This window comes from Coenobita brevimanus, chromosome 110, assembly GCF_032717465.1.
Source record: "Coenobita brevimanus isolate Jiangsu-jjx chromosome 110, ASM3271746v2, whole genome shotgun sequence".
Lineage (NCBI taxonomy): Eukaryota > Metazoa > Arthropoda > Malacostraca > Decapoda > Coenobitidae > Coenobita > Coenobita brevimanus.
In genome coordinates this window covers 5,399,713-5,543,891 of record NC_137063.1, presented here as the reverse complement: position 1 = coordinate 5,543,891, position 144,179 = coordinate 5,399,713, and the positions used below count along the sequence as shown (strand labels likewise).

At 42.4% G+C, this 144,179-nt stretch overlaps 2 protein-coding genes across 2 annotated transcripts in view; one reads left to right on the top strand and one right to left on the bottom strand.

Annotated features, from left to right (window-relative positions):
• The first annotated feature begins 45,586 nt into the window (after positions 1-45,586).
• On the top strand, positions 45,587-105,181 carry nanos (RNA-binding protein nanos). The gene is made up of 4 exons (XM_080286101.1): positions 45,587-45,618; positions 45,854-46,710; positions 79,471-79,658; positions 104,972-105,181. The coding sequence occupies exons 1-4, from the start codon at positions 45,587-45,589 to the stop codon at positions 105,179-105,181; spliced, it is 1,287 nt and encodes a 428-aa protein (XP_080142227.1).
• Positions 105,182-143,657: 38,476 nt separating this feature from the next.
• The window catches only part of LOC145417418 (uncharacterized), a 287,807-nt gene continuing 287,285 nt past the window's right edge, over positions 143,658-144,179 (bottom strand). The window contains exon 19 of the mRNA XM_080286100.1: positions 143,658-144,179. This exon is cut by the window's right edge and continues 1,590 nt beyond it. The gene's annotated coding sequence lies outside the window, so the exon portion shown is untranslated.

The window sequence follows — 144,179 nt, the reverse complement described above, 5'->3', positions numbered from 1 at the left end:
AAATTGTGGTAGTTGGTGGTGACCATCATCCACTCATTTGATGTAGTGTTGCCTACTTCTTCCTTAGGCTTTATCATTCTTTTTCTGTGCTTGCCCTTCTCTCTTCCTATTTCTCCCATCTTTCCTGTCACTTCTTATTGCTTTTCTTTCCTTTAGAGATGACTTTACATTGAGTGACAAGCCAAATGGTTTCCTGTAAGCCAAGAAACCATTTACATTGCTGGATGGTAACCATATAGCTATACGTGGTCCCTATGTGTCAGCAAGTGGGTCGGTAGAGGGTTAGTGCCCCTCCCTGTAAAACAAATAACTCAAAGTCAAATGGCCACCCCTTACGGGATTATGGCGTCTGACAATAGATAGATAGATAGAAGACAAATGCCCCTATATATAAATAAAAATATCATAGTTATGAATGTTTTTCCTCCTTTTTTATGTTTGTAATGATTATGCCTGTATGGAGATTTTTATTTTTTTTTACTATGGGTGGTTTAATTCATGTGGAAAGAGAGATTTTTTTTAGTCTGCTGTGTGTGTGTATAGGCCAAACCATCTCAACCAAGATTCAATATGAACCGAGATTTGCACCTCGAACAAGAGAATTAATGTGAAGGGAAGGGTTTTACAGACATTTATTCACCACAAGAACACCTTGTATGTTGCTGAAATGTTTGTCCAAAACAAGAAATATGTGAAGTGAACCAATTCAGTACATAGTGTATTACATACTGTACTTGTAATTAAAAATATCATAATTATGAATTTCTTCCCCCATTTTTTTTTTTATTATGTTTATTCCTGTATGTATTTTTTTTTTCTTTACTTTGGATGGTTTAGGAATGAGAGGAGAAAAAAATGGGTGCAGCACTTTAACCCTTCTGTGGCCACCGGCGTCGAATGACGTTTAGCCGATAAATGGCCGCAGGCATCGTTTGAGCGCAGCCTATAAAAAACTGCAAAAATTTTTGGGAAGTGAACAAACATTCTGAACATCTTCAGACTGACCTACACTACACTCCCAGACACCCCATCAAACAGTTCAGAGCCTGCTGCTGTGATGAGTGGATTTTCGATTTTTTTGCTCCTGCCCATGCCTAAACAAGCAGAACTACACCCATTATCTTGACCCAGGCAAAACATATCATCTTTGTCCTCTCTTGCAAAACACACACAACCACCTGTTTACGATTATGAAGTAATACAGGCACAAACAAAAAAGACATGATAATAAGTGAAAAATACACTTTTGTCTTGGTATCTTTACCTATTTGCTGAGGTTTGCTGTAATGATTTGGATCATTAGATGCAGTGCAACTTGTAGAAAACTGTGAAAACTTTCAGGAAGTGAACGAGCATCTAGGACATGAGACTGACCTTGACCTTACCCTCTCACATATCATCTGTCAGTTCACCACAGGCTGCCGTGGCGAATGGATGTATGATTTTTTCGCTCATGGCCATGCCTAAAAACATACAGTTACATCCATTATCTCGACCCAGACAGAAAATATAATCTTTTTCTTCCCTTGCAAAACACACAAAACCACCCTGTTTATGAGACAGCAACATACATTTGCGAAAATAACAGGGTAAAATGATGAAGATGAATGTAAAATGATAGAGAAAGGTGAACGTGTTATTACAGAAAAAATACGTTTTCCTTTGTAAACGTATTTATATCTGCTTTGTCTCTGTATTCGTAATAATTAGACTTATACTTAGTTCTGAAACTGCATTACGATTCTATTTTTAGCCATGCTCATGGTGTGGGAGCTCGAAGTTACGACTCAACTTCCGTATTGCTAATCGGATCTAACCCTCCACTTTCATCTCTCGTAGCAGAGCCTAGCCTCGGAAGACGTGCAGTTTTCTCATTTAGGACTGAAAATTCAACCATTTCGCTCCCTTTTCCAAGCATGGGCACAATGATAACATAAACAATAACTTGAAACTACCATAAACATACTATTTTATATAAAAAAGGTGAAAAAGTATTCATAAAAATATTTTTTCCGGCCATTCCAAACATATTATGTATTGAAATCATTCGATCATCATATCTCATATATGCGCAACATTTCAGCACCATTCTCATTGTCTTGAGAGGTAAAAAAAAAAAAAAATAACACCTGCCTAGTTGCGTTGCAGCAGTGCCCCTGGGCGGCAGATATCAGTTGCTGATATTTCTGCGACTTCCATGTTCCATTGCAAGCCACAGAATGCATCGAGGAAGCTGGGATTTGCACTGTTGGGTGCCTCTGAACACTCTCTTCAATATGGCAAGGAAAAAATACCAATTTTCGAAACTTCAAAAAATGGCCCCAGCGTTGGCCGGGTGTGGACGGAAAATTCTGGGCCTTCGGCCATGGAAAGGTTAATTTCTTGACTTTCTTGCATTTTTATTCTCATATACACTAACACTTGAGGGGAGCAAAAGACTGAAATCCACTCATGACTGATTCGCGAGATGTAATGACTGTTTGTGTGGTTTAGAGGCTGGAGTAGGTATGTGTCAACATCTCCCAGACCTCTGTTCCTTTCCTGAAAATGTTTGCAGTTTTCTACAAGTCGCACTGCATCAGTGCCGGCAGCCATAGATGGGTTAACTGTCTGTTTGCATCCCTTCACCGCTGTGATGGACACACAGCACCCATCTAGCAGCAAACACTTATCTCTTTTTTGTCCACCTCTTTAATGCAAGAGTTAACCATTACTCTCAGTCCTTTGTGTATGCAGCAGGTCAACTCTGGAACTGTCTTTCTTTGTATTTCCTACTGCCTATGACCTCCAATCTTTTAAATGTAGTCCATCCAGGCATCTTGAAATGAACGGATCTTAAATTTGGCTGTCTGTTATCATTTCAATTTTTCTTTGAGGGAACAGTCTTGTGGGCCTCCCGCCTTAGGTTTCTTCATCCTTGCATTAAAAAAAAAATAATAATAATAATAGTAATAGTACAGTAAATTCTCAGTCATCCGTTGTTGCAAGATCTGACTCAGTGCAACATCCGGAGCTTTTTGCTCGGCTCTGGTAAAAACAACATCTGGTGGAATTTGGCAGTATCCAGTGCTGAAACATGAAGCAATTGGTGGTCCTATGCATTTTCTGGCGACGATCTCATCCAGCTCGGACACGGGACCCAGTCTGTCATGAATTTACGAGATCGCATTATTATGGCAATTCATGACATTGTATTATTACTATGGAAACCCTTAAACAATATTGAGACCTGGTAGAACTTCGCTCAGTCAGCTAACTGTTTGCGTTTGTACTCAGATTTGAAACAGTTTTTCACAACATTCGTTATGTATCATGAGTGACTGTCTTTATGTATAGACAGTATGTTTCTCTGAGCAATATTTATTGTGTAATTATTGTTCCTCCACCTCGCCTCTCTAGCTGTTAAGCCACGCCCATTTCCCATGCCCCTGTACCCGGCATGAGAACATTAGTTAATTGGTTTTGAGTTGTCATGGGACGAGGACGTTGTGAGCAATGCAGAGAAGCAGGACCCTGTCATAGCGGCTACAGTCTCTAGCAGTTCTACGATCCCCGCATCTCCCCACTGAGTTGGTGATTGGCAGAAGTCAGTGGATGTCAACAGTGCGAATTGCAGCCCCTCAAGCAAGCAGAGCCGCCCAGTCTATTTCGCAGCCGCGACTCCATTTTCTCCTCTGACCAGTATTTCTTTTCCTTGTTTTCTAAGCTTAAGATTATTAGGTAGTTGTTCAAGTACATGAGTTAGTGTATTTGCTTTGATATTTTGAATTTACTTAAGTTCCCTTGTAAATTTATTTGTTGTAATTAAACAATTCTTCTTTTTGATCTTGATTAAATGTAATAATCTTGTTTGATTTCTCCACATTGTGCTTACTTTAGTTTGCTACTTTGAGTTTGCACAAACTTATTACATTAATCACGGCTGGTAGTTAAACCAGTTCTTTCATATTAATTCATAAATCCATTATGCCAGCCAGGAGTTAGCACCAGCAAGAGTCTGTTTTTTTAATATTGGTATTAGTTATTGATTGTTAGAAGTAAGGACACTTTGTCAGAGGCCAACAGTATCAACAATTCAGCTCTCGTGAGTGATTAGTCTTCGCTGTTTACTGTTGAGAAAATTTATAAAATTTTCGTCTTTAGAGAATCGGTGAAGTGTGCCAGCATGAAGTAAAAACTTACTACTTGATTTCGTAAGTTGATTCCTTTGTGATTTATTTGCAATTTTAAGTCTTATTTCCACTTCCCCCCTTGACACAGTTGGTGCACGGGAAAACCCTGCAACGCAGTTGCTTAACCCTAGTGCTGTGACTTAGTCTGTGACCTCCCATGCATCATCTTTTGCTGTAGTGCTGTGACTAACCTTGTGGCCTTACAGTGCTTTGTGCCCTAGTGCTCTGGTTTACTATAGTAGGGATGTATAGGTTAGGTGATTTTATGACCTACTCGGTGCCTACCCCTCCAATTCTGTGACTTTACCTGTGGCCACACGTGCCTAGCTTGTTGCTGTAGTGCTGTGACAACCACTCAGTGCTTCGTGCCCTAGTGCTCTGACTACTCTACCCTAGTTTTGCGTGATGGCTGAGTTTGTGGATTTTGTGCAGTGCCCCAGCTGCTGCAGGTCCTGTTGGCCTTGTGTATGGTCCTCGTTGTTGTCCTCATGGCTCCTCCACCACCTGCTAGGAGGCATTGTGTTGTTTCCTCCAAGGAGAAGGTGGAGATAATTGAGAAGATGGAGCAAGGCTAATCCAGCACTACAATATGTCCTGGACCATGTTACAGGATCTGTGGAAGAACAAGGACTCCATCAAGATGTTCATCTAGGGTGAACGTGGCATGACTGTTCAACGGAATGAGTGCCAGAGGATGGCCAGGCCACGCACGGGCAAACTCAACTAGGCCTGCTTGAAGTGGTTCTGACAACAGTTTGGCAGTGGCGTGTTTGTGTGTGCCATCAGGCTGAAGGCTGCAGCCACCAATTTTATTGAGCAACTGGGGCTCATGGATTTCAGTGCCTCTGAAGGTTGGCTGACTCATTTCAAACTTCGACTTGGGCTCACTAACAAGAGTACGTACGGTGAAACTTTGGATGCACACACCGAAAGAGTAGATGAGTTTCACAAAAAGCTGAAAAACCTGCTTGATGAAGAAGGCCTGTGTCTCAATCAGGCTTATAACACTGATGAAACTGGTCTCTTCTTTAGGTCTGTCAAGACCCAATACCTTGACTGATGAGAAGAAGCTGAATCTTGGACGTAATGTGAGCAGACAGCACGTGTCTGCTTTCTGTTGTGCCAGTGGAACAGGTTCGCATCGTCTGAAACCTGTTACATTGGGGCATACAAAACATGCAAAACAACCACTTTGTCTCTGGGGTTTGATGGATAATCTCCTCATGATTTATTTTCACTCACTGAAGCCTTGGTTCATAACCAAGATCTTCAAAGAGTGGTTCTACAATCATGCTGTGAAGGAGATTATCCATGATCAGATAGAGAGTCTTGGCCTTGCTCTTGACCAAGTGAAGGTTCTGCTGCTCTTTGACAATGCTGCAACTCATCCTTCTGAGGAGTTGGTTGAAGATGGAGGTCGTATTGGGGTCATGTTCTTGCCCTTATTTGACCTCCATCTTGCAACCAGTGTACCAGGGATTTACCACGGCAACGAAACAGCTGTACTGGAAGAGGCTTATGAAAGACGTGATGGTTGTGCTCGAGGACGAGGACGAGGAAGAGGAGGCGCCCCAAGGTGAAGACAGTAGGGGAGAGAGGATCTTGGCCAACCTCAAGTGGTATTCCCTCAAGTCTGCGATCCACAATTGAGCCCAGGCTTGGAGAGAGCGCTCTACACTCATGCTTGAGCACGGTTGGAACAAGCTTCTCCAGAGTGAAGTGGTCATTACTGACTTTACTGGCTTCAAAGCTCAGTACTTTGGTGGATGGAAGTGGCAGGGGAACAGTTAACTGAGAACACTATCCACAGTTGGCTGGAAGTGGATGAGGGAGACTCCGGGTACCAGATTGTGTTTGACCAGGAAACCTTGGAGTCTGTGACTGCTGGGGGCACTGAGGATGCAGGGGAGGAGGAAGAGAATGGTAACAATGAAGTGGCTGATATCCTGAGGCTCCAGTAAGTCCATGATGTTGTGGACATCCATCTCAACTACTGCAAGCATCCTAATTGGCAGCTCATCCTTACCAATGCCATGGCCACACCCCTGCGAGAAGGCCATGAAAATTTCTTAAAGTTGCAATCAAGAAGGATCACCAAGCAGTTCTCCATCACATCCTCTATCTGTCTGGTGACACCTGCCTCTCCATTGCCCCAGCCTTCAAATTCTTCGCATTATCCTTTGTTCGCCCAGCCTTCGATCTCCTCATATCAGCCTTTGTCACCCCAGCCCTCCGGCTCTTCACGTCAGCCTTGTTTATCCCAGCCAGGCACCACCTCGGCCGGGGACCTCTGGCACAGCACCATCGGTGTCAGAATGAGGTACCTATGCCATGACACCACCATCCCACCCCATCAACCCCTTCAAAGGTGATGTCACCATCTGAGTTCTCACCGCCGTCAGAGACCTCACAAGATCTGCATCTCACACCCTCTGCTACTCAGTCTTTGGTGCCTACTCCAGCACCCTTGGCTGAGATACAGTCTGAGGTGGTGGAGTTGGAGTAACCCTTGTGGAAGCCATTCGCCACTAGACCACACGGGATTAAGTTTATTGTACTGCTTGGTACCATCAATGCCAACACTAGGTGAGTTCAGTATGATTATATTACAGTACAATATGTACTGTATTACTGTACAGTATCAGTAATGCATTGTATTTTATGCTTAATTTCAATCCTGTATGTATGGGTAATATTGTAGGAGAGTTTTTAGGGTAGAGGGCCAAGATAGTAAGACATCATCTGGCTCAACGCCAAGTAGATAGCCGATTGGAGTACTGTATAATATCTGATGTTCTGCAGCATCCGGTGTGAGGCTTGGCTGAATAAAGCTGGATAATCACTGTAATACAGTAATCACTTTTCACCATAGTTTGTGTGTGTGTGTGTATTTACCTGGATGCCGCAGAACACCAGATATTGCACAGTACTCCAATCGGCTATCTACTTGGCGTTGAGCCAGATGATGTCTTACCTTCTTGACCCTCTACCCTAAAAACTCTCCTACAATATTACCAATGCATACAGGATTGAAATTAAGCATAAAATACAATGCATTACTGATACAGTACAGTAATACAGTATATACTGTACTGTAATATAATCATACTGCACTCACCTAGTGTTGGCATTGATGGAAGGTAGAGAGAGTGCTGTTGATTGGAGACATGAATGGCAAAGTTGGGAATGTATGAGTGGATGGAGTGGTTGGGCAGTGGGGTGTGCCAGCTGAAGTAGATGGGAATGGTAGTGATTTGGTGGACATCTGTGCTTGTAAGGGGTTGGCAATAGCCAACACCTACTTTCGTCATAAGATGATCCACCGGTATACATGGAGAGTAATGAGGAGGATGGATGGTGAACTTGTTGAACGAAAGGCAATGATAGACTATGTGTGTGTGGATGAGCGAATGAGAAGACAAGTGTTAGATGCAAGAGTGTGGAGAGGGTGGGGGAATGGAGTCTCGGACCATCACTTAGTGATGGCCAAGGTAGAGCTGCAAAGAATGTGGTTGAGGAGACGAAGGGGAAGACAGGAGGAAGCAGCTCCTGTGAGAAGAGTGGAGAAATTGCAAGATAGTGAGAAAATGACAGAGTATAAGAGCATAGTGGAAGAAAGATTGGGAAGGTATGAGCTAGAGCAGATGGAAGCGGTGGAAGACATATGTAAGATATTCACGGAAGAGATAGGCGCAGCGTGTGAGGCGGTTTGTGGAGTGAGGAGGAGATGCAAGGGTGTGCTATGGACAGCATGGTGGAATGATGAGGTGGAACGATATGTGGAACAAAAGAAGAAGGCATATAGTGAATGGTTAGCGAGTAGAGGTAGGGGAGATGAGAGAGAGAAGAGAGAGGTATATGTGAGCAGGAGAAGGGTAGGTTAAGAGACTGGTGAAGAAGAGCAAGAAGAAAGTGGATGAAGAGTATGAGAGGAATCTGAGTGTGAAATGGAGGGAGAGTAAGAAATTGTTTTGGAAGGAGGTAAAGAAAGTAAGGCAGTGTGAAAGGGGAAATAGTAGAGGAGTGAAAGATAGGAATAATAGATTGTTGGTGGAGAAGAGAGAGAAATTGAGGAGATGGAAGGAGCACTTTGAGGATTTGTTGAATGTAGAGAGTGAGAGCAGTGCGAGTATAAGTGGTTGGGGAATGGCTGAGAGAAGAAGAGATGAGAGGAGGGAGGAAGAGATCAGTAGGGCGGAAGTAGTGGAAGCGATGAAGAAGATTAAGTTGGGAAAGGCCTCAGGAATTGATGGAGTGTGTGGTGAAATGCTTCGTTATGTGGGTGAGATTGTTGTGGAGTGGATATGGAAGTTGTGTAGATTGGCTTGAGAAGAGGGAAGGGTTCCAGAGGACTGGAAATCAGGTATAATTGTTCCTTTATACAAAGGAAAAGGGGAGAGAGAAGTATGTGGTAATCATAGGGGTATTTGCCTTCTTAGTGTGACTGGTAAAATATATGGTAGAGTACTCATTGATAGGGTTAGGCATATGACAGAATGACAGAGGAGCTAGTTGGAGAAGAACAAGGGGGATTTAGGAAGGGAAAAGGGTGTGTAGATCAGATATTAGTTCTAAGATGTTTAGTGGAGAAGAGTCTAGAGAAGGGAAGGAAAGTGTATGCTGCCTTCATGGACTTGGAGAAAGCTTATGACAGAATAGATAGGCAAGGTATGTGGAAGGTATTAAGAATATATGGAGTGGAGGGGAAATTGTTGAGTGCTGTGAAGAGTATGTACGAGGGAGCTAGGGCTACGGTGCAAGTGGATGGTGAGCTGAGTGAGTTCTTTGATCTCATTGTGGGACTGAAACAGGGTTGTGTGATGTCTCCATGGCTGTTTAATATATACATGGATGGGGTTGTAAAGGAGGTGCAAGGTAGGGCGGTGGATGTGGGGGTGGCGCTAATGAATGAGGGTGAGATTTGGAAGCTTCCGGTGTTGCTGTTTGCTGATGATACAGTATTGTTGAGTGAAGATGAATGGGAGTTGCAAGGTTTGGTGAATGAATTTGGGACAGTGTGTAGGAGGAGGAATCTGAAAGTTAATGTAAACAAAAGTAAAGTTATGGTGTTTGAGAGGAATGAAGTCATAGAGTGTGCAGTGAGGTTGGATGGTGAGGATATGGAGAATGTGAGTGCATTCAAGTACTTGGGTAGTGTGATGAGTAAGGATGGAACTTTGGGGGATGAAGTGCATGAAAGGGTACAGCAGGGAAGGAAGGTTGTTGGTACACTGAAAGCAGTGATGAGAAATAGGGAGGTGAGTATGGAAGTTAAGAAGTCACTCTATGATAGTATTGTGATCCCTACCCTGACGTATGGAAGCGAAGCGTGGACCTTGCAAGAGGGGAACAAGTCAAGAGTGAGAGCAGTGGAAATGTGTTACTTGAGAGGAGCATGTGGAGTGACGTGGAGGGACAGGTTGACGAATGAAGAAGTGAAGGAACGTTGTGGGGTGGATGTGGATGTGGTTGAGAAGATTAGGAGAAATACACTGAGGTGGTTTGGACATGTGAAGAGAATGGAGAATGAAAGACTGACTAAGAGGGTGTATGTAGGGGAGGTGGAGGGAGGGAGAGGGAGGGGTAAACCGAGGATGAGGTGGAGGGATGGAGTTGAGAGGTATATGAGGGAGGGGGGGGTGAGTTGGGAGGAGGGTAGTCAAATGGTGGGTGACAGAGCGACTTGGAGGCGTTTTGTCTGCGGCCACCCTTTGTGGGATTAGGGCGTCGGGCTATAGATAGATAGATAGATATACAGGAAATGAGCTACGCTCATTGGGTCCCATCTCCGTGTCTCAGCCAGTCAAAGTTTGCTTTAAACTCATGTAAGTTTTTGGACTGGACAGCTTCTTTGTCCAGGTTATTCCACAGGTTAATGCATCTGTATGGAAAATTGTATTTCTTGATAGCCATCAAACAATTTGTCTTTTTCAGTTTCTTTCCATGTTCTCTTGTTGCTCTCCCGTAACATACAAACAGATCTTCTGTGTCAGTTTTGTCTAATCCTGTCATGGCCCTGAACACTGCAATCATGTCATCCCTCTCTCTTGTTTCTTCTAAGGAAGGCAGACCCAGCTTTTCTAGTCTTTCCTTGTTTGATAGATCTGCCAGGCTAGGGACCACCTTGGTTGCTGCTCTTTGTATTCTCTTGATCTTATTTATATCTTTCTTTTTATGTGGGGACCACATCACTACTGCATATTCTAACGTTGGGCGGATCTTAGCCACTATCAATTTTTTCATCATCTCTTCATCCAGGTATTGAAATGCCTCTCGTATGTCTGTCAACAGCTTATGTGTGTCTCTAGCAGTCTTGTAAATGCGTTTTTCAGGTGACAAATTATCCTGCACCAACACTCCCAGGTCCTTCTCTTCTCTCGCATTTGTGATTGGTTCCTTTCCCATCGAGTAATTCAGTGATGGCCATTTTCCTATTTCTCCCTTCTTTCCTGTCACTACTTATTGCTTTTCTTTCCATTGCAGGTGGCTTTACATTGAGTGACAAGCCAAATGGTTTCCTGTAAGCCAAGAAACCATTTACAACGCTGGGTGGTAACCATATAACCAAACCATACGTGCTCTCTAAGTGTCAAGTGGGTTGGTGGAGGGTTAGTGCCCCTCCCTGTAAAACAAATAACTCAGAGTCAAATGGCCATCCCGTATGGGATTATGGCATCTGGCAATAGATAGATAGATAGAGAGATCCATTTCCATTACAGGGAGTCCTCGATATATGAAGCCCCAATATACGAAAATTGGAAGGTACGAAAATGAAAAATCCGTTCATCCAATCCTACATTGCCCCATGAGGAGCGTAGGAGCCTGGGGCTAAGCAGTTGGTCCCAGCATTTAAGATGAGAAAAATATAGGACAAAATTCCCCAAAGCAAAAGGCATGTGCTTTGATGGTACAAAAAGTGCTACGAGAAAATGATTCAAATTTGGTGTGTGACCAACCGCAGTGCCACTATCGTGCATGGCAAGGCAAGCAACTACCTCCGCTTCATCCCAGTCTGTTCCTGCTCCCCGGCTGTGTAGTGCATGCCTTCTGTACTCCGAGAATCTTTTGCATCTTTCACATCTTGCATTGTGCCACCCAAGCGTCCTTCATTTTCATCATTATCATCATCTGTGGAGCCTCTCCAGAAAAAGCAACACCGAACCCTTATGCTGGAGCGCAAGCTCAAAATTATCAAGAGGCACGAGAGAGGGGGGTGTGAGTTGGGAGCAGGGCAGTGACATTGCGGGGGACAGGGCGACGTGGAGGCGATTTGTAAGTGGCCACCCAGAACGGGATTGAGGCATCTGGCGATAGATAGATAGACGAGGAAGGCCAGGGCATGAGTGAGATCGAGCCTCACTTGGGTATACTGCACAGTACTGTTTTATGTTTTTTTTACTCAGTAATTTGATAAATAAACAACTGATTAAAGTTCATTTAGCACATTTCTACTGTAGATTTAAGAGCTTACAACCAGCCTAGTACAGAACAGAGTAGTTAGTTGACAGTTTCTGGGGGGCTCCTGGAATGCATCTCCTCATTTTCTGAAGTTTCTTATGGGGATAGATGCTTCAGTATATGAAAAATTGATATACAAAAGATTTTAAAGGTACCTAGCCCTTTTGTTTATCGGCGACTCCCTGTGCCATATTTTACATTGAATTTCATTTCCCATACCCAGCTCCAATTGTCTGTCCTGTCCAGATTTTCCTGCAGCATTTTACAGTCCTCTTCAACTTTTACTCTCCTCATGTCCTTTGCATCGTCTGTGAACAGACTTGCATAACTATTCACTCCATCCACCATATTGTTTATGTAAATCAGTGACATTACGGGCGCCAGAAATGAGCCCTGCGGGACTCCACTTGTTACTTCCCTCCACCCTGACATCCTGTCCTTTATTACTGCCCTCATCTGTTGGTCTCTCATGAAGTCTATCATCCACTCCAAGAGGTTCCCCTTCAGTCCTCCTATGTGCTCCAGTTTGCACGTTAGTCACTAATGGGGTACCTTGTCAAAGGCTTTCTCCAGGTCTAAGTACATCCACCCAACTGTCTCTCTCATGTATGACGTCAGTCTCCCTTGACTAGAAGCTCAACAGATTAGAGCCACATGACCTTCCATTTCTGAAGCCAAACTGACTTTCTGCCAAAACGTCCATCTCCTTCAGATATTACATCCATCTATCTTTCAAGATTCTCTAGCACAATTTCAGACCATGCTGGTCAGGGACACTGGTCTGTAATTAAGGGGTTCTTCCTTATTCCCTCCTTTGTAAATTGGTACCACATTGGTCCTCTTCCATTCCCAAGGAACTTTCCCCTCTTCCAGAGAACACATAATTAAATCATGAGTCTTATCTGCCAGTTGTTCTCTGCATTCCTTTAATATCCAGTTAGAGATCCCATCAGGCCCTGGGGCTTTCCATACGTCTTGAGTTCCCAGTAGTTTATACATTCCCCCACTTCAACTTTTATATCTTTAAACACTACACATCTAGTCACTCCCTCCTCCTCCACAAAATCACTTACCGTAGTGAAATCCGATTGTAAATGTTTGTTCATTATTTCAGCTTGCATTACCGCATCTTCGTAAACCTTTCCTTCTACTTTCAGCTTGTTGATTCCTTCCTTGTGTTTCAGCTTGTTGATTCCTTCCTTGTGTTTCAGCTTGTTGATTCCTGCCTTGTGTTTCAGCTTGTTGATGCCTTCCTTGTGTGACAAACCTAAAAAACAATTCAGTTTCCTCCATACATTTGTCAGTTATACCTCTTTCATAGTTTCCTTCTACCTCTCTTTGGATTCCTGTATAATCATTTCTAGTTCTTTTTTATTCTTCCTTTTTTTCTATTGTTACCCCTCTTTCTCCGTGTGTTCCATGCCGCATCCCTTTCTCTTTTTGCTATCACTCACCTATTAAACTAATCCTTTTTCCAGTTCCCTCGTGAACTTACTCTCAGTACCATATTTATATTTCCTTACCCAAGTTGTAAATGCCTAGAAAGATGTCCCATTTCTTCTGCGTCTCTCTTGTTTCACTGAATTATCTCCAATCCACTTCTTTGGAAAATTTCCTCAGTCCTGTAAAGTTTGCTTTCCCAGAGTTGTACCTTCCTTGCCTCTATACCTCATCTCTTGGCACCTCATTCCCTTCTATCTTTTGGAAATCATTCACTACATGATCACTTTTTCCTATAGGACACAGATATTTCAGAGATTCAGTTATGTCAGGTTCTTTGGTTAGCAGTAAATCTAGTCTTGCTGGTGTGTCATCTCCAAATCTTGTCTCTTGTTTGACCCACTGGGGCATTTCATTATTCGTTACTATGTTTAACAGTACAGCTGTACCCCAATATCTGAATCATTGATAACTGACTGCCCACTACACTGAACAGAAGAAATTGAACATTCCCACAACCCGAACGGCCATCGATTCGCTAGTCCGAACAATCTTCCCCTCCCTGGGTTTGAAACGAGCGCGTCCAGTCCCTGTTGTGGTGGTGCAGGAGGCTTTCCTGGTCTTCCCTCCATCCCATTTCTTCTTCTTCCCCAGTCCCTTGTCCATCCCCTGCCACACTCAACACTGCCAGGTATGTCTTCCTCCCCATCCCCCTTCCCTCCCCCACCCCTGGTTGTCTCCTTCCGTCCCCCCACCCTCCCCACCCCCACTTGTCCCCCATGTGTGTGTATGTGTGTGTGTGTGAGTGTGTGTGTGTGTGTGTGTATTTACCTAATTGTTATATACAGGAAATGAGCTACGCTTGTGGGGTCCTATCTCTGTTTCTCATTAAGTCAGCTTTAGCTTTAAACTCATTTAAGCTTTTAGACTGGACGAACTCTTTGTCCAGGCTATTCCACAGGTCTATACATCCATAAGGAAAACTATATTTCTTGATATCCTTCAAGCAGCTTGGCTTCTTCAGTTTCATTCCGTGTCCTGTTACTCTCTTATCCCATACAAACAGATCTTCTCTGTCAATTTTATCTACTCCCATCATGGTTCTGAACACTGCAGTCATGTCGCTCCTCTCTCTTCTATCCTCTAAGGAGGGCAAATCCAGCTTTTCCAGCCTCTCTCTTTACGACATCTGCCAGACTGGGGACCATCTTGGTTGCTTTTCTTTGTATTCTCTCAATCTTGTTTATATCTTTCTTTTTGTGTGGGGACCACACTACTGCTGCATATTCTAACCTGGGGCTAATCATGGCCACTATCAATTTTTTCATCATCTCATCCATGTAATGAAATGCTACTCTTATGTTAGTCAATAGTTTATACATCTCTCTAACTGGCTTGTTACAGTAATGTTTTTCAGGTGACAAACTATCCTGGACCAGCACTCCCAAATCTTTCTCTTCTCTCACTTTTTTTATTGGTTCATTCAAATAATTCAGTGATGGCCTCTTGGTACTCTCACCCATTTCCAATATTTTACATTTTTTTGCGTTGAATTTCATTTCCCACATCCGGCTCCAATCATGTATCCTATATAGATCCTCCTGCATCATTTTACAGTTCTCCTCAACCTCTGCCTTCCTCAAGATCTATGCATCATCAGCAAACAGACTTTCATAACTGTTCACTCCATCTACCATATCATTTATGCAAATCAGGAACATTACTGGTGCTAACACCAAGCCCTGTGGGACTCCACTTGCTACTTCCCTCTATTCAGACATCCTATCCTTTATTACTGTCCTCATTTGTCTGTCTCTCAAAAAGTCTCTCATCCATTCCAGGAGGTTTCCCTTCAGTCCTCCTATATGCTCTAATTTCCACAATGGTCTCTTATGGGGTACCTTGTCGAAGGCCTTCTCCAAATTTAAATACACTCAATCCTTGAGTAACATGTGGTTGAGTAACACGTTTTTGCTTTAACTCGGTCAGCATAATGAGACAAGTCATGGCAACACGCGGAAAAACTCGAGCTCACGCGGGAAGTCAGCTGGCCTGGGGACGAAATTTGAAAGTCGCGCGCTATGATGTCACCCTCTAAACTCTGGGTACATTTCCTGGGCACATATTTCCATTCTGTATGGGTATTTATCTCAGTACCACAGCCAGCCACCTCAGCCAAACAGCCCTAGTGAGATGGGATAGGTTAGGGTAGGTTAGGTTGCTGAAATTTTGCCTGGGAAGCACAGTGAGCATATTTTCATGAAAAACCTATCGTTAGTTTTTAAACGACTGGGCGAGCGTTGTTCTGATTGGCTGGAGATGTCTGTTCGATTTCGTTGTTGCTTAAACCAATACTCTCTTTATTATCAGATGTGATACGAGTTTATCGACAATACAATCGTCAAAAGCAATAAGAAATCCGTTATATACTTAACAACAATGAAATTTGCGTAGGAAGATAGAAATATGAGTCAACAAAGTATTATAACAGTCCAAGTCAAGGTCAGCATTCGAACAATTCCTTCAGATCTCCGACACTCGATAATATAACAGAAAATTAAGGAAATCTGCGTAATCTAAGCGCTGGTGTAACACACATTTAAATTTTAAATGTGTGTTACACCATCTCTCTCCTGTACCACAACCATCTCTCTCCTGTACCACATCAATCGCTCTTGAGTAAAAGCTCAACAAGTTTGAAACACATGACCTTCCACTTCTGAATCCAAACTGACATTCAGCCAAAATATTCATCTCTTCCAGATATTTTATCCATCTGTCTTTCAGGATTCTCTCACACAATTTTGCGACCATGCTGGTTAGAGACACTGGTCTATAATTCAGGGGTTCTTCCCTGTTTCCTCCCTTGTAAATTGGTACCACATTTGCCCTCTTCCATTCTTTTGGCACTTTCCCCTCTTCCAGTGAACATACAATTAAGCTGTGAATTTTATCTGCCAGTTGTTCTCTGCATTCCTTCAGTACCCAATTAGAAATTCCATCAGGTCCTGGGGCTTTCCTTACATCTTGAGTTTCCAGTAATTTATACACTTCCTGTACCTCCACTTTTATATCTTTCATCACCGGAACATTTCTAATCACTCCCTCCCCTTCCACAAGCTCCTTTTCTTTAGTGAAAACTGACTGGAAACGTTTGTTCATTATTTCTGCTTGCATTGCCGCATCCTTAAAGACCTCTCCTTCTACTTTCAGCTTGGTGATTCCTTCCTTTTGTTTCAGTTTGCCATTAACAAATCTATAAAACAGTTTGGGTTCATCCTTGCATTTGTCAATTATACCTTTTTCAAAATTCCTTTCTTCTTCTCTATGTATTCTTGTGTATTCATTTCTTGTTCTTTTATATTCTTCCTTTGTTCTGTCGTTACCTCTCTTTCTCCAATTGTTCCACGCCTTATCTCTCTCTTTTTTTGCTATCATACACCTTCTATTAAACCACTCCTTTTTCCTGTTTTCTTTCCCTCTTACTCTTGGTACAAATTTTTCCACTCCCAAATTATAGAGGTCTAGAAAGATATCCCACTTCCTCTGTATCTCTCTTGTTTCTCTGAATTTTCTCCAATCCGCATTTTCAAAAAAGTTTCTCAATCCTGTAAAATTTTGCTTTGCCAAAGTTGTATCTTCCCTGTCTATGAAGCTCGTCTCTTGGCTCGATGTTTCCTATTAACATCTGGAACTCAATGACCACGTGATCACTTTTTCCCAAAGGACAGAGATATTCCAATGATTCTATTACATCGGGTTCTTTGGTGAACAGTAAATCTAACCTTGCTGGTGTGTCCTCACCTCGAAACCGTGTCTCTTCTTTGACCCATTGCGTCATCACATTATTCATTATTATATTTAATAACATAGTGCCCCACGAATCCTCGCTGCCTCCTGAGTACCATTCCTCCCAGTTCACCTCTTTACAATTAAAGTCACCCACCAAAATTATATTATTGCTTTTCACAATTATTTTTTGCAAGTAGCTAGCCATATCTGACAACATCTCATGGTATTCGTCATCCTTCCATGCTCTCGTCTTTGGGGGAACATACACTACCGCCATATCTCTCTTAACATTCTCTCCAGTTTCTAATTTCATATATATCACTTCAGCCCTGCCTTCTCCCATTTCCACAGTATCTACATTTATGTTGTTCTTCACTGCTATCATCACTCCTCCTCCCTTTTTTTCTTTTCTGTCTTTTCTCCACAGTTTGTATTTACCATCTCCCAAATGAACATCAATATCTTCTCTTAATTTGGTCTCAACAAAGCACATGACATCAGGTTCATGTTCTCTTGAGAAATCATTAATTTCGATCCTTGTCGATATGAAACCATCAACATTAGTATATATCACCTTCAAATTATTTTTGACGTTTTTAATACCCTCTTCTCTCCTACTCTCTGTCCGTACCACTTCCTCAACTTCTGATCTTTCACAACCATCCCCCCTAGTTTCCTTCACTTCTATTTCCTTAAATACCATTTCCTTACTTTCATATCCAATACTCTCCAAAAAAAAGTATTACGTTCTTCCTCTGTCCTCTTATCATTTTTTTCCTTTACTTCTTCCTTTAATGATTTTAAAACTTCTCTTTCTTCTTCATTCAGATCTTTTCTTATTATAATATTTTCCATCCCTGCCTCTTTGCTTAATTTCCAGGTCACTTTAAGTATCTCATTTATTACACTTTCTGATGTAAACTTGACTCTCATTGGTCTTGTTTCCCCTTTCTTATAAGGCCCTATCCACCTTACTTCCTCAATTTCTTTTACCCACTTGTCTCCTTCGGGGTCAGTCTTGCCTAATATTCCTCTCACCATGTTCGTGTCTCTCTCGAGTCTTACGAACCTAACCTTTTCTTCCTCTTCCCTGTTTCCAAATACTACCACACATCTTTCCCTTTCTATAGTTTCTCTCACTATTTTCTCTTTTTTCTTCAGTATTTTCACTACATTTTCTTCCATTTCTTTCTTGTTCATTTCCCTTTCTTCCTGGATGATCTCTCTTAAGCTGACCACTTCTTTCTGTTCTTCTTCTACGTGTGCCCACTTTGCCTTATGTTCTTCTAATACATTACTCACCTTCTCCATTTTATTAGTACTCTCTTCTAGTTTCCTCCTCAGTTCAACATTTTCCCGCTTCAAATTCCTAATCCCTTCATTGGCTGTTTCATTGGACTGGATCAGACTCTGTATGGTGGTTTCCGTATTTACTGACACATCCTTTATCACTAGATTCTCTACTTTCTTTTCGAGTTCACTAATCCTCATAATTAATGTTTTCACCAGGTCCATGACATTGGTATTAGCATCAAATCCTTGAAATTCCATTCCCTCACTGTTTACATTTTCGGCCATGTTTAATGTAAAGTACCAAAACAGCTGTTACCGAATAAACCACAAACATTCATGTATATGTGTGTGTGTGTGCATGCGCACGTGCATGTGCGTGTGTAATGAAATGCTACTCATAGGTTAGTCAAGAGATACGTCCCTTTAACTGTCATATTAATGTGTTTTTCGGGTGACAAATTATCCTGGACCAGCACTCGCAAGTCCTTCCCTTCTCTCATTTTTGTGATTGGTTCATTACCCATCAAATAATTCAGTGATGGTCTTTTGGTACTTTTACCCATTTCCAATATTTTACAGTTTTTTGCATTGGATTTCATTTCCCACATCCAGCTCCACTCATGAATCCTATCCAGGTCCTCCTGAGGCATTTTACAGTCTTCTTCAACTTCTATAATCCTCATGATCTTTGTATCATTAGCAAACAGACTTGCATAACTATTCATTCCATCCACCATATCGTTTACGTAGATCAGGAACATTACGGGCACTTACACCGAGCCCTGTGTGACTCCACTTGTTACTTCCCTCCATCCAGATATCCTGTCCTTTGTTGCTGTCCTCATTTGCCTGTCTCTCATCCACTCCAAGAGGTTCCCCTTCAGTCCTCCTGTGTGTTCCAATTTCCACATTAGTCACTTGTGGGCTACCTTATCAGAGGCTTTCTCCAGATCCTAATACACACAATCCTTTGCACTATCTCTGTCTTGTGAGCATGTTAATCATCCTAGAGTAGAAGTTCAACAAGTTGGAAACACGACCATCCACTGGTGAATCCAAACTGACTTTCTGCCAAAATATCATCTCCAGATATTTTATCCATCTGTCTTTCAGGATTCTCTCGCACAGTTTTGCGACCAAGCTGATTGGGAACGTTGGTTTATAATTCAGGGGTTCTCCCCTGTTCCCTCCTATATAAATTGATACAGCATTGGCCCTCTTCCATTCCCAAGACACTTTCCTTTCTTCCAGAGAACGCACAATTTCGCCGTGAATCTTATCTGCCATTCTCTGCATTCCTTTAGTATCCAATTAGAGATCCTGTCTGGTCCTGTGGCCATCCTCACATCTTAAGTTTCCATTAATCTGTACACTTGTTGCACTTGTACTGTACTTCTTTTAACATTACATTTCTTGTCACTTCCTCCTCCTCCACAAAATCAATTTCTCTTGTGAAGACTGATTGGAAGCATTTGTTCATTATTTCAGCTTACATAGCTACATCTGTATAGATATTTCCTTCTACTGTCAGCTTATTGATTCCTTCCTTTTGTTTCACATTGCCACCTATAGAACAGTTTAGGTTCATCCTTACATGTGTTAACTATACCTTACCTTTGTTAATTAAACATTTGTTAATTATACCTTTCTTCCTTTCTGCGTATTCTTGTATATTCATTTGTAGATCTTTTATATTCTTCCTTTGTTTTGTCATTACCTTTCTTTCTCCATTTTTTCCATGCCTTATCCCTTTCATTTTTTGCTGTCATACACCTTTTGTTGAACCAGTCATTTCTCAAGTTCCCTTTCCCAGTAACTTGTGGCACATACTTTTCCACATCCGTATTATAGAAGTTTAGAAAGATATCCCACTTCTGTATCTCTCTCATTTCCCAGAATTCTCACCTGTCCACTTCTTTGAAAAGTTTTCTAAATCCTGAAAAGTTTGCTTTCCCAAAGTTGTATCTTCCATGCCTGTATAGCTCATCTATTGTCTCCCCATTTCCTTTTATTGTTTGGAACTCTATCACTTCATGATCACTTTTTCCTATAGGACACAGATATTTCAGAAATTCAGTTGCATCAGGTTCTTTGGTTAGAATAAAATCTAGTCCTGCTGGTGTGTCAGCACCTCAAACTTGTCTCTTCTTTGACCCACTGGGCCATTACATTATCCATTGCTATGTTTAACAATATACTCCTCCATGAATCTTCACTTCTTCCTGAGTCCCTCTCCTCCCAGTTTACCTCTTTACCATTAAAGTCACCCATCAGGATTATGTTGTTGCTTTTCTCAGTCACCTTCTGAAGATATTTTATGTGTCCAACAACATCTGATATTCTTCCTCATTCCATGCCCTTGTCTTGAGGGGGACATATGCTAGTGGGATCTGTCTCTCTCCATTTCCTCTGGTTTCTGCTACCATGTTTATCACTTCAGCCATACTTTCTCCCAGTTCCACACTATCCACATTTAGGCTGTTTTTTACTGCTATCATCATTCCTCCTCCCGTTTTTTCTTTTCCATCTCTTGTCCATAGTTTGTATTTCCCATCTCCCATTTGGATTTCAGTATTCTCTCTTAGCTTGGTCTCTACAAAACACATCATAGCTGACACATTTACTCTCAAGAAATCATCAGTTTCCAGCCTTGCTGAGATTAGACCATTTACATTAGCGTATGCCTCTTTCAGTCTTTTTGCATTGTTTTTTGTTGTGTCCTTCGCTCTCCCTCTCTCCTTCAGTACCACATCCTCGATTTCTGATCCATAACTCTCCAATAGAACTCTGTCTTCCTCCATTCTCTGGTCTTTTTTTTCCTTGGCTTCCTTAACAAGTTCCTTTATTTATTCATTTGCATCTCTCCTTATCCATATATTTTTGAATCCCTCCTTATCTGCTAATTTCCAAGTCTTGTTGATTATTTCATTTACCATGATCTGAGAGTGAAATTTTATTTTTAGTGGCCATGCCCCTCCCTCCACATATTTTTCCAGCCTAAACACTTCTTCAGTCTCCTCTTGGACTTCATCATTTCCTTCCATAGCCTTTGACACTATTTCCTTTGTCCTTCTGAGTTCTTCTCTTCCTCTTTCTGACCTCACTGACATAGGTTTTTCTTTCAAACCTGAGATAATTATGCATTTTTTCTTGTCTGCTGCATCTCTGACAAGTGATTTTTTACTTTTTGGTACCCTAAGGGAAAGAAGTTGTATGCAGCTTTCATAGATTTGGAGGAAGCATATGACAGGGTGGATAGACAAGAATTGTGGAAAGTATTAAGAATATATGGAGTAGATGGGAAGTTGTTGAATGCTGTGAAGAGTATGTATGATGGTGCTAAGGCTGCAGTGCATGTGGATGGTGAACTGAGTGAATTTTTCTCTTTGAAGGTTGGGTTGAAACAGGGATGAGTCATGTCTCCATGGTTGTTCAATCTGTACATGGGGTAATAAAAGAGGTACAAGGTAGGACAGTGGATGTTGGAGTGAACCTGGTGAGAGAGGGTAGTGTTTGAAAATTCCTGTACTGTTGTTTGCAGATGATACTGTGTTGTTGAGTGAAGACGGAGGAGGGCTGCAAGGCTTGGTGGATGAGTTTGGGAGAGTGTGTAAGAAACGGAATCTAAAGGTGAATGTAGGGAAGAATAAAGTGATGGTCTTTGAGAGAGATGAAGTCAGTGAATGTACAGCGAGGTTGGATGGTGAGGAATTGGAAAATGTGAGTATGTTTAAATACTTGGGTAGTGTGATGAGTAAGGATGGAGGTTTGGATGGTGAAGTACTTGAAAGAGTACAGCAGGGAAGAAAGGTTGCTGGTTCCTTGAAAGCAGTGATAAAAAGCAGGGAAGTGAGCATGGAAATGAAAAATTTACTACATGACAGTATTGTGGTACCAACTCTAATGTAGGGAAGTGAAGCTTGGACATTGTTGGCAGGACACAAGTCAAGAGTGAGAGCAGTGGAAATGAGTTATTTAAGAGGAGCCTGTGGAGTCACATGGAGAGACAGGCTGACGAGTGAGGATATAAAGGAGTGTTGTGGTGTTGATGTGGATGTGATAGGAAGCGTTATGAGGAATACACTGAGGTGGTTTGTCCATGTGGAGAGGATGGAGGGTGAAAGACTGACGAGGAGAGTGTATGTGAGTGAGGTGGAGGGGGGAAGAGGGAGGGGGAGGCTGAGGATGAGATGGAGGGATGGAGTGGAGAGGTATATGAAAGAGGGATGTGTGAGTTGGGAGCAGGGCAGTGAAATGGCGGGGGACAGGGTGACGTGGAGGCGATTTGTTTGTGGCCACCCCGAACGGGATTGAGGCGTCTGGCAATAGATAGATAGATAGACAGGTACCCTAACCACTTCCATCTCTACCTTTCTTGGTTTTCTTTCTTCTGTTGTTCTGTAATCTCCTTTAGATTTATTTTCCCTTCTTCCTGAATTTTCATCCAGCCCTTATGCTCTTCCTTAATTTCCATAATGTGTTCATCTTGCATCTTTGTTTTTGATTCATATTCTTAGGGTTTATGTTTTGTCTTATCCCTTTCTTCCTCAAACCTCTCATTTTCTCTTTTAAGCTGTTCTGTTTCAAATGAGGTAGAGCACTTTGACTTTCGATATTTCTCTCATTTCCTTTGCACTACATGAATAGATGCTCTCCACCTCATTTTTCAATTCCTCAGTCTCTTTCCCTTGTTGTAGTGTTTGTTCTTGTAACTCTCCAATTACTGACCATACCCTTTTTAATTCCTGGGCATTCATCTCATCCATTTTCTCTACACCTGCTACTCTTGTTTGATTCAGTTTAATACTCCTTCCACTCCAGTCTTCATTGGAGAATCCTGCAAATTCACCTGTACTGGACGTAAACAAAGGACTCTGCCCTTCTCCCATTTTACACAAGTACGAAAATTTTAAACTTTACTGTGTCTTGTGGTCTTATTTGACCGAATCCTCCGTTTTTTTAACTGATAGTGGATGGGACCACCACTCATGCATTCTGTTCACATAATCACAATAGGCTGGCATCTTTTTCGCCAATGTTTCAGCGTTATTTCCCCGCAACCAGCTTGAAGCTTCTCCTCTGTCAGCGACCTGTTTGTGTAATTCACCGGGTCGGTCAGGATCACTTGATGGTCGTGATGGTCAGCTTTTACCCTCCCGGAAGGGAGCTGAGAGCTCATATAGTCCAATCTAAGGGCAAGGCTGTGACCTTCACACATGCACACACCCGTCCCCTTGCTTGAGGGGGACAGTAACCACCCACTTCGTCAGTGAAACTTTTCGCAACTTGAGCGAGGCGCGAACTCCTGTCCACCAGTTGGCAAGCGAGAACGTTACCACTGCACCAGCGAGTGTGTGTGTGTGTGTGTGTGTGTGTGTGTGTGTGTGTGTGTGTGTGTGTGTGTGTGTGTGTGTGTGTGTGTGTCCTCCATTCGTATACTAAATTATCAGTGACCCAAAGTCATTCTTGAACAACACTTTACCACTCTTATCGAAAGAGTGCACTCTCAGTTTTCTCACAATACAGCTTTGTCAGTGAGGTAGTGATCTTCTGATTCTAGTTTAATTGTTAAGAGGCCTGCCTCTTTGCTGTCGTTTCAGCAATTCTGTGATATTTGACCATGTACAGTTGAATCCCAGTGAGCTGGGAAGCTTGGGGAATTTACCTTCCTGGTAACCGATTTTTCCCAGATATCTGACATATACTCTGATATATACTCTTATACAGTACATAGACTATATACGGTATACAGTACTACTTTTATCCAGGGCCACACTAACATTTTCCTTTTGAAACAACCTTCTAAATATACCTCATAGACATAACAAATGTACTTGCAGTGTCTTGCAGTAGTGCAAAGTGCAAACGGGAAGTCCATCTTGTTTAATATTATTCGTTATATTATTCATCAGACATAAAAAAATAAACTAAAGTAGTAAATTTTGGGCTTTTATTGGTGAACTGATGATTTGGGCAGAAGTGTTGTATGGCGGAATTATCATTATTTCCTTGTTCACAGGTGTGTATACAGCTGCAACCCACCTATTTATATCTCACTCGACTGCCATCGTACCACTCCACACTCATCATTCAGCCATTTTGCAGATACAGTAATACAATAAATACGTAGGAATTGCAAGCATAGTAATTTTGACTAGAGTGAGGAGTGACTGGAAGAAGTTCAGGGAGATGTTGCCTCTCCCGACATTGAGCAGGCTCTCCCTCTGTGCTAAGGGATCTCTGTATGCAGCATGTGTTAGGAGTGTAATGCTGTATGGCAGTGAGACCTGGGCAGTAAAGGAAGAGGATATGCGCAGGCTCAGACATACAGAAATGACAGTGATTAGGTGGATGTGCAGTGCATTCCTGAGTGTGAGGCCTGGGGGAACTAGGTTTACGATGGAAGACTTGAGGGATGGGATGGGACCGGAATGTGTTGGTGTTGTGATGAGGAGAGGTAGATTGAGATGGTTTGGACGTGTGAAGAGGGTGGGGGATGATAATTGGGTGCAGAAAGTGAGAAGTGTTAATGTTATGGGTAGGGTTGTGAGAGGTAGACCGAAAAAGACCTGGGACGAGGTCATTGAGTGTGACCTCAGGGATAAGGGACTGAATAGGGAAGCTGCCAGAGATCAAGCAGCATGGAGAACTGCCATTAGGTGACCAAGGCCGATGCATGCAAGCATATTGGAGCCTTCAAAAACAACATGAACAAAGTTAATATAGACCTTCATTTCTATCAGCTATCATTTCTGCCAGTGCAAATGCATTCTGAGATGAATTTATATATCATCTTAGAACACAGATGTACTGGCAGAAAAGATAGAATCTAGGATTCTAGATGATAGAAATGAAGGTTTGTTTTGTTTGACAAAATTACTGTGCTTCCAATTCCTACATATTGTACAGTAAATCCTCGTTTTTCGCACCGTGTATGTTCTGCCAAAACCTCGCAAAATGCGAAACGTCAGAATGTGAAGTTAAGAATCAGTGGAAAAAATAGAGGAGCGTTCCGGTGGGACATGTACTTACCCTGTTATAAAGTACTTGACATCCAACATGCCATTACCCAAAATTTAATGAAGGGGGTTTACTAGTGCTAAAACAGCATAAGACAATAAACATGTACAGTACCTGAAAAGACATTAAAGCTGTTATAAAGAGCTTCACCACCAAAAAACCATACCAGAAATAAAGTGAAGACTGGCTTGAGTGGCAGGTGAAGGTGTGTTGAGGGTAGATGGGCTAGCTACTAGGTGACATGGGCCTCTCTGGGGAAGCTCCATCACCTATGCCGAAGCCCTCGAAGTTGAACTCAAGCTCCAGCATCTCCATTTCCTCTCTGTCCACTTCTCCTCCTTCATCCACCCCTGCTGGCATGTCCAAGTCTTGCAGAATAGCAGCCACATTCTTTCATGAAAATATCATGTGATCCGGGCTTGTCTCTACACCTTTATGTTTCTTTTGTAGACGGCCATCACTTGAGACTTCAGATCACTCAAGGTCGATAGGATGTTGGTAGCCTCAGGCATAGTCCTGTTGTATGCATTGAAGGTGATCGCCATGTCAGTTATGGTGGACAGGGTGGTCGCAAGATGGCCGCCAACAGATGAGCATCGATATGCATCGTTGGCTGCCGGCTGGGAGCATCGAATTGTGGGGAAATTCGCGAATTGTGAGACAACTTGGAAATTTTTTTCTTGCACGAAAAACGAGGCGTTGAAGTAAAATGTGTCCAAATACGAGGACTTACTGTATTACTAATTTACTGCGGTATACAGTATCTGCAAAAAGCTGAGTGCCCAGTGAAGGGTAGAGTGATGGCAGTCAGGTGAGAAATAAATGGATGGGCCACAATCATATGGACAACTCTGAGCAAGAGAATCATGATAATCCTACTGTACAGTAGGTACGCACAGTACGCGAGTTTATGGGCGGCAGCGGAGGTCGTGTACTAGGGATTCGCGTACTGTGAATACATAAACTTATGGGAAAAATTACATATGGGTGGCACCCCCCTTCATCGGTAACCCTTGAGACTCCTTTCAGACCTAAGTATTGTACTGTACAGGGAAACTATCTAAGATATATTACCTAAAATACAGTAAATCAACAAGATTATGGCTTTAGTAAATCAACAAGGATATGGCTTAACTAAATCAACAAGAATATGGCTGCTCACCTTAACCCAAGAGGACAACAGGCTTTGGGCATCACATCATGAGTGCGCATCATGGACATCACAAGGTGGGCGGAGCATAGGCAACCATTGGTGCGTCTTGGGGTGGCAATGTCGCATGCTCAGGGTAACCCCGGATTTGGGCCACTCTTTGCTGCGCTCTTGTCTGTTACGAGTTCAGTTTGCATACTGTTAAAAAATACACTAAAATTCAATAAATAATAGATCCTCGCATACTACGCGATTTGCTTACTGTGAACTTACATACTGTGCATACCTGCTGTACTGTGATACTGTTCAAATCATCATTTAACCAAAAAATGCCCCCCAAATGCCCAAGATTCATTTTTTTAGTTTATTTGTCCATATTTTTATGAATGAAATAATGAATAAAATTTAGCAGAATGGACTGGTCAAGTTACTGTAAGATACTGCAAGCTCATGGGTAGTTAAGAGTCAGTTCAATAGGTAGAAAACCGTACCGGTACCACACATTTTTGGCTAATGTAGTGTACAGTGATCCTTCAATAGATGAGTTTCCGGTCAAAATTTTTTTGAAGTTAGATACTTGTATGGGTAAAAAATACACAGAAAATAACTATGTCAACCATTATTTTCCCCAAAACTGTGCAGAAACATGAAAAAATAATAAATAAAGTAGCCGAAAAATCACGTGACTCTGAAACGGCCTGTGATTGGTCGTGACGTCACTACTCACACTGAGGCAGCATAGTCTGCTTTGTTTACGTTTAGCCAGCATACACTGTGCATATTTCTGACCTCTAAGAATGTCCAGTGACATGAATAATTGCTAATGTTTCGTTCCAATGTGTAAGTGCACTGACAAAAGCACAATAGGGAAATTATTCCTCTGTATACTAGGCAATAACAATAAACAAAAGCAGTGGTGGCTGGCAGCTTGTCGGAAGTTTCCATTGCTGGAATGCAGTCTTTACTGTTGTGAAAATATTATATTCTTCACCATATAGGTTCATACACACCTAATTATCTGAATTTCGGTCAAAAAACTGTGCTTCATTTAACTATTAATAGAATGTTAGAAGTCAGAGCGAAAACGTGCTAAGGTTAGCGGGTTTTTCTACGTTAGATCGCCAACATGCCTTGACAGACTTCTGTTTTGCACAGATACTGATTTAAAGTGCAAATAAGTGCATTGATACGTTAAATTAATATTTATACAAAGCAGAAGTCTGCCAAGGCAAGCTGTTGAGCTAAAGGAGAAATACTTCCTCCAATTTTAGCGCGTTTTTGCTGTGTCAAGTGGGGTTGGTGGAGGATTAGTGCCCCTCCCTGTAAAACAATTAACTCTAAGCCCTTGGCCACCCTGTTTGGGATACATGGCATCTGGCAGTGAGTGAATGAATAGAATTAAATACAAAAATTTGACCAGATTTCGGATAATTAGGTGAGTATAAACCTCTATGGTGATAAAATCTATAACACTGACCAATTAAAAAGTGCCAATTCGGTGTTGATTCGGTAAATGACCGCCGATTCGGTATTTTGTCACTTTCCTCTGAAGTACAGTATTGTAGTTCAGTCACTGAAACTGTTTTTTTTTTTTTTTTTAGAAAACTAATAATGAAAAGGTCAAATATTAAATATGAACATAATACCATCATAAACTCATACAACTCATACTGTACGGCATACATTTAATTTAACGCTTTCCACCTCATGAGGTACGAGCACCACTCGGGTATGGTGTAGCTGTAAGCTAATTCTGGTCGATTTCACCACAATTTACTTACCTAACAGGTACCATCCATTTACATCATTAAAAGTAGTCCTTCATAACATACCTGAAGGGGGTAGTTTGGATCTACGATGGCCATGTAGGTACAGCTATCATTTCTGTTACTGGTAAAGTATTGTGTGATGGATTGGAGTGTCGTCTGCAGTGTGAATGCTGATGTCATCGCCAACGTGGCGGCTGCTTCCCTCCAGCCGCAAAGAATTAAAATTATCACGTCTTGTTCAGTGCAAATGATAAATTAAATTAAAAGATACATATACCGTAAGTTTTTAAGTACATGGCAGAGTGCACCGGCCATGTTTACCGAGAACCGGCAACACGTCTATTATCCGGACGCTTATAATCCAAACGTGTTCAGTATCTGGACGCAGGGCCTTGGCTCTGTTAAACCATTATCCGAATTTACTTGCTATTATCCGGACCTAAAAGTGTCCGAGAACTTCGGCCTGCCAGCCGACATGTCCAAGCATTCAGTATTGTGGCCACTGGGCTCGAGTCATGAGCAGGAAGCAGTCTGTAATGCCCAACCAGAGCTAAAATGTCTGTCTTACGCTGTACTGAATAGTCAAAATTGCGCACTCATCCTATCACCCCCAACGAACCTGCAGGACCTGAGTAATACGACTGTAACCTGAAAGCAGTGTCAAAACGTCCATGCGCATTCCCCGCATTCCCCATCGAATGTATAATATCATGCGGCCATGGGGACTGGGGACTGAGTCTTTCCCAACTGCCACCTCCATCGAACACAGACCACAAGCCATGAGTTCATGTTTGACGACAGTGGCTGTCCATCTCTCTATCAAAGGATGAAAGTCCCCCAGTTACAATGCATTGTGTTTCCTTATGGCCACTCGGTGTCTAACAGACAGCAAGCCACGAGTAAATGTATGGCAAAAGCACCCATCTTCCTGTTGACAGAAAGGGGAGAATCCTGCCCACAGCCCCAACTCTCCCCCTCCCCATCTCTTCCCTCCTCCATACCCTCCCAGCTTCCCCCTCACTCTCTCAGTCTTTACCCTCTTCCTTGGTGGTAGCATTGACTCATGAGTTTTCAGATTTTTTTGTGATTTATTCAACTACTATTGGCCATATGGAAATTCTGTGGTGACCACGAGAAAGCTCATGAAATTCTGCATCTAGACATATTATGCTTAACCCTTGAAAGATGCTGGGAAAACTTTGAGGTAGGATGGTAGGAAGTTACCCGGTATATGAGTGAGAGCAGTGGAAATGAGTTATTTAAGAGGAGCCTGTGGGGTCACATGGAGATACAGGCTGACAAATGATGATATAAAGGAGCGTTATGGTGTGGATGTGGATGTGATAGGAAGCGGTAGGAGGAGCACACTGAGGTGGTTTGACCATGTGGAGAAGATGAGGGTGAGAGACTGATGAGGAGAATGAATGTGAGTGAGGTGGAGGGGGGGAGAGGGAGGGGGAGGCTGAGGATGAGATGGAGGGATGGAGTGGAGAGGTATATAAGAGAGGGGGGTGTGAGTTGGGAGCAGAGCAGTGAGATGGCAGGGGACAGGGTGACGTGGAGGTGATTTGTTTGTGGCCACCCCGTACGGGATTAAGGCATCTGGCAATAGATAGATAGATAGGTAGAAGTTTTACTCAAACACTTTATTCCTGTCAGTTTTATGTGTTTTCATTAGCTCATCTTATAGTGTAAACACCAGCGAAGATGATGGTGTACGATTTATACCAATATAATTAATTTACGGTGGCATATTTGGCCGTGGATTTTTTTTTTTTTTTTTAGTCCCAGGAGCAATCACTCATCACAGACAAATTTTCAAACTCATCATTTTTTTTTTTGTGGGTAATTGTTGTTTATGCATTGTTTTCATGATGTTTAGCATTAATATGGATAATCATGTGTGTTTTGATGTCTACATATGGCAGATTGACCTGAAAACAGTGCAAAAATTAGGAGGGGTATTGTACCTACATCCATGTATAGGTTGGGTGTTTTTTGGTTTTCAGTGTTTTTTTTTTAATGGTTTTGTTGGTGTTTTGCATTACTTTGGTTATTCCTATATGTGTTTTTATGTCAAAATATGGTAAATTGACCAGAAAACAATACCAAAATTAGGAGGGGTACTGTACATAGTCGTGTATAGGTAGGGTGTTTTTTGGCTTTCAGTGTTTTTTTTTTTTTTAATGGTTTTCTTGGTGTTCAGCATTATTTTGGATATTCCTATGTGTGTTTTGATGTCTGCATGTGGCAGATTGACCTGAAAACAGTCCCAAATTAGGAGGGGCACTGTACATACAGTTGTGTAGAGGTAGGGTGTTTTTTGGTTTTCAGTGGTTTTCTTTCATGGTTTTCTTAGTGTTTAGCATTACTTTGGATATTCCTATATGTGTTTTGATGTCTAAATGTGGCAGATGGACCTGAAAATAGTACCGAAATTAGGAGGGGTACTGTATATACAGTGTTGTATAGGTAGGGTGTTTCTTGGTTTTCAATGTTTTTTTTTTTTTATGGTTTTCTTGGTGTTTATCAGTACTTTGGATATTCCTATGTGTGTTTTGATGTCTAAAAAGGTGTTGATCATTACTTTAGACATCCCTATGTGTGTTTTGATGTCTAAATATACCTGAATGACTGGAAAACGCTGCCAAATTCAGCATAGGTCCTGAACAAATAAGTTAGGTATAGGTTGGAGGTGGGTATAGGTAGGGTCAGGTTGTGGTAGGGGAATAGTGTTCATTATCTGGATGTTGCCACTATCCAGACTTGCCTTTGGCTCTGTTATGTCTGGATAAATGAGGGATTACTGTATGCCTCTTTTTTCAGTGGGTTTATTGCTTTTCACAAAAAATTTCTTGAACTTGGAACATGATACCATAAATCGTGGAATTTCCCATGTTAAATTATGTTATCTGTCTATCTATCTGTCTATTGCCAGATACCTTAACCCTGTAAGGGGTGACCACAAACAAATTGGCTCCACATCACCCTGTACCCTGCCATTTTGCCACCCTGCTCCCAACTCACACCACCCACTCTCATACACCTCTCCACTCCATTCCTTCATCTCATCCTTGGCCACCCCCTCCCTCACCCCCCCTCCACCTCATTCACCAGTATTGCCAGGTCGGTGGGTGTTGTTAGCACCCAATCCATCCTGAAAACACCCCCAAAAAGCACACACAGCAAAATGACACACACACACACACACACACACACACACACACACACACACACACACACACACACACACACACACACACACACCTCTCCTCCATCAGTCTTGGGAGTGTTATTAACCTGTAGAGGTATGTGTGTGTGTGTGTGGTAGTATTAGTAGTTGTAGTAGTAGTAGTAGTAGTAATAGGTGGCGGTCGGAAAGTCAGACCAAAGAAGGGTAGGGTCAGGTTAGAGAGGGTCAGATGGCTGCGCCTGTGTAACATTTACAAGGAGGTGACAATTGCTCTTCAGGGAAGGGTAGGGGGATAAGAGGATGAGTGGAGACAATGGGCTTTAATATGGATGAGAGAGAGAGAGAGAGGATAGTACAGAAGGTATGAAGTGGCTGATGGGGTAGAGGGAGAGCTTTGCTTCATCAGTAATTATGAGATCAGGGTTGGGTTGGGCAGGCTTGGTAAAGGGTGTGAGGACTTCAGACAAAGAGGCAGATGTAGTGGAGGAACAGGGTGGTCGTTATAATTCTGGTGCTAATTGTACTGTACATCAGTGACGGACATTAGCACTGTAGTAGCAACATGTAGGAATGGATATAAAATCGTTCGAAAATACACAGAGAAGAATGACAAATATCTATTTTTTTTTTTTTTTTTTTTTTTTTAAATGTGACCGACTCTGGGCATAGGCTTCACAGCCTGCTTTCAAGGCCCGGTAGTCCTCCTACGTACCACACACCTCTGCATGTCACCACTTCGGCACTAACACCCACCGTCCATACTGAATACATGCTAGGGCTGTCTCATACAGGACTGGTGTATTGGTATTAGCGGGGGTATTTTTACGACATGTCAGCGGGCCTTCTGGTAGATCAGTAAAGTCTGATTTTATGAAATTCAAATCCTTAAACTGTTCCCTGCCTCAGCGGGATTTGAACCCGGGTCCCTGAGGACTGAAGGCAAACTCTCTACCGATTGAGCCACCGCCTCCCCCTTGAGCCACCGCCTCCCCCTATCTATCTATTGCCAGATGCCTCAATCCCGTTTGGGGTGGCCACAAACAAATCGCCTCCAAGTCGCCCTGTCCCCCGCCATTTCACTGCCCTGCTCCCAACTCACACCCCCCTCTCTCATATACCTCTCCACCCCATCCCTCCATCTCATCCTCGGCCTCCCCCTCCCTCTTCCCCCCTCCACCTCACTCACATACACTTTCTTCGTCAGTCTTTCACCCTCCATCCTCTCCACATGGCCAAACCACCTCAGTGTGTTCCTCATAACACTTCCTATCACATCCACATCTACACCACAACGCTCCTTTTTATCCTCATTTGTCAGCCTGTCTCTCCATGTGACTCCACAGGCTCCTCTTAAATAACTCATTTCCACTGCTCTCACTCTTGACTTGTGTCCTTCCAACAACGTCCAAGCTTCACTTCCATACGTTAGAGTTGGTATCACTCCGTTCCTTCATCCCATCCTTGGCCACCCCCTCCCTCATCCCCCCTCCACCTCACTCACCAGTATTGCCAGGTCGGTGGGTCTTGTTAGCACCCAATCCATCCTGAAAATGCCCCCAAAAACCACCCACAGCAAAATGACACACACACACACACACACACACACACACACACACACACACACACACACACACACACACACACACTTGGGATCATGGAAAAGCAGGTCAGGTAGAGATGCTAATTAGCTGAGGCTTCACAATGCATTAGGGGAGTGGCAGGGTAAGGATTACTGAGTCATATTCGTACACCAAGCATACGCCATGTTTTCTTACTTTTTTTTTTTTTAATGAACATCGTATCCATAACACAAAATCGCCCAAAAAAACGCAACGTGCAGCCGTTCAAATTTAAGTGCAAATCATCTTCCAAACTTGCCCAATCTGGCGTGAAATGCGTGCACCTGGCAACCCTGTCACTCACATACACTCCCCTCGTCAGTCTATCGCTCTCCATATTCCCCACATGGCCAGACCATCTCAGTGTATTTCTGCTAATGCTTTCTATCACATCTGCATCCACATCACAACACTCCTTCACTTCCTCATTTGTCAGTCTGTCTCCATGTGACTTCACATGCTCCCTTCAGATAACTCATTTCCACTGCTCTCACTCTTGACTTGTGTCCCTCCAACAAGGTCCAAGCTTCACTTCCATACATTCGAGTTGGTATTGCAGTACTGTCCTACAGTGACTTTTTTTTTTTTGCTTCCATGCTTGCTTCCCTGTTTCTTATTACTCTTGCAAATAACCAGCACCTTTCTCCCTTGTTGTACCCTTTCAAGCACTTCATCCTCTAAACTTCCATCCTTACTCATCACATGACCCAAGTACTTAAACACACTCACATTTCCATTTCGTCTTCATACATCCTCACTGTACATTCAGAGACTTCATTTCTCTCGAAAACCATAACTTTACTCCTCCCTACATTTACCTTTATTTTCTGTTTCTTACATACTCCTCCAGCTCATTCACCAAGCCATGCAGCTACCCTTCATCTTCACTTAACAATACAGTATCATCTGCAAACAACAGTAGAGGGAGTTTCCAAACACTGCCTTCTCTCATTAGGGCCACTCCAGTATCCACTGCCCTATCTTATATCTCTTTTATAACCCCATCCATATACAAATTGAACAACCATGGAGACATGACACATCCCTGTTTCAATCCAACATTCAAACAGAAAAATTAATTCAGTACAGTATCCACACAGACTGCAGCCTTAGCCTCTTCAAGCATACTCTTCATGGCATTCAACATCCCATTTACTTCATATACTCTTAATACTTTCCACATTCCTTGTCTATCCACCCAATCATATGCATTCTCCAAACTCAGGAAGGCTGCATACAACTTCTTTCTCTTCTCTAGAAGCTTTTCCACTAATGACCTAAGAATGAATATGTGATCTACACAACCTCTTCCCTTCCTAAAGCCTCCCTGTTCTTCTCCAACTAATTCCTCTGTTATTTCCCCAACTCTGTCAGTAAGTATCTTGCCATATACTTTTCCTGTTGCACTAAGAAGACAAATGCCCCTATAATTACCATACTCTTCTTTTTCTCCCTTTCCTTTGTACAAGGGAATAATAATACCTAACTTCCAATCCTCCCGGACTCTATCTTCCTCCCAGGCCAATCTACACATCTTCCACATCCATTCTACTACAATCTCCCTCCCATGCTTCAGCATTTCACCACACATTCCATCAATTCGTGTGGCTTTCCCCATTTTGATTTTCTTCATTGCATCCACAACTCGCATCCTGCTGATTTCTTCCTCTCTTGTCATATGCCTCCTTCTCCCAGCCATCCCGCAGCCACTTATAATCACATTACTTTCATTCTTTATGTTCAGAATATCCTTAAAGTGTTCTCTCTATCTGCTCACTTTTTCTCCCCTTTCCACTCACTTTTTCTCCCCTTTCCACTCACTTTTTCTCCCTTTTCCACCCACTTTTTCTCCCTATTCCACTAGATATCAACCATATTTATCTTTCACTCCCCGACTAACTTCTTTAGCACCTTGTCTAACTCTCTTTACCTCTTTCCAGAACAGTTTTGTACATTCCCTCCACTTTACACTCAAATTCCTTCCAGTTACCTCATCCATTCTCTTCTTACTCTCTCATTAATTTTTTCACCTTTCTCTTCCTCTACACACCTTATAACTCTCTCTTCCATCTCTCCACTTCCTCCATGCCCCCTTCCTCATCCACCCACTATATGCTTTCTTCTTTTGTGCCACAGCCTGTCTCACTTCTTCATTCCACCATGCTGTTCCTTGCATCCCCTTTTGTCTTCTTTTCACCCTGCACACCACCTCACGTGCTGCACAGATTTCTTCTGTCGGTATCTTGCACACACCTTCCACATATCCCGTCTGCTCCAAATCATATTTGTCTAATCACCTCTCCACTTCTTTCTTATATCCTGCCTTTTCTCCATCCTCTTGCAGCCTTTCTATCCTCCTTGTATAAACTACTTTCTCCTGTCCTTCCATTCTTCTATTCCTCCATTTCATTTGAACCTTGACTTTCACCACCACCAAGCAGTGGTCCACTCCCCCAACCTCTAGATGCTCTTGCATCCATTACACACCTTCTCATTCTGTCATCCACACACACATAATCAAACATTGCCTTCCGTTCATTCAATTCACCACCCACCCTTCTCATCATTCACCATGTATACCTGTGGATCATTTTGTGTCTAAAGAGGGTATTTGCTGTCACCAACCCCCTCCTGGCACAAATGTCCAATACAATAGAGTACTGCCATTCTCATCCACTTTTGCAGGCACACTCCACTCACCAGTTACTCCATCCACTTTCACATTCCCTACTTTTCCGTGCATGTGTCCAAACAAAAACACTCTTTTATTCATTTCAAACTTTTCCATGCACACTTCCACATTTGTCCAGAATTCTTCTTTCTCATTACTTGCATGATCTTGCATTGTCGCATACACACAGACAATCTCCCACGTTTGCATTCCAACTTTCAATCTTACCCACACAATCCTTGAGCCACCTGATCCATACTCTCTTATATTTTCCATCCATCTCTTGCACACAACAATAGACACTCCTTCATTTGGCCTCTCATTCTCACCCACTTCTGCTTATATACCGCATCCATACTCCCATTCTCTCACATTCTAACCTCTGCATTTAGTTTTGCACCCTCAAGCACTTGGACAGTCTCTCTCTCTTTCACCTCATCATTTGCACCCCTTACATTCCATGTCCCAGTCCGTACCATGTCCTTTGTTCGGTCCTTAGTCATCACCTTTTGGTATGTCCTGGTCCGAGGCTCCTTGTTCATATTTTTAGTTAGTTTTCAGTTTAGTTATGTTATCAGTGTCTTATAAATGTTCGTCATTTTCAGGTCTGTTGCATTTGTCCAGCTTCTGCTTCAAGGTAAGCACAATGTGCTTAAGATTAGTTTGCATTTTAGGCATCTCAAGTGTACAAATATTCTATCACAACACGACACTACATCAGCGAGGGTTCTTGTTTATTGACTGGCAGTGGTAAACAGACTGGTGACTTGTGGGGTTATGGAGGGTGACAGAATTAGAGGAGGGGAAAGAGGGGGGAGGAGGGCTGGGAAGAGGATTAACTAGGAAACAACCTTGACTGGAAATGCCTTCACTTCATTTTGCCCGACTTCAACCAGTTGTACATGACACGTGACTATCCCATGGAGGGATGGGCATGGTGGCATACATTGTTATAATGTATTTTTATTTTTATATTTGCTGTAAATTTTCCCAGTTGTCTGATAATCCCCTTTTTGTGGACACCGGATAAATGGGATTGTACTGTATAGGTCATCTTCCTCATTGTTCTTCTTCAGAATCCGCCCTGTGTAACGTGTAGGCCTCTGGCACTTGTAGTTGAATACTGTCAGCACGTGGTCCCCTTCCTTTAATTCCAAATCTGTGATCACTATACAGTCTTCACTCTTTGTTGTTGTATTCCCTGTGTTGCTAGTTTTACCTCTGTCTTCTTGGCTTGGACATCAGACACTGCTGCTGATACAAGTGATTCCTTTTCTGACTCTTGTATTAATTCAGTGATCACCAGATCATCTTCATTATCACTCTCTGTCCTTTCCTCATGATCTTGTGTCCTTTTGGCGATCTTTTTTTTGTAATGGCCCTCTGATGTTCCTGCTAAAATGTCAATGCTTACTGGAGTCCCTGGGCATTTAAATGACTTCCTTAAATGCTTATGAGTGGTTTGTGGGCAAGTCTGTGTCAGACGATCCAAAAAAACCTGGGAAACGAGGCTCTGTGCTCCAGCTTCTTTCTGTGGACCCAAAATATGCTTGACTTTGACTAACACACATTCTGGATTGAAGAGATGTATTCCACAAGCCGTGAAGCCAGATTTTGTATATGTGCTCATGCATTCTAGATTTTACATGAGTTTACTAACAGATATGGGAAAATAGTCTTGGGTAATGTGCATACCATTTTGCAAAGGTAGAATTCATGCAGTCAGGTAGCACTTTGTGCCAATCAGCCTTGAATGGTGCAAACATTGCCACATCCAGTTGTTGCAATAGATGTTTTGAATTTGGTGGAAAAAATGCAAACTTGATGTTATACTCTTGGCAGAAGTCCAGTATCTTGGCATTAAAATGACTGGGCAAGTTGTCACCAATGAAGACTTTTGTTTCCTGTGCTGGCAGCATCATCATGAAAGGGAGACAGAACCACTTGCAGAATGCAAGATCATCAAAGCACCCAAACTTCGTGTTGTTATACTTGGTTCCAACAGGGCCACCAGTGATTCAGCTTTCATGCAGATTTACAGCCTTATACACCACATATGGAGGGAGAATATGCCCATTGGCTGCACAAGCAAGCATCAGAGATGTAGACATCTTTGATGTGTTCATTACTCTTTCAGGGTGTTTGACTTCACACCTGAAAATCATTTTCTGTTCCTTAAGGTCATCAGTTAAGCTGGTTTCATCATAGTTGGTGGTATTACTTGTTAGGACATTTCTTTTAGTCTTTTGTAGGTTGTTGAATTACTTCTGGATTTCTTCCACACTTACAAAAGCAAGTTTCCTTGAAATGTTTTACCAGTGTTTGTTGCTCAGTAGAGTTTTATTCCAGTCCATAAAATTACGAAACCATTAGATGCCAGGAAGGTTGTTTTTAATGTATCAGTGTCTGTCTGTAGTCATACATAATCCTGTAAGGGATGGCCATTTGATTTTGAGTTAGCGGTTTTATGGGGAGGAGCACTAACCTTCCACCAACCCACTTGTTGACATGTAGGAAACACATATGGGTTGGTTTTATGGTTACCATTCAGTGTAGAGAATGGTTTCCTGGCTTACAGGAAACTGTTAGGCGTGACACTCAATGTGTAGCCATCAGAAAAGGAAAGAAGAGTAGTAAAAAGCAACAGGAAAGATGGGAGAAATAGGAAGAGAGGAGAGCAGACACAGAAAGAGAATGATAAAGGTGAAGGAGAAAGTAGGCAGGAGTCCTTCAAGTGAGTGGATGATGGTTGCTACCACGTAGCTGGAATATTGCAGCCAGCTTGTTCAAGGTAAGACTTGGCAAGCAACGTGAGATCTATGGAATCCATAGGATACCCAGAGTTTGAAATGGTGTGTAGATGTTGGGTAATTATAAGTTCATCATGAGCTGTCAGTGCGGGTTTAGCTTCTGATTTCCCAGTCTGTTATTTCCCATTTCATGCATCACTTAGTGTGGATCTTGGAATATTGTAGGTTTTTGCCCCCTGAGTGATGGGCATCCCATCATCAGTAGCCTTCAACACAGCATCCTTGGCTTTATTGGTGTACTGCATTCGGCACTTGGCAGGGTCTGGAGTATATACACAAGACAATACCACGCTCAATCTGAATAGATGGGAATACTTTGCATGAATAAATATCAGGGTATGTAAATATGCAAGTACCATATGTAAATATTTAAGTACTATATGTAAACAAGTTTACAAATTAGTACTAATCAGTCATGAGCACTTAATTCAGCCCCCACACAAGACACATACCATCCCCAATCTGAAAAGATGGGTATACTTTGCATGAATAAATATCAGGGTATGTAAATATTTAAGTACCATATGAATATATGTAAGTACTATATGTAAACAAGTTTACAAATTAGTACTAATCAGTCATGAGCACTTAATTCAGCCCCCACTAGCAGAAATTCATTATTTAAGCAGGTGCTGTTATCGCCCCTCCAGGTACAATAATACCTCGATATATGATACCCCTAGATGCGATACCTCAGCTTAATGATGGGATGGAAATACAGTGAGTCCTTGATAAATGAAAATCCGAAGTACAAATTTTTGATATTACGAAAATTATGAATATAGGACAGATTCCACAATACGAAAGTATCTGTCTCAATTATACGAAAACGATACGAAAGGAAATACGAAAAATTCAAAATGGGCACTCACTTGCGAGGAGGAAATGAACTAACCCCTCTCTGGTAAACAGTTTTTCGCACGCTTCTCAGTTGAGTCCACGGTTTCGTGACAATTCGCCGTCAGGTCAATTCTCCGTCATTTATTTACATATCAGTTTATTTAGCAAGTACAGTATATTATATTAGTTTTCTATTTATATAAGTTATAAAGGTGATGGTGGTTTATTCTTTTTATAATAAATGTAAAATATGGCATCAAATAGTTGGCATTAACGGAAAAAAATTTAAATACTGTATATTGAAACGTGAATCAGGTGATGTACGATGTTTCACTTCATCCTTTAACATAAGGCTACATATGAGACACTGGCATTTATACAAGTGCCTATAAACCTCAAGTGAACGATCGACGTACTCTAAAATTATACAAATAATCTTCATATTATGTCTTCATTCTCAGCTTGTCAATCAATCTCAACCGACTGCATCCAAAAATTACAGTACAATAAAAATTACTGAAGACAGCTATGGGAGACGCCAGATTATTAATGAAAGTCAACTACAGCGAGGCAGAAGCAAGTTAATTATTGACTACAAGTCTATCTATCAAACTATTGCCAGACGCCTCAATTGACTACTAGTGCAGATTATAAATAACATCCAAATCCTATGCCGTTGAATGAACATAGACCCTGATAGTTCCCCATGAAATTTGTTATTATAGTATTAATCAGTTAATATTAAGTATATTTATAGAATGACGGGGAATCGTCTTGGGTGCGAATTGTCTTGATGAGGAATCGTCCATGTTTTGATGGCGAATTGACTTCATGGTGAAATGTCCTCGAGCCGAGTCCATGTCCCTCCTTGCAGCTTTGCTGTACGTGAGGATAGTTTCGTATCTCTGCACCTTTTCGTACTGTTTAGAAATGCCTCCCAAGCGCCCTGCATCATCTCCAGCATTGGGGGAGCCTGCTGCAAAGAAGCAGCAGCACCATGCAGGGCTCTTGTTTGGCGAGCCACAGCTCACAAATGTGAGTATTTTTTCCCTTCAGCAAACAAATTTTACATGCCAGTCACCTTTTGGCAAGGAGAATACACATCCACTTCAAAACCCAGTAAACAACAAAATAATTAAATCTCACTTAAATGAACAAAAAAGAACGTTGTGATTGATTATTAAGTCTTTCCTTGTGGCCACTGTGAATGTTCAAAACCTTATTATATGATTCTAATCATCACGGTGTGTAAATAAATAATTTATTGCTCATAAAATATTTCGGTTCGTAGTCAGTTTGGCTACTAAAAATTTATTTGGCATGTAAATCTGAAACCTTAGGAGCCAAATAACTCACAACCATTGGCATTTAGCAAGAGCCCTGCCATACTCTAGCTCTGGAGAGGAAATTGGAAATTATAAGACGCCACAAGGAGGGGCAGGGAGTCTCTGATGTTGGTCGTGCTTTAGGCCTTGCAGCTTCCACCACTGGGACTGTGACCAAGAAAAAGGAGGTGTACAAGAAAATGGGCACCTTGTTCTCTACATCTACAGGCCCAGATGGAATTCCGCCAATTGTTTTGAAAAAGTGTTTCCCAGAACTTGCCTCTGTTCTTGCAAAATTATTCAGACTATGCATATGTACTTCTTCATTCCCTAATTCGTGGAAAGAAGCCAATATCCACCCAATTCCAAAGAAAGGAAGTTCCTCTGACCCCTCTGATTACAGACCACTAGCTGTCACATCTTCTCTTGGTAAGGTTTTTGAAACTGTAATTAATAAGCACATAGTTAAACATCTTGAATTCAACAACTTAATTAGTGATAGACAATATGGTTTTCGCCAAGAATGATCCACCATTGAGATACTCAATCTCCTAACTCATACCATCCATCAATCAGTTGACCTACATGGAGAAACTCATGCAGTAGCCCTGGATATTTCTAAAGCTTTCGACAGAGTGTGGCACAGTTCCCTGTTGTCCAAACTCCCTTGCTATGGACTATACTCTTTTGTTCCTTTGATTTCCTCATATCTCAGCAATAGAAAAATAAGAGTAAAAGTAGATGATGTATATTCCACTTTCCACCCAGTTAATGCCGGCATGCTGCAGGGATCAGTTCTGGCATCAACCCTGTTCCTCGTTCATATTAATGATCTTTTATCTGTCACCCACAATCCCATCCATTCATATGCAGATGATTCAAACTTCATAGTTCATTCACACTCAGACATCCATTTACAAAGTCCGATAACTCTAACTCTCATCTCAGTACAGCCATCTCTTTAAATCAAGACTTATCCACAATCAGTGAATGGGGACAAAACAACCTTGTCTCATTTAATGCTAGTAAAACTAAATATATACAATTTACAAATGGGCAGGTATTGCCAGAATCGTATATTACCTTCAATGCTGCAAATATTCCCATTTCCAAAAGTATTGAAATTCTTGGCGTCTCGCTTAACAGTGCCCTCAGCTGGACCTCTCATGTCAGATCACTTGCTAAAACCGCCTCAAAGAAACTTGGATTATTGTACAGAGTCTGTAACTTCTTCACTGACGAGCAGTTAGTTATAATTTATAAGAGTCATGTGCGCTCTCAGCTTGAATACTGCTCCCCCTTGTGGAGCAGATGTGGAGAGGTTGCATTAAAACAGGTAGACAAATTTCAGAACAAAGCTGTTAGAATTATTAATAACCCTGCTATTACAAATAAACTACCTCCCCTACAAGTAAGAAGGAATGTTGCCTCCCTTGCGTTATTTTACAGATATTTCTATAGCAAATGCTTAGACAAAGTTGCGTCCATGGTGCCACCTTTCCATGCCTTTCCTTGTGCTACACAGGCAGCTGGCAGCGCTCATGACTGGAATGTCACTCAGCCATACTGCAGAACTTCTGCCTATCAGAATTCTTTCATTCCCCGAACTGCATCTCTCTGGAACTCGCTTCCCCAGAGATGTTTCCTTCCAGACTTCAACCTATTGCTGTTCAAGTCTAACTGTTACAGATATTTTATGAACAGCGGACACCAGTAATCTGGTGCATGGATTTGTTTTGCTTTTTTATTAATTTGTTTTTCCTTCCTCTGTTCTATTATTTAAAAAAAAAAAAAAAAAAAAAATTACTTCAAAATAGGAGAGGTAAAGTTTAGGTGGGGTGTCAGAGGGGGTTGTGGAACACATCCCCCCATTTCTGTGTACAGTATATTTCAATGGGGAAAATCGTTCCGATATACGAAATTTCTTATTACAAAAGCTTTTTTTGGGTCCCTATCCCTTTTGTACAGTATATTGAGGACTCACTGTACCACCATACCCCACCTAACAATGGCCAAACCCCAGTTTAACTTTTTTTTTTTTTTTTTTTTTAAATACTGATTTTGATGGTATTGTAGACTAAAATTGTGTATAGGTTGATTTATAAACCATTTTTAGACATAGATTAATGTGTTTTAATCATAGATGGGGTGAACATTGTTATTTTGGGGTACAGTTTACTAAGTTTGATTTTTTCCAGACATATTTGACAATTTTCAGATTTTATTTGTTGGTTGTTAGGGAGTTATTTACAGGTGTTAGGCTTAGGTTAGCTACTTTTACAGCTGTTAGGCCATTTAGATTGGCTTTAAATTTGTTTTTGGGCTCATTTGGGTGGGTTTTGGATTTGGTTTGGGGGGAAACCCAAGCTGATAAACGCTTCCCATTACTTTATGTGTTAACCCCTAAAGACCGCAATTATTTCGGGTTTGGCGACTTTCACCAAGGGCAAATTGACCATGTTCTGGCTAAAGAGGAAGAATTTACACACCTGACAACGCAATCCGTACCCCCGTAGGCCTAATGGTTACCGCACAATTGCGCGTCAAAGTAAAAAAAAAAGTTTATGATAGTTACCCCTCAAAATTTTGATTACATATTTTTCTTACTGAAACTACATATTTTTCTTACTGAAACAGGTCATTTCAAATTGTTTTGTCACACCAACCATGAAAACAGGTGTATGTAGGTGTAGGGAGATTACTAGGCTGTGGGGAGATAAAGTAGGCTGTGGAGAGTAGGCCTCTAGGCACGGGGGTTGGAAACAACCAGCTTTTCACATGAAAAAAAAGCACTTCAATGTGTTCTGAAACATTCATTCATTCATTGCCAGATACCATGTATCCCAAACGGGGTGGCCAAGGGCTTAGAGTTAATTGTTTTACAGGGAGGGGCACTAATCCTCCTCCAACCCCACTTGACACGTAGGGAGAACGTTATGCCAACAGCATCTGGTGTTCCCAGGCGGTCACCCATCCAAGTACTAACCAGACCCAACGTTGCTTAATCTACCATGAAAACAGGTGTGTATGTAGGTGTGGGGAGGTAACTAGTATGGGGAGTAGGCCTACAAGGCCTTGGTGGTACTTGGAAGTGAAAAAAAAAATAAAATAAACCAACATTGTCGCGCATAGCATTGTGTGTTCATAACGCAACGTTGAGGAGAAAAGAGATGTACACAGTATTTCGGATGAAAATAATGAAAAGTACAGAGCCCCGTACAATCTGGTGGCCAATTATAACAGAAGTAAGGTAAACATATGCAATGCATTGCCTTTCAAGTACACTGGAAGTAACCACACCTAGATGTGTTGTGGGAAACGTTCGCACCTTGCTGGTGCTAATCACAGTCATGATACCCTGGGCTGACCCTGACTGACATGCCAGATAACAGGAACACATGGGTAAAATACAAAGGAATTCATAAAAATAAGTAATCAGTAGTCAATCATGAAACATACATGCACGTAGCTGTGTTCATTGTGAAGGAAGGGGAAAAAAAAATGTTAACCAACATTGTCGCACGTAGCGTTGTGTGTTCATAATGCAACGTTGAGGAGAAAAGAGACGTATACAAAACTTGGAACGAAAGTAATAGCTATAAGCAGCCTCAACCTATTGGGTTGAAAAGAATTAGAGCAAAAAGTATGCAATGCACTGAATCATGAGTTATTTGTTATGTGCAGTGACTCCCTAATTAACACACTAACTAACTAACTAACAAACAGGCAGATAAGTTGACCACGAAGGGCTGGCGGTTGTGTTTGCCCAGAGTAAATGTTTCCTCAGAGACGGAGACTAATCAGACATACTAATCTGGGAAGGTAGGGAGAATGAAAAAAAAAAAAAAAAAAGATGCGTCGTATGTAGTACAACATAAAATAGCATTCTCCACCTATGTACGTACGGAAACTGGTAGGTACGATGTGAGAAATGAACAGACTGAGGTGTAATTACTGTATATGTATATTTGGCAAGAAGTTGAAATAATATGAAACAGGTACGTACATCAGGCATGATAACTCTCGGGGGTCTGTTGGGGGTTGAAAAGGTAGTGAGGGACAAGGAGGGAGGGATAGGGTGGGGTTTGGGGGAGGGGGATGGGGCTAGATGTATATTTGGGAATAAGTTGAAATAATATGAAACTGGTACGTACATCAGGCCTGATAACTCCTGGGGGTCTGTTGGGGGTTGGAAGGGTAGTGAGGGACAAGGAGGGAGGGATGGGGTGGGGTTTGGGGGGGAGCGAGGCTAGATGTAGCCTATATTTGGGAAGAAGTTGAAATAATATGAAACAAGTACGTACATCAGGCCTGATAACTCTTGGGGGTCTGTTGGGGGTTGGAAGGGTAGTGAGGGACAAGGAGGGAGGGATAAGGTGGGGTTGTTGGGGGGGGCAAGGCTAGCAGGGAGGGAGAAGGGGCAAGAGAGGGTGAGAAGGGATGCAGGTGGTGGTGGGAGGAGAGATGCAGGTGCGTGAAGGGGTGGGAGAGTGATAGGGGACAAGGAGGGAGTGAGGGAGTGGAATAGAGGGTGGCATGGAGGCGGCTAAGAGGGGGGGTGCCCCCCCACTGCCAGGGTTGGTCCGATCCCCCCTCACGCCACATCAGGGGCGAGTTCTTATTGGCCTGAAGCCATGTACGTCATAATTGGGGTGGAGCAAGTGCTCAGCAGTTTTTTACAGGCCCTGTTCAGTTGCTGCGATTAGGCATTTTGGCATAAAACTCAAATCGCTTCAATTGATGCGATTAGGACTTTAGGGGTTAAAAGTACCCCGATATACGATACGCCACCTAACAGTGGGGTTTTACCTAACCAGTTACATTGTTAAACTGGGGTATACCTGTATTCTGATATTACCCCACCTCAGGAAAAGGCTAATAAGTCCATATGTTACCAGATATTAGTCAAGTATTTATGGTCAAAAGTTACCTTATAGATTCCATAGCATACAGGAGGAATACAGGTTTGAACCAGGTGGTTTGTCTGGGTGCCACACCCAGACTTATTTCCAAGTACAATTTTCAGTCTTCGGGATGTCTCTTATACTTCCTCTCATCAGCCAGAGGTCTGTAACCTAACAAACTCAAAATTGGTTTGAGGCTTAAACTTTCATCATAGGGAACACAGTCATTATTGGTATAAGACATGTTTTTTTTTTTTTTTTTTTTTTTTTTTTTTTAAGTGCTGACATTACCCCACTGTTATGATAATACCCCATCACTCATTATATTGTGTAATGTATTACTGTCACCCATGCTTAGTCATGTTTGTCCTAGTTGTAACTGAGAGATATATTTCAGGTCCTTGCCATGGGGCCAGTCAGCACCAGAACGAAACAAGGACACTGATAGTGCTCCCAGATTTACCAGTCCTCTCTGGAGTCAATTTTCTGAGGAGGGTATGGACATTAGTTTTCCATCATTTACAAGCTCACCATGTTTTACAAGAGAGGATGTGTCTATAAGTGAACATGATGTAACTCCAAAGAACACTCAACCACAGCTACTAGATTTTGATTCCTGGAATAAAGAACTATGCACGTCCAGAGGTAGCTTGGATTCACAGCAGAAGAGTCTCTGGGAAACATCTCAGACTTATTTGTCAGCTGCCCAGAACTCAACAGATATGTTTTCTTTAGGCTCCTTAGGAAGTGATAAGCAGTTTTGCACCAATGATATAATGGCTAGAACAGGAAATGAAGAGAATATGTGTCCAAACTTCCCTAGTGTACTTGGAGACAGTAAGTCTGATAATGGCCCACTCCTACCAGACCAGAGAGATACTACAACCTTCAACCAACAGAACTACCAGCCATTCTCAACCCAGACAAACAGCACGTGGGATACAGCCCAGCCTTCTTTCTACAGCAGTTTGCCATCACCTGCTGCAGATGAAACTGATATGCCTGGCTTGAATACTTCTACCTCATTGAACCAGCTTGTTGCAAGATTACAACAGAGGAAGGTCCTGCAAGATATTGGTAATCTGAGCTACTCATCTGCATCTTCGCAGAAAGTTTCAGCACCACCAAGCTTTCAAGCACTGCAGAGTAGTGACTTCATATCATCTCGGAAAGCTGTACCCTATGGTACTTCGCAGTATGATATGTACAAACATCAGGAAACAGCAGCTTCGCAGCCTCGACGGCAACACACAGGTAATTTTTACAAAATTTTCTTTTATAAACCAAGTCCTTTATTCAGCTTGTATTGAAATTACAGTAATAAGAAATAGAAGGACCATAACTTGTGCAGTTACTTCACTTTTGCAGTGAGAAAAGTTTAGGCATGACTTCAGAATCCAATCTGAACCAGAATTGTTGGATCTGCACAGTTGTTGTTGTTGTTGTGGCCCAAGGCTCATCTGGATGTGAGCCTATTGGACTGCAGCAAATATGCCACTTGAGCTGGACACTCCCAGAGATATGGTGAGATAATGCTGAAGGATTGTGTGGTGAGAATAAGGTGCATGAGGTGAGGGTGTTATAGTATCAGTCCCCACATTACAGTGAAGCCATAGTGAATTGTTGCAGATTGCATTCTGTATAGCTTGTGAAGCAAAAAGGGTGGTACCCACATCATAGTTAAACTAAATGAGCTTGCATCATTCTGGGAAGGGCAGAGTTTGGGATAAATGTGTGGTGGGAATTCATGAAAGATGGTGTTTGGGTGTACAGTATCTTTTGGATGACTGTGGTGGTTGGTGTTCATATACAGGGTGTCCTGGGAGGAAAGGGCATAGCTTTAGGATGTGATAGATGAGAGAATTCTAAGCAAAAAATGTTATATCAAAATGTGTCCAAATCTAAGTCATTGCAGAGCTACAGTTACTTAAGGCCTTATGGGCACATTAATAGGGACCATTTTCACTCATTTGGCAATCGGTAATTGTAGCTCTGTAAAGGTTGAGATTTGGACATCCATCATCCAGTCCTTCATTGCCCCATGAGGAGCGTTGGAGCCAGGGGCTGGGCAGTTGGTCCTGACATTTAAGATGAGAGTGACCAGCCTCACTTATTCCTGAGTGGCATTAAATGAGCAATCAGCCCCAACCATCCCTTGGATATAAACACGTGTTGATATAATAATTTTTGCTTAGAATTCCCTGATCTATCATTTTCTAAAGTTATGCCCTTTCCTTCCAGGGCACCATGCATATATTTATGAAGTGTAGCCTTGGTTGCAAAAGGAGAGATGTTCAAGCATTCAGTTTAGGGTTTGAGTATTGTCATTATTTATTTATTATTTATTTATTTTGCAATTGGAGGTGGTGCAACATACAGCTACAAGAGATGGCTGGATCGTTTGTTAATGTTGTTGAGCAGTCCCAGCCTCTCTGGCCAAGCAGACCCTTCAACCACAGGCAAGCGTTTGTCCCTGTAGGGCTGTCCCGTCCGTGAAGTATCGTTCCCTTGTGGTGGGCAGTGCTTTGGTGCAGTGAGGTGCAGGGAAGAGTATGGAGGTTTGGTTTCTGAATGACTTGACATTTGCCTTTCTCCACCTTTTTAACAGGGGTACAATAGGAGGCTCCACATCACTTCATTATTGGCATTATTTAGTTGTATGGTTACTGCGTTCTCTATGTGTCAACAAGTGGGTTGATGGAGGGTTAGTGCCCCTCCTTGGGAAACAACTAACTAGAAATACAAACAAGAAGACTTGGACCAGGATGGACAAACAGAGGGTGACCAATGACCTGACGAAGGGCATAGTTCAGCTTGCAACATGGAATGTAAGGGGTGTGAATGATAAGGTGAAAGAGAGAAATTTTCCAGGCCCTTGATGGGGCAAAAGTGGACATATACGGATTAACTGAGACTAAATGGAGAAGTGATTGTGTGAGAGAGTGGGAGTATGGATGGGGTATATTTGCGGGAGTAGGTGAGAATATGAGGGCAAAACAGGGTGTATTTATTGTTGTGTGCTATTCATTCATTCACTTTTGAAGGCTCTAACTTGCTTGCACGTGTCAGCCTTAGTCACAAAATGGCGGCTTTCCATGCTGCTCAGTCTCTGGCAGCTTCCCTATTCAGTCTCTTATCCCTGAGGTCACATTCAATGACCTCGTCCCAGGTCTTTTTCAGACTGCCTCTAACAACTCTACCCCGAAAATTAACACTTCTCATTTTTTGCACCCAATTATCATCCCTCATCCTCTCCACATACCCAAACCATCTCAATCTGCCTTTCCTCATCACAACACCAACACATTCCAGTCCCAAACTACCCCTCAACTCTTCCATTTTAAACCTAGCCTCCCCAGGCCTCACACTCAGGGATGCATTGCACATCCACTTAATCATTGTCATTTCTGTACATTTGAGCCTGTGAATATCCTCTTCGTTTACTGCCCAGGTCTCAAAGCCATACGGCGTTACACTCCTAACATATGCTGCATACAAAGATCCCTTAGCACAGAGGGAGAGCCCTCCCAATGTTAGGAGAGGCAACAGCTTCCCTGAACTTCTTTTCGCCACAGAGGTAGCTCCAGACCCACCTCCAGCACATAACATGTCTCCCAAATAAAACTCTTCTGCACATTCAAGAGGATCACCAGCAAGTTCAATCCTTTCATGCCTGACAGTCTCCACCTGCTTTCCCCAACACACCACACACATGAAATCAGCATTATCTCGCAGTCTACCTCAAATACCACTACATCTCTTATGCACCCACATATCACAGACACTGCACAATATGGAATTATTTCCCATGTCCTTGTGGCAAATCGCACATGGTCACTCTCCCTCATCTTTGACAGTACCGCCACCAGCTCTAGATACCATCACTTTTGTTTCATCTGCATTTAAGCCCCTGTGCCCCATGCCATCTCTCCACTTCCCAAATCTTTCCTCAGCCTCCCTTTCATTTTCTGCAAGCAACAGCAAATCATCAGAGTACAACATCTCCCATGGGAGTCCATTTCTGAAGTTAATGAGAGGACTTCAAGTACTATGATAAAGAAGAAGGGGCACAAAACTAACCCCTGATGCACACCAACATTCATGGAAAACTCATCACTAAACTCTCCATTCACCCATACCTGGGTGTGAGCACCCACATACATGGCCATAACCACCCTACCCAGCCACTCTTCGATCCCATGGTTTCTCATTTCCCACTTCACCACCTCTCTTGGGACTCTGTCAGAGGCCTTCTCCAGATCAACAGAAACAAAGTACAGTTCCCTTTTATTTCCTATATACTTTTCCTGAAGCTGTTGAACAATGAATATAGTGTCAGTGGTCCCTTTGCCTGGCATAAACCCAAGCTGCATCTCATCAATATTTACTTGTTCTCAAATCGTACTTTATAGAACTGTCTGCGTTACCTTTATTACCTGGTCTAAAAGCTTTATGCCTCTATAATTTCCTCTTTCCAGGGCATCACCCTTCCCCTTGTACATATTTACAGTTACACTCTTCAGCCAGTCATGTGGGACACATTCATATATAGTTGTATTTATCAGGTCAGTGACTGACCTCACTTCTTTTATCTCCTAAGGCTTTTAACATTTCAGCAGTCAACCGGACACACCTGCTGCCTTCCCTACCTGCATGCTGCATATTGCCTAGCTCAGAGTAGCAGCATCAATCAAAGACCAAGGGCCAAACACTGGATCTGCAGACTCCAAAACTTCTCTGTCCCAGTCAAACTCCTCATTCAACAACCGGCTGTATTGCTCTCTCCATGTGTCTTTAATATCCCCACTGTTCACCGCTGCCCTTCCTTCATCATTCTTCACACATTTCTTACCTATGACATTCCTATTCTCCCTCTTTATTTGATTTGCCACCTTAAATATCATATTCTTCCTTTTCACACTATTTAGATTACCAAGTAAAAGTGTCTGTGACTCAGACTTTGCCCTGTAAACCTCTTTTGTAGCCCTGTGTTTGGCAGCCAAGTATGTCTCTTCCTTACCACCTTTCTTCCATTCCTGAAAAAGTCTTGTTTTCTCCTTAACTGCAGCTTCTTCACCTTCATCCCGTCACCAAGTTACTTTATGTCTAGGTGGGCCTCCTGTCCATCCACATACTGAATCAGTAACTCTCAAGAGGTTGCTTTTGAGGGCTGTATACCGTTCATTAACACATCTGTCAATGTCTCCCTGTTCAGCCACCACTCTCCTCATCTCACTTAAATGCATCCCTTACTGCTGGGTTTTTCAGCTTCCACATTTTCCTCCTAGTTGCATAGGTCCTCTTTTTCATCACCTGCTCCTTAAGCTCACATACCTATCAATAACTTGTGTTGCTGCACACACTGCTCACTTCCTATAGCTTTAACATCCCACACTAACATCCTGTCGGCCATCCTGACCAGGAAATAGCCAATCTGGCCTCTATTTCCCCCAAACTTGTGTGTAATCAACCTATTCTCTCTCTTCCTAAAATGTGTGTTGCACACAATCATGTTCATTGCCTCTACAAACTCGAGTATCCTTTCCCCTTCCTCATTTCTTGTACCATATACATATTCTACATGTAGTCCTTCATATCCTTGAGCTGCTTCACCTGCATGACCATTTAAGTCCCCTCCCAAAACTACAGTCTCATCATCCCCCACACCACCTACTACACATATTAAGTCATCCCAAAATCTATCCTTCTCTACCTAATCCAAGCCTTCATGTGGAACATACACTTATATAAATGCAACCATTTTCCCATCGAACAAAATTTTCGCCACTATTTTCCAATCACACTCTCATAACAATCATGACATTTTCCACCCATTTCTCCCCAACCAACACACCCATACCACCATATCCATCTATCCTACCCTGCCTAAACAACATATGATAACAATCCATCCCAGCAATTTTTCTGACTGATCCACACATATACTGGACTTCTTGCACACATCCCACATCCACCCACCTCTTACTCTATGTCTTAACCACTTTCCCTCCCTCTACTCCTCAAACTTCCCACATTTCACGACGCAACTCTGATTCTCATGAGTGATTTAGTGTCCACAGGCATTCTTTGAATTTCATCCTTTAACTTGGTCATAATCAGTAAAAATAAAGAAGGGGAGAGAAGTGCCACAGGCCCCAACCGTTGCATAGGCCCAGGTCCAGGCAATGGATCTGGGTCCCCTAGCCAACCAGCCTTGACCAGTGGCTGTGGTAGTGGCCTTGGGGCATCCTGCCAGGACAGCTACAGGGACACCGTCCAAGCATGCCATGGCACTGTAACTGCCCCGCCACTGTACATCCATTGATTGGGCAGCCTCTTGGGGCGTTACTCCCAGGTTCGGGCACCTCTCTGTTGGGCGGAAGCGGCAGCCTTGGAACCACAATGGAAGGAGAATATAAGAGAGTAGAGATCAGTTGGTTCAAGGATTGTGTGGGTAAGATTGAAAGTAGGATTACGAATGTGGGCAATTGCAGAGCTGGGCTCCTCTGCAAACACTTCCGTAGTCTGCAATTTCTGCAATAGGAGACCACATTATTTAAGTTGCGGAATTGCGATTGCAGCAAACTCGTCCGAAACTTGTGGTATTGCGTTGCGTAAGTACTTCCACTATCGCAATCCTCCCCGCAGTCTTGCACATGGCGGTCAATGTTGGTTAGTACAGGCTACAACATGACTTATGAATATCAAGCTTGAACACGATTCCCAGCCAGCAGCGGCAGCAAGCGAGGCGTTGCTGCGTCAGTTAGCAGTAAGGATGGGCGATATCAGGAGAAATGATTTGATACGATACGATACGATATACTATAAGCCAGCATGGCAGTAAATTTTGTGGCACGCATAGCTAATCATGCACAGTTGTGACGTGTGGGTGTGAAGAAGTGTCAAGTGTCGCAAGTGTGAACTTCTGAACTTGAACTTCTGAGTCAGTGAGGACTCCGAGAAGTGATCCGAGTAAAGTTATGAATAGATTCACTAGTGAGTAGTGAGGGTCACAGTGACTGAGTGTCATTGGGAAATCAATGTCATAAATAGATTACTTTGCGCAGTGGCAGTATCGTAACCAATGAGGTCTTGCCTAAGTGACGTATTTGCTGCTGCCATAAAGCTCAAATTGGGAAAAGTTGTCAATACCATCTCAGCACTTTTGCGGCACCTCGGTTTGGGTTACCTTTCCTAGAAGGGTAGTCAAGTCTTACCCCACCTGCTCATGGTGACCTCGTAGACACCCTGTTTTTTTTTTTCCATTTCTCTTCTTTGTGTTTTTTTCGGTTTTCTTTTTTTCTCCTAAATTAGGGTGACACAAACGGGGGCGGCACTACCCGGGTTTATCCCGGGTTGTATTGTATATACTTTTTGCTGCTGTTGTCATTTTGTTTTGTTTTTGTTCTCCTTTATCATGAGCAAACAATACCAGTGCCCTCACTGCAGTAAGTCTGTAGCAAAAAGTGCACAAGCACTGAAGTGCGCCTACTGCAGTGAGTGGGTTCATATAGCTTGTGAAAATTTGGACGCAGGCGACTATCCATTTATGAAGAAGAGCCACCAGCTGGGCTTTCGCTGGATGTGTAGCCAATGTGTTGCACCAGCGGACGAGGTCTTGGCTGATGGAGGAAGTAGTACCAAGAAGGGGTTTGAAGATAAAAGTTATTGGGCCAATCTTTCAGGCAGTTAGAAACATTTCAAATAGACTGGAGGCACTAGAGACCAAGGTCTCATTGCCCATGGCAGTCATGCAAGATCAGGCCAAGTCATTTGCGGATGCTGTTCGTGGGTTTCTCGTGGGGGAAGGGAAGGATCTGCCTGGGATCAGTGCCCATGGCCAGAAAAAAGCCATTCATAGTCAGCATGTACTGATTGTGAAACCAAAGAGTGGTGCTGATGCCCTGACAAATCAGATGGGACCAGAAGACATCAGAGGTGTACTTAACTCAGTGCCGGTTGATAGCTGACTTAAGACCAAGGCTGGTGGGTTGGTAATGAAGTTTCCATCAGCTGAGGCCAAAGGTGAGGCAACTGGGGTGCTGAGTGATCATTTTGGCTCTGAGGGCACTTTTTGCATATCAGAGCCAAAGAAAATGTTGCCTAAAATGACCGTGACAGGCCTTTCCTCTTCCTTGGGTGACTCTGACATCATCCCAAACATTCTGAGAAAAAACAGTAAAATTAAGATGCTCGTTGATCGAGGTTGTACCCTCAACCTTCTCTTCACAAGAACAAGGAATGACACCAAAACTGCTGTCTTGAAGATGTCGCCAGAGGTGAGATCCTCCTTTGTTGAACAGAGCAATTACATCTATGTGGATCTTACAAGATGCCGCGCATTCGATAGATTCTGGGTTACACAGTGTCATCACTGTCAAGGCTTTGGTCATACATTTGAGAGATGTTTTAGGAAAAATGATGACCCTAAATGCGTCTTTTGTGCTGGAACCCATAAATCTAAGGATTGTAGTAACAGAAATTCTCCCAAATGCATCAACTGCTCTTCTATAAGACATCAAGATGCTAATTCAAATTCACAGTCAGTTGCCCATTTTGCATCAAGTAGAGACTGTCCAATTATGATTTCTCATAAGAATGGATTGATTGAAAACACCAATTTTGACCATTCAAAAAACTGACTACGTCACTTTTGAACCATTTAAGGATGGGTCTTTTAAATATTTGTTCTATCCGTAATAAGATAGACTATATTAATGAAATTCTAAATCAGGACGAGCTTGAGATTTTGTGCTTGACTGAAACCTGGTTGTATGAGTCTGATATCGATATTATTCGTAATGCTTTGCCTAAGACACATTCTATAATTAGTATTCCCAGGCCTCCTGCTGACTGTCCGGGAGGAGGCGTAGCACTCATCTACTCGGCAGCACTTGCAAACGTTTCTCTCATTGACTCAGACCTGACCCCATCCTCATTTGAATTTATGGAAGTATTAATAAATTTCCATCAGAATACGATTAGAATTGCAATTGTCTATTGACCAGGTCATCCGGGCAGAGATCGAGGTTTTATGGAGGAGTTTGGGCAGTTTCTTGAAGGGTTTTCTCTTAAATCTGGAGGACTTCTTGTTTGTGGTGATTTCAATTATTGGGTTGACAGTCCAGAGTCAAAACCATTTTCTTCAGAATTCCTTGAGTTGATCACCCAGAACAATTTTTTCAATCATGTGAGTAATCCAACTCATATCTCAGGACATGTCCTTGACTTGATCTTGTACCCTGTTGGTTGCAGGCACATATCAGATGTGGAGGTTGACTCATTTGACCCCTTCATCTCTGATCATGCTCTGATCACTCTTAGTTTTGATGTCCCGAAATCCTCTTCATATAAAAAGGTCATCAGGTTCAGAAATTACAGGAATGTTGACTGCCAGTTGATGTGTCTTGAAATTGACCAACGTTTAAACTCCATTGATTCTTCCAGTCTTTCTTCTGATGAGTTGGTTGATGTTTACATCAACGAGCTTAGGTCAATTTTTGACCATTATTGTCCTGAGGTAATAAAAACAATCACTGTACGTGATGATTCTCCATGGTATGGTCCATCCATTAATTCTTTGCGTAGACAACGTAGAAGGGCAGAGCGTGAGTGGCTCTTGCAACGAACCGAAGTAACTTATTTGCGTTATGTTTTTGCAAGAAGAGCAGTCATTCACACTGTTAAAGCCCAAAAGGCTAGGTATTATCAAAATAAAGTTGATTCATTTGGTGGTGATAAAAAAAAACTGTCTGCAGTTGTGGACAATTTGGTTGGTCGGAGGAATATAATTGTTAAACCAACTTCTGCATCTGATACCCAATTGGCTTCTGATTTTGCTTAATTTTTTACAAGTAAGATATCTCGCATAAGAAGTGATTTAGACAGCAGTTCTTCTAGTGAAGCGTACACCTTCGACTTCCAGCCACGGTGCACTGGGGATCATTTGCTGTCAACATTTCATCCGCTGGATGTAGACAAAGTCAAATGTTATATTAGAGAACCTAGTAAAACATTTTGTTCACTCGATCCATGTAACATGTCACAACTACCTGATGTGTATGAGCACGCTGCAGACTTTATCTGCAACATAATAAATAGATGCTTCTTAGAAAGTAATTTTGTGCAGTCTGAGAAACGTGCTTTGCTTAGGCCTCTAATTAAGAAACCTGGCCTTGATGTCGAGAGCATGACAAATTATCATCCCATCTCTAACCTGTCTTTTTTATGCAAGATTATTGAGTGGGCCATACTCGATCAACTTGTACCACAACTGGAACACAACAGAGTTGTTCCTGTTGTTCAATCAGCATACAGAAAATACAATTCAACTGAAACTGCACTGACAAGGATTCAGAGTGACTTGGTGGCAAACACTTGTAGTGGGATGTCCTCTCTTCTAGTTCTGTTGGATCTATCTGCAGCTTTTGATACAGTAGATCATAAACTATTGTTGGATGATCTGTATTTTTATGGCGTTCGTGATAGTGCCCTTTTGCTCCTTAAGTCGTATCTGTCGGACAGATCTCAGAGAGTGGTTGTTGATTACGCTAGCTCTGATTCTGCTCCCCTTCTATTAGGAGTCCCTCAAGGATCAGTTTTGGGTCCAATTCTATTTACTATTTACACAAGTAGTTTATCGTCTCGATTCTCATGATGTGTCCTATCATTTTTATGCTGATGACACCCAGCTCTTATGTTAAGATGTCAAATATCAACGATACTAAGACAAAGTTTGAATCTCTAATGTCTGATATTAAGATTTGGATGGCTAAGAGGAAACTGAAGCTGAATGATGGTAAAACTGAGATCATCATCATCAAAGGAAACAGAATGGGTGATGACACTGACAATGCCCTGGCTTTGAACATTGGCGTGTCACAACTTCACCCAGTCAGTTCTGTTCGAAATCTGGGTGTTTATTTTAATTCTAAGTTAAATTACAAAGAACATATTAATCAGGTTGTAAGAGGGTGTAACTTGCATATCAGAAATCTGTACTCTGTGAGAAAATTTCTGAATAGATGGTGCCTCTTAACCCTTTAACCGCGGGTGTCATTCCAGAATGACATCGACAAAACTGGACCAAACCATGGGTGTCATTCTGGAATGTTCGTGAATATTTTGAACACCGCCCATTTTTCCTGTGCGCAAATTGTTTCACGCAAGAGTAGCTGTCGAGTTCTTTCACGCCAGCCCTCCCACACCTGACGATCACGACCATCAAGTGATCCTGACCGACCCGGTGAATTACCTCCCTCCTCCTAGCCCCCGGGGGCCCCCCCCACCCCTGCCCTGACACGCATCAGTCAGTATCTGTCCAGCTCTGTGCATGATAATGGCGCTCCATCCCGAGTCATCGTCGCTTGCTTCCTCCTCGGAAATTATTAGTGCTAGTGTGCCTTCGACCTCTACACCGAGGAAGGAACTGCCGACGGCGAGGCAGAAGGGGTTGAGCACCCCAGAAATTAGGACAGAGCTGGATAAAACTGTAAGTACAACTCTGGATTGTGGCAGTGAGAGTGATACACTTACAGCAAGTAGTAGTGACGACTATGCAGTGATTGGTGGTGAACCGTTTAGGATTGACAGTGACAGTGATGAAAGTGAACATGTTGTTTCCCTCCCACCGCCCCCAACTTACTCTGGGGAAGGGAAGATGCCTATGGGGAAAATTGGTGTAGCACGTGGGAAGGGAGTGAAGCGTAAACTTACGTCTCCTACACCAGGCCCTAGCAAGCATTTCCCACCACTTTCCCGTTCCCCTAGCCCTATTGCCCTCACATCATCTTCATCTTCTGCCGTGCCCTCTCCTCAGTCTACATCATCTGAGGAATATGAATTCCCAGAGCCTGCACAGCGAGGGAAGGCAGGCCGTGCAGGCAGGGTAAGCAGGGCAGGCCAGCCTAGAACAAAGGGAATGCATGACAGTAGGAGGGCAAAGCGGGGTGATAAGCGAGGTGATAAGCGGGGAAGAAGGGGTCAGATTTCACCACACACCAGGTCAGTAACCCCCCCGCCTGCCCCCCGCCCAGCTCCCTCACCTTCGCCACCCCCCCACTCACCCCCCCCCCACTCACCCCCCTCCTGCCTCACCCATTGGAAAGTGAGAGATTTCCTTAACAGGATTAGGGATCGATTTATGCGATTTTTCCGTCCTATGCAAAAAGTCGTCATAGATGAATCCCTGGTATTGTTCAGAGGACGTCTCAAATTCATGCAGTACATCCCCAGCAAACGCCACCGCTTTAGGATAAAGTTCTTTGTGCTATGTGACTGTGAGACGGGGTATATCCTTGATTTCGTGATCTACTCTGCAAGTACAGTGGATGTGGACAGGAAAGACCCCCTTGGCTTCTCTGGCTCCGTTGTAAAAGTGCTGATGGAGAGGTATTTTGGTGGGAATCATGTGCTGTACACAGACAATTATTACACAGCACCAAAACTCGCCAAATACCTGGCTGAACACGGCATCAGCACTGTTGGCACTGTACGGAGCCATAGGAAAGAGTGGCCAAGTTTCCCTGAAGCATCATCATCATCCAAGGGAGATGTGCACCTGAAGAAGTCTGACAAGCTTCTGGCGATCAGGTGGCACGACAAGAAGGTCGTGAATATGCTCAGCACCATCCACAAGGGGGAATTGCAGAGAACTGGGAAGGTCAGCTACAGGACAGGAGAGCCAATCATGAAGCCCGATGCCGTCATTGACTATAATATCAACATGAGACTTGTTGATAAGTCTGACATGATGATTGGCGAGATAGACTGTCTCAGGAGAAACACCCGATGGTACAGGAAGGCTTGCCTCCACATGCTCGATATGTGCATGCTCAACGCCTTCCTCCTCTACAAGACACAAGTCGGGGGCATAAGGCAACCATCCCTGAGACAGTTCTCCAAGACTGTCGTGCAGCAGCTGCTTGCACGATTTGGTCAGGTGACGGCATTGGTCCCGAGGCGACACTCTTACACACAACCTGACCGTCTTGAGTGCCGCAATTACATGAGCCGGCACCAGCTTGTGAAATTGCCTCTCACCGCAGGCGGCAGGTTGTCACAGGGCCGCTGCAGAGTGTGTCATAACACCACACGGAGGCTCGGACGAGAAAAATGAGCACACACCAGTGCCAGGAATGCCAAGTCTCTCTCTGTGTGACTCCATGCTTTGCCGAGTACCACTCTCTGAGTAAATACTGACAGTGACAGTGATATACAGTGATGCGACAGTGACGTGCTTTACCAATAATTGTATAAGGGATAATGTAGTAATAAGGGATATTTTGCCAAGAAAACAATGTAAATATTGACCAGTATAATAAGTGATATTGTAATAAGAAAATCTGCGGCACTGCTGTGATTATGTGAAGCGACAGTGACGTGCTTTACCAATAATTGTATAATATAGTAATAAGAGATATTTTACCTAGAAAATTATGTAAATATGGCCAGTATATAAGTGATATGGTAATAAGAAAATCTGCGGCACTGCTGTAATTCTGTGATGCGACAGTGACGCAATATAGTAATAAGTGCAGTGCAAATATAATGTATATTGCCCAGATTATATGTAAAATAGTAGTAGAAGTTAGAAATAATGAAAACATCGCCGCTAACCAAACGTCAGTGAGCATGTGATGCCGCAGTGAAGTGCGGGCAATTACAGTGCCCTTTACCTACTTCAGTGAACACAGAGTGGGTGTTTATCGTATGTGCAGTGTTCATATATGTTTATAATACTATTATCAGAGAGTGGTTGTCATTTGGTACTGGTGTGTGGGGCGTAAAATAGTGATTTTACACCCCTCACTTCTAACAGCACTGCCCGTCCTGTGAAAGTCCACAAAGTCATGAAACCTACATCACTGCAAAGCTGAAGATTAGTACTTTCTAATGGTACCTTATTTTTTTCTCTAGCTTTATTCTGTGCAGAGTTATTAAGGTTTAAAGGTTTGTTTACATTTGGCTGGAACCCCCGTGGGAGAGGCCAGTCGGGGCAAAACAATGCCCGCGGTTAAAGGGTTAACATTGGTTCATGCAGTGGTCTTGTCTCGTGTTGATTATTGTAATTCACTATGGGTTGGTCTTCCAAATAATATACTAACAAAAGTTCAGTCTGTGTTGAACAGGGCAACATGACTAATCTTTGGTCTCCCCCCGAGAACCTCTACTGCCCCGTTTCTGATTGAGTTGCATTGGTTACCAGTAAAGGCTAGAATTGACTTTAAACTGTGTCTTATTACATTCAAGGTTCTTAACCCCTACACCGTGGGCATGTTTACCAATGTTTTGTGTGTGCCGCGGGGTTATTCGGGCTCCGACAGACTCTCAAAAAATATTTGCCAAAAATCAGTTATTAGTCCTAGAATATTAAAATTACATATGCTTATGGCACATACCTTCAGCTTTCTCCTGGAATGTTTGTTGAGCCTTCGTCGGTTACCGTAGGACTTGTGGAAACCTCTGAAGTCGGGTAACGAAGTTTCCACTTTACACTTCCCGACAACCTGTAATATGATTACCACAGCCAGATATTAACACTATAAACACTACTCTATGATTTTCAAGTAGTTTGGGATCCATACTCCAAAAAAAAAAACACTGTGAAAGCAATGAAAATTACAAGCGTGTCTGACCGTTGCACTTTCGCTAGTTTGCTCTTGGTACTCTGTCATTTATTATTCATAAAACCCCTCACACTTTATATTTCTATTACTATATAACACTTATATATATCTACAGTCTTTATCCATAAGTTTCCTTCAGTAGTATTAGTTTATTGTCACTGTAGGGATTCAATTTCTTTCAGTAAAATACGTAGCATTCACTTTCTCGTCCTGTATACTAGCATTGAGAGTGACTGTCACTTTCACCTTCACTCTCGTAACTCATAGTATTCAGACATGCTAGAGTGAAACTTTCACTTTCATTACTCCTAGGGTATATACTCGTATTCTTATAATACTACTCATTTACATTTCTATTTACGTTCTCTATTTTATTTACGTTATTTACATTTCTGTTTTATTTACACTGTGTTATGCACTGTCACTTGAAGTAACTTATAAAACTATTTTCCACTGTTCACGTATATTTACATTCATTACTTTCACTTGCTGTTTACACATTATTTACACATTATTTACAATTCCACTTGCACTGTTTTACTCAATAGAAAGATCGTAGTCAATCTTTTATCAATTGTCAGCCCTTTACCTCTTTCCACACGAGGTTTAGTAGGGGGTAAAGGTCACAGGGCCCTTTGCATGGGGGTGAAAAGTCCCTGAAGCTAGCAAGAGCGAACAGACGTACCTCCACGTTGGAAGATGAGAGTGGACTGATAAGGGTGGGCCGGGGTGGTGGCCTACCTAGGGAAATTCATTACTACCAACGTTAGCCTCTTGACACAGCTAATATATAGCAGTGAAATGATTGGCAGGAAATCTAGACAATACATTATAAATTAGGCAGTTCCAGGTGAATGTAAATATCACTTAGGCTTCTCCCTTCCCTCCTTATATGTATATTTATTACGAAAATAGATTATACGGCATATTTCAAGGGGAAATAAACAGCGAAAATTGGCGAACGAGTGCACGTGAGGTGTTGTCAGGTGATAATTAGCCAATTCCAGGTGTATGGCACTCTCACTTACCTTATTTCTTTCTTGTATATATTATTTGGTGTAAGAATAGGGCATAGGGCTTATTTCAATGGATGAATATCAGTGAAAAATTCCAGGGAAGATTTACTTAGCGCAGCACGGCCGGGCAGGCGAGAGGATAGGGTAATGGAGGGTGGGAAGGGAGGGGAGTCAAGAACGGGGAGAAATGGCTAAATTGTCAACAATGGATGAGAGTACAGATGAGATTAGGAGTGCTGACTAGTGTTGGACATTGGCAGTACTGATAGATGATACAAGCCCCCACTTGGAAGCCCGAGTGAATTCAAAATAACACAGAATCACAAAAGCGATGCCCCGCGGTATGATCCCTTGCTCCCAAGCATCACGAAAGTGATGCCCCGCGGTTAAGGGGTTAAGTTTGGTGAACCGAAGTATCTTGCTGAATTATTGAAACTCCCATCGGCACGCCCGGGTGTGATGTTATTCAGTGAAGATGATTCCTTGCGTCTTGATGAGCCAGGAGCCATTCACCAGTCATCTTTCTTTGATCGTTCTTTTGTGTATAGAGCCCATAGATTATATAACAGATTGCCATTGTCCATAAGACAACTCTCTACTGTTGAATCCTTCAAGAGACAGCTGAAAGCCTTTCTTTTTTCAAAATGCTATGACCTGGAGAGAGGTACTATGACGGATGATTATAGGGTTTAATTATTGCCACTTTCATGTATATATGATGTAGCTTGTATTATATACAAGAAATGCCACAATTCTTGTAACTGTAAATCATGTATGGGCGTTGAGCGCTAGTGAATTCCCAAAGGAAGAATTGGCGCTTTTGAGAAATAAAAGGCCAGATTATTATTATTACCAAATTTTCAGACTAACTGGAAATAATTGCAAAAAATATATATAACCTCTCCCCCAAAACTCACAAATTATATGTGATTACAGTACTTGTTTATTAGCACTAAACTAAAGAAGCATTTATAAAGCAATAAAAATAAACAGTAAAAACAATTCGGTGCATATCATAGGTTAGGCTAGGATTAGAGGTTGCATAGGTGGAGGAGTGGAAAAGTCATTTAGTTATGTAAAGTTCTGCACATAATTACTTCATTTTACAATCAGTTAAACCAAAATGTAACACTTGGAATATAATACACTAAATGTAGCACTTGGAATATAAAAACTATACTGTAACCCTCTGAATAAATACTAAGTCACACCTTGGTCAGAGTTCGACCCTCCAAAAATTCCGCCTTCTGCAGGGTCGACTTATCGATGTTTAACTGTACTGTACAGTATATATATATATATATATATATATATATATATATATATATATATATATATATATATATATACTGCATATATATACAGTCGGCGCAATGGAAGTCTGGACCCTCTAATTTGCACCATATATTTGGTAGGGTCCAAGAAATATTGTAGGAAAATTCCTGTAGTCGGCGGATTTTTTTTCTGGTGGCTTCTAGCAACTTTACAGACTTAACACCACATGCTATGAGTTTATGAGCTCAGAGCCTGCCTGACTTTGGATGGGAAAGCACGTAATATTTTCTTGTCCTGCCTGGCCCTTGATAATTTCAAAGCTCTCATTTTCACACCCTCCTTTGCCTTAGTGAATCATTGGAGATGGGTCCCAAGCCACTAACTGATGTAGAAAAAGCCCGAATTTTAACTATGAGAGAGGAAAATGTAAAAATTAAGGATATTTGTATTCGAACTGGGCGAGGAAAATCTACCGTTATGGCACTCCTCGCTGCTGCCCGCCATCTGCCAAAAAACACAATTCCTCAACATAAAGATAGGCTACGACCTAAAAGGAAGACATCACCAACTACAGACAGGTTTCTGAAGCAAGCTGTGATAAAAGACCCACGTTTGACTGCTTGACAACTGAAAGATATTTACCCAGAATTGCTGAAAGATGTATCTGAAAGAACCATACAGCATCAACTTCAGAAAGACTTCAAGATCCCCAGCCGTACTGCTGCACTGAAGCCTCTCTCTTAATTTTTACATTTTCCTCTCTCATAGTTAAAATTCGGGCTTTTTCTACATCAGTTAGTGGCTTGGGACCCATCTCCAATGATTCACTAAGGCAGAGGAGGGTGTGAAAGCGAGAGCTTTGAAATTAACAAGGGCCAGGCAGGACAAGAAAGTCTGACATGCTTTCCCATCCAAAGTCAGGCAGGCACTGAGCTCATAAACTCACAGCATGTGGTGTTAAGTCTGTAAAGTTGCTAGAAGCCACCAGAAAAAAAATCCACTGACTACAGGAATTTTCCTACAATATTTCTTGGATCCTACCAAATATATGGTGTGAAATAGAGGGTCCAGACTTCCCCTGCGCCGACTGTATATATATATATATATATATATATATATACATATATATGTGTGTGTGTGTGTGTGTGTATATATATATATATATATATATATATATATATATATCTATATATACAGTAAAACCTCTACAACTCTGCATAATACATGTGCAAGCCTTGCCGAGTTAGCCTATTTGCTGAGTTGTAGGGATGAACTTTAAGTTCCCCCCCCAGCACACACACACAAAAAAAGGGAAAAATGGAAAAAAATGGACAAAAATTAATAATTTTTATAATAAACAGTAAATCTGCCTTACCATGATTCCATGCAGTTGTAGGGTGTATTCCAGGCATGGAGGAGGACTTTTGGTAGTTTTTGGAGATGTTAAGGGGGCTCAAGATCAGTTTTGGGCACGGCTTTACTGTACTGTACTTGACACTGTACACTATGTAAAGAACAATTAACACTATAAAGACCATTACTGTAATGTATTTATCACTTGTACTATACTGGAGAACTAAACACTAAACTTTTAAACATTACTGTACAACTTGGCATCTTACCGAGTTGGGGGGATTTTTGCCGACTCTCTTTCTCTCACATGTTCATTATTGGGAATTTTTGAAGTTTGATTTTTTAAATGAATATTTTGGAGCCTTCCCGAGTTGTAGAGGTTTCCGACTTGAAGGATGCCAAATTGTAGAGGTTTTTACTGTGTGTGTGTATATATATACACAGTAATCCCTCCACTTTCCAATGTAATAGAGCCAAAAGCATGTCCAGAAAGTGGACCCGTCCGGAAAGTGGGCCCCAGCCTCCAGGACTTGTACTTATGGACCCTAACCTACCCTGACTCAGAAAAACATCTATACAACTCCCTCTGGACGTGAATAGCACCTATTTGAGACCCAAATCACACCAATAAGGGACATAAACGACTGAAATAAATGCAAAAGAGCCAGAGAATGAGGTTTTAGAGGTGAGTTTATACAATATTAAACATTCTGGGTACTTACAACAAGTCCCTGGCTCCTGGACTGGTACTTATGGCCCCTAACCTAGCCTAACTCAGAAAAACACCTCCCTACTGCACGTGCATAGCACCTAAGACCCTATTCACACCCATAAGGGACATTAAAGAGTGAAATGAGGTTTTAGAGGCAAGTATGGAAAATACAGTACAATATGAAACATTCTGGGTACTTACAACAAGTCCCTGGCCATCTCGATGAATAACCCACCTCCTCTCAGACTCTGACATTAAAAAGGAGTACCTGAAGCACCTGCAAGTACACTGTACATGAAGTCTTGCTCTGAACTTAGTCATTTGCACTCAGAATTCCATTCTCTTAACACTGCACTCTAGTCTTACTTGCACTCCATTGCACCTTAATGAAATAAGTGTTGCACCCTGCACTTAAGTCTTTGCACTCATAAATCCATTTTCTTAACATTACACACTCTAGTCTAATTTGTGCTCCATTGAACGTCAATAAAATCAGTGTTGCACTCTGCACTTTAGTCTTTGCACTCACAATTCTGATGTCTTAACACTACGCACTGATTTTTTCACTGCACAACACTGTAAATTCCCATGTGGTCTAGTGGTGAGTGCTTGCTGTTTATTCACTGTCAGAGCCTGAGAGTAGCTGATGCAGGTGGCCTAGGGGTGCGTCGCTGGGTCGTGGCAATGGAGTACCCACTGCAGACGGCTCTGAAGAGAGGCGCAAACTCATGTCAAGTGGTGACTCCACCATGCCTGATGTGCTGGGCTGTGGCTCGGAGGATGAGGGCCTGTCTTGGGGAGGCAATGGTGTGGAGCCAGGGCTGGGCACAGTGGGGGTCACGGGTCTGAAAAAGCTGTCAATGGTTGATTGACGCAAGGAATGACGATTTTGGCGATTAATGATGTGCTGCCTGAAAGCGCGCATTTCCTTCACAAGTCCCAAGGGCACCATCTCCCTGTCACAGTCTGGGTGTTCCAGGTAGTCGAGAACGAACTCTACGTGTTCCCGGAGTGCGCTCAGTTTGAGGATGGCTGGAGTAGTGTCACGCTGAGAGGAGTCCGCATCAACGTCGTCGTCTTCATTGGAATCTTCAAGCTGGGTACTGACACCTGCAACTGAAGATGCAATCTTGATATCAGACATGGTCTGATACCCAGGATCGCCCTTGTCGTCATCCAACCACTCACGCACTTCGTCCACATCAACATAGTCGTCATTCGCACATAGACGTGCATGGAAGTCATCCATGTCAAAACCTAGGAAATCATGCTCCACATCCGTTCCGAGAAGCAGACGAGACAAACCATTTTGTAGAGTCTTGACAGGGACTTCCTTCCATGCACTGGCCCAGTTGTAAATGGCAGACTTGATGTTGTAGCGGCAAATGTTTTCCAAAGTCCGCTGGCCTCGCATGTCTCATCCCTTGCTGCGCTCGTCCTTGTCCTCGAGAACAACCATCACCTCGTCCAGGAACTTCCGTTGGTACAGCCTCTTCGTTGCCACGATCACTTCTTGGTCCATTGGTTGGATGAGAGCTGTCGTATTAGGTGGCAGAAACATGCACCTAATGCGCCCATTCTCAGCCACCAAGTCCTTGTCGCACGGGTGAGCAGGTGCATTGTTGAGGAGAGGGAGGGCCTTTACCTGGTCGCATGGGATTCCCAGTTTCTTCGTCTGGTAATGGATGACCTCCTTGACGAAATGGCGTTGGAACCAGTCTTTGAAGATGTGGGCAGTGAACCATGTTTTCAAAGAATGGTACCAAACGACAGGAAGGACATCCATCACCCCACAAAGACACCGAGGCTGTTTTGCACGACCAACAGTAACGGGCTTGAGCCGGTGCATGCTGTTAGCATTGGTACAACACAAAGCAGATATCCGTTGCTTGCAGAGCTTGCAGCCAGGTACCATGCTTCTCTGTCTCCTCGGCTAGAGTGTTTGTTAACAGAGAGCGATAGAATAAACCAGTTTCGTCAGCATTATAGACTTGACCGAGAGTTAGGCCCTCCCTGTCGATCAAACGCTTCACCTTGTGCCGAAACTCCTCTACTCCATCCTCGTTGGCGTCCAAAGCTTCGCCATGTGCCTTATGGTTGGTGAGGCCATGTTGTAACTTGAATGCAAAGAGCCAACCCTCTGATGCCTTGAAGTCTTGGTCGTCGTGAAGCCTTGCGAACTTCTCAGCAGCAGCCTTCAGCTCCATGCCATGAACCAGCACACCAGCAGCACGTTGCTGTCAATACCAAATCAACGTGGGGCGGGTCGACTTCAGCATACCAGGGAGTAAACATCATCTTCCTCTCCACATTGCGTTTGCTTTTTGACGAGAAGTCAGCCGTGTACTGCATGAGTTTGTCTCAGGATCTCTTGATATCAAACAAAGTAGATCGGGCCAGGTTGAATTCGCGGAGGATGCGTGAGGTTGACCATCCCGCGTCCACCTTGTCCAATATCTCCCTCTTCTTCTCCGGAGTCAAAACCACTCTCTTCCTCTTCTCAGGCGGCGGGGCCATCATCACACACACTAACAAGGGGCAGGAGAGCAGCAGCAGAGCCTGCAGCAGGTAAGGCACCACCACAAAAGCGAGCACGTGGGCGGCCATGATGACGAACGTGCACTCACAACAAGAGATGGGCGGTAAGTGGGGAGGATGCATGGGCGCTCTAGCAGACAGCGGCGGAACTACGCACCAAAATACAGCTGGTCCGCGCGGCGCGCGCTAAATTCAAGTTACGGGGGGAAAAAAAGTTGAATTTTTTCAAATTTTGGGGGATTTTGGGCCCATTTTGGGAATACTGGATCCCGGGACCAAAATATCCGGTAAGTGGGGATGTCTGGAAAGTGGGCGTCCGGTTAGTAAGGGGATTACTGTATATCTATCTATCTATCTGTCTGTCTATCTGTGTAGATAGATATAGATATAGATATCTGTCTGTCTGTCTATCTATCTATCTATCTGTCTGTCTATCTGTGTAGATAGATATAGATATAGATATCTGTCTGTCTGTCTATCTATCTATCTATCTATCTATATATTATGTTATATTCTGTACTGTATACAATATATATATAATAGAATTTTCACATATGATGATTATGATTCTGTAAGAAGCCCCATTGGTTGATATACGTTTGCTATTTTTGCCTACGTGATCATCAGTATGATCGCCCTACAGTCATCAGTATATTTCAAGATGGACTTTGCATCTGTCCCTGTTGGGTGTGTTAGCATCAGTGATGGAACAGTAGTGTGGTGTTGGAGTTCAAGTGGTAAGTCAAGTGCAGTGAAGTTATATATCTACCAGTTTAGGTGAGTTGGAAACTTGTTTTTAGGCCCAGTTTTGTTGGTAAGCAGCAAGTGAAGTGAAATAAAGGTGAATTGGAAGCTTGATTTTAAAATTTGTTGAGTGGATGATACTTGGCCGAAAACGTATTGCCGTCGAACCCATATTATAATTGACTCAGTATACTTGAAATTGTCATGCAGTGAATTTTCGTAGGTGCATCCTCATCATAAAATGAAGGTGTGCTCTACTTCTATTTTGGTGTCATTCTGGAAAAATTATGTTTGTGCTGTGTCTTTGAAGAGAATAGATGTCATAATATAGGTGTTAAGACCTCCTTCATGGTCATCTGTCTGTTCAGATGTGTGAGTGTTCTCACTGTTTGCAGTCTTCTGTGTATGTGAGTGCCTTGTTTTGTGTAGAAGAGTGCAGTGTCTGTTCTTTGGTCGATAAGCTTATATTTATTTTTTAAATAGATATGGTGGTGTGGGGGTGTTGGTTAAGGAGAAATGAGTGGAATAAGTCATGTATGTAATGAGAGTGAATGAAAGGATAATACTGTAGTAGTGAAAATTTTGTTTAGTGGGGGTCACATTTTCATTTATATCAACATATACTCCACAGGCTGCCTTAGATGATGTAGAAAAAAATAGATTTTGGGATGACTTAATACGTGTGATAGGTGGTATGGGGGATGATGAGATTGTAGTTTTGGGAGGGGACATAAATGGTCACATAGGTGAAACAGCTCAAGGATATGAAGGGGTACATGGAGGATGTGCATATGGTACAAGGAGTGAGGCTGGGGAATGGATACTCAAGTTTGGGGATTTAATGAACATGATTTTGTGCAACACACATTTTAGGAAAAGAGAGAGTAGATTGATTACAAATGCGCCTGGGGGAAATAGTAGCCAGATAGACTATTTCCTGGTCAGGAGGGCTGATAGGAGTTATGGGGAGCAAGGAATGTGTGCAGCAACAGAAGGTATTGATATGTGACATGGTGCTTAAGGAGCGGGTGATGAAAAAGACCGATACACTCAGGAGGAAAATATGGAAGCTGAAAAAACCATGCAGTAAGGGATGCCTTCTGTAGTGAGATGAGTAGAGTGGTGGCTAAACAGGGAGTTGTTGACAGAAGTGTTAATAAACAGTACTGTACAGAGTTCTCAAGAACGATCTCCTGAGAGTTACTGATTCAGTGTGTAGATGGACTTAGTTTCTGTTGATTTGGAGAAGACCTCTGACAGAGTCCTGTGGGGAGATGGTGAAGTGGGCAATCAGAAAACTTGGGATCGAGGAGTAGCTGATTATAGTGGTTATGGCTATGTATTTGGGTGCTCGCACTCAGGTAAAGGTGAATGGAGATTTGAGTAATGAGTTTTCCATGAATGCTGGTGTGCATCAAGGGGTCAGTCTTAAGCCCCTTGTTGTCTGTCATAGTGCATGAAGCCCTTTCATGTGACTGGAGACATTGATTGCCATTGGAAGTGTTGTATGCTGATGATTTGGTGTTGGTTACAGAGAATGAAAGGGAGACAGAGGAAAGATTTAGGAATTGGCGAGATGGGATGGGGCACAAGGGCTTGAGGGTAATTGCAAATAAAACTAAGGTGATGGTATCTAGGGTTGGTGGCAGTACTGTCAAAGAAGAGGAAGAGTGGCCATGTGCGGTTTGCCACAAGGGTGTGGGAAGTAATTCCATCTTGTGCAATGTATGTGATATGTGGATGCATTAGAGATGTAGTGGTATTAGAGGTAGACTGTGAGATAATGCTGATTTCATGTATGCAGTGTGTTGGGGAGAGTATGTGGAGGTTGCCAGGCATGAAAGAATTGATCTTGCTGGTGATCTCTCAGGGATGTGGAAGGGTTTTGTTATTCGGGAAATGTGTTATGTGCTGGAGGTGGGACTGGAGCTAGCTGTGGCTAGAGCGAGGAGTGGTTGGAAGAAGTTCAGGGAGCTGTTGCCTCTTCTGACATTGAGAGGGCTCTCTCTCAGTGCCAAGGGATCTTTGTATGAGGCATGTGTTAGGAGTGTAATGTTGTATGGGAGCAACACCTCAGAAGTAGGGGAAGAGGATATTTGCAGTCTCAAACATACAGAAATGACAATGATTAGGTGGATGTGCAGTGCATCCTTGAGTGTGAGGCTTGGGGTGGGGGCTAGGTTTATGATGAAAGAGTTAAGATGTAGGATGGGACTGGAGTATATTGGTGTTGTGATGAGGAGAGGTAGATTAAGATGGTTTGGGCATGTGGAGAGGATGGGGAATTTTTGTTGGGTGCAGAAAGTGAGAAATGTTAATATTAGGGTAGGGTAGTGAGAGGTAGACCAAAATAGACCTGGGATGAGGTCATCGAGTGTGACCTTAGGGATAAGAGACTGAATAGGAAGACTGCAAGAGGTCGAGCAGCATGAAGAGCAGCGACTAGGTGACCAAGGCTGACTCGTGCAAGTATGTTGGAGTGTTTAAAAAGTGAAACAAATGAAAACAAAATGATATAAGCCATCAGCATTAAATTGTAATACTGTATCTTGAAGCAGCTTGTTCAAGAAAGTGTACATCCAGTACGGATCTGGGTTGTAGATATGGTTACACACCAAGACTGAGTTGTGGCAGTGGCTGTGTGAGTATTGGGGTTGTTGAGGGGGAGGAGGGAAATTGTGTTTGGTTTGACAGAATTGTTTGTGAATGTGTTGCACTTACCATGTTCACAGGCACCGTGGTGTTGTCTAGCATTCGTAGGTGTAGTGCTTGAGGGGTGGATCCATTCTATTCAAGAATTGCATTGAACAGGTCCATGTGTTAATCTTCATGTATGATTCCTAGGGAACAAACTTGGCATCTATATTATGTTTGGGATCTGAAATTGCTTGCAATATTGCCAGCAAGTTTTGGGAGGAGGGAAGTTACTGTCAGAGAGTCACTTCCCCCCAAATGAAAAACTGCACAGGGAGCATTCATCTCCACATGGAACCAGTTCCCTGCCAGGTTGACCAAGTTCCTCCTCACAGTATGTAGGGAAGGTGGGGGTGTTTGGTCCCCCAACCAGAAGTCACTGTCATTTTTCCTTGCCATGGGTACATAGCATCATCACAGTTAGGCTTCCCCTCCTGCTCCTCAGAATGTGAGGTGTGGCATTGGTATTGAAGCAGCCTGAGGTGATGCATAGAGCTTTGTTCTGTTTGGTCCCTAGGGTGTTAGATATGATGGGGACCCAACCTGAGGAGACATAGGACATCTGTCTATCTATTGCCAGATGCCTTAATCCCTTACGGCAGTGGTTTCCAACCTTTTCTAATTCACGTCCCCCCCTCACTGAATGACACGTTCCCTGTGCCCCCCTTCCTCAAATACTGTATTTTACTGGCATAGTTGGCACATGTCAATAAATATCATAGATTATTAATCTTTGAAATTGTTTATATATTCAGATAACTAGATTTCTTATTCATATCTGAAATATTTTCTCCATATTTAGAAATTACTGAATTCCATCATAATTCATAGTTTTCAAATATTATTACCCTCTTTATCAAGCCTTCGCATCCCCCCCAGGCAGCCCTTCATGCCCCCCTAAGGGGGTGCGCCCCACAGGTTGCAAACCACTGCCATATGGGGTGGCCACAAACAAATCACCTCCACGTCGCCCTGTCCTCCGCCATTTCATTGCCCTGCTCCCAGCTCACATCCCCCTCTCTCATATACCTCTTCACTTCATCCATCCATCTCATCCTTGGGCTCCCCCTCCCTCTCTCCCCCTTCACATCACTTTCATACACTCTTCTCATCAGTCTCTCACTCTCCATCCTCTCCACATGGCCAAACCACTATGTTTCTCCTATAATGCTTCCTATCACATCCACATCCACATTACAATGCTCCACATCCACATCCACATTACAATGCTCCTTCACATCCTTATTTGTCAGTCTGTCTCTCCATGTGACTCCACACTCTCCTCTCAGATAACTCATTTCCACTGCTTTCACTCTTGTCTTGTGTTCCTCCAACAAGGTCCAAGCTTCACTTCCATACGTTAGAGTTGGTATCACAATAGTGTCATGCTCACTTCCCTGTTTCTTATCACTGCATTCAAGAAACCAGCAACTTTTCTTCCTTGTTGTACCCTTTCAAACATTCATCCTCCAAACTTCCATCCTTACTCATCACACTACCCAGGTACTTAAACATACTCACATTTTCCATTTCCTCCTCTTCCAACCTCACTGTACATTCACTGGCTTCACTTCTCTCGAAGACCATAACTTTACTCTTCCCTACATTCACCTTTAGATTCTGTTTCCTGCACACTCTCTCAGACTCATCCACCAAGCCTTGCAGCTCCCTCTCTTCTTCACTAAACAGCACAGTGTCATCTGCAAACAACAGTACAGGGAGTTTCCAAACACTACCCTCTCCCATTAGGGCCACTCCAGCATCCACTGCCCTACCCTACCTTGTATCTCTTTTATAACCCCATCTGTGTACAGATTGAACAACCATGGAGACATGACACATCCCTGTTTCAACCCAACCTTCAAAGAGAAAAATTCACTTAGTTCACTATCCACACGTACTGCAGCCTTAGCACCCTCATACATACTTTTCACAGCATTCAACAACTTCCCATCTACTCCATATATTCTTAATACTTTTCACAATCCTTGTCTATCCACCTTGTCATATGCTTTCTCCAAATCCATGAGGGCCGCATACAACTTCTTTCCCTTCTCTGGAAACTTTTCCACTAAAGATCTAAGAATGAATATCTGATCTACACAACCTCTTCCCTTCCTAAAACCTCCCTCTTCTTCTCCAACTGATTCCTCTGTTATTTCCCTAACTCTGTCAATAATTATCCAACAGTATACTTTTCCTGTTACACTAAGAAGACAAATGCCCCTATGATTACCACATACTTCTTTTTCCCCTTTTCCTTTGTCTGTCTATATATTGCCAGACGCCTCAATCCCATTTGGGGTGGCCACAAACAAATCACCTCCAAGTCGCCCTGTCCCCTGCCATTTCACTGCCCTGCTCCCAACTCACACCCCCCACTCTCATATACCTCTCCACCCCATCCCTCCATCTCATCCTCGGCCTCCCCCTCCCTCTTCCCCCCTCCACCTAACTCACATACACTCTCTTCATCACTCTTTCACCCTCCATCCTCTCCACGTGGCCAAACCACCTCAGTGTGTTCCTCATAACGCTTCCTATCACGTCCACATCCACACCACAACACTCCTTTGTATCCTCATTCATCAGCCTGTCTCTCCATGTGACTCCACAGGCTCCTCTTAAATAACTCATTTCCACTGCTCTCACTCTTGACTTGTGTCCTTCCAACAAGGTCCAAGCTTCACTTCCATACGTTAGAGTTGGTATCATAATACTGTCATGTAGTAACTTTTTCACTTCCATACTCACTTCCCTGTTTCTTATCACTGCTTTCAAAGAACCAGCAACCTTTCTTCCCTAGTGTACCCTTTCAATCACTTCACCCTCCAAACCTCCATCCTTACTCATCATACTACCTAAGTACTTAAATGTACTCACATTTTCCAATTCCTCACCATCCAACCTCGCTGTACATTCACTGACTTCACCTCTCTGAGAGACCATCACTTTACTCTTCCCTACATTCACCTTTAGATTCCCTTTCTTACATACTCTCCCAAACTCATCCACCAAGCCTTGCAGCTCCCCTTCGTCTTCACTCAACAACACAGTATCATCTGCAAACAACAGTACAGGGAGTTTCCAAACACTATCATCTCTCACCAGGGCCACTCCAACATCCACTACCCTACCTTGTACCTCTTTTATTACCCCATCCATGTACAGATTGAACAACCATGGAGACATGACACATCCCTGTTTCAACCCAACTTTCAAAGAGAAAAATTCACTTAGTTCACCATCCACATGCACTGAAGCCTTCGGACCATCGTACATACTCTTCACAGCATTCAACAAGTTCCCCTCTACTCCATATTCTTAATACTTTCCACAATCCTTGTCTATCCACCCTGTCATATGCTTTCTCCAAATCCATGAAAGCTGCATACAACTTCTTTCTCTTCTCTAGAAACTTTCCCACTAAAGATCTAAGAATGAATATCTGATCTACACAACCTCTTCCCTTCCTAAAGCCTCCCTGTTCTTCTCGAACTAATTTCTCTGTTCTTTCTCTAACTCTGTCAATAAGTATCCTACCATACACTTTTCCTATTATACTAAGAAGACAAATGCCCCTATGATTACCACTTTTTTTTTTTCCCCTTTTCCTTTGTACAAGGGAATAATTATACCTGACTTCCAATCCTCCGGGACTCTACCTTCCTCCCAGGCCAATCTGCACATCTTCCACATCCATTCTACTACTATCTCTCCCCCATGCTTCAGCATTTCACCACACACTCCATCAATTCCTGGGGCTTTCCCCGATTTAACTTTCTTCATTGCTTCCACAACTTCTATCCTACTGATTTCTTCCTGTCTTCTCACCTCCCTCCTTCTCCCAGCCATTCCCCAGCCACTTATACTCGCATTACTTCCATCCTCTATGTTCAACAATTCCTTAAAGTGTTCTCTCCATCTGCTCACTTTTTCTCCCTTCTCTACTAGTAATCTACCATTTTTATCTTTCACTCCCCTGCTAACTTCACTTTCACCCTGTCTTACTCTTTTCACCTCTTTCCAGAACATTTTCTTACAGTCCCTCCACTTTACACTCAAATGCCTTCCAAATTCCTCATCCACTCTCTTCTTACTCTCTCTTACTAATCTTTTCACCTCTGTCTTTCTTTCTACATATAACTCTCTCTTCCGCCTCTCAACTTCTTTCACGCCCCTATTTCTCATCCATTCATTGTATGCTTTCTTCTTTTGTGCCACAGCCTGTCTCACCTCTTCAGTCCACCACGCTGTTCCTTGCACCCCCCTCCGTCTTCTCTTCCTTCCACACACCACATCACATGCTGCACATATTTCTTCTGTAAATATCCTTCACACACCTTCCACGTCTCCCATCTGCTCCAATTCATATTTGCCCAATCGTTCCTCCACTTCTCTCTTATACTCTGCCTTTTTCTCATCCGCTTGTAACCTTTCCACTGTCTTTGCAACTACTCCTTCCTCTCGTCTTTCCCTTCTTCTATTCCTCCATCTTACTTGGATCATGATTCTGGCCACCACCAAGTAGTGGTCAGAAAGTCCACTCCTCGAACCTCTATAAGCTCTTGCATCCATTACACATCTTCGCATCCTTTCATCCACACACACACATAATCAGTCATTGCCTTCCTTTCATTCAGTTCACCACCCACCCTTCTCATCACTCACCATGTATACCTGTGGATCATTTTATGCCTGAAGAGGGTATTGGCTATCACCAACCCCCTCCCAGCACAAATGTCCACTAACACACTCCCATTCTCATCTATCTCAGCATGCACACCCCACTCACCAACTATTTCATCCACCTTCACATTCCCAACGTTACGATTCATATCACCAATCAAAAACACTCTCTCATTCCTTCCAAACTTTTCCATGCACACTTCTACATTTGTCCAGAACTCTTCTCTCACTCTTCTAGCACGAACTGGCGTTGGTGCATACACACACACAATCGCCCTCATTTGTATTCCAACTTTCAACTTTACCCACACAATCCTTGACCCAACTGATTCATACTGTCTTATGCTCCTCTTCCATCTTTTACTCACAACTATACATACTCCTTCCTTTGCCCTCTCATTCTCACCTACTCCTGCACATATACCCCATCCATACTCCCATTCTCTCACACTTTCTCCTCTCCATTTTGTTTCAGTTTTTCCACATACATCCACTTTCGCACCCTCAAGCACCTGGACAATCTCTCTCTCTTTCACCTCATCATTCGCTCCTCTTACATTCCATGTACCCATTACCAAGTCCTTTGTCCGGTCCTGGGTCGTCATCGTTTGGTCAGTCCTTGTCCGAGGCTTCATGTTTGTTTTTTTAGTTAGTTGTTTTCCGGGGAGGGGCACTATCCCTCCTTTGTACAAGGGAATAATTATACCTGACTTCCATCTGATATAGTACAGTATTTGTAGAATAGTAAGAGTGCTTGGAAGAAATGAGAAAGTAACTGAGGAAATGCAGTACATGTAGTTCTCCACACTTTAGTGTGGTGACCTAAATATATTTGTACTGCTTGTTGAAGGTGCTGTGCATTTAATGTGGGTTTGTGTTGTAGGTGTACAGTAGTGTTTGTACAAAGAGAAAAAGTTGTGGTGACTGTGGTTGTGAGAGTAGGGGGTTGTTAGAAGGGGTGGAGAGAATTGTGTTTGGAGTTATAGGAGGAGTGCATAAGGATGTGTTGCACTCTCACATACCCATGTGATGTGGAGATATTTGTATGTATAATGCATGTATGTAATGTGGATCCATTCTCTGTACGAGTTGCGCTAAATAGATCTGCATGTTCATTTTGTGTTTGTAAAGAGTAGGGAGCAAACTGGGCAAAAATAATATGTTTGGGGGTCCATGATTGCCCTCAGTGTCTCCAGCAAGTGTAAGTAGGAGGGAGGAAGTGACTGCAGGAGATTCATTTCCCTCTGTGGAAAAAAAAAAAAAAAAAAAAAAAAAAGCATAAGGAGCAGCTACCCCTACTTGGGAGATTGCAGTGCACCAGGAATGACCAGGATCCTCTTTGCAGAGTGTAGGATAGGTCAGGGAGGTTCCACTCCCAAGCCAAAGTCACAGCTGCTCCTCACCTGGAATGTGCTATGTCACCATGGGTAGGCTTGCCTCCAATATCAGAGTTTTATTCTGAAACCTGCCTGTGTTAATTTTGATTATCAAGTTCGATGGTAAATATGAATTGGAGCAGATGGGAGACGTGGAAGGTGTGTGCAAGATATTTACAGAAGAAATATGTGCAGCATGTGATGTGGTGTGTGGGGTGAAGAGAAGACGGAAGGGGGTGCAAGGAACAGCATGGTGGAATGAAGAGGTGAGACAGGCTGTGACACAAAAGAAGAAAGCATACAATGAATGAATGAGAAATAGGGGTGTGGAAGAAGTTGAGAGGCGGAAAAGAGAGTTATATGTAGAAAGGAAGAGAGAGGTGAAAAGATTAGTAAGAGCAAGTAAGAAGAGAGTGGATGAGGAATTTGGAAGGAATTTGAGTGTAAAGTGGAGGGACTGTAAGAAAATGTTCTGGAAAAAGGTGAAGAGAGTAAGACAGGGTGGTAATGAAGTTAGTAGGGGAGTGAAAGATAAAAATGATATATTACTAGTGGAGAAGAGAGAAAAAATGAGCAGATGGAGAGAACACTTTAAGGAATTGTTGAACATAGAGAATGAAAGTAATGCGAATATAAGTGGCTGGGGAATGGCTGGGAGAAGGAGAGAGGTGAGAAGACAGGAACAAATCAGTAGGATAGATGTTGTGGAAGCAGTGAAGAAAGTCAAATTGGGGAAAGCCCCAGGAATTGATGGAGTGTGTGGTGAGATGCTGAAGCATGGGGGAGAGATAGTAGTAGAATGAATGTGGAAGATGTGCAGATTGGCCTGGGAGGAAGGTAGAGTCCCGGAGGATTGGAAGTCAGGTATAATTATTCCCTTGTACAAAGGGAAAGGGGAAAAAGAAGTGTGTGGTAATCATAGGGGCATTTGTGTTCTTAGTGTAATAGGAATAGTGTATGGTAGGATACTTATTGACAGAGTTAGGGATATAACAGGGGAATTAGTTGTAGAAGAACAGGGAGGCTTTAGGAAGGGAAGAGGTTGTGTAGATCAGATATTCATTCTTAGATCTTTAGTGGAAAAGTTTCTAGAGAAGGGAAAGAAGCTGTTTGCAGGCTTCATGGATTTGGAGAAAGCATATGACAGGGTAGATAAACAAGGATTGTGGAAAGTATTAAGAACATATGGAGTAGATGGGAAGTTGTTGAATGCTGTGAAGAGTATGTATGATGGTGCTAAGGCTGCAGTGTGTGTGGATGGTGAACTGAGTGAATTTTTCTCTTTGAAGGTTGGGTTGAAACAGGGATGTGTCATGTCTCCATGGTTGTTCAATCTGTACATGGGTGGGGTAATAAAAGAGATACAAGGTAGGGCAGTGGATGTTGGAGTGGCCCTAGTGAGAGAGGGTAGTGTTTGGAAACTCCCTGTACTGTTGTTTGCAGATGATACTGTGTTGTTAAGTGAAGATGAATGGGAGCTGCAAGGCTTGGTGGATGAGTTTGGGAGAGTTTGTAAGAAACTAAATCTACAGGTGAATGTAGGGAAGAGTAAAGTGATGGTCTTTGAGAGAGGTGAAGTCAGTGAATGTACAGCGAGGTTGGATGGTGAGGAAATGGAAAATGTGAGTATGTTTAAGTACTTGGGGAACGTGATGAGTAAGGAGGGTGCTTGAAAGGGTACAACAAGGAAGAAAGGTTGCTGGTTCTTTGAAAGCATTGATAAGAAACAGGGAAGTGAGCATTGAAGTAAAAAAATTACTACCTGACAGTATTATGATACCAACTCTTTCGTATGGAAGTGAAGCTTGGACGTTGTTGGAAGGACACAAGTCAAGAGTGAGAGCAGTGGAAATGAGTTGTTTAAGAGGAACCTGTGGAGTCACATGGAGAGACAGGCTGATAAATGAGGATATGAAGGAGCGTTGTGGTGTGGATGTGGATGTGACAGGAAGCGTTAGGAGGAACACGCTGAGGTGATTTGCCCATGTGGAGAGGATGGAGGGTGAGAGACTGACGAGGAGGGTGTATATGAATGAGGTGGAGGGAGGGGAGAGGGAGGGGGAGGCCGTGGATGAGATGGAAGGATAAAATGGAGAGGTATATGAGAGAGGGGGATGTGAGTTGGGAGCAGGGCAGTGAAATGGCAGAGGACAGGACGACGCGGAGGCGATTTGTTTGTGGCCACCCCCTATGGGATTAAGGAGTCTGGCAATAGATAGTTAGATGGATAGAAATTGGATGGAATCTGGTGTATCTTCACAGTAAACACAGTTTCAGTTTATGGTACTGTTACGGCTGAAACTGTTGTATCTTCACACTAAGCAGAGTTTCAGCATACGTATATAATTCTTCCCTTCGGACAGTTCACAGCACTGTGAAATCAGGACTCAAGAGCTGTGGCTTTCAAGGTTTGAGTGAAGAGGACATGCCAAGTACAAGTAAATAGGCTTCTACACTGCCTTATGTTATTTCTCGATACCCTTGAACTTCAAGAAGAGTAAGGATTGTGAGCCAGAAAAGATATTACAGTGTATACAGTATAATGTTTGAAAGGGAAGAAATTGGTAAAGGATTACCCTTGATAACAAGGCTTAATATTAACTATGGAAACTGATGCAGTCTGTATGGATTGCCAAAAAATAAAGGCAAACAAGAACCAGAAATAAAAGGTGTTATAGTATATAGAGGTTCTTTTAACGGGTTTTAATAGTGAAATTCACTTTATGGGATACTGGTATTTAACTGCCTTCAGTTCTGAGTAGCTTATGTACAGTGTAAGGTTGTGAGGAGGATATCCATAAGTTTATAACCAGTACAATTATATACAGTACACTCATTATATTTACAATAACATTTTAAACAATGGCCTCAAAAAAAGAACAAAAAGTGTTGCTCAAGAGAAGAACTAAAAGTTTTAAATATACTGTAGTCTGCCTTTGAGTAATGAATCATTTTTTATGCAAAGGTAATACACATTGTTTTTCTTATAGACTTGGTTGCCTTAATGCAAGAGCTGTCATTGATGTATGAAGGAAGGGGAGCTGGTAATGATATGCAACCTGCATTCACTACCACCAGAATTCCATCATCCATCCCCCATGGCTCCCCAACCAAGTGCTGTGTCTTCTGCAAAAATAACAATTATCATTCGACCTTCTACAAATCTCACATATTAAAGGTACAGTATGCTTTTTAAACTGAGCTTGTAATGTGCAGAGTAATGCAGTAATACCCTTTACAGGTAGTTCCTGCAAACCTCCTCTTACTGACTCCCTTCAACCTCTGTCTCTTCGCCGCACTGTTGCATCTTTATCTCTTTTCTATCGCTACTTTAATGGGCACTGCTCCTCTGAACTGTCTCCTTGCATTCCTCCACCTCTACGACGGGCGCGTAGCACCCGTCTGGCAGCAAACTCTCATCCCTTTTCTGTCCAACTCTCTAATGCAAGAGTTAACCGTTACTCCCAGTCTTTCATTTATGCAACAGGTCAGCTCTGGAACTGTCTCCCTCTGTCTGTATTTCCTGCTGCCTATGATCTCCAGTCTTTCAAACGCAGTGTGTCCAGGCATCTCAAAATGATCGGATCTTGAATTTGGCTCTCTATTGTATTTTGTTTTTCTCTTGGAGGGAACTGTTACTGCGGGCTCATGGCCTTTGGTTCCTTCTTCTTTGCATAAAAAAAAAAAAAAAAAAAAAAAAAACCATATGCCTGCAAAGTGTAGGTTTGTGAAACTGTATGCTATCTTGAAAGTCAGAACATATAGTGGAAAAAACATGAAATTATGGAATAGAAATCTAAAGTATTGGCCTTAACATTATTCCCTTCTTTACCATGGCATATCGCAATGTCACTGTATTCCTCTGTGGCATTGGTGCTGATGCCATCATGAGGGTGTCATGCAGGCACAGTGCTGCATTCCAAATTGAGAAATAATTCAAATAACACAATTGAAATAATGTCCTAATAACAGTAAGTTGAATATGGCAGTACAGTAATAGTTCCATGAGCTTACATTTTCAGTGGTTGCTCATTAAGCATTCTATACTGAACAAATGGATTTGCATACATTCTACAAGGTAGGACAGTGGATGTTGGGAGTGTCCTTAGTGAGAGTAGAGTTTGGAAACTTTGTATACCCTTTTTGCTGATGATAAGGTATTGATGAATGAAGATGAATGGGAGTTGCAAAGCTTGGCGAATGAATTTGGCAGTGTGTGTAAAAAGCAGAATCTAAGAGTGGATGTAGCTAAGAGTAAAGTTATGGCCTTTAAAAGAAATTAAGTCACAGTGTTTGGTGAGGCTGGATGGTCAGGAATTGGAGTCTGTGAGTACCTTCAAGCATTTAGTTAGTGTGATGAGTGAGAATCGAAGTTTGGATGATGAAGTATATAAAAGGGTACAGTAGGGAAGAAAGGTTGTTGAATCACTGAAAGCAGTGATAAGAATTATGGAGGTGAGCATGGAAATTAAAATGTTGCTACGTGACAGTATTGTTATCCTTACTTTAACAGATCAGAGTGAAACTTTAACCTTGTTGGAGTGACACAAGTCAAGAATGAGAGCAATGGAAATAAGTTACAGTAATTTCTCAATTATCTGTCATCGCAGTATCTGGCCCAGCGCAGTATCCAGTGCGTTTTGCTTGGTACTGTCAAAGCAATGTCTGGTGGCATGGGGCAATATCCGGCTCAGAAATGGGAAGCAATAGGCAGTACTGTGCATTTTTCGGTGGTGATGTGTATCATCCAGCTCAGACATGGGACCTAATTGGTGTGTGGGCAGATCCCACAATACGCCAGCCAATCACAGTGCGTTGTGGGAGCGGCCCACCTGATACACCAAGTCTACCATCGCTATCTCAGTCTCTTCTGTGGACACTGTATAATGAGGACATATCTGTGCGTTGTGAATTTGTGACCCTGCAGTTTCTTAGTGCTGTGACTTTGCCTGTGCCCCCCCCCCCCATTCTGGAGTAATCTTTGTGGGAACCATTTGCCACTAGACCTCATGGGATTAAGTGCACTGTACTGCATAGTGCACTACTGTACCCCCCCTCCATCGATGCCAACAGTAGGTGAGTACAGTATGATTATGATTATATTATGTAATATATTACTGTACTCTATGCTCTGTATCAATACTGTATTGTATTTTACATGTGATTTTAATATTTTACTCATGGATAATATTGTAGGATAGCATAGGGTAGAGACACATTATCTGGCTCAACACGGAATGGATAGCCGATTGGGGGTATGGATAGCCTATTGGGGGTACCTATGCAATATCTGGCGTATTGCAGTGTCTGGCATGGGAGTTAGCTGAATTACTCTGGATAGTTGAGAGATTACTGTACTGTATTTGAGAACAGCATGAGGAGCAGTGTGGCAAGACAGACAGGCAAATAAGGAAGTGAGGGAGCATTGTGGTGTTGATGTGAATGTGATTGAAAGTTTTAGGAGAAATACAGATGTTTAGGCCATGTAGAGTGGATGGAGAATGTAAGACTGACAAGAAGAGTGTATGTGAGTGAGGTGGAGGGGGGAGGGGACCGAGGATGAGATGAAGGATGGGTTGGAGAGAGATGTGAGAGAAGTGGATGTGAGCTGGGAGAGGGCAGCCTAATGGTGGAGGGCAGGGTGACACGGAGGCTATGTGTTTGTGGCTACCTCTTATGGGAGTAAGATGCCTGGCTATATATCTAGAGAGGTAGATTATTATTATTATTAGTTTCTTGTAAGCCAAGAAACCATTTACAACGCTGGGTGGTAACCATATAACCAAACCATACGTGCTCCCTACATGTCAGCAAATGGGTTGGTGGAGAGTTAGTGCCCCTCCTCGTAAAACAAATAACTCAAAGTCAGTGGCCACCCCTTACAGGATTTTGGCATCTGGCAATAGATAGATAGAGATAGATTATTATTATTATTATTATTATTGTGGTAGGTGGGGGCGCTCACCATCCACTCACTTGATGTAGTGCTGCTCTCGGGTGTCTGCCCTTTCCTCTCCTCCATCCTTCTTTCCATCCATCCTCTTCTGTCTTTTTTTCCTTCATTTCATTCCTCTTTCTTCTGCCTGCGGGTGACTTTACACTCCCTCTTGTGTCTTTCTTTCCTTCATTCACTCCTCTTCCTTCTGCCTGTGGGTGACTCTACACTGAGAGACAAGCCAAATGGTTTCCTGTACTCCAGGAAACCATTTACTATGCTGGGTGGTAACCATATAACCAAATTTTGGCTCCTGGTGGTTTAGTGGGTAATAAAGGTGCTCCAATCAGATTGAGCCGGTGAAGGTTTATATCCAAGGGGTGGTTGGGGTTTATTGCTCACGTAATACCACTCAGGGATGAGTGAGGCTGGTCACTCTCATCTTAAATGCCAGGACCAACTTTCCTAGCCCCGGGCTTCTACGCTTCTCATGGGGCAATGTAGGATTAGATGATGGATGGATGGATTATTATTATTATTATTATGGATGGATTATGGATTATTATTATTCCAGTGTCATGAGTAGTTATGTTTATGGACATCAGCATGGCAAGTGAATCATCATATAACAAAGTACATAACCTATGGGAAAAAGAGGGTTAGTTTAAGTGGCCACTGCCAACATATGTAGGACAATATCAGGGGAGGAGAAAGGTTAGTTATGCCTAATACACACATATAATAATAATGTATGCCTTACGGTAATGGATAGTTACGGTCAGGGAAGCAAATTGAAAGAGGAAATAGCATGAATACATAATCACTTACAGTACAGCCAGAAGTTACTGTATTTATTTCCAAGGTAGACACCCAGTGTATTCTCGTCAGCCTGCAGCTTCCTGTTTTTAACTCTACCCATTTCCATTTAACTTACACATCTCAGTCTCATTTTTAATGAATAACAAAATTATCCTAGTGTCTGTAGCTCCATCTGTGGTAAATAATAAAATGTTTATGTAAATAAGCATGCTGGCAGCTCCAGTCTGCCCATTGCTACAGTATGTACACCCAAGGAAAGTTCCGCATTATACACTTGCTCACCACTTTGTAGTAAATGTGAGACAAGTGGTAGAGAAGCAGTAGACAACATTCATCTATCAAGTAACTGTGTGAGAAGGATGGGGATGGAAGAGGGAGGGGTGGGAACTGTCAGCTCCCCCAGCCTTCCTCCTCCCTTAACCTCTCCCCTTCCACACAATGGTGCCAGACATTTGAGTGTCTGGCAACTTCTTCACTAGCAGTTGTCTCATGCATTAAGGCCCAAACTGGCAGGCAGGTGTATAAGGAAGAACTTTCCTTGGGTGTACATAGCTAGTAGCCAGGTTTTGTCTCTACCCATTTCCGTTTAACTTACACATCTCACTCGCCATCTATCTATAGCCAGACTCCATAATCCTGTAATGGGTGGCTGTTTGACTTTGAGTTAGTTGTTTTACAGGGAGGGGCACTAACCCTCCACCAACCCACTTGTTGACATGCAGGGTTGGCATGATTAAAATTAAATGATTTTAATCAAGTGATTATAATCGATTATAATCAGAGAAAAAAAAAATCACTGATTAAAATCGAAATACTTTTATTTTAAATGTAATAATATGCATACTATCTATCACTATTACCTAAAAAGTTGCAAACAAATAAACAAAGTCACAACAAGCTGGAGGTTTCAGGACATATTCCTGGATGTTCAGATATGACCTGTACAGAACTTGTCCCAGAGCTTCTCACTCATGGGAATGTCAGCCTGGTATATTTATTGGGTGAATATACCTCTTGTCATTCTTTATATTTATATACATCTCTGATAAAGATATTTTGTACTCAGCCTGCATTATTCGTCATTATTACATCACTAAATTTGGTGTACTGTATTTAATTGGTTACTGTGGTTTTACTAATACAGTACATCTTTTTAACATAAGTACTAGTTTTGTTAATTATAATAACCTTTTCATACAGATATTTGAGCCAAATTATACCCACTGTAAAAAAAAACAACGGTATGGGGGAAGCAGTGGCTCAATCGGTAGAGAGGTGGCCTGTGGTCCTGCCGGACCCAGGTTCAAATCCCCGCTGGGGCAGGGAATAGTTTAAGGATTTGAATTTCATGTAAAGCAGACTTTACCGATCTGCCAGAAGACCCGCTGACATGTCGTAAAAATACCCCCACTAATACTGTACCAATACACCAGTCCTGTATGAGGCAACCCTAGCATGTATTCAATATGGACAGTGGGTGTTAGTGTCGAAGTGGTGACATGTGGAGGTGTATGAGATGTAGGAGGACTACTGGGCCTTGGAAGCAGGCTGTGAAGCTCATGCCCAGAGTCAAACACACACACACACACACCAAAGAAATGTATTTGACATTTTACAAGAATGGCTTTAAACACATTACATAGAAAAAATGCGTGCATTATTGTATGAAATGTGAATAATGAAGTGAAATTTTTTTTTAAAGTAAAAAAAAATCAATTACAATAAAAACTGATTTTAATAATTTTTTTTTTTCTTTTTTTTAATTAAAAAAATCAGATTTTTTCCAACCCTGTTGACATATAGGGAACACGTATGGGTTGGTTATATTGTTACTACATAGTGTTGTAAATGGTTTCTTGGCTTACAGGAAACCATTAGGCTTGTCACTCAGTGTAAAGCCACCTGGAAAGGAAAGAAGCGTAATAAAAGGTGACAGGAAAGATGGGAGAAAGAAGAAGAGAGGAGGGCAAACACGGAAAAAAGAATAATAAAAGTGAAAGAGGAAGCAGGCAGCACTACGTAAGTAGTGGACAATGGTTGCCACCACGTACCACCATCTCACTCTCAGTTTTAATAAATAACAGAATATTTTAGTGCCTATAATTTGTCTTGTGGAAAATAGTGAAACATTTATGTACATGTGCACACAGATGGTGCCAGGGTGACGCACCAGGCCGTCTCCTTTGCATTATGTATCATGCATACAGTCACACCTCAGTATGTGATGGGGTCATGTTGAGTGAAACTCATAACAATTTATCCTAGACTGAACTCAGTATAACACGGGTTCACTGGGGATAGAGAGGGGCCAAGGATGATGTTACCTAAAGTCTCAAAAAACACATCTGCAACTCACCTAAAGTATGTCCAAGGCCAGTCTGAGTCATCACCAAGGGTCCTCTCTCTCTTTCCCCCCACCCCCACCCCCAAGGCTGGGGGAGAGTGTTTTCTAAGTCACAAGTTTTAATATTTCACATACACAAAATGTTTCCTCTCCACTTAATATCATACACTTAACTATTCATCATGCACTTGCACTGTTACTTTGCGGTAGCGATGGTATTTTGATGCACATGTAAACACTGGGTGGCCATCTTGGCTCAGATATATGACCATTGGCTTGTGCGTCACCAAGTCCACACAGGGTTGTTGTATGTGGCCATTACAGTGATCTCACAAGCAAATTTCTCTTTGTTATAACAAAACTTGGAATATGTATTAGTTCATTGATCTGTTGATTTACCACATGCCAAACTGATGTACACCAAGACATAACTCATGTACATCTGCACATCTCAGTCTCACTTTTGATAAATAACAAAATATTCTTAGTGTAATAACTGGACTGAAACTTAACAAATTAATTACACTTTCCTGGCTGAGATTCGATCCCAGGTCCTCGTGTGTGATATGTGTGCACATTGCCCCTGATCCAGAGAGGATACCCGCTTTGCCTCTAAGCAACGCAGGTTTTTATAGACCTGATTACATCACTCTTTTCTGCTCTTGGTGATTAATTTGGCCAGTTTTGAACACACGGTAGCGTAGCATCGGAGGCCGCCATTGGGGATGCTGTGGATCATACTGAACAACTTATCCCCGGGATGTAAGGACTAGGACACTGCCAGCTAACCAACAACATCATTGTCCTCCAAGCCACACCTCATATCCCACACCGCCACCACCCAATATAATAACCAGATTGAAACTTAACAAATTAATCACACTGTCCTGGCCGAGATTTGATCTCAGGCCCTCGAGCTTGGTACTCGTGCACGTTGCCACTGCACCAAAGAGAGGATCCCCTCATTGCCTCTAAGCAACGCAGGCTTTTATAGACACCATTGCAGTAGTGCTTGTAATTCCTTATGTGGAAAAGAAAATGATTATAAAACAAGCATGCAAATAGCAACAGGGTGATGCTGCCAGGCTGTCTCCTGCTGTTGGCTTGACCCATTCCCGGGTAACTTACACAACTGACTCTCATTTTTAATAAATAACAAACTATTCTTAGTGTCTGTAGCTCATGCTGTGGAAAATAATTACTGTAAATGTTTTTGTGAATATGCACCATGTGATTCCAGTTGTCACCTCTGTGTCTATCAGTCGATCTATTGCCAGACGCCTTAATCCCATACTGGGTGGCCACAAACAAATTGCCTCCATGTTGCCCTGTCCCTCACCATTTCACTGCCCTGCTCCCAATTCACCCCCCCCCTCTCTCATATACCTCTCCACTCCATCCATCCATCTCATCCTTGGCCAACTCTCCCTCTCTCCCCCTCTACCTCACTCACATACACTCTCTTCGTCAGTCTCACTCTCCATCCTCTCCATGTGGCCAAACCACCTCAGTGTGTTTCTCCTAACACTTCCTATCACATCCACATCCACACCGCAATGCTCCTTCACATCCTCATTTGTCGGTCTGTCTCTCCATGTAACTCCACAGGCTTCTCTCAAATAACTCATTTCCACTGCTCTCACTCTTGACTTGTGACACTCCAACAACGTCCAAGCTTCACTTCCATACGTTAGAGTTGGTATCACAATACTGTCATGTAGTAACTTTTTCACTTACATGCTCAGTTCCCTATTTCTTATCACTGTTTTCAAGGAACCAGCAAACTTTCTTCCTTGTTGTACCCTTTCAAGCACTTCATCCTTATTCATCACACTCCCCAAGTACTTAAACGTACTCACATTTTCCATATCGTCATCACCCAGCCTCACCATACATTCACTGGCTTCACTTCTCTCAAAGACTATCACTTTACTCATCCCTACATTCACCTTTAGATACTGTTTCTTACACACTCTCCCAAACTCAGCCACCAAGCCTTATAGCTCCCCTTCGCCTTCACGTAACAGCACAGTATCATCTGCAAACAACAGAACAGGGAGTTTCCAAACACTGCCCTCTCTCATTAGGGCCACTCCAACATCCACTGCCCTACCTTGTATCTCTTTCATAACCCCATCTATGTACAGATTGAACAACCATGGAGACATGACACATCCCTGTTTCAACCCAACCTTCAAATAGAAAAATTCACTCAATTAACTGTCCACACGCAATGCAGCCTTTTTCACCCTGATACATACTCTTCACAGCATTCAACAACTTCCCATCTACTCCATATATTTTTAATACTTTCCACAATCCTTTTCTATCCACCCTGTCATACGCTTTCTCCAAATCCACAAAGGCTGCATACAAATTCTTTCCCTTCTCTACTGTAGAACCTTTTCTGCTACAGATCTAAGAATGAATATCTGATCTACACAACCTCTTCCCTTCCTACAGCCTCCCTGTTCTTCTCCAACTAATTCCTCTGTTATTTCCCCAACTCTGTCAATAAGTATCATACCATATACTTTTCCAATTACACGAAGAAGACAAATGCCCCTATGATTACCACAGTTCTTTTTCCCCTTTCCCTTTGTGCAAGGGAATAATTATACCTGACTTCCAATCCTCGGGGACTCTACCTTCCTCCCAGGCCAGGCTGCACATCTTCCACATCCATTCTACTACTATTTCTCCCCCATGCTTCAGCATTTCACCACACACTCCATCAGTTCCTGGGGCTTTTCCCAATATGACTTTCTTCATTGCTTCCACAACTTCCATCCTACTGATTTCTTCCTGTCTTCTCACCTCCCTCCTTCTCCCAGCCATTCCCCAGCCTCTTATACTCACATTACAGCACTTTCATTCTCTGTGTTCAAGAATTCCTTAAAGTGTTCTCTCCATCTGCTCACTTTATCTCCCTTTTCCACTAGTAATCTACCATTTTTATCTTTCACTCCCCTACTAACTTCTTTGGCACCCTGTCTGACTCTCATTACCTCTTTCCAGAACATTTTCTTACATTCCCTCCACTTTACACTCAAATTCTTTCCAGATTCCTCATCCACTCTCTTCTTACTCTCTTACTAATCTTTTCACCTCTCTCTTCCTTTCTACAAATAACTCTCTCTTCCATCTCTCAACTTCTTCTACACCCCTGTTTCTCATCCATTCATTATATGCTTTCTTCTTTTGTGCCACAGCCTGTCTCACCTTTTCATTCCACCATGCTGTTCCTCGCGCCTCCTTTCATCTTCTCTTCACCCCACACACACACCTCACATGATGCACTTATTTCCTCTGTGGATATCTTGCACACATCTTCTACGTCCCCCATCTGCTCCATTTCATATTTACCCAATCATTCCTCCACTTCTCTCGTATATTCTGCCTTTTTCTCATCCTCTTGTAACCTTTCCACTCTCCATGCATCTACTCCTACCTCTCGTCCTTCCCTTCTTCTGTTTCTCCATTTTACTTGGACCTTGATTCAGACCACCAAGTGGTGGTCAGAATCAAGGTCCACCCTGAGGACACACTCTGTGATATTTTCCCAGGTCTTTTCCAGTCTTCCTCTCGCAACCCTACCACTGATGTTCACACTTCTTATTTTCCATACCCAATTGTCATCCTTCATCCTCTCCACATGCCTAAACCTTCTCAGTCTGTCCCTCATCTCAACACCAATACATTCCAGTCTCATCCTACTTTACAACTCTTCAGTTGCAAACCTAGCCCCCCAGACCTCACATTGAAGGATGCACTACACATCCATCTAATCATTGTCATTTCTGTACATTTGAGTCTATGAATATCAGGGTTGGAAAAAATCATTTTTTTTTTTTTTAAATAAAAAAAATGATTTATTTTTTTATTTAAATCAGATTTTTTAACGTAAATAAGATTTTTTTTTAAATCTGATTTTTTTTTTTTTTTTCCCAATCCTGTTTGTGGCTTTGGGAATTCTGTCAGAAGAGTACCTTACTGGGTCTTTTTTCCTCCCACTTGCTGCAATGTGTCCATTAGACATGGTTACTGGTATATGTCACTTTTCAAATAAACAGACTTACAAAATTGAAAATAACAATGTGAATGGGAAGTGGGAGTAAGGCAGTGCACCATGGGCTAGCACTTCTTAGTATGGGGGAAGTTACTAACACTGTCAGATACTGAAGAAAGCTGCCAACTTGTCTTTTATATTTTGTCAAGTTAAGATCATAATCATTAGATTGAATCATGTTACTGTGTATTCAAAGAAGAGTTTAGTGCATATGTTAACACTGAGTATAATCACATTTATTGTTACTGTATTATCAAGGAGCCTTCTTTTCTGTTTTTTAATATTTACCTTTGACCTTGCGCCTGACTTGATCGAGATCAGTATAGAAAGAGTACAGGCCAAGCAGACTTGATGCATCTGTACAATGCACATCCATCACATTCTCTGTCTTCATTTTTACTTATTTATATTTAAAAAAATTCCATTTTGATTTACATCATGATTTTTTGCTCTGATATAAATCAAATTAGATCACATGATTTAAATCATTTAATTTAAATCATAATATCCCTGATGAATATCCTCTTCCTTTGCTGCCCAAGTCACAGTACCATAAAGCATTACACTCCTAACTCATGCTGCATACAAAGATATTTAGCACGGAGGGAAAGCCCTTTGATCTGAGGGATGTGTATGCAGTTTATGTTTTAAACTGCAAATATATCCATTAATTTACAAATATTTTTACATTTCATAGGGTAACTGAAGGGAATGCTGAAAGGAAAGTGATTTATTGAGTGTTTATAGTAGGAAGGATGCTTAGGAATGTGGCACACATGAACTGAGCAGAGATGGTAGGAAAGGATACTGATCACATAACTTAAGTGCAACTTATTGAATGTGATAGGTGGGGGCACTCACCATCCACTCACTTGATGTAGTGCTGCTCTCGGGTGTCTGCCCTTTCCTCTCCTCCATCCTTCTTTTCTTCCATCCTCTTCTGTCTTTCTTTCCTTCAGTCTTTCCTCGTCCTTCTGCCTATGGGTGACTTTACACTCCCTCTTCCATTTCTCTTTCCTGGACACAAGGAAACCATTTACTACGTTGGGTGGTAACCATATAACCAAATTTTGTTGCCTGGTGGTTTAGCGGGTAATTATTGCACTCCAGTTGGATTGAGCCGGTGAAGGTTTATATCCAAGGGATGGTTGGGGTTGATTGCTCATGTAATGCCACTCAGGGATGAGTGAGGCTGGTCACTCTCATCTTAACCCCTTCTTTACCGACCCCTCCCCCCAATGTAAACACTACATTTACCCCCCATACTGACCTGACAGCTCCCCTGCCCGTAGTGTGAGGGGTAGTGTAAATTTTTTGCCACGTCGAAACTATTCACTCTTTGTGATTTGTTTGTATACTAATGATCACATAAACCCAGCATGATGTTGGTAATAAAAAAAGATTATTAAATAAATCATTACGGTATATAAGTTTACATATCTTATGCTGAAGTACTGTTACCCAGGTAACTACTGTACAAACTGGCTTGAAAATAATGTCCTGCACAGATGGATGGCTTATTTATATACCTTGTAAGCTGAGCATGAAGTGTGTGGACACACGTGATGGTGATGGCGACCTTGACCCACTTGTTGCCAAGAGTGCAGTGTCACTAAGCTCGCTACTAATTTCCTCCTCCTCCTCATTCACATCAACCTCGCTATCATTTTCAGGATCACGGTCATCTACTGACACATCAGACACTGTTGCATCGTCATCTGATACATCTAAATAAGTATCCTCGTGAGGAATGAACTCGTCACTATCGGAATCCGCCAGAGACACCATGAGAGAAAAATATGCTGTACACCCTCTCTCGTGGTCAAGTGCGTGGTAAATGACTCTCTAAGGCAGGCCAAGAGGTGTAAATTTTGCCGTATGTCAGCAGAAAATATCTGTAGTAGAAATTATAAATAAAATAATGATTGGTCTAAAAGAGGTTACATCACAGATGAGTGAGCAAGCCATTGGTGTCAATGCAACTCAGTCATGACGTATCTTATGATGTCAGAATTTGTCAGAACTTCGTCACAGCCTTTGTTGTCAAAACATAGAGCTGTTGCTAACACGAAGTTCTCAGAAACAGCCTTACCAGGCTATCCTGAGGCCCATAAGCTGCCATTCATTAGAGGGTGTGCCAGTGTACCACAGTAGTGGTTGCGGTGTCTCATGGGTGTTTACAGGCGATGTACGGGGGTACATCAAAACACATTTCTGGTAAAGAAGGGGTTAAATGTTGGGACCAACTGCCTAGCCCCAGGCTCCTACGCTCCTCATGGGGCAATGTAGGATTGGGTGATGCCATGTCCTAGAAATGGGAGTACTGTAAGTGGCAAAAGACCTAGTTTTGAGTGAAATGGGAAGAGAGAGGATCAGCAAAGCAAGGGAAGAGAAAGATCTAGGAGTGACCCTACAGGATAATGTATCACTAGAGAAGTATATAAATAAGATCATTGGAGGGACATGTAGATTGATGGTGAAAATGAGAGTGGCTTTCAGCTCTTGGGATGAGGACATATTGAGAGAGAGTTATGTCCATGGTAAGACCAAAATTAGGATATGCAGCAGTGATATGGCCACCCACTTACCAATGCCAGTACCTCCCTCACACCCCACTGCATTCTGCAATATGTACATGAAATATGGTGTATATTAAGCAATTGTATTCTGAGGAAACCACGAGGCAAACGTCGATACACACTAAGTCCATCATCGGCGTTTCTTTCTCTAACCTTGTAAGAAAATTGGAAAAGGTACAGAGGATAGTCATTAGGATGCTACCAAGTTTGAGAGAATTGTCTTATGAAGAGAGGAGAAGGGAGAGGGGAGATTTGATTACGATGTTTGAAGGAGTTAGAAAACTGGAAAAGATGGACGGAGAAGATCTGTTTGTGGATGATGGTGGAATGACAAGAGGACATAAATATAAGCTGCAGAAAAGTAGATGCTTAAATGACATGAAAAAATTTAGTTTCCCAAATAGAAGTATAGACATTTGGAATAGTTTGGAAATGGAGATGATGCAAACGAAGAACATCAATGTATCTTAAAGTAGATTGGATGATTTGAGATATGGAGACAGGACAACACAAGTTTAGCTCAAATCCAGTATATTACAACTCAGTAAACACACACACACACACACACACACACACACAGAGGGGCAGGAGTGATGATGCACCCACTGAAAATTGACTTAGGACCTACACATAGAATTGCTATGGGAGGTTGTCTGTCTTTGCTTTGTGTTTCCACCTCTACCATGTGAATTTTGGGGGCAAGAAGTAACTGGCAACTCCTCTGGTGTTGGTGGGAGGTGTGAAGCACTCAGCACATCAGTGCTTGCCCAGAAGCTAGAGTGGGAGTATGTGTTCCCATCACTCCAAGCTTGCACCTCCCTCTTTTTTGTGTGCATTGCTGTTTGCCCTGTTATTTTCCTAGAGTTGAGTTGTCATGCCTGGAAAGTACTGCTCAAGGGATGAGAGGGTCCATATCATTGCATGGAGGCAGGATACTGTCCCTATCAACATGATTTGTGAATGTACTAGATGCGCAAATTCGACCGTTATGAAGATTCTTGCTGCAGCGTGTGGCCTGCCACCTGATGTCGTACCAGAGCACAAGCATGATGGTGGAAAGAAGAGGACGACTTCCAGAGATACAGATACGCTTCTGAAGAGGGAAGTAATCAAGAATCCTTGACTGACAGCAGTAGAATTGAAGAGAATGCATCCCCAGTTGTTACATGACGTCTCAGTTCAAACTATCTAACACCGCTTGCAGAAGGAGCTGGGTTTGTCAAGCCACACCGCAGCCAAGAAACTGCTTCTCACTGACTGCATGAAGAAGCACCACATTTAGTTTGCCAAGAAGTATGCACACTGGACTTTGGATGAATGGAGAAAAGTTATGTTTTCCGATGAAAGCACATTTCAAGTATTCCAGGTGCGTTCTGCCAAGGTTGTCGCCCTGCCTTCTGTAGTCGATATGACCCTGCTTACACGGTGCCGACTTTTAAGCACCCACAATCAGTAATGGTATGGGGGTGTTTCTCAAGTGAAATGGGAAGGGGAGGCCTCTACTTTCTTCCTAAGAACTTGATGAATGGTGGCTGGTACATTCAAATTCTGAAAGATCATTTGTTAAACTTTTTTGCTATTCATGGGTGCAACTTTTTCGTGTATGATTCAACTCCATTTCACAAGTCAAGAAAGGCGACAAAATGGCTTCAGGATAATTGAACTGAGGTCCTTGACTGGCCTGGCAACAGTACGGATCTAAATCTATTAGAAAACTGCTGGGCAAAGATGAAGAAAATCATGGCAGAGAAGAAGACACCCAATCTGGACAACCTCAGGACTGAACTGACAAATGTTTAGTGCAAAGAAATGTCCATAGATTAGTTTAGAGATCTAAGGGATTCCATGCCAAAATGTATCTAACTGGTCCTGAAAAACAAGGGAAACATGATTTCATATTACTGAATGGCATTTCATGAACAAACATTGTGGTATACTGTGATTTCTGTGTTTTTTAATACCTTATGGGAGGAGGTCCTAAGTCAGTTTGTGGTAGCTGTAGCAGTGAAGAACAGCCTAAATGTGGATAATGTGGAACTGGGAGAAGGTAGGGCTGAAGTGATAAATAGATACCGGATGGCAAGGCAAGGGAGACAGAGTAGTGTATGTTCCCCCTATGACAAGAGCATGAAATGAGGATGAATACTAGGAGATGTTGTCAGGCATGGTTAGATACCTACAGAAAGTGATTGGGTAAAGCAACAACATAATCCTGGAGGATGATTTTAATTGTAAAGAAGTGAATTGGGAGGAATGGAACTCAGGAGGTAGTGGCGATTTGTGGGGCAATATACCGTTAAATGTAGCAACGAATAATGAAACAACTCAGTGGGTAAAAGAAGAGACAAGATTTAGAGGTGATGACACACCGGCAAGACTAGATTTACTGTTAATCAAAGAACTTTACGTCATTGAATCTTTGCAGAAGAAATGGGATATCTTTCTAGACTTCTATAATCTAGGTGTGGAAAAACATGTGCCAAGAGTAAATGGGAAAGAGAAGTGGAAAAAGGATTGGCTCAATAGGTGTATGGTAGCGAAAAAAAGAAGGGATGCGGCATGGAACAATTGGAGAAAGAGAGGTAGCAATAGATCAAAGGAAGAATATAAAAGAACTAGAAATGAATATACAAGAATACATAGAGAGCAAGAGAGAAACTTTGAAAAAGATATAATTGACAAATGTAAGGAAGCACCTAAATTGTTTTATAGGTTTGTTAATGGCAAATTAAAACAAAAGGAAGGAATCACCTGAGAGTAGGAGTTAGAGGTCTATAAAGATGCCGTAATGCAAGCTGAAATAATGAACAAATGTTTCCAATCGATTTTTACTAAAGAAAGTAGGGGGAGGGAGTGACTAGAAATGTAGTGTTAAAAGATATAAAAGTAGAAGTGCAGGAAGCGTATAAATTATTGGAAACTCAGGATGTAAGGAAGGCCCCAGGACCTGATGGAATCTCTAATTGGATACTGAAGGAATGCAGAGAACAACTGGCAGATAAGATTCATGGTTTAATTATATGTTCTCTGGAAGAAGGGAAAGTGCTTCAGGAATGGAAAAAGGTGAATGTGGTACCAGTTTTTAAAGGAAGGAGTAAGGAAGAACCACTGAATTATAGATAAGCGTGTCGCAAAATTGTCCTAGAGAATCCTAAAAGACAAATGGATAAAATATCAGGAGGGGATGGACATCTTGACTGAAAGTCAGTTTGGATTCAGAACTGGGAGGTCGTGTGTCTCTGATTTACTGAGCTTCTACACAAGGACAATTGATGTCCTACATGCGAGAGAGAATTTGGAAATTGGAGCTTATAGGAGGACTGAAGGGGAATCTCTTAGAATGGATGAGAGACTTCATGAAAGATAGACAGATGAGGACCATAGTAAAGGACAGGATGTCAGGGTGGAGGGAAGTAACAACTGTAGTCCTGCAGGGCTCGGTGCTAGCACTCATAATGTTCCTGATTTACATATATAATATGGTGAATGGAAGGGACAGTTATACGTCTGTTTTGCAGACAATGCAAAGATTATGAGCAGAGTAAAAGTTGAAGAGGATTATAAAATGCTGCAGGAAGATCTGACAGGATTTATGATTGGAGCCGGATATGGGAAACAAATTCAGCGGAAAAACATGTAAAATACTGGAAATGGGTAAAAGTTCCAAGAGGCCATCAATGAATTATTCGATGGATAACAAACCAGTCACAAAAGCAAGGGAAGTGAAGGACCTGGGAGTGTTGGTCCAAGATAATTTGATACCTGAAAAACACATTAACAAGATTGTTAGAGGCACATAAAAGCTCTTGACAAGCATTAGAATGACATTTCATTACCTGGATAAATAGATGATGAAGAAATTAATACTGGCTACGATCCTCGACAGGTTGAAATATGCAGCTGTGGTATGGTCCCCACACCAAAAGAAAGACATCAACAAGATCGAGAGAATACAAAGAGCAGCAACCAAAATGGTCCCAAGCCTGACAGATCTGTTGTACAAGGAAAGACTGGAAAAGTTGGTTCTGCCTTCCTTAGAAGAAAGAAGAGAGGGTGACATGATTGCAGTGTTCAGGGCCATGATGGGAGTAGACAAAATTGACAGAGATCTGTTTGTATGTGTTGGGGGAGCAACAAGAGCACGTAGTAAGAAATTGAAAAAGACAAGTTGCTTGAAGGATATAAAAAAATACAATTTTCTGTATAGATGCACTGACCTGTGGAAGAGCCTGGACAAAGAGAGGGACAGAGAAGGACAATAAAAAACAATGCAGAAAGATTGAAAGTGGCATACAGTAGGCTGATATAGATGGTCAAATCTCAGCAAGGCTGGAGATAGATGATTTCTTGACGATAAATGAGCCAGATATTATGTGCTTTGTAGACACCAAGCTAAGAGAGACTATTGAAATCCAAATGGGAGATGGGATATACAAATTATGGAGAAGAGATAGAAAAGAAAACACGGGAGGAGGAGTAATGATAACAGTGAAAAACACTCTAAATGTGGATAGTGTGGAACTGGGAGAAGGTATGACTGAAGTGATAAACATGGTAATAGAAACCAGAGGGAAAGGGCAAGAAAGACATCACAGTAGCATATGTCTCAACCAAGACAAGGGCATGGAATGAAAAGGAATATCAGGAGATTTTGTCGGGCATGGTTATAGATATATTCAGAAAGTAATTGAGAAAAGCACCCTGATGGGTGACTTTAATTGTAAAGAGGTAAACTGGGAGGAGAGAGACTCAGGAAGTAGTGAAGATTCATGGGGCAGTATACGGTTGAATATAGCAATGGATATGTGATGACCCAGTGGGTCAAAGAAGAGACAAGATTTAGAGGTGATGGCACACCAGCAAGACTAGATTTAATTCTAACCAAAGAACCTGATGCAATTGAATCTCTGAAAAAATCGCTGTCCAATAGGAAAAAATGATCATGAAGTGATAGAGTTCCAAACAATAGAAGGAAATGGGGAGACAAGAGATGAGTGATACAGGCATGGAAGATACAACTTTGAGAAAGCAAACTTTTTAGGATTGAGAAAAATTTTTTGAAGAAGAGATTGGCAATAATTCCAGCAAACAAGAGAGGTACAGAAGAAGTGGGATATCTTTCTAGACTTCTATAATATGGGTGTGGAAAAGTATGTGCCAAAAGTTAGTGGGAAAGAGAAATGAGAAAATGACTGGTTCAACAGGAGGTATATGATAGCAAAAAATGAAAGGGATAAGGCATGGGCCAAACGGAGAAAGAGAGGTAATGACAGAACAAAGGAAAATAAGAGAACCAGAAATGAATAAACAAGAATATGTAGAGAGGAAGAAAGAAACTTCAAAAAAGGTATAATTAACAAATGTAAGGATGAATCTAAATTGTTGTACAGGTTTGTTAATGACTAAGTGAAACAAAAGGAAGGAATTAATAAGCTGAAAGTAGAAGGAAATGTCTGTAAAGATGCAGTTATGCTAGCCTAAATAATGAACAAATGCTTCCAGTCAGTCTTCACAAGAGAAAGTGATTTTGTGGGTCAGGAGGGTGACAAGAAATGTAATGTTAAAAGAAGGAAAAGTTCAAGTGCAAGAAGTGTACAAATTACTGGAAACTCACGATGTAAGGAAGGCCCCAGGACCTGACGGGATCTCTAATTGGATACTAAAGGAATGCAGAGATCAACTGGCAGATGAGATTCGTGGTTTGATTTTGTGCTCTCTGGAAAAAGGGAAGGTGCCTCGGGAATAGAAGAGGGCCAGTGTGGTACCAGTTTATAAGGGAGGGAACAAGGAAAAAACCTTGAATTATAGACCAGTGTCGCTGACCAGCTTGATCACAAAATTGTGCGAGAGAACCCTGAAAGACAGATGGATAAAGTATCTGGAGGAGGTGGACATTTTGGCAGAAAGTCAGTTTGAATTCAGAAGTGGAAGGTCATGTGTTTCCCACTTGTTGAGCTTCTACTGTAGGGCAATTGTGCATATTTAGACCTGGAGAAAGCCTTTGATAAGGTACCCCACAAGCGACATACAGTATGTGGAAATTGGAACACATAGGAGGACTGAAGGGGAACCTCTTGGAGTGGATGAGAGACTTCTTTAGAGACAAGGAAATGAGGACAGTAATAACGGACAGGATATCTGGATGGAGGGAAGTAACAAGTGGAATCACACAGGGCTCGTTGTTAGCACCCGTAATGTTCCATATTTACGTAAACGATATGGTAGATGGAATGAGTAGTCATGGAAGTCTGTTTGCTGATGATGCAAAGATCATAAGGGTAGTAGAACTTGAAGAAGACTAAAATGCTGCAGGAGAACCTGGATAGGATTCATGGGTGGAGCTGGATGTGGAAAATGAAATTCAGTGCATAAAAATGTAAAATATTGGAAATGGGTAAAAGTACCAAGAGACCATCACTGAATTATTTGATGGGTAATGAACCAGTCACAAAAGCAAGAGAAGAGAAGGACTTGGGAGTGCTGGTCCAGGGTATTTTGTCAGCCGAAAAACACATTAGCAAGATAGTTAGAGTGACGTATACTCGTTTGAGTAGCATAAGAGTAGGCTTTCATTACATGGATAAGATGATGATGAAAAAATTGATAGTGGCCATGATCCGCCCCAGGTTGGAATGTATGGCAGTAGTGTGGTTCCCATTTAAAGAGAAAGATATAAACAAGATCGAGAGAATACAAAGAACAGCAACCAAGATGGTCCTTAGCCTGACAGATCTGTCATACAAGGAAAGGCTGGAAAAACTAGATCTTCCTACCATAGAAAAAAGGAGAAAGGGGGGCAACATGCTTGCAGTGTTCAGGGCCATGATGGGAGTAGAAAAATTTAACAGTGAAGATCTGTCTATATGGGATGGGAAAGTAACAAGAGAACACAGAATGAAACTGAAAAAGCCAAGTTGCCTTAAGGATATCAAGAAATATAGTTTTTCATAAAGATGCGTAGATCTGTGGAATAGCCTGGACAAAGAGATTGTCCAGTCTAAAAACTTAAACGAGTTCAAAGCAAAATTTTACTTACTGAGAAACAGAGATGGGACCCTATAAGCATAGCTCATTTCCTACATATCACAACTAGGTAAATAGAGCTAGGTAAATACACACTACTAACTTTGTAGTTTTCCATCTTTCAGCAAAGTTTTTCATTACTTTATGCTATCAAAATAGTTTTTCATCTACCTCTAGGTAGGTAAGTCATCATTTGAAGCTGATGAACCCAACTCATTGCTTAGTTATGTCTGGTGATGCAACTTCATCAGCTGATGGCAGTGCAACACACCATTTCAGCCATTAGTACATGTCATGTATCTGAAATTAAATGTTTGTTTTCCTGACAATAAATACTTGCATGTCACATTGCAACACTCGAAACCCGCCTGATGGCAGTAATGGACATTGCTCCATACCCTGTCATGATAACTGATCACCACTTACTTTCAGTGCTCCCTCCTTAAACATGGGTAATGTAGAGTGGCCACCTGCCATTGTATATGTTCCATTTGTTTCCATTATAAAGGGCCAACCTAGACTGGACACTTTCCAGAGTTGCCCTTTTCACCCCAAACCCTCCAAAAAACACCCTTCTGACATTCACTCTGGTACTCATACATAGGAAGTTATTGAAAATACATAAGGAAGGTTCCTAGACATTAAGAAAAAAAAGTTTAGGTCACTAACCTGACTGGCTCTGTTGGCCACACTCACTGTCCCCAGTGCTCCCAGATCCCATTCTCTGTAGTAACTGTCAAGATGAGGTTGGCTGGTCCCCTTCTTTGTCATAGTCAAACCTTTCAAAGTGCACGGAGGAAATGATGGACATAATCTCTTCCTCTGGTTCAGCACTGTCTTATGGGTTTGAATCATTGCCAGAGGATGATTGTTGTGAAATTTCCTGATGAACTCGAGAAAAGTCTGTGATCATCTTCTGTTGACAAGCATTCACTCTTTCTCTAAACACATCTGTGTATTGCCTCACATCACTGGCCACTAATGCAGCAGTTTGCTCGGCTTGGTCCTTATCCATGTCTTGGTTGGTGATGATGAAGGTGCGCCTCTAGTACAATTCCACAAGTTCTTTCAGTGTGCTCATTGCCATCCCTCTCCGTGGCCTTTCCTCTGGCTGTCCCTCTTCTTCACTCTCTTCCTGCAGCTGGTCCAACATTTCCTCGGTGTCCAGGGTGGGGTCTGGGGCAAGAAGTTCCTGTATGTCAGCAGCGTCGAGTTGTTCCATGCCAGTGACTCTCCTTGCTGCCTCCACCGCAGTGTCAACCACTGCATCAGCACTCTGTGGCTTGGTTTTAAAGTCAACCCTGTGGCCCTGCAAACCTTGCAAAATGTTGTGCCAGGTGTGATGCACTGTGGCCTGCACCAGCTCATTCCAGGTTTCAGTAATGGTGTCCACTCCATTTTTTATGTTCAACGGCTTCCAAAAGTTGATGACAGACTGTGCCTCTGTAGAGTGCTGTATGGTGGGTGGCGGTGGTGAGTCACGGTTTGTGCCAGGGGTAGGTGACTCAGGCTGTGGTGTATATGGCAAAGTTGCCAGCTCGTCCAAATCTTCGTCGGTGTCAGTGGCAGCTTGGAGCATAGCGAAGATCTTCAAGGCGTAGGTTGCCTTCAACACTGCAATCAATTCTTGCTCAAGGGGCTGGAGGAGTAAGGTTGCCTTTGGAGGCATGAACACAACATTGATTTTGGAGTGGCGATCGTCGAGGAGTGGTGAGAGACCTGGTGCATTCGTTTAAAAGAAGCAGGATCTTAAATGCCAAGTTGTGCCACTTGTGGAAATCTTCTGCGTCTTTTGTGAAGCACTTGTCAAATCATTCCAGACAGACTGCACCCGACATCCACCCCTTCTTGTACATCCAGTGCATGTTGAGCTTGTCCATATCATAGTTCCTGTAGGCATGTGGTTTCTTGGCTTGTGAGAGAACAGATGGTTTCATTTTGCAGGTCCCAGAGGCATTACAGGTTAGGAATAGAGTGAGTCTTTCCATAGATGGCTTGTAACCACGGGCCTGTCGCTCACGCCATTGGATGTAGGTCCTTGTGGGCATTTTTTCCAAAAAAAAAACTGTCTCGTCAGCATAAAAAAATCTGGTCCTGGGTGTACCCACCATCTCTGATGACATCTCTAAGAAATGCAGGGAAGACAGAAGCAACAGAAACATCAGCACTGACCCCCTCACCTGGTAAACTAACAATTCTTAACCCATTCCTCTTAATAAAAGAATTTAATTAACCTCTTGAGACCATGAAGGGTGTTGGGCTCTCCTGGTTTAGTTGTCTACTTACCTGACTGTAGAAATGCTTGGCTTTATCATGTATCATGCTGCCGTCAGTAGGGATGTTTCTCAGTCTCTGCCTTGCGATGAACTGAAGTGGAAGTCTCTCCGTGGTTATCGATACTGCATTCCTGGTATTCATTGCAGCTTGTCCTGCCACTGTGGGGTTGCTCTTGACATATGCCTTTATCTTTTCTCAGTCTTTCCAAATTGTCCTGATGGTGCTTTCATTAACCTTGGGCTTGTCTGCCAAGTCGTCTCTTCCCACCCTCCAACTATCTTATTATCTCCATTTTCTGGCCGTAGGTGAAGCAGCTGTGAAGCATGATGCTTTGGTAACACTGCTTAGTGCCACGGGAATAGCTGCCTCAGATGCGGCCACGAAGCCTGCGATAGGGGTACATATGGATGCGGCGTCATGCAACCAGTCACATTGCACTGCTCGCCTGACATCATCACATGCAACATTTGACTTTTGGGGGGTCATCTGAGAGCTCAGGTGCCTGACAACTCACTGCGATATATCTGTTTGTGACCGCATTATATATTTTTTGGTCACATTTTAAAGCACTGGGTAAGTACAGATCCATGTTGCTTGATACTGCGTTACAGGATTGAGCACTATACACTCTGCTATTCCTTTTTTTATTCCCAGTGACATTCCAAGAGATATGTGTAGTACGGTGCTCGCTTAACACCCATGGGGGTTAGGGAACAGAGACCTGCGTACAGTATGTTAAAAATCCGCGGATATCTGCTGCACCCCTTAAAAACGCCCCTGGACTCCCCTTAACCCTTTGGCTGCAGCGGCTGGGATGACAGCATACTGACTGCTCATTGTGGAGAAATAGGAAAAAATTGTGTGTTTTCAACTCATGTTTTAACCCACTTATTGTTAATCTTGAGAACTAAAATTTTGTCAGACAAACATCAATCTTTCTACTATTGTTTGCAACAACCTGCATATCCTTAGGCACTCCAAGCACGGAGAACGATTTGAGAGAATACAAGGTATGTTTTGACAGTCTGATGCAGGAAATAACCCAGAGAGGTGGAAATTTCCACAAAACCACAAGATTTTTTTCCATACAAAATAGGGTTACAGCCACGTTACTTCATCACAGTAATTGCAGTAATAATAAAAATAATACACTTCTTGGCAGTCTCCTATGATTTTGTTACGATATTCCAGTGTTTACGTTAGACTTTTGCGAAACAGTAACGATGTGAGGAAAATCATTACAAACATTATTAAACTTCATGAATGACTTTTATTACCACTTACTTTTATAAAGTTTATTAATATAATGTCATGAGTCATTTCATAGCATAGCTGCACAATTTGCTACCACAAAAATGTTCAGTAACTAATGCGCTTACCATCATGACTTTTCTGATTATCGCAAAAATATCACTAAATGACTTGTATTTTATCACAGTAATTCACAATATAATATAACAGTTTCAGCCACTCTCTTATGATTTCAGTGCGATTTGGGTGTGTATTGCTTCGTATTATTTACCAGGAGAGAGAGAGGGAGGGAGGGCAGCAAACTGGTTTAGACCAGCTCATCGAGGGGGACGAGAGAGAGAGAGAGGGGGGAGAGGAGGACAGCTAACTGGTTTAGACCAGGTCATCGAGGGGCACAAGAGAGAGAGAGAGAGGAGGGGGGGCAGCAAACCGGTTTAGACCAGCTCATCAAGGGTACATGGAAGAAAGAAATACTCCCAGTCAGCCCGTCCTAACTTTTTCCCTGATGAATTAATGGCATTAATAAATGAAGTGGCTAAAAGGAAGAGTGGATATAACTTTAGAAGTAACCAGCATTACCAATTTTCATTATATTATGTCCCTGAACTATTCTAACTAAGACTTACTTTTTGAGCCTAGTTTGAGTTGGGGGAGCAAATTTTGTAGGGATAGTGAAATAGTAACTTAGGTTAGGCTATCGCTCAGTAGCTCATGAATGTCGTGCCATATTGGCTGGTGCTGGCGTGTGCACACGGTCTTATGTCAGGCCCTAGGTTAGGCTTAGGTTAGGTTAGGTTAGGTTAGGCTGTTAGTTTGGGTTCGTTTAATGCAAAATAGTGCATTTTTAATTAATTTTGAACTTGATTTTGGGGGATAAACCCACTTTTGGAAATCTTACTCAAAATTCCAAAAGGGGGATTTTCCCCCTAAAATGAAGGTCAAAACTAACTAAAACACAGTATTTTGCATTGGAAAACATAAAAATAATAATAAAAGAAAACGTTGGTTACTTCTACAAATTTACCGAAGAGTGTTATACAGTACAGGTATTTGATTCACTGGATAATGCCATTACTAAAACAACCATGAACTGTGCCTGGGGTAATGTTACATATGCAGTGAACAGTGTCAGCAGGGTTCAACGAGATAAATTGCTTTAGTGAATCCGGCCCCGGTACTGTATCCACCTGTGGATATTTAAAACCGTTTATGTTAAATCCGCCCGCAGATGTTTAAAACCGTGTATGTTAAAAACGCAGATGTTAAGGGGTGACTGTACAGTGAATATTAGGTATGATGGTGAGCAGGTAAAAATTTTTCAAGAGAGAAGACATTGGAACAATATTGGGATTTCACGATACCATTTAGTCATATAATATATGTTTCAGTAGCAAGATTTGTGCGTTTTGATTTGCACAGTAAAATTCCCAGATACATTAGCCACACAGATTGAGGGTCTGTTGTATGAAAGTGATAATGATGGTCAGAGCCATGTGGAGGTAAAGAAAAAGATAATATGATAGGTGAATGTATGACAAAGGAAAGAATAGCTGAGGCATAAGCAATAGAAATGGCAAATGATAGAGCTGAACTGTTGAAGTATGTGAGAAGATGCACATGACAGGAATTACAAACTTTTTTCAGCTTGATAGTTAATGAAAAATCTTGACTCCGTCATTGTCTTAAATCTCAGAAGTAAAGCTGTCTATCATGATAAATCCTACATGATAAAGTCATGATTGTCAAAGGTTTGATTGATGCGTGAATAATAGTTTGGTCCACTATTGATGGCTTTGCTGTTTTCCTTTTCTTCTTTCTGAATCCTAAACCTTTTTGGATTCATGGTGATGGTATATCTAATCCCATCATCTAGCCATCCAGTCCCATGCACCTGAGGAATAAAGACTAGTATGTTGTATTAATATAGTAAAAAACAGTAGTGATTACTGGTACAGGTTTACAAAATTAACATCTTTTATTTTGTCATAATGGTCTTCACACGTGATGAGGAGATTTAGAGTCCAATTCTTTGGCCATTTTAAGATACGATTCAAAGCTGAGAGAAATCCCTCTTCCAAACTCCCTGTCTTGAGTTGAAGGAGCTTTGATCAAGTCTGCACCTCAGGTTAAGGGCATTTGGATTACCTCATCCGTGTGCAACATTTATAAACCCATTTTCAACTCTTCCCTTTAGGATGAACGAGGCCACTGCCAGTGTCCTGTATTAAGGATGTATGTTTGTCCACTGTGCAATGCAACTGGTGATGGTGCACACACTTTGAAGTACTGCCCTCGTAATACGGTAACTCGTGGTGACCCCATCTCTGCTGGTCTCCCTCCTGGCAAAGTCACTAATTGGAGGGAGGTGGCCAACAGGATGATGGGACACTTCAACACTAACTGAAAGCAACCTAGATACAAGTCATATTTATAGAAAGCACTACTACATAGGTTATTTCTCCCATTTTATTTAGTTTGTTTTGGTTTTAATCATCGGCTGTTAGGTAGTGATGCAGCACAGTATCTTTTGAAATGTGTACTGTACAGTATTAGAAACTAAGTGTTATTGTTTATCAGGGTACCGTATTTTTCCATTTACTTTATGTGTGTGTTTTAAATTTTACTTTGTATTATTTTCACACATCAGTAATGAGAGAAGTGAGCAGTGAGATGGCTATTATTTATTTATTTATTTTTTTTGTAACCCCATTTTCATTTGGTTAATAAGTCTCTGTACCATATGCAGGTATGATGATGTCTAGAATTACAGTGTATAGTACGCTTGATTCTGTATAGTTATATTTTAACTGTGCTGGGTGTAGTTTCTTGACATAGTATAATATACATTATGAATCACATAAGTAAGGAAACTCAATTTTTTTAAACGGAAAAACTTAATACATATTACAATTTCTAATACAGTACTGTACTTCCTGAATATCAGACTGTTAGTATTGTGTCCCATATGGACTCTATTGTAACAGGACTATTCACAATTACTGTTTAATGTACGGATAATTTGAGACCATTTCTCAAAAATTATTTATATTCTTATTTAAGTGTCATGCATCAAGTTCATCTTACATGAGTAGCTAAACTGTAAATAGATTGTTAAAAGCCATTTCACATTCACTTTTTCATCAGATAATGGAACACTTCATCAACACTCATTAGGCATAACTGCGTAAGTTTCATTATATGAATTCCTTGAACCTAGGTGTTAGTGTGTTATATTTTCTATTCATTTGTTGTTTTTACATTCTTTGCTGGATGAAGAACATGCATATTTTTTCCTCTTAAAGTTGGCACTCTTAGCCATTAATTCTCTGTACCATATCTTTGTTAACTTTAGATAATTTGCTCTAGGCACAAATCGTTCTTTTGAGCAAATAGTTATTGGTATTTAAATAAAAGTAAACTGCTGGTTGCTGGCCGATCTAATACTTTTAATCCATGAAATTACTTGATTTGTCAAGTCTAATATTCATTAGCAAAATTCCAATTTTTTTATATGACTATATTAATAAACAGCATTGTAAACCTACTCTGTACCTGATAAAACTTGTATATTTATGGCAAAACTTTAGAATATAGGTGTAAGGAGCATATTATAATACTGTTACTTTGCATTAACTTTGTAGTTAGTGTCCAGATATATGGGCTGGTACTCTATACTTTGTTACATTTTGGTTTTGTGGGTACATACAGATATATGGGCTGGTACTCTATACTTTGTTACATTTTGGTTTCGTGAGTACATACAGATATACGGGCTGGTACTCTATACTTTGTTACATTTTGGTTTTGTGGGTACATACAGTATCAATATATATATATATATATATATATATATATATATATATATATATACACACACATACATACATACATATAATAGATATTTATATATATATATTATATAGTTTATATACGTTGTTATTATATTTGTTAAATGGAAGTTAATGTGTTCTGTTTTTGCCCAAATGTTGTACAGTACTTATACCCAAGGTTTCATGTTATTTGAGATGAATTGTTAAGGTAAGTATTTTATTATGCAGTATTGAAAGATATCTCTATACTGAAAGCTATAGTTATTTTTGGATGTATCAGGTAACTTTGTTTTTTCTCAAGCATTTTTCACTTGGAAAGATTGTATTTCAAGCTAATTTTTATAAAATAGGAAAGATTATACTTCAGGTGAATTTTTTATTTAATACTGTAGGTTTGTATAGGTGAAATAAGGATGTTCTTAAATAATATCATTCATTCAGCTTCTTCCTTTTGACTACTGAAAATTTCATTTAGAAGGGGATGACAGAATAAAAGTTTACATTATTGGAAAAATTATTTCATCATAACCATTGTAACCCAATATCCTACTGGAACAATAAGATAGTAGAATGCGTATAGGAGAGAAACTGAATCTCTCTCTCTCTCTCTCTCTCTTGTTGGTTTGTGTGCGTGCATGTGTGGTATTGTGTTGTGTTGTATGGTGGTGTGTTTTGCTTTGTTTTTTCATATCATATTGGTGAAGTATATCATTTTTTTTTTTTTTAAATAACAGAACAGAGGAAGGAAAAACAAATGAATAAAAAAAAAAAAAAAAAAAAAATCCATGCACCAGATTACTGGTGTCCTCTGTTCGTAAAATATCCGTAACAGTTAGACTTGAACAGCTGTAAGTTGAAGTTTTGAGGGAAACAACTCTGGGGAAGCGAGTTCCAGAGAGATGCAGTTCGGGGAATGAAAGAATTCTGATAGGCAGAAGTTCTGTAGTATGACTAAGTGACATTCCAGTCATGAGCGCTGCCAGATGCCCGTGTAGCACAATGGAAGGCATGGAGAGGTGGCACAATGGACGCAACTTTGTCTGAGCATTTGCTATAGAAATATCTGTAAAATAATGCAAGGGAGGCAACATTCCTTCTTACTTGTAGGGAAGGTAGTTTATTAGTAATAACAGGGTTGTTAATAATTCTAACAGCCTTGTTCTGAATTTTGTCTAGTTGTTTTAATGCACCCTCTCCACATCCGCTCCACAAGGGTGAGCAGTATTCAAGCTGAGAGCCCACATGACTCTTATAAATTATAGCTAACTGCTCGTCATTGAAGAAGTTACGGACTCTGTGCAATATTTCAGAATATGGAAGAATGGACTTCTGAATGCAATATGCCATATTCGTTGAGTATTTTAAAGGTAAGACTAAAATGGGCGAGAGTAGTGGGCTTGAAACCTACTCTGTTGCACTGAAGTATCAAGCAGGAGGCTGTACACTGGGATTCCTAGTTCCCTTGAGTTTACAGATACTTCCATATTCTATCTGTCTGTGTGTAGCCGGAAACCTTAATCCAATAAGGGGTGGCCACAAACAAATTGACTCCATGTCGCCCTGTCCCTTGCCATTTTACTGCCCTCCCCCCAGCTTACACCCACCTCTCTCATATATCTCTCCACTCCATCCCGCCATTTCATCTGCGGGGAGTGCAGTTGCTCAATGGTAAGGTGTCGGGCTCGAGACTGTGAGGTTGAGAGTTTGCGTCCAGCCTGGGTGGCTGCTTTGCTGGAAGGGGTGGTGCTCTCCCGTCACCCTAGCAGGGCTATCTGATCTAATGAGGTCCAGCTTGGGGGATTATTCCTTCCATCTCATCCTCGTCCTCTTCCTCCTCCCTCTCCCCCCCCTCCACCTCACTCACATACACTCTCCTCATTAGTCTCTCATTCTCTACGTGGCCGAACCATGTCAGTGTGTGCTTTCTGTCACATCCACAGCCACACCACAATGCTCCCTCATTTCCTCATTTATCAATATGTCTCTCCATGTAACTCCGCATCCTCCTCTCAAATAGCTCATTTCCACTGCTCTCACTCATGACTTGTGTCCTTCCAACAAGGTCCAACCTTAGTTTCCATGTGTTGGAGTTGGTATCACAATACTGTCATTCAGCGACTTTTTGAATTTCATGCTCACTTCCCCATTTCCCATCACTGTTTTCATAGAACCAGCAACCTTTCTTCTTGTTGCATCCTTTCAAGCACTTCATCCTCCAAACTTTGATCCTTACTTATCACACAACCCTTGTACTTAAATGCACTCACATTTTCTCATTTTATCATCATCCTACCTCACTGTACATTCAATGACTCATTTCTTTCAAAGACCATTACTTTACTCTTCCTTACATTCACCTTTAGATTCTGTTTTGTACACGCCCTCCGAATGCTTTCACCATGTCTTGCAGACCCCTTTGTCTTCACTTAACAATACAGTATTATCTGCAAACAATGGTGCAGGAAGTTTCCAAACACTGCCCTCTCTCATTAGGGCAACCATGGAGACATGACACATCTCATGTTCAATCCAACATTCAGATAGAAAAATTCACTCATTTTGTCATACACATGCACTGCAGCCTTAGCATCCACATATATACTCTTCACAGCATTTAACAGCTTCCCATTTACCCCACATATTCTTAATATTTTCCACATTCCTTGTATATCCACTCTGGTATATGCCTTCTCCAAATCCATAAAGACCACATACAACTACTTTCCCTTTTCTAGAAACTTTTCCACTGAAGAGGTAAAGATGAATATCTGATCTACATAACCTCTTCCCTTCCTAAATCCTCCCTGTTCTTCTGCAAGTAATTCCTCTGTTATTTCCCAAACTCTGTCAGTACGTATCCTACCATATTCTTTTCCAGGTACACTAAGAAGGCAATGGCCCTGTGATTACCACACACTTCTTTTGCCCCTTTTCCTTTGTGCAGCACAATAATTATACTTGATTTCTAATCCATTGGGACTCTACCTTCCACCTAGGCCAATCTGCACATCTTCCATGCCCATGCTCCAACATTTCACCACACACTCCATCAATTCCTTGGGCTTTCCCCATTCTGACTTTCTTTAATCCTTCCATTGCTTCCATTCCACTAATCTCTTCCTTTCTGACCTCCCTCCTTCTCCCAGCTATGCTCCAGCCACCTATACTCGCATTACTTTCATTCTCTATGTTTAACAGTTCCTTGAAGTGTTCTCTCCATCTGACAATTTTTTTCTCCATTCTCCACTATCAATCTACCATTTTTATCATTCACTTTCCCACTAACTTCTTTATCACCCTGTCTAACTGTCATCAAATCCTTCCAGAACATTTTCTTACATTCCTTTCACTTTACACTCAAATTCCTTCCAGATTCCTCATCCACACTCTTCTTACTCTTTCATACTAATCTTTTTGCCCCTCTCATCCTCCCTCAACTTCCTCCATGCCTCTGCGCAATTATGCTTTCTTCTTTTGCACCACAGTTTGTCTCACCTCTTCATTCCACCATGCTGTACCTTGCATCCCCTTTCATTTTCTCTTCACCCCACACACCACCTCACATGCTGAACAGATTTCTTCTGTGAATATCTTGCACACACCCTTCACCTCTCTCATCTGCTCCAAATCATATTTACCCAATTGTTCCTCAACTTCTCTCTTATATTCTGCCATTTTTCTATTCTCTTGCAACCTTTCTACCCTTGTTGTATGGACTACTTCCTCCTGTCCTTCCCTCCTATTCATCCGTTGCACTCATACCTTGACTTTCACCACCATCATATGGTGGTCAGAAAGCCCACTCCCCCAACTTCTGTATGCTCTTGCATCCATTATGTACTTTCTCACTCTGTCATCCACACACACATAATCAATCATTGCCATCCGTTCATTGAGTCCACCACCTACCCTTCTCATCACTCACCATGTATAACTGTGAATCATTTTGTGCCTAAAAAGGGTATTGGCTATCATCAACCCCCTCTTGTGCACAAATGTCCACTAGGGCAGTGCCAATCTCATCCACTTCTGCAGACACATCCCACTCACCAACCACTCCATCCACCTCCATATTCCCTACTTTTCCATTCATATCTGCAATCAAAAACACTGTCCCATTCCTTGCAAACTTTCCAAAACTTTTCCATGCACGCTTCCACATTTGCCTAGAACTCTTCTTTCACTCTGCTTGCACAATCTTGTGTTGGCACATACACACACATAATATCCCACATTTGTATTCCTACTTTCAGTCATACCCACACAGTCCTTGAAATAACTGATCCATACACTTGTATATTCTCTTTCCATCCCTCACACACAACAATACATACACTCTCTTTTGCCCTCTCATTCTCACCTACTCCCATGCATATACCGCATCCATACTCCCACTCTCTCACTCTCTTGCCTCTTCATTTAGTCTCAGTCAATCCACATATGTCCACTTTTGCACCCTCAAGCACCTGGACAATCTCTCTTTCACCTCATCACTCACACCTCTCACATTCCATGTTGCAGTGCATTCCATGTCTTTTGTCCATGTCCTTCCAAAATTATCAAAGATATATTTGTTGTCAAATAATATAAAGACAGACACATTAAACATTTATAGTGCTCTAATTCCTGCACTTCATGTTTGGTTGCATGGGCAGTTTTTATCCTTTCATGATATCATTTATGAGAAAGCAATCTTCACAGCAGAGGTGTTTCTGTATTATATATGGAACGCAGATTCTGTTCAGAGAGTGATATCAGGATACATCTTTCACTGTTATCACCAGGAATAATTTTGGTTCAGTCTCATTATACATTTATGTAAAATCATTTTGTGGTGGGTGGGGGCACTCACATTCACTTACTCGATGTAGTGTTGCTTTGGGTGTCTGCCTTTTTCCCTCTGCCATCGTTCCTCTTTTGTCTTTCTTTCCTTCATTCTTTCCTCTTCCTTCTGCCTGTGGGTGGCTACACTGAGTGACAAGCCAAATGGTTTCCAGTACACTAGGGAACCATGTACTATGCTGAGTGGTAACTATATAACCAAATTAGGGTGCCTTGTGGTTTAGTGGTTAATAAAGGTGCTCCAATCAGATTGAGCCTGTGTAGGTTTATATCCAAGGGGCGGTTGGCTTTATTGCTCATGTAATGCCACTCAGGGATGAGTGAGGCTGGTCACTTTCATCTTAAATGTCAGGACCAACATGCCTAGCCCCGGGTTCCCACGCTTCTCTATGGCGTGACGTAGGAATGGATGATGGATGAATGGATGGATGGTAAAATCATTACGATGAGTATAAGAGAAAGATAATTTCTATGAGTGTATGAGAAAGAAGTGGTAGGTGGTGGCGACCATCATCCACTCACTTGATGTAGTGCTGCCTACTTCTTCCTTAGCCTTTATCATTTTTTTTCTGTGCCTGCCCTCCTCTCGTCCTATTTCTCCCATCTTTCCTGTCACTACTTATTGCTTTTCTTTCTGGTGGCTTTACATTGAGTGACAAGCCAAATGGTTTCCTGTAAGCCAAGAAACCATTTACAACGCTGGGTGGTAACCATATAACCAAACCATACGTGCTCCCTACGTGTCAAGTGGGTTGGTGGAGGGTTAGTGCCCCTCCCTGTAAAACAAATAACTCAGAGAGTCAAATGGCCACCCCGTAAGGGATTATGGCGTCTGGCAATAGATAGATAGATAGATAGATAGTATGAAAAAGAGAAATTCAGGAGCTAACAAGGCTAGGGAACTGACAAGCAGTTGAGCTTGTTTGATGGATTATTTGCTGAAGAGTGTTTGACCAGAGTTTGGCAAATCTTTTTAACCTGACAGATGGGTGAATGTGAAGCAACTTGCAGAATGTTTCTTGACCTATCAGGTGGAGCAAGGATTCCATGGACTTGAATGGTGAGTGAATGGGAGTGAGGCTTATTCACCTGGGCAGCCTTTGGTTAGCTTTTCATTCTTTCAGTTTTCTTTTGGCTTTCTGGACCCTACCTCATCCTCCTTGGGGTAGGCAAAGAGGTCTGAATGATGATTACTACTACACAGTCACATCTTGTTATACAGTTGTTTGCCAAGTGACTAATCACTATAATGATGAACAAACAGTTAGGCCCATGTTCAGAATAATGAATGTCAAATGGAATAGAATTCACCAGAACAATGTCTCCCAGTCAGCTGATTGAGCCAAGCTTGCAGCTCAGTGTTTACATTTGCTGTGATCATCTGCCTTTTGTTCTATTCTTGTGCTTGAAAGGCCATTGAAACACCATTGCTATCATCAAATAATAGTACAAGTGCATAATAAATACTGCACTGGGTGACATTAAGTGAAATGATAACTTTTCGTGTGTGAAATACTGAAACTTGCGACATAGAAATCTTGTCTCCCGAGTGTACATGGCCTCCCAGTCGGGTGATTGAGCCAAGATGGTCATCCAGTGTCTGCATTCTCTGTGATCGTCTCTCTTATATTCCATTTTGTGCATGAAAGGCCATTGAAACACCATTACTGTCACCCAATAACAGTGCAAGTGTATAACCAACAGTGCAGTGTGTGATGTAAGATGAAGTGGTAACTTTTTTGTGCGTGAAATACTTAAATGTGTAACTTGGAAATCATGTCTCCCATGAGTATATGGCTTCCTAGTCAGTATAATGGTGCCATCCAGTCAGCTGATTGAACCAAGATGGTCACCCAGTATTTACATTTGCTGTGATCATCTGCATTCCATTTTGTGCATGACTTGGAAATCATGTCTTCCATGAGTATATGGCTTCCTAGTCAGTATAATGGTGCCATCCAGTCAGCTGATTGAACCAAGATGGTCACCCAGTATTTACATTTGCTGTGATCATCTGCATTCCATTTTGTGCATGAAAGACATCATTGCTAATATCAAGCAACAGTGCAAGTGCATAGAGTGCAGTGGGCAGTTTTAATTGAAGTGATGACTTTTTGTATGTGAAATACTGAAACTTGTGATGTCTGGCAAGGATGCTACCCCTAGTGGAAAGTATGGTGCTACTGAAGAGTGCTGAAGGCAACCCTATTTTTTTTTTTTTTTTTTTTTTTAGGTTATGTGCTTGCAGGTCCCCTCCCTATCGCTACTGATCCCATGTTATGTCAACCTTGGTACATGATAAATTGTTATGTGATTGGTTTTCCCATGATGTAACCCCATCATATAGTGTGTCATGACTACTAAAATAATACAGTACTGTATGTACACACCTCTCCTGATTTTAAGATCTAATAATTACATTTGATTGCATTTAGGAGTCCTGTTGGAACGAGCATCCTGGTAGGTGCTGCTCATGCTGAGCCACCCCCTTGGCCATGGGTAACAAGATCCCCTCAATAGAGGAAAAACATCTATGAATCATCATAGGCTCTAGGCATGAAACTCCTCTATGTATCACATGAGGCTGTCCCTCCCATGCATTGTTTAGTGCTACTACACTTATTGTCTAGTGTTTGTACTCATCAGTCAGCTGAGTGCTATTATGATAGGGCCACTTCAGAGCAGGTAACTCTTGGATATTCCTTTTTCATCCTTTTGTGCTTTTATGTGCCATGGTGGATTCGTACATGCTGTTCAGAATCTTTCAGGAGTCACTGCCCTTCTTTTTTTCTGTCGTCCATTCCAGTTCCTTCTGTTAACAGGACCCTCTTCTGCACTTCCTTTTCTTGTTTTCCCTGTGCTGTGTGTTTTTGGAAGGGTTTTTATGTATCCTTTAGGGGTTGTGTTCCTGACATCATCTGTGCATGTATGATGGGTAGTGTAACTTGCAATACTTTGGTGATAGAAACTCCGTGTACAAACAGCTAGATAAGGAGTTTATTACAAGCTCACAGTAAAACAGTCTGCCCGGCTAGGATGTCTGCTATCAACTGATGCAATAACGCCGTCTTCAGGCGTGGGAAAGGGTGCTGACCTAGCAAATTTAGTGGGGGCATGTATGCATTGGGGGGGGACATATATACATCGGGGATAGACATATTGTGGAGGGGGTACACTACTCCCCCGGGTAGCTGAGATGGTGCCTCCTGACACCAGGAGGTAAATGGTGGGTGATTATAGGAGTAAGGCAGGACCGGGGAGGTTTGTACAAGGGAGAAGTATGATACAGGGGCAGTAGGGGAGACATGGCATGTTGAGAGGAGGGAATTAGAAGGATATATACATATAAGATATACAAGGAATAATAGGTACAAATCCAGTAAGGGTCGAAGGGATATATGAACATAACGGGAATTACACAATAATAGTTTGATACATGATAAACTAGGAGTAGATATGAGAGTTCTATTGTTGTTCTTCCTTCATTTTTTTTTTTTTTTTTTTGTGGATTTTCTGTAAGACACACTGTCACTGAGTAATGCATGAAAGAAATACCATCATTTTCTAGTAGGCAGAGTGCTGTTCACAGTTTGGTTAATTGTCAGATGGCATTGCTAGTCACTGAACGTGAGGGCACTAAGTACGGGGAGTTTCGACGTCGTGTGTAGGGCGTACTATGCCTGTAGCGACTCTGATTTCCTGGAGTCGACGTTCCATTTTTTTGACACAACAATGCACTGCACAGATGATGAGTAGAAAACCTATGAAAGCGATAACCACAGGGGGAAACACAACTGTCGGATGAACCCATGAACGGCTGAAGGCCAGAGAAAATTGATCCATAATGAAATCACTGTCATTGAGGAAGGTGAGCATGTGCAAGTGAGGGGAGGTGATGGTAATGTTGGCAGATGGTAGGGTTGAAGGCATGTCGATTGGTTGAAAGATGTCATAGGAGTGTTTACGAACAGCTTGGTGATAGCGAGTGGCGTAAGTGATGACGGACTCCGATTTGACGGTACAATAGTCAGGTGCGTTGTAGAGACCACTAGCGGGGACGGAGCGAACGGAAGAACCAGGACACATGATTGTGACAGAGATGGGAACAGCAAAGAAGAAGTACTGGACATGGTTGAGGTGAGCATGGGGGACCGGGAGGTCAGGAGCTGGGACAAAAGAACAGGCCGAGTAGATGGAATGGTTGCGAACTAAAGCAGACTCACAGGGTGTGGCACTGCTAGGGAAGATAGCGAAAAGGTGGGCAGCACAGAGACGAGAGGTCGGAGTAAGGGAGGAACATTGCTGGAGGTCTGTGGAAGAAAGGAAGGCAAAGGAAAGATGATCATGGGAGAGGAGGAAATATTCTGAAGGAACAGATACCTGTAACAAGGAGTTGTTGAGGCGGAAAGGGAAGGGAATGATGTGGAAAAGGTTAAAGGTTATGGCAGAACGGAGAGGAATATGGACGACGACGTATGTAGTGAGAAGAGTGGCTTCGAGAACAGGATAATAATATTCAAGGGAGGAGTAGAGGAGGAAGTATCTGGATTTACAAGGGTAGGACGGGTAGTAAGTGATTCTGCGGGAAGTGAAACGGGAGTCTCAGGTACAGGGCGGTGGTACTCTTTGCCACTTCGTAAATGAGTGATTGTTTGAGAGTCGGCAGACGGGGTATGAGCAGGTGATGTTTCCGGGTCGAGAGGGCTGGCGGTAAGCGGTTGACGTGGAAAGTATGACATTTAATGCGGCAATGGAAGATGAAAGGATGAAGATGGATACGTAGGTGGAAATGTATAAATAACAATGAGAGAATGGAATACACTAGGTGTGAAAATGAATGAAGGTGCGGGCATGGATGGTTTAAATAAAATGCGAATGATGAGATGGATAATAAATAACGTAGGTGAAGATGAAAACGGGACAATGGAAATGAGATGGAATATTTACAATAACCAATCTGTAGAGAAAATCGAGGATAATCTCTATAGAAAGGAAAGATATACTATAGTTACACAGTAGAAACGGGAGTGTCGAGAGGTATGACGTGCAGGGTGGCTGGGCGTAGCTGGGCTGGGGCGGGGCGGGGCTGGGCGGGGCGACGGGGCGGGGCTGGGCGGGGCTGGGCTGCGGGGTAGAGACAGCTGGGCGGAGAGGAGAGGAGACGCCGCGATGAATCACCGGCAGGGAGTGGCGGTCTTAGGAGGCTCCGTAATGCAGACCAGATGCGGGCGACGGCGGAGGCCGGTGGTGGGTGGTGAGGCAGATGTCGGCGCAAGGCAGGTGTAGAGCTGGTGAATTGCAAATGCAGAGAATGGTGGTGGGCAGACAGCGGGCAGACAGTGATAAGTGGCACCGTGGGGGCAGGAGCTATGATGAGTCCGGAACAGGTGCTGGGAACAGGTGCAACAGGTGCGTAGGTCGGCGACGGTGACACTTGCGGTCAGGAACAAGGTGTATGGGTGCGGTTGTTTGAGAGGTGAGCACTGGCGAGAAAAATGGTACACTCGAAAAGCACAGCCAAGGTATAGAGGCACGGAGGAAGGGGCGAGGCTGGCAGATGCGAGACGTCGTGTATCTTGTATCACTAAAAATCCAAGGAGGCGGTCAGAATGTGATGGTTCGAAACACCGCTGCTACCAAATGTAACTTGCAATACTTTGGTGATAGAAACTCCGTGTACAAACAGCTAGATAAGGAGTTTATTACAAGCTCACAGTAAAACAGTCTGCCCGGCTAGGATGTCTGCTATCAACTGATGCAATAACGCCGTCTTCAGGCGTGGGAAAGGGTGCTGACCTAGCAAATTTAGTGGGGGCATGTATGCATTGGGGGGGGACATATATACATCGGGGATAGACATATTGTGGAGGGGGTACACTAGCGTCATTGTGGTCCTCCTCAGCTTACCTTCCTGGCCTTCCAGGGGTTGTGTAGTTTTCACCTGTAACCTCATACAGTGCTGGTTTCCAGCTTTAGTTCTACAGCATCCTAGCTTTCAAGGGTGGCCAGGCTTATTGTGCTATCACCCTTCTGCAAGGCTGATGACCCATTACTATTTTTTTTTTTTCATATTGTATATATATATATATATATATATATATATATATATATATATATATATATATATATATATATATATATATATATATATATATTATTGGAAGAAGGAAAGAACCAAAGGTGAGGAGCCTGGAAATTGTTCCTTCCAAGAAAAAACAAATACAAGATAACAGAGAGAACAAATTCAAGATCAGTTCATTTCGAGATACCTAAACACTTTGCATTTGAAAGACTGGAGATCTTAGGCATTAGGAAATACAGACAAAAGGAGACAGTTCCAGAGTTGATCTGTTGCACACATGAAGGACTGGGAGTAACGGTTAACTCTTGCATTAGAGAGTTGGACAGAAAGGGATGAGAGTTTGTTGCTAGATGCGTGCTATGCCCCAGCCATAGTGATGGAGGGATGCAAGCAGACAGTTCAGAGGAGCAGTGACCATTGAAGTAGCAATAGAAAAGGGATAAAGATGCAACAGTGCGGTGAAGAAAGAGAAGTTGAAGGGAGCAAGTAAGAGGAGGAGAGTTAATGAAACGAAAAGCCTTTGACTCCACCTTGTTGAGAACTGTATGTGGGGAGCCTCCCCACACATGAGAGCTGTACACTACACAGGGGCAAATAAAATCTGTGTATAGTGTCAACAACTGTGCAGGGGTAAAGAAGGCACAGAGTCGGCTTAGCACACCCAATCTCATGAAAGCAGATTTTACAATAGAGGTAATATATTCATTCCAAGATAAGTCTGGAGAGAATGACACCCCAAGTATGTGTAAAGATGATGCAGGATTGAATTGGATATTGTTAAAAATTAGAGGGTACTCCTGTGGAAGATTTTGTCAGGTTGATAGATGTAAGAGCTGAATTTATGATGCAGTAAGAATAACAAGATTATTTTTACCCCAGTTTGTGGTAGGTGGGGGCACTCACCATCCACTCACTCGATGTAGTGCTGCTGTCGGGTGTCTGCCCTTTCCTCTCCTCCATCTTTCATTACTTCCATCCTCTTCTGTCTTCCTTTCCTTCATTCTTTCCTCTTCCTTCTGCCTGTGGGTGACTTTACACTCCCTCTTCTGTCTTTCTTTCCTTCATTCTTTCCTCTTCCATCTGCTTGTGGGTGACTCTGTACTGAGTGACAAGCCAAATGGTTTCCTGTACACCAGGAAACCATTTACTACGCTGGATGGTTATCATATAACCAAACTTTGGTGCCTGGTGGTTTAGTGGGTAATTATTGCACTCCAGTTGGATTGAGTCGGTGAAGGTTTATATCCAAGGGGTGGTTGGGGTTTATTGCTCATGTAATGCCGCTCAGGGATGAGTGAGGCTGGTCACTTTCACCTTAAATGTCGGGACCAACTGCCTAGATCTGGGCCCCTATGCTCCTCATGGGGCAATGTAGGATTGGGTGATGGATGGATGGCTGCATTTTTACCCCAGTCAGAGATACAAGCCAAGTCAGACATTAGGTGTGCCATAGCCTTATCCCTTGTTTGTTGAAGTAACTGCTAAGATGGATGCTGTGGGAAGCAGATGGAAAGGTGAAGGGTGGAGTCATCAGTGCTTGAGCAGATAGGGTTAGATGTACAGCCAGGTCATTGATGAATGAAAGGGAAAGAGTGGTCATCTACAACAGCAGCTGTGGAATGACCAGAAAAGAAGCTATAGATGAAGGCACAGCTGGAAGAAGAGAAACCGTAAGAGGGCAGTTTGGAAGTTAAAGATTTATGCCAGACTCAATCAAAAGCCTTTGAGATGTCAATTGCAGTGGCAAAGCATTCACCAAAGTCCCAAAAGGAGGATGACCAGGAATCTGAAAGGTAGGTGAGATGATTGCCAGTGGAGTGTCCCTGGCAGAACCCATACTGATGATCAGAAAGAAGGTTTTGATAGGAAAGGTGTTTTATTTTTTATTTTTATTATTATTTTATTTTTTTTTGTTAAGAAAAGACTTGAAAACTTTTGAAACACAGGATGTTAAAGCAATCGTGCAGGCAATAGTCGTAGGGAAGGAAATGGTCACCTTTCTTTGGGACAGGCTAAATGTGAGCAGAGTTCCAGCAAGAAGGAAAGGTCTTTGACAAGAGTTTACGTAGGCAGGGTGTACAGGTAAGCACAGAAGCACAGTTCTTGAGGACATCAGGAGGGACCTGTTCAGGCCCATATGCCTTAACAGTACTGAGGCCAGTGATGGCAGAAAATAGATAAAGAAATTTTAATATCAGCCATGAGGAAGTCGGAAGGGAGAAGTTATGGAGGAACAGCACTGGAATCGACTAAGGTGGAATTGGAGGAGAAAGTCTGAGCAAAAGTATCAGTAGAAGAAATAGTCACAAAGCCATCAGAATAGAAAAGAGGAGGGAAGGATGATGAGGTAAAGTTGTTAGAAAGGTTTTTGGCAAGGTGCCAGAAGGAATAAGAAGACTTTGAGTTGGAAAGTTCAGAGCATTTAGTATGAATGAAATTATTTTTAGCAGATCGAAGACCAGACTTATCACGATTCCGAGCCGAAACATTAAAAGAGATGAGATTTAGGAATGAGTTGCTCTGGTACCTTTTGTATAGGCTTTCTCCTTGTTGTGGACAGCATTAGAACAAGCGTGATTAAACCAGAGTTTTTTTTTTTTTTTTGCATTAGACAAAGGATATGAGAAAGGAATGTTTGCTTCCATGCCTGAGAGAATAACCTCTGTAATGTGCAAGACATACTCAGATGGCTGTTGTAATGGAAGCAATAATCAGACCAGGGAAATTCAAAGAAGTACTGCAGCTTCAAGGTGCCAAAACCAATGCTTCTTTGGAGGGTCCTCAGACCTTACTGGAGTGATAGGACAGGTTAAGGTGATAAGTTTATGAATGGAGGAGCCCAAGGGAAAGGAAAGATTGATAGCGTAAGCAGTAGTAGTAGTTGTAAGGAAGAGGACAAGTATGTTGAAACTCTCCAAGGCGGTCAAAGGGGCAGGGTGGCTCAGTGGTAGAGAATCGGACTGAGGACTGGGGGGTCATGAGTTCGAGCCATGCCCGGCAGCTGCCATGCTGGGAGGGGTAGCACTCTCCTGTCACCTAGCAGGGCTATGTGATCTAATAAGATCTGAGCTTGGGGGAGCATTTCCCTTTCCATTTCCAAGGCAGTCAGGGATATGGGTTGGGTGTTGTACAGTAAAAGGAGAGGACAGCCAAAGATGGTGGCGAACATTGTAGCGCCGCCACAACAGGCACTGTACGTGTGGGGGAAGGAGCGGCCACTGTACTCCCTTCAGCTACAGCCACATCTGAAGACAGCCTCGGAGCGTTAGTTATTGAGCGCGCTCCAACTGGCAAAGGAAGGAGAAATGGAGCTGCGATAACGGCCACTGTATGTGTCGGGGAGGGAGTGGCCACTGTATGCCCCTCATCCACTTCCTCCTCCTCCTACGGGAGTAACACCGCGGTAACGGCCACTGTACGTGCCGGGGAAGGAGTAGCCACTGTATGCCCTTCAGTTATTTCCCGTTGGGCAGGCAGAGCCGCGGTAACTGCCCCTGTACGTGCCGGGGAGGGAGCGGCCACTGTACGCCCCTCATCTGCCTCTTCCTCCTTCGGGAGCAGCACTGCCACAATGGCCACTGTACGTGTGGGGGAAGGAGTGGCTACTGTACACCCTTCAGCTGCTGCCCTTAGGAACTGCAGAACCGCCACAATGGCCACTGTACGTGTGGGGGAAGGAGCTGCCACTGTACACCCTTCATCCGTGGTTCCTGGGGTTCTCCCGGAGGGGAAGGTTCCTTGCGCAGCTGGCCCTCCACCTCTCGGCTACGTGGGACTCCCTTCTCTCTCTTTCCCTCCAGGTGTGGTTTCCCGGAGGTGCTGCCATTCCAAGAGTGGTGGCGTGGTCCTGTCCCGGTCCTGCAACCTACCCCTGGACGGCCCCGGTCCCTGACAGATGCCTGGCAGAGGAGGTGCCACAGTCTATTCCTGACGGCGCTCCGCCCAGCAGGCGGCCACAGCACCCGGACTCCCAGGACTGGCCAGCAGTCCCCAGAGCAGGGCCGCTTGGTCCCCACTTCCCCATGGCCCTCCGCCCGGAGTAAGAGGTGCCAGGCTTGTCTCCTAGAGTTGTTTGGCCCTAGCCCTGAGGGCCACCTATCAGGCCGAGGCCCCCAGACTGGAGGACCTCCCTGCACCCCAAGGACGAGGCCCCAGCACGAGGGCCACCTATCAGGTCGAGGCCCCAGATGGGAGAGCATCCCTGCACCCCCCTGACGAAGCAGCCCTGGGCAATGACACCCCTGCAGGTGATTCATTGCCTCCTGCAGGAGGGCTCCCCAGTAGGGCCCGCTCCCACGCCCGGGCGCCACCTCTGTTACCCCAGGAACCAAGGGCATAGTGGCGATCTCAACGCCTCTCTTACGTCGCGCCTAAGTCTTAACCACAGAGACAGGAGTGAAAGATGACAGTGGAACAGTGAGGGCAAGAATAATATAAAGTGACACACAGATACATGAATGCCCAGGCAGAAAGTAAAGATTAGTATGTACGGACATCAAGACGATCTGATATAAGGAAACGTTGTCAATACCAGTGGCGCGCCGAGAAGAGACAGAAACCAGTGACATAGTGTCGCCACGGCTAAGTGACAATCCCGGATGTCGCGACTCGTGCCATAACAAGTGTATAGTAATATTGACCAACCTGACCCTTTATTCCATCCGCCTATGGTACATCCGGTCCAGAATATTAAATGACATTTATGCCCAAGCTATAATACCAGTGTTGTGCTCTGGTGACTAACAATCTGTGTTTATCTGAATATCCCCATGCTCTGCCCTTGATGTATTTGTGTACGTTTGTACTGGGAAGCCAACTCTGTTATTCTGTCTATTCCATATCCAGTGTCTCTTTGTTCTTATATTGTAAGGTGTGTTGAGCTAAGACAATAGATGTGTTAAAGTCACGGTGTACCTCCGAATTTTTATGCCCTGTTCCTTTGTAAGTGCTTTACTTCCGGTCCGGAAAGAGGACCCTGCTCAGTCGCGGGCATTTTTAGGACGAGAGGGCGAACAAAAAACACCCAGGATAACCGTAGAATTTCCAGCGATTATGAAAGGTGTGATTGGTGTCGTGGATTTCGGGTTTGAATATTCCCGCCCACGACAGCACATTTCTTTGTAAATAAATTCTTGTAGTAAATAATTTGGGTAAGATATTATTTATCACTGGAGATAAATCTGGTCATGGAGAAAACAGCATATGTAGTTATATGTTCGGTAATGATAAGTTTCATTTAATTTACTTCATGCACGAAGCTGCTCGAAGCTGTTCAGATAACAGTTCTCTCCCTGCTACCAGAAAGTGGAGTTCTACTTCTCTCCCTGATACCAGAGTTCAGTTCTCTCTTTGCCACCAGATAGTTTAGTTCTCTTCCGCACTAGATAGTACACATACGTGCCTCGAACCTTCTCCAGGAATCATCCATCTTTCTGCAATTAATACCATCAACACAACAGCTAAGTACTCAGAATATTTATTGGGCCTTCAAATATTTACACTGAGTACTGATCAAAACGCCATCCACATACTGTTTATAATGGTGAGTTGTTTCGCTTTATGTTAGTTGATAAGTAAGACCCCTACAGTGATGATAACTAACAATTGGAGGCACCAAGTTTATAACATGGATGACAGCATTGTTTTGGAAGTCAATATCAGGCTCTCCTTATATCTTCTAAAAACATTGCCAAGCAAAAAAGTGTAGCCTATGGTTGACAGTTGTTAAATTTACATTATGTGTCAGTTTAAACTAGAGTCGCAAGCTGGCCAAATATGATGCACGCCACAAAGCACCCTTGGTACTTGCACAGTCTGCAGACCATGCCGAAGGAGAGCTGAGAGCTACCTTGTAGTGGTGATGGGGTTTGAAGCATGGTTGGCGGCATCACCTATTTTAGTGGCCTGTCTGTCACATTAGGATTGATGTCTGTATAAACCAAGTGCCCCCCTCCCCCCACCAACAGGTAAGGGAGCCTATTGGCGGTGATAATATCCTTTGCCCCAGTCGTCTCAGGGCAGAGATAATCTCCCCAACGTGTTTGGCGTGCATGGCACCCCATGATACTAAATAAATCGGTTGCCTGGTGCTTGAGTGTGCCCTGTGGCTAGCAACAAATCCCTTTGGGTGTCTGGTCTGGCCAGACAGGTGGCTTGGAGACCCAAGTCAGTCAGCTGGCTATTTTTGCTTAGAGTCAAGTAAGCACCACATGGTGTGACACTTGATTGCGTTGGAGCTGTTGTCTAGTCGTGTGGTGGTTAATTTCATATACTTTCCCATTTCCCCTGCAGTTGTCAAGTATTATATGACCTGCCGTTTTGCCTCTCTCTAGCGAGTGGAGTAGGTGGGGGAGTGAGTTTTTAGCATTTTATTTATGACTGATCTTTTCTCAATAATAGTCGTCATGTGCAATGTGCTCAAGTCCAAGAGTCACCACCATCTGCTGGCCACATTTCTCCCACCAACCCCAGGCATTGTAGGAGTCCTGAATCACTCACTGATGAATGCTGCCATCCTGTCGGATCCATTAATGGCTCCTGCCCATCTCTGGAGCTGCTGGTCCATCTGCACCAGGGGTTACGAAGTACTTGCAGGACATTCCTACTAATTTTCAACCATAGTTACACCTGAAGTTTGTCAGGCTACTGGAAACGTAAGTAAGGGGTGTCCTCATGGGAGAGGCACCAAATCCTGTGTCCTTTGTGCCGATGACTATGAGGAATTCCTTGTCTTCAAGCAGGCTGATGGAACTTCATTCAGAGACCAGACTGTTTAACTTCACCATAACCTGGTCAAAGTTTGTGGGTGAAAACCCAAAAGTTTCGCCACAGACATACGGCTCTCTCCTTAAGGTGAGGATGTCAATAAATGCACTTGAATTTGTCATAAATGCTTTGGCGTCCAAAGAGATGTTGATCACCCATCATGCCGCCATGAATCAGACGTGGAGAATAGTTGCAAGGAGTTACAAGGAAAAGCTAGTAGCTCAAAGACCTTGCAGGCCACACTAAGGAGGTACATCATATTTGCTTGGGAATATATACGGAAGGGCAGTGATGGTTTGGTCACTTTTTTTTTTTTTAATAAAAATTCAGGTTCAAGTAATGGTGTAATCGTGTTTATTTTAACAGGTTGCCTCATCATTTGCGGAGGCTGCAGCAAGAAACTGGGTGCCTCCCATGTCTAGGTGATCCTTGACTTTGAGGACTTTGGTTTCTTGAAGTAGGTGGTCTGTGGGTGTAGTAGCTGTGCAGCCTGTGATTATTTTTAAGGCTTTGTTCTGTATGGTCTGTAGAGTGTTGTGTGTTTTGGTGAGGTTAGAAGCCCAGGCAGGGCTTGCATAATTCATCACTTGAACGTATGTATTGTTTGTATACTGTGGTGGTGGTTTCTTTGTCGTGTCCGAATGTTGTATGGGCAAGTGACCTCAAAGCATTGAGGCTTGGTGTTATTTTATTTTTAATGTTTGTGATGTGTTGTTTAAATGACATTGATGTATTGTATGTTACACCAAGGATTTTGTGTGTGTGTGTGTGTGTGTGTGTGTGTGTGTGTGTGTGTGGTAGGGAAGTGTTTTTTATGGTGAGGTGTGGGATGTGACTGTGTTCTGCTGTCCAGTTTGTGAGAAGAGTCACTATAGATTTGGTTGGGGTTATTTTGAGCCTGTTTGTGGTGAACCATTCGTGTAGTGTGTTGAGGTAAGGTTGAATGATGTTTGCAGCTGTGTTTGCGTTTTGTAAGTTATATCATCTGCATAGGAAGCTATGTGTATGTGGTGTGTGGGTTGTGGGTATGTCGTGCATGTATACAGTACAGTAGGTTAAAGAGTGTAGGGGACAAAACAGATCCTTGGAGGATGCCGTTTGTGAGAGAGGGGGGTGTGAGTTGGGAGCAGGGGAGTGAAATGGCGGGGGACAGGGCGACTTGGAGGCGATTTGTTTGTGGCCACCCCAAACGGGATTGAGGCGTCTGGCAATAGATAGATAGATAGATAGATAGTGCATGTTTGTGTTGCGTATTTTGTTTGTGAGGTTGTGGCGGGGGATGGTGTCAAAAGCTTTGCTAATGTCTAGTGTGATTAGGAGTGTTCTGTGTGGTGGCCTAGCTGAATTCATGCCATCGAAAACTCTTTGTGTAAGGTCTGTAAGAAGGGTGTTTGTGGAGTGTAGTGGCCTAAAGCCATGTTGTGACAGAGCTAGGGGAATGTGAGGTGTGACTAGTTGTAGTACGGTACCAGTCGTTCAGTGACTTTAGAGAGGGTGCAGAGGAGTGTGATGGGGTGGAGTGAGGAGGGTAACGTGGGGTCTTTGTTGAGTTTAGGGATAGTGATGATGAATGCCATGCTTCCAGATGTTGGGTATTATGTTGTGTGAGTAGCTGTAGTTTGATATGTTGGTGAGTGCTTGTATGCCTTGTGGGCCAAGGTGTTTAAGGTGAATGTTGCTTATGTTGTCTGGTCCACAGGCAGATGAGTGCTTGATGTTGTTGGATGTGCTTCGTCTGGTTGTAAGTGAAAGGTGAGTAGTCTGGGTCTGTGGGGAACTGTCTCTTACGTCGGATGATACGTCGGTCTTCGGGATGGGGGTTTAGATGGCTGACTTGTGGAAAGTGATGAGAGTGTTTGCTTGTTGTTTGTTTGAGGTTATGGTGTCTGTTGTTGTGATGGCAGCGTGTGATTGTGTGGTGTTACTGTTGGAAAGTGTGATGCTGTTTAGTGTTTTGTAGAGTTTGCTGATGTTTGTTTTGTGGTCAAGTGTTTGGAGGTTTACTCACCTGGTTTCCAGTTTAGTGTTTGCTGTTCTGATGTTTTGTTGTTTATTTGAGTGTTGAGTTCTTGTACGGTGTCTTGTGTATGGGGTGTTGGGAAGTGTCGCAGTGTGTCCCGTTGTCTGATGAGGCCTTGAATTTCTGATGTGAAGTTGGGGTTGTGTCTCTTTCTGTTGCCTCTAGGAATGTCTTTTGTCTGCGTTTTGTATAATTGTATTGAAAGTGTGCACAGCGGTGTTGATGTTTGTGATAGGTGTACCGTACTGTTTAGTGTTTCGAAATGTTGTTCTGTTTCAGTTACAAAGGCCTCCCAGTTGGCTCTCTTATAATTAGTGAATGTGTGTTTGTGGCCAGCTGGGGTGATTGGTTTTGGTAGTGATGATGATTGGGAGGTGATCAGAACCTAGGGTTTTGACCACTCTCCATGATGTTGTGGGGGCGGGGTTTGGGGAGCAGAAGGTGATGTCTGGAGATGATGGGAGGAAGAGGGCTTGGTGTGGGATATGGGTATGTTGGTCTAGATTGTTCAGTATGAAAAGATGATCTGTCTGGGATTGTAGTACCAGCCCTCTGTCTGTGTCAGGGTTGTTGACATGCCAGGCCGACGACTTGGCGTTGATATCACCACCCAGGATGATGATGGGTATGTTAGTGATGTGGTGTATCTGTGTGGTACTGTGGGGGGCGACTGCGGGGGAATGTATGTGTTAGCGATTGTTATGTGTGATTTGTTACCAGTGCGTATTTTAACCGATTGTATATCTGTTGTGGTGTCATGTGGGGGAGAAGTAACTTTGTGTGTGCACTAGTATCTGCAAAGTTGATGGATTTGTGTACCAGGGTGATGAGTCCACCGCCACCGCCGTCGGCCCGGTCTTGTCGAATGGTGGTGAAGTTATGAAATGTCGGTGTTTTCTGTGCTCTATGTAGTTTCGTTTCTTGTAAGATGGCAATGTGTATGCTCTGTTGTTTGATGAATTGTGTGAGTTTTTGTTTTTTGGTGTTTATGCCATCTGTGTTTAACTGCTGGATGTTTATGTTGTGTGTGCGATGTGTGTTGGCTGCTGCAGCACGGGGGGGAGGTGGTGTGGGTGGAGAGGAAGGGGTAGGAGGAGGTTGAGATGGAGGTATGGGTTGAGGCGGATTAGGATGGGTTGGAATGGGAGGAGTTGGGGGGACTGGATGGTATGGGAAGGATTGGTGGGTTTGGCTGTGGAGGTGTGAAGGAAGTAGGAGTAGGATTGGTAGGGGGGTTGGTGGGTGGGGGGAAGGAGCATAAGGAGCAGGTCCAGGTGTTTGTGTAATGTTTTCTGGATGCAACTGTTGTACAGGTATAATGGGTCCAGTTCTTGCAAGAATTGCACTGAACTGCACCCTTTGTCTGTCGGCTTGACGTGATAGATTTTAAGCATGTTGGACATGCAGTATGTATTTGTTGGTGGGTCCTGGATTGCTCTCAATGGCCCCGGCTAGAAGTCATCGAGAAATGACAACCGGGGAGTCATTTCTCGGTGTAGAAAAAACTGTGTTGTTGTGTGTGTTGTGTAGGGAGATGTGGTACTTGGCCGGGCCACCGAAGACACTCCCAGGTGCTCAGGCCCCGTGAGGGTCCGGAGGGGGGGGGGTTGCGGTGGTTTGGCCCCCATGCTGTCCGCGTCTTCTATTCGACAGCCTCTGGGGGGTAGACCCACGACGAAGATGCCACCGGTCCAGGTCCACCAGTGGTGTTGATTCGGACAGAAGGGTGGGATGGTTCAGTTACATGTATTACTTGGCACATTTTTAAAATTATGAGAGCTAGATTGGCTAAAAACAAAAATTTATCAATTCAAAGACATTTTATTTTCATAAAGTACAAATTTAGTGGTAGATAGGGGCGCCACCATCCACTCACTCTTTGTCGTGCTGCCCTTTGCTCTCTTCCTTCCATCCTCTTGTCTTTCTTTCCGTTTTCCCTTTCTTTCTTTCCTTTTCCTCCTGTCTGTGGATGACTCTACACTGAGTGACAAGCCAAATGGTTTCATGTACACCAGGAAACCATTTACTATGGTGGGTGGTAACCATATAACCAAATTATGGCGTCTGGAGGTTCAATGGTTAAGTAAGGTGCTGCAGCCAGATTGAGCCTGTCTTGATTTATATCCAAGGCATGATTGGGGTTTATTGCTCACGTAATGCTACTCAGGCATGAGTGAGGCTGGTCACTCTCATCTTAAATGTTAGGACCAACTTGCCTAGCCCTGGGCTTCTATGCTTCTCATGGGGAAACAGGATTAGATGATGTATATATGTATGATGTACTTCAGAATCCAAATGAACCTCTTCATATTTGTTAAAATATGATAGGCCTGTTTTAAAACTGATATAAGCTTCAGCAGGATTATGGATAATTGACTTAGCCACTTACTTTCCGCTTTAAAATGATGCATAATATCCCAGCAAACACAAAATGCATGGGCCAATATCGTTCCAGTGCTGGCACTCTGACTTTCAATATATTGGACCAATGATGTAAACTGACTTCTGATGTTGATCCGACTTGTATCAGTTATCTGTTTGCACCACGGGATGTATCGGTACAATACAGGATTTGTAACTTGCCATTGATGGAAATTATAATTGGGCCTTAATAGGTTATGAGCAATCGGTCCATTTTCAATGTTCAACGTTTCCAGGTACTGGCCTAATATGAAAAATTATAGCAGGCACTGGCCTAGTACAAAAACTGTATGCAATCAGGCATTGGCCTAGTACAAAAACTGTTATCAGGCATTGGGCCTATATATACATTATATATATATTTATTTATTTATTTGTATGTATATACAGTAAGACCTCACTATAACGAACTAATTGGGGACCAAACCATTCCTAAAAATGTGAAATTCCGATAAAAGCGACATCCTGACTTTCCCCTGCTAACCCGGACTTTTTCCGATATATCAGTCATTAGTCCAGATCGCATGAACAGTTTTTAAACTGTTTTGACTACCATTGCGGTACTGTACTGTGTTATAACTTGACTACATAAATCATTCATTCATTCATTCATTGCCAGACGCCATGTATCCCAAACGAGGTGGTCAAGGGCTTAGAGGTAATTGTTTTACAGGGAGGGGCACTAATCCTCCACCAACCCCACTTGACACATAGGGATGCCAACAGCATCTGGTGTTCCCAGGCGGTCACCCGTCCAAGTACTAACCAAACCCAACTACATTAATCAAATGGCACAATATGTATAATGATACTGTACTGTACACTAATAAACATGTCTTTTATTTACCATATTGTGGTGAACATAGCTGAAGTGGTCAGGCAGTCCGGACTGCTTCTGGCTTTATCAGTCTTCCGATATATAGGAATTTAGTCTTGTAGCTTCTCGAGTCCGATAAAAGCGAATTCCTGTCTATTGAAGTTTGTTATATCGAGGTTTTACTGTATATATATATATATATATATTACTTGTATATATATATGTACACACATTCACAGTACCCTCACATCCAGTACACTTTTGTCCAGTACTATTCTTGTCCAGCACAGTCGGCAAAAAAATTAAATAATTTATTACTGTAGTACAGATTTGTTGGGCTAGTATGGATCGGCCACTCAAAGTGGGCCAAGTCCGAGGAGTTCTTCTCTAGTACTGACGTCCTGTGTCCAGCACTACTACCCGTGCATGCACGGGATGATGGGCAGCACCATGGAATGTTTCCCTAGTGCTGCCACGACAGTCCAGTACGCCTTTCTCATGATTCGTGATGTGTGCCAGTCAAATTGCAGTATTGCATTTCCCCCTCATGACGAAGATAACAGTGTGGCAGTGTGTGACTATGAGGGATTTATGAGGAAGGTTGAGGCAGAGAGGCCTCCTCAAGATCCTGAAAGTCCTACTCCAAGGGGTCAGTAGGACCTCCTACAGCCTCAGAAACCCCTCCCACTTTCCCCCCAAGCCCATCACCACTCACCTTAAGGGTTGGTAAAATCTTAGTTATGTCAAAATGTAGTTAGGTTGAATTTTCGGGGAACTTTTTCAAGGCTCGTCTGACATTCTTTTATCCCATAAGGTCTGTTGTTTGTCCAGTATGGATTTAGTCCAGTACGGTAGTACTATCTATCTATCGCCAGACGCCTCAATCCCGTTTGGGGTGGCCACAAACAAATCGCCTCCAAGTCGCCCTGCCCCCTGCCATTTCACTGCCCTGCTCCCAACTCACACCTCCCTCTCTCATATACCTCTCCACCCCATCCCTCCATCTCATCCTCGGCCTCCCCCTCCCTCTTCCCCCCTCCACCTCACTCACATACACTCTCTTCGTCAGTCTTTCAATCTCCATCCTCTCCACATGGCCAAACCACCTCAGTGTGTTCCTCATAACGCATCCTATCACATCCACATCCACACCACAACACTCCTTTTATATCCTCATTCGTCAGCCTCTCTCTCCATGTGACTCCACAGGCTCCTCTTAAATAACTCATTTCCACTGCTCTCACTCTTGACTTGTGTCCTTCCAACAAGGTCCAAGCTTCACTTCCATACGTTAGAGTTGGTATCACAATACTGTCATGTAGTAACTTTTTCACTTCCATGCTCACTTCCTTGTTTCTTATCACAGCTTTCAAAGAACCAGCAACCTTTCTTCCCTGCTGTACCCTTTCAAGCACTTTACCCTCCAAACCTCCATCCTTACTCATCACACTATCCAAGTACTTAAACGTACTCACATTTTCCAATTCCTCACCATCCAACCTCGCTGTACATTCACTGACTTCACCTCTCTCAAAGACCATCACTTTACTCTTCCCTACATTCACCTTTAGATTCCCTTTCTTACACACTCTCCCAAACTCATCCACCAAGCCTTGCAGCTCCCCTTCGTCTTCACTCAACAACACAGTATCATCTGCAAACAACAGTACAGGGAGTTTCCAAACACTATCCTCTCTCACCAGGGCCACTCCAACATCCACTACCCTACCTTGTACCTCTTTTATTACCCCATCCATGTACAGATTGAACAACCATGGAGACATGACACATCCCTGTTTCAACCCAACTTTCAAAGAGAAAAATTCACTTAGTTCACCATCCACACGCACTGCAGCCTTCGCACCATCGTACATACTCTTCACAGCATTCAACAACTTCCCCTCTACTCCATATATTCTTAACACTTTCCACAATCCTTGTCTATCCCCCCTGTCATATGCTTTCTCCAGATCCATGAAAGCTACATACAACTTCTTTCCCTTCTCTAGAAACTTTTCCACTAAAGATCTAAGAATGAATAGCTGATCTACACAACCTCTTCCCTTCCTAAAGCTTCCCTGTTCTTCTCCAACTAATTTCTCTGTTCTTTCTCTAACTCTGTCAATAAGTATCCTACCATACACTTTTCCTATTATACTAAGAAGACAAATGCCCTTATGATTACCACTTTTTTTTTTTTCCCCCTTTCCCTTTGTTCAAGGGAATAATTATACCTGACTTCCAATCCTCCGGGACTCTACCTTCCTCCCAGGCCAATCTGCACATCTTCCACATCCATTCTACTACTATCTCTCCCCCATGCTTCAGCATTTTACCACACACTCCATCAATTCCTGAGGCTTTCCCCAATTTAACTTTCTTCATTGCTTCCACAACTTCTATCCTACTGATTTCTTCCTGTCTTCTCACCTCCCTCCTTCTCCCAGCCACTTATACTCGCATTACTTCCATCCTCTATGTTCAACAATTCCTTAAAGTGTTCTCTCCGTCTCCTCACTTTTTCTCCCTTCTCCACTAGTAATCTACCATTTTTATCTTTCACTCCCCTGCTAACTTCACTTCCACCCTGTCTTACTCTTTTCACCTCTTTCCAGAACATTTTCTTACAGTCCCTCCACTTTACACTCAAATTCCTTCCAAATTCCTCATCCACTCTCCTCTTACTAATCTTTTCACCTCTCTCTTTCTTTCTACATATAACTCTCTCTTCTGCCTCTCAACTTCTTCCATGCCCCTATTTCTCATCCATTCATTGTATGCTTTCTTTTTTTGTGCCACAGCCTGTCTCACCTCTTTAGTCCACCATGCTGTTCCTTGCACCCCCCCTCCATCTTCTCTTCCTTCCACACACCACATTACATGCTGCACATATTTCTTCTGTAAGTATCCTACACACACCTTCCACGTCTCCCATCTGCTCCAGTTCATATTTGCCCAATCGTTCCTCCACTTCTCTCTTCTACTCTGCCTTTTTCTCATCCTCTTGTAACCTTTCCACTCACCTTGCAACTACTCCTTCCTCTCGTCTTTCCCTTCTTCTATTCCTCCATCTTACCTGAATCCTAATTCTGGCCACCACCAAGTAGTGGTCAGAAAGTCCACTCCCCCAACCTCTATAAGCTCTTGCATCCATTACACATCTTCACATCCTTTCATCCACACACACATAATCAGTCATTGCCTTCCTTTTCATTCAGTTCACCACCCACCCTTCTCATCACTCGCCATGTATACCTGTGGATCATTTTATGCCTGAAGAGGGTATTGGCTATCACCAACCCCCTCCCAGCACAAATGTCCACTAACGCAGTACCTACCTAAAGAAGTACTCCTTAGAAATTGATTGGGAAAAGGAGCTTAGAGGACAAGATTTAAATGCTGTATATAAAAAATTCTGTGAATTTTATGAAATAGGAGTCAAGAAGTACATCCCACAGCACAAAGAAGCAGAAAAGAAAATAAAGAAATGGTTCAATACAGAATGTAAAAAATCAAAAGAAATAAGAGATTTGTTGTGGAATAGATACAGAAGACACAATAGTGAAAGGGCATATAATAATTACAAACAGGCAAGAAACGATTATGCAAGAATAAGGAGGGAAGCCTAAAAACAGTTTGAGGAGGATATCATAAATAAAAGTAGTGATCAACCAAAGCTATTGTACAGCTACATCAGAAGCAAAACCAAAGTAAAAGATAAAATACAATCCATTACGGATGAGGGAATCACCTATACACAAGAGAAGGATATTTGTGAAGCACTAAATAAGAATTTCCAATCAGTTTTTACAGAGGAAAAAAACTTTGAGAGGGATTATGTGGAACATGCATGCCAACACATACTACCAGATATACAAATATCCGAAAAAGTAATACAGGAGGAGTTAAGTAAATTAGACAGAGGAAAAGCAAATGGTCCTGATGAAATTTCATGTTGGGTGCTACGAGAATGTGCAAAGGAGTAAAGTAAACCATTATTTTTAATTTTCAAGAAATCCTTGAGTCAAGGTAAACTACCTGATATTTGGAAGAAAGCAAACATTGTCCCCTTATTCAAGAAAGGGAATAGACAAAATCCACTCAACTACAAACAAGTATCACTGACCAGTGTTGTAAGCAAGGTATTAGAAAAGCTTATAAGAAAAGCTTGGGTAAAGCATCTAGAAGAACACAATATGATAACAGAAAGACAGTTTGGTTTCAGAAAAGGAAAATCATGTGTTACTAATCTGTTGAGCTACTATGACAAAGTAACAGACATAATACAGGAAAGAGAAGGATGGGTGGACAGTATCTATTTAGATTTCAAGAAAGCATTTGACACAGTACAGTAAAAGTCCAATTCTTCGGCATCCAATTCCCCGGCAAATCTGACATTTCGGCAGTTTTGAGAAATAGTCCCATTTACGAAAATCTCTGATTGTTCGGCAAAATTTCCGATTTTTTCGTCAGTCTTGAAATTCTCCATGAGGACCCTCTACTGCTGGGGACTTCTTCCAGCAGCAGCAGACTCCAATCAACCCCTTCTATTGTACATATGTAAATAAGGAACCTACTATAAGTTTAGGTAAGTGCATGTGAACTTGTAGGCCTACTGTACCATTACATTTATATACAGTATGTTCACTAATTTCTTTATTTTTCATATTCATGTATAGTACTGTATTCATTACAGTATTGTACAGTATCAAACAGTATACAGTACTCTCTCCAAACACATTTGATGATAGTGTTCACCGAAACATATAAGGTATTGAGTGGGTAGGGTTTTTGATAATTCGGCAATTTTGATTTTTCGGCACTAGCCTGGTCCCATAGATGCCGAAAAATCGGACTTCTACTGTACCACACCAAAGACTTTTATGGAAACTGTACCATCAAGGAGGAATTCGAGGCAAACTGTATTGTTGGATGCAAGATTTTCTCATAAAAAGAAAAATGAGAACAGTACTAAGGGGAAATTACTTATCATGGAAAGAAGTGACTAGTGGAGTACCACAGGGCTCAGTGCTGGCACCAATCATGTTTTTAGTGTATATAAATGATATAGACAGTAACACTGGAAATTAAAGCTATCTAAATATGTTTGCAGATGATGCAAATATACAAAGAATTACTAACACAGACTTGTAAAGAGCTACAAGAAGAATTAAATAAACTTCATGAATGGAGTAATACATGGCAAATGGAATTCAATGTGGACAAGTGTCATGTAATCAAGTTTGGTAGAAGTGGAAAAAGACCTGATTGGGATTATACGTTAGGAAATAAAACCCAACACACATCAGAAAGAGAGAAGGACCTAGGTGTGATTATCTATAACAGACTATCTCCAGCTGACCACATCAGCGAGAAGGTACGGAACATGTATACACTGCTTGCAAATATGAGAATAGCATTCACATACATACATGAAGACATGCTAAGAAGGATAATAACATCATTCATCAGACCAACCCTGGAGTATGCATCAGTAATCTGGAGTCCTCATCTCAAAAAACACATAGACAAGATTGAAAAAGTTCAAAGGGCCTCTGCAAGATGGGTACCAAGCTTAAGGGATCTAAGCTACGAAGAAAGACTAAATAAACTGAATCTACCAACACTACAGGAGAGAAGGAAAAGAGGTGACATGATAATGCTATATAAATGCATATCAGGGAAGGAGAAAATAGACATAAATGATTACTTAACATATGGGGAAGCATCAGCAAGAGGACACTGCAAAAAACTGCATAAGAAGAGAGGTGATAAAGACGTCAGGAAATTCAGTTTCCCAAACAGAGCAACTGATCAGTGGAATGCACTACCGAATGAAATGGTGTGTGCCAAAACAATTCACAAATTTAAGGGTATGTACGATAAATATGGTTTAAGACACGGGACAGTACGAGCTTGACTCATTCCTGTAAAGATACAATTAGGTAAGAACACACCGCTGCCAAAGACAGAGCTCTTTGTGGATCGTGGGGAAATAATCGCATGATCAGTGGCGATAAGGATACCAGCCTATTGTGATTATGTAAACTGAATACATGAGTGGTGGTCCCATCTGACAGTCGGGGGGGGGATGCAGGTTTTGGTCAAATAAGAGTACAAGACACAGTGGAAATATAAAGTTTTCATAAGGCTGCATCATGGCGAAAAGAGATAGTCCATTGTTTACATCCGATGGCAGTGAATTTGCAGAGTTCTCCAGGCTAAAGGAAGTACTAAACTGAACTAACAAGAGTAGCAGATGTAGAGAAAATGGCTGAGAGGAATGCCCAGAATTAAAAAAGGTATGGTCAATAATTAGAGAGTTGCAGGAACAGACCCTAGAACAGGAGAAAGATTAAGGTATTGCAGAACAAGTCAGAGAGTGTTTGCAGACGCAGTGCTAAGCAAGAGAAAGATACAGAATTAGAAGTGAGTAATGAATCTGCCTCAAATGATATAAAACAGCTCAAGAGGGAAAATAAGCAGTTGGAAGGAGAAAGGGACAGGATGTAAAGTAAACTATATGGGCATGAATCAAAATCAAAGATACATGAACACATTAATGAAATCAAGAGGAACACAAGGGGTGGAAGAAAATGCAAGAGGAAGGAAATATAAATTTAAAGGAGATTATAAAACAACAAAGAAAGGAAGACCAGGAAAAGGTGGAGAAGGAAATGGTTAGGGTACTAAAATGTAGAAAATCTCTAGTCAGGATGTAGCAGACATGTAAAAATGTGTGACAATTTCAGGATTTAAAAAACAACGTATGACAGATCAGAAAGGGAGAGAGAAAAACTGAGAAGGGCTAAAGAGATAGTATCAGTAGTTATGGAGGGTAACAATGAAGCTTAAGAAGAGACTGAAGAAGTGTTTAGGCTGGGAGGGTATGAGGAAAGAGGAGAAAAACCACTAAGTCAAGTTTCAGTCTCAGATCATGGTAAATGAAATCATTAACAGGATATGGAAACTATAAGACAAGGAGGAGTTCAAGAATATTTGGATAAGGAGAGATGCAAATGAGGAAGAAAGAGCTAAAACAAAGGAGCTAGTAAAGGAAGCTAAGGAAAAAATGAACAAAGAACAGAGGAGACAACAATTCTCTTGGAGAGTTATGGATCAGAAATTGAGGAAGTGGTCCCTCATCCTCCCCTAGGGTGGGAAAGGAAGTCCAGATGATGATGATGGTACTGACAGAGATAGGGAGAGAGGAGGAGGGAATAAAAAACAACGAAAAAAGTTTGAGTGGCATATACTAATGAAGATGGCTTATTCTCGGCAAGGCTGGAAATCAATGATTTCTTGAGGGTAAATGGGCCAAATAGTATATGCTTTGTAGAGACCAAGTTAAGAGAAGACATTGATATCCATATGAGAGATGGTAATTACAAGCTATGGAGAAGAGACAGAAAAGAAAAAATGGGAGAAGTGAAGAACAACATACATGTGGATAATGTAGAACTGGGAGAGGGCAAGGCTGAAGCGATAAGTATGAAATTACAAAGTAGAGGGAATGGCAAGAAAGAAATCGCAGCAGTATATGTTCCCCCTAAGACAAGGGCATAAAATGAGAGTGAATACCAAGAGATGTTGTCAGACATGGCTAGAAACCTGCAGAAAGTGACAGAGGAAAGCAACAACATAATCCTGCAGGGTGATATTAAATGTAAAGAGGTGAACTGGGTGAAGTGGGACTCGGGGGTAGTGAAGAATCGAGGGGTAGTACACTGTTAAGTATGGCAATGAATGATGTAATGATGATGATCTAGGAAGAAAAATGAAAGCAAAGTACTCTGAAAATAGGAAGTTATTCCGGAAAGAGGTGCAAAAATGTAAAAGTTACAGAAAAAGTGTGAAGGATGTAAGTGGTAGATTATTAACCCATGCAGATGAAGTAGGGACCAGATGGGTAGAATATTTTGAAAGCCTGATGAATGGGAAGAGAGAGAACAGAGCCACTGTAAACATGATTGGTTTTGGGGGTGTGCAGAGAAGGAATGCAGTGCCACGAAACGTGACACTCACACAGGTGAAAAACACTGTGAAGTGGCTGAAAAATGGGAGAGCAGGTGGGGTTGATGAGGTGTATGCAGAGATGATTAAGTGTAGTGGACAGAGCTGAGTGAAGTGCTTGTTGGAGATATGTAAGAAGCCATGGATAAGTGAAACTGTGCCAGCAGAGTGGAAAAAGGCTGCAATTGTACCCCTGTACAAAAATATAGGTGAGCGAAGTGAGTGCAAGAATTATCGTGACAAAAGTTTATTGAGTGTTGCAGGGAAGGTATATGGAACAATTATTACAGAAAAAGTAAGAGAGATATCAGAAGTCCTAGTATGTGATGAACAGGGTGGCTTTAGGAGTGGCAAAGGATGTGTGGATCAAATATTTGCAGAGACAAATAGTGGAGAAGGCTTGTGAGATGGACTATAAGGCATTTATGGATCTTGAAAATGCATACGATGAAGTAGACAGAGAAGGACTGTGGAAGGTTTTGCACATGTACGGTGTAGGTGATAAGCTGCTAGGTGCCGTCAAAAGTTTTTATGATGGTAGTGAGGCATGTGTAAGGGTTAATGGACATCTAAGTGAATGATTCATGATCAGTGCGGGTGTGCGACAAGGTTATGTCCCCATGATTGTTCAATATATATATGGATGGGGTGATGAGAGAAGTAAAAACACGAATAAAGGAGAAAGGGATGGCGCTGGTAACGAATGGTGATGGGTGGAATACCTCAAATTTGTTGTATGCTGATGATGCAGTGCTACTTGCAAATACCGGACAAGACCTTAAGCCCCTGTCACAAATACGCGACTCAAGGGCCGACTGCGGCACGACTCAAGGTTGTAATGCATTTTTTCATCGATCGTCCCTTGATTCGCCGACAAAGCCTGGACTCTTTAGGGTGCTTGTGAGCAGCTGGGACGACTCGTTGCGCCTCACGACTTGCCAAAAGTCGTGTCACAGTTGGGAATGTCATATGTTGGTCGTGAAGCAGTCTTAGCTCAATCGGATGTGTCATGATGCGGTTGTTGTGTGTCATGATGCTGTCGCCAACAAAAAAAAAAAAACTACCTGCTACCAGCCACCTGTCTCCACCCACCAGCCACCTGCCTCCACCCACTTACCCACCTACCACCCACTTACCCACCTACCACTCACCACCCACCTGCCCACTGACCCACCAGAGCATTCCTAATCGCTTACAACTCTACTGATGAAGCCAGCTCAAAATAAAAACCTACTTTTGTTTAGTAAAATCTGGAAATCTATTACCATCCACCTATTACCCCTGTCAACTATTTGATGTGGGGTTGGTGTGGATATTGTGAGGTTGGGATGGTTATATAAGGTGGGGTTGGGTGTCACTGGTTGTCCAGGTGCCATGCCCCACCCCAAGCTGGGTGTCATTGGTGGTCCAGTTGTGATGCCCCGCCCCACGCTGGGTATCACTGGTGGTCCAAGTGTGATGTCTTGCCCTTCGCTGGGTGTCATTGTTGGTCCAAGTGTGATGGCCTGCCCCACGCTGGGTGTCATTGGTGGTCCAGGTGTGATGCCCTGCCACATGCTGGATGTCACTGGTAGTCCAGGTGTGATGCCCTGCATGACACTGGGTGTCAATGGTGGTCCAGGTATGATGCCCCACCCCATTCTAGGTGTCATTGGTGGTCCAGGTGTGATGCCCCACCCCATGGGTCGGTCATGGGGGGGCGGGTTCGGGGTGCACTCCCCAAATGCATTATGCAGTCATGTTGTGTTCGTGGGCAGTTGTGTCATGGTCGTGGCTGACAAAAATCCGTTAAATTTTAAATTGGAAGACAAGTAGCTTCGTCGCTTCATGGTCGCCGCGCAATGTTGTCGCATTCTTGAGGACGTCACGACCGGTCGTGAGGTAGTCGTGACGCGGTCATGAGGCAGTCGTGAGTAGAGCAGATTGAGGCCAGTCAGGAGGCGTGAGAGCCAACTAGGACACGACCTTGAGTCGCACTGCGGTCGGCCCTGAGTCGTGTATGTGTGGCAGGGGCTTTAGTAGACTAGTGCAGAGTTTTGCTGATGTCTGTGAGCATCATGCCTTGAGAGTAAATGTAGAAAAGAGTAAAGTGATGGTAATAAAGGGAGAAGGCAACTCCCAGTGTGATGTTACAGTGAATGGAGAGAGACTGGGATTGGTGAGAGAGTTCAAATACCTGGGTACAGTGATAGAAAAGAAAGGAAAATGTGCAAAAAAAAGTGGAAAGTACAGTAACACAAGGAAGGAAAGTAGCTGGTGCTATGAAGGCCTTGATAAGAAACAGAGGCTTGGGTGTGGCAGCTAGACAAAGCTTACATGAAGGAGTGTTTGTGCCAACTTTAAAATATGGATGTGAGATGATGGTGTGGCATGAAAATGAAAAGGTGAAGAGTGAGAGCAGTGGAGATGTGTCTGCTGAGGAACGTGGAGTACAGAGAGTGGATAGGATACGAAATACAGTGTGATGTTACAGTGAATGGATAGACTGGAATTGGTGCGAGTTCAAATACCTGGGTACAGTGATAGAAAAGAGAGGAAGATGTGCAAAAAAAGTGGAAAGTACAGTAACACAAGGAAGGAAAGTAGCTGGTGCCATGAAGGCCTTGATAAGAAACAGAGTTGGGTGTAGCAGCTGGGTAAGGCTTACGTGAAGCAGTGTTTGTGCCAACTTTAACATGTGGATGAGACGATGGTGTGGCATGAAAATGAAAAGTGGAGAGTGAGAGCAGTGGAAATGTGTCTGCTGAGAAATGTAAGTGGAATACAGATAGTGGATAGGATACAAAATAATGTAATTCATGAAAGATGCTGAGTGAGGAAGTCTGTGGACACCAGAATCGAAGAGTGTACTGTGATGATAGGGTCATGTGGAGAGATTGGATAACAGCAGTGGTGAAAAAGGTATATTTGAGCGAATCTGAAGGAGGGAGGAGACAAGGTAGGTCAAGGAGAAGGTGGAGGGATATGGTGGAAGAGTGTGTGAGGAAGAGAGGTATGGAAGTTGGTGAGGCGAGGGGACTGACAAGAGATCGAGCTGGCTGGTTGAATGTTGTGAGAAGTATATGATCAGAGATTTGGCACCCCTTTTTAACGTGACAGCATTCGGACTGGCTCTATCGGATACGTTTATGTGAGGCTACAGAATGTGGTAGAAGTTTTTTGGCATATTAGACAGAGCCAGGATTCCGAAGGCTTGAATGATGAGTAAATGGAAGCATGGCCCTTTAGACTGGGCAGACTTGGGCTGTCTGGACGTTGCTACTCCTCACCCTTGTCTAGGGTGGGAAAGGAGGTCCAGATGATGATGATGAATGATGATGAATAATATAATGACCCAGTGGGTCAAAAAAGAGACAAGATTTAGAGGAGATGACACACCAGCAAGACTGGATTTACTATTAACTAAAGAAACTGGTGTAACTGAATCCCTGGATTATCTGTGTCCTACTGGATAAAGTGATCATGTTGTGACTGAGTTCCAAATGACAGAAGGGAACATGGTGCCAAGAGATGAGCTTTATATGTAGGGAAGAAACAACTTCACATTAACAAACTCCTCCAGAATGAAGACATTTTTTTAAGGAAATTGGAGAAAATTCAGAGAAACAATAGAGATGCCAAAGAAGTGGGATATCTTTCTGGACCTCTATAATTTAGGTGGAAAAATATGTGCCAAGGGTAAGTGGGAAAGAGAACAGGAAAAAGGACTGGTTTAACCACAGATGACAGAAGACCTGGATTTGACACGAAAATGGCTGCTTTGCAGTAACGGACACAAAGTTGGAAAATGGTCCAAGTTGAAACCTTGGGCTCTCAGCTTATAGCCTACATAAATCGATGAAACCATTGTCTAAATCAATGGTTTGGGTCCATTACTTCAGCTGCCGGTTGGCTTCGCTGCCCTGTGTCAAATCCATATCTTCTCTAGTTTAACAGGAGGTATATGATAAAAAAAAAAAAAAAAAAAAAGGCATTTGGCATGAAACAAATGGAGAAAGAAGATATTAATAAAGCAAAGGAAGAAAATAAAAGAAACAGAAATGGATATACATGAATACGTAAAGAGGAAGAAAGGTACTTTGAAAATCGTATAATTGACAAACGTAAGAACCTAAATTGTTTTATAGGTTTGTTAATAGCAAATTGGAAGAAAAGGAATGAATCAACAAACTGGGACTAGAAGGAAAGGTCTATAAAGATGCGGCACAATGCAAGCTGAAATAATGAGCAAATATGTTTCCAATCAGTTTTCGCTAAAGAAAGTGATTTTGTGAAGAGGGAGAGAGTGACTAGAAATGTAATGATAAAAGATATAAAAGTGGAAGTGCAGGAAGGGTATAAATTACTGGAAACTCAAGATGTAAGGAAAGCCCCTGAACCAGATGGAATCTCTAATTGGGTACTGAAGGAATGCGGAGATCAACTGTCGGATAAGATTCATAGTTTAATCGTGTGTTCTCTGGAAGAATGGAAAGTGCCTAGGAACTGAAGAGGGCCAACGTGGTACCAGTTTACAAAAGAGGGAATAAGGAAGAACCCCTGAATTATAGACCAGTGTCCCTGACCAGCGTGGTCGCAAAATTATGAGACTCTTGAAAGAGAAAATGGATAAAATATCTGGAGGGAATGGACATTTTGGCAGAATTTCAGTTTGGCTTCAGAACTGGGAAGTCGTGTGTCTCTACTTTGCTCTGCTCTTACTCATGGGCAATTGATGTGCTACAGGAGCAAGATAGCTGACCGGAGTGTGTGTATTAGAATCTGGAGAAAGCCTTTGACAGAGTACTCCATAACCGATTGATGTGGAAATTGGAGCACACAGGAGGACTGAAGGGGAACCTCTTGGAGTGGATGAGAGACTTCACGAAAAATAGATGAGGGCAGTAATAAAGGACAAGATGTCAGGGATGAAGAAAGTAACAAGTGGAGTCCCGCAGGGCTCGGTGTTAGTGCCCGTAATGTTATGTAAATGATATGGTGGACAGAATGAACAGTTATGCAAGTCTGTTTGCAGACGATGCAAAGATTATGAGGAGAGTAGAAGATGAAGAGGATTGTAAAATGCTGCAGGAAGATCTGGACAGGATTTATGATTGAAGCCAGATATGGGAAATGAAATTCAACGCAAAAAAATGTAAAATACTGGAAATGGGTAAAAGTACCAAGAAACCATCACAGAATAATTTGATGGGAAAGGAACCAATCACAAAAACAAGAGAAAGACCTGGGAGTGTTGGTCCAGGATAATTTGTCACCTGAAAAACACATCAGTACGATTGTCAGAGACGTATACAATTTCTTGACAAACGTACGAGTGGCATTTCATTACATGGATGAGATGATGAAAAAAAAAAACTGATAGTGGCTATGATCTGCCCCAGACTGGAATATGCAGCAGTAGTGTGGTCTCCATATAAAAAGAAAGATATAAACAATACTGAGAGAATACAAAGAACGGCAACCAAGACGGTCCCTACCCCGACAGATCTATTGTACATGGAAAGACTAAAAAAGCTGGGTCTACCTTCCCTAGAAGAAAGAAGAGAGAGGAGTGACATGATTACAGTGTTCTGGGCCATTATGGGAGTAGACAAAATTGACAGAAAAGATTATATGAGAGAGGGGTGTGTGAATTGGGAGCAGGGCAGTGCAATGGCAGGGGATAGGGTGACGTGGAGGCGATTTGTTTGTGCCCACCCCGTATAAGAGATTAAGGTGTCTGGCAATAAATAGATAGATAGATTATTTGTATGGGATGGGGGAGCAACAAAAGGACATGGAAAGAAATTGAAAAAGCCAAGTTGCATGAAGGATATCAAGAAATATAGTTTTCCACATTGATGCACTGACCTGTGGAATAGCCTGGGCAAAGAGATCATCGAGTCAAAAATCTTACACAAGTTTAAAGCAAAGTTTGACTTGTTGAGAAACAGATGGGACCCCACAAGCATAGCTCATTTCCTGTATATCACTAGGTAAATACACTCAACAGATTTTAGCACATTTGTGTAATTGAAACAAGGTCATATTCTGTGAAATGTATAATACAAATGCTGTAGTTGGTTAACAAACTATACACTCCTAATTCTACATTATGTAAATCTATAGTGGTACAATATAACTGATCCAATTTTACAAATAATATTTACAAAAAGTAAATCAAGTAAAGTAGACAAGAATATGACAAATATCAATACAATTAAGCCAAAATAGAGCATTTATTTATTTATTATTATTTTTTTCACGGTCAGTATGACTGGCCATGTATTCTGAACAGTATTACTACTGACTGCAACAGAAAATGTCAATATTAAATAATCCTGTAAATGTCTTCAACCATAAAATCACACGTAAATAGTATAAACTTGGAAATGGGAATGTAATAAAAGTATAAATAGTAATGAGCTACTACTCTGTGACTATGAATTGTGTAAACAGGACAGTATTTGTATAAACAAAACTCACATAAGGTGTAGGGAAAAGATTTCCTGGATCTCTTTAAAACACTTGCTTGGTCATTAAAATTTTCTGCAACTACTTAACCTGTCAATTAAAAATCTTCTTCAACTATTTTCCCCTTCACTACAATGACAATGGGGTGCTTTCAAAGCT

Bases quoted from the DNA above. Each gene is read 5' to 3' on its own strand.
- nanos (XM_080286101.1), top strand. From the start codon at position 45,587: ATGTCTCTTATACTTCCTCTCATCAGCCAGAG. The intron at 46,711-79,470 runs GTAATTTTTACA...TTTTTCTTATAG, and splicing joins GCCTCGACGGCAACACACAG to ACTTGGTTGCCTTAATGCAA. The intron at 79,659-104,971 runs GTACAGTATGCT...TCTTCCCTTTAG, and splicing joins ACAAATCTCACATATTAAAG to GATGAACGAGGCCACTGCCA.